The 144179-nt window shown below is 40.3% G+C and overlaps 3 protein-coding genes across 6 annotated transcripts in view; 2 read left to right on the forward strand and 1 right to left on the reverse strand.

Moving 5' to 3' along the window:
* Window positions 1-5871: 5871 nt before the first annotated feature.
* On the reverse strand, window positions 5872-60000 carry CALCOCO2 (calcium binding and coiled-coil domain 2). Of its 3 annotated transcripts, none has more exons than XM_075176978.1 (22): window positions 59870-60000; window positions 52710-52924; window positions 47663-47741; window positions 43680-43825; window positions 40695-40736; window positions 39882-40052; window positions 39554-39639; window positions 36511-36601; window positions 35090-35154; window positions 33790-33880; window positions 32787-32882; window positions 31286-31354; window positions 27527-27634; window positions 23365-23430; window positions 21960-22058; window positions 21372-21470; window positions 19433-19528; window positions 16646-16744; window positions 15421-15516; window positions 14524-14629; window positions 11210-11235; window positions 5872-8031 (listed from the first exon to the last, which is right to left on the reverse strand). In XM_075176978.1, the coding sequence occupies exons 2-22, from the start codon at window positions 52884-52886 to the stop codon at window positions 7915-7917; spliced, it is 2025 nt and encodes a 674-aa protein (XP_075033079.1). In that variant the 5' UTR covers window positions 52887-52924; window positions 59870-60000; the 3' UTR covers window positions 5872-7914. The 3 variants fall into 3 exon arrangements, with proteins under 3 accessions (XP_075033079.1, XP_075033080.1, XP_075033081.1); XM_075176979.1 differs by lacking the exon at window positions 59870-60000 and adding an exon at window positions 53186-53235; XM_075176980.1 differs by lacking the exons at window positions 19433-19528; window positions 21372-21470; window positions 21960-22058.
* A 75286-nt stretch (window positions 60001-135286) lies between these two features.
* Window positions 135287-139134, forward strand: HOXB9 (homeobox B9). The gene is made up of 2 exons (XM_075176984.1): window positions 135287-135944; window positions 138052-139134. The coding sequence occupies exons 1-2, from the start codon at window positions 135446-135448 to the stop codon at window positions 138285-138287; spliced, it is 735 nt and encodes a 244-aa protein (XP_075033085.1). The 5' UTR covers window positions 135287-135445; the 3' UTR covers window positions 138288-139134.
* Window positions 139135-143065: 3931 nt separating this feature from the next.
* The window catches only part of HOXB8 (homeobox B8), a 1964-nt gene continuing 850 nt past the window's right edge, over window positions 143066-144179 (forward strand). The window contains exons 1-2 of one of the 2 annotated variants that reach the window (XM_075215330.1): window positions 143066-143811; window positions 144113-144179. The exon at window positions 144113-144179 is cut by the window's right edge and continues 850 nt beyond it. In XM_075215330.1, the coding sequence (XP_075071431.1) occupies window positions 143391-143811; window positions 144113-144179 (488 nt within the window). In that variant the 5' untranslated portion in view covers window positions 143066-143390. The remainder of the gene's footprint in view (window positions 143812-144112) is intronic. The other variant, XM_075215331.1, reaches the window with a different exon arrangement.

Consider the following 144179-nt stretch of genomic DNA (forward strand, 5'->3'; position numbering starts at 1 on the left):
CTAGTGAGTGGAGGGGAGGAGACGGAGCAGAGAGGCGGCGTTGGTGAGCAATAGCCTCTTCCCCCTTATTCACATTATGACAGGGAGACAGCGCACATTTTTTTAAAAATATAGAAGTTACTTAAACTTTTTGTCAAAACCCATGTATCCTAATCATCATGTTGATGATAATGATGAATGGTGTGTTGAGTAGGCACCACATCATGATATGCTTAAAGCGTATCTTCATACACACACATTTACGTGTGTGCTTTACTTTGCACATATTGTAAGATATGTGCACCTCAAAATTAACGCGTAAATGCGCTTTGTTTGAGCACTCTCTTTTATGCCCACTCTATTGAGGCAAATATGTCCAACCCTAAATGTGCATCAGTCCTTCTACATCAGGGGTCAGGGAACTTTTTTACCTTTTACCCCCAAATATATTTAGATACACCAACGTTACCCCCTTGATTTGAAAGGAAGGAAATCATATATTATTATTTATTGGAATTCAACATTTTATTGAATCTATTCAAATTTTCTTTGGAAGCTGCACTTCAAAACTTCAGGTTTTGGAGAAATGATGTTGCTTCATTTTTGATACGAGAGCATCAATATTGGGGCATTTTGATATCAGAGCAATTTGGATACAGTCTTCAGCGTCCAATCGATTTCTCTGCTTTGTTTTTATGTTCGTTAGAGTGGAAAATCCTTGTTCGCAAAGGTAGGTTGTTGCAAAAGGCAGCAACTTTTTGACTGCCTCCTCATGTGCAATTTTGATCCCTTTGCAGAGTTGACAGACAAAAATATGACAGATCTACTTTGTTTTCAAATGCAATACGTGCTTCATTATTGCATCGAAGCTCAAGAAGTGCCTCTGCCAACCCTTGAGGCTCTTCTGGTACAACAGCAATTTCACATATAAAGGGGTCTACAATCCAACTGACAGCATGTGAATCGGCAGCATTACCCCCAGGAATTTCATTTTTACCCCATTTGGGGTAATTTACCCCTGTTCCCTGATCACTGTTCTACATACTGGAAAACACTTTACAGTGCTACAGAGAAGACTTTTACATGTCTGTCAACCAGAAGGTTGCAAAAAAAGGAAATAGTGTCTGAAAAACCGTTTTTTAGGAAAAGGCGATATGAATAAAGGAGTGGAAATCTTTAACTATGTGAATGCATATATTTATTAAAATATCCCTTCCTCACATAGTATACTAAGCTCTGACCAGTATACATTTCCCTTCAGGTATTCACAAATACAGCCTCTCGCCCCCCAAACATTAAAACAGGAAAGCCATGAAACACTTTGTAAAGGCTTTATTAGAAATAAGTTCAAGGTTTGTTCTATGTCTTCCCCCTCGTGATGCCTTCTTCTGAACCACACCGCAAATGCCAAATGCTCAGTATTTATTTTTTGGCTATGCATAGTGAACACTACTTACTTTTTACCATGTTACCCATGGTATGCTGAGTGAGGGTCTTGACACATTGGCATTTGCAAATCTTATTTTCTAATTGGTGTAAAAGCTGCAACATTTTGATGGTACAAAAAAACGAACTGCTTTCCTATAGAGACATTTGCAGTGATCAAAAATGCCCTTATACAGTATCCCTTAAAGGGCTTGTCACTTTTGGGAAATAACTTCATCATGACTCCTCCGTACAACAAACAGATTGAAATCTCACCCATAGGGATCCACCCTGTTACCTGAAGGTGAGAACCAGCTTGAGCTAAAGCTCTTAGCGCAGGCATTCTAAGTTTGCCCATAGCTCACCATAGAGCTCTACTGTAGCATTATGGATGGTGTATAATGCACTTGTTTACCCTGCAGAAAATTAGACTAACAACATTAATTTGTGCAGTTCAGCACCCAGATACAGATAATAGAGGGATCCCAGCATCTTAATCCCAGTGGTTACCCTATTACCACCCTCTACACAGCTAACACAAGACAACAACCCTCTGACCGACATTGCCTACTCAATACTTTACCTTTGCATTCTAGCTGGTCCAAATGTGCAATATATGATGTAGCACGTGTCCCTGTGTTTCAAACTCCAGTTGTCCCATAGATTGTAAGCTTGTGAGCAGTGTTCTCTTACCTCTCTGTGTGTATTACCCAGTATTGTTTTATTAATGTTTGTTCCCAATTGTAAAGCGCTACAGAATTTGCTGGTGCTATATAAATGATGATGATGATGATCCCTTTGGAGTGATGTGTGATAGTTGTCCAATAGCATCATTAGTAGGTATGACTAGATCTTCAGATCACACTAAGGGCTAGATTTACTAAACTGCGGGTTTGAAAAAGTGGAGATGTTGCCTATAGCAACCAATCACATTCTAGCTGTCATTTATTTAGTGCATTCTACAAAATGACAGTTAGAATCGCATTGGTTGCCATAGGCAACATCTCCACTTTTTCAAACCCGCAGGTTAGTAAATATACCCCTAAGAATCTAAAGTTTGCACCTATAATCACCTTAATTTCACTGTTTTTCCCTATTTGCTCTATTTCATACCAGTCATGTCAAACTGAAACTACACTGAGGGCCAAATCTAGTGAGTGAAACTTAATGAGGGACATATTATTTCTCAGGAGAGCCACATAGCCTGCTGGAAATAAGCTATTGTAAACCATTGTTAAAAAAGCTCTCTTTAATCTACAGAATAGATAAAAGATGAATACATACATAGTTACAAAATAGTTAGTCCTGTGGTAGATACTACAAATTAGTTTGTATTATTTTAGTGATCCCTTTAATGATGTTGAAGGTTGAGAAGAGTCAGGGCGGTCTAATCTTATATACACAATATGAGATGATGTGGCGCTCCACAAGTATGCAGCCCGTCAAATGTGATAGAGTCCACCTCCCTCTAAATAAATCACAGTACTTAAAATATAAAACACACGTACGTTTGGCGCAAACCTTCCAACACACAGACGATATTCAATATATGAATAGGCTCCTCCCACCAGGTGATGAACTTAGTCCTTCTCTGCAAGTGGGTTTAAATGATCTAAAGCAGACTTATAGAAACACAAAATATAGAGGCAATAATAATGCAATATGTTTAAAATTCATATGTCAATAGTCCAAAAAAGGTCCCAAAGATGAACTCTTTATTTTCCTCCACTTAGTGCATGAGAAATGGAAATGACACCAAAGAAATTCTGTGTTATTTACACCACAATCTCCCCCAAAGGTATTGTGCTTACAGAAATATAGATGGTATTAGGCATTTCATATATTATCCATGGACTTCTCCTTTAGATCCCATCACAGAATCAACTCCACAAAATGGACAATAGAAGAAATAATAAACAAAATCTAGTGCATTATCTTAAAACACCATATTTATTCCACAAAAAGATATATAGTGCTAATACAAATCTTCATATAAAAACATGTATACTGAAGTGGTGATGTAAAAACTCATACCAGATTCCGCTGTAACAATTCGCATAGCAAAAATCCCCACGAATATGAAGAAAAGATCCAGCCAGTCAAATCGATTCAGCTTCCATTCATAACCTACGCGTTTCGACTCCAAACGAGAGTCTTTTTCAAGGTAGGTAGTACTGGGACTGGCTGGCTTTTACAATGCACAATACCTTTGGGGGAGATTGTGGTGTAAACAACACTGAATTTCTTTGGTGTCATTTCCATTTCTCAAGCACTAAGTGGAGGAAAATAAAGAGTTCATCTTTGGGACCTTTTTTGGACTATTGACATATGAATTTTAAACATATTGCACTATTATTGTCCCTATATTTTGTGTTTCTATAAGTCTGCTTTAGATCATTTAAACCCACTTGCAGAGAAGGACTAAGTTCATCACCTGATGGGAGGAGCCTATTCATATATTGAATATCGTCTGTGTGTTGGAAGGTTTGCGCCAAACGTACATGTGTTTTATATTTTAAGAGTCAGGGCGGTGTTGAGCGTTCCATCGATGAGGAAAGATATAGATGTGACAGGAGTTGTGGAGCTATTCGTAGGCAAAGCTCAGTGCTATGATTTTTTTTATTCTTAAAGGTGCAGGAAGCCAATGTAGGGATTGACATAGTACCAGAAGAAGAAAGTTAAAAAGTGTAAATTAATCTTGCAGCAGCATTAATGGTTGACTGCAGGAGCAATAGTCTTACTGTTGACAGGATTGACAAGAGGCGGTTGCAATAGTTAAGGTAGAAAATTATAATACAGTGTTGATATGCAGCTTTGCAGAATCTGGTAGGAGTATTCTGGAGATATTGTAGAGGTGGAAGTTGCATGACTGATATTTTCTTCATTTAAGATGTAAGAGCAGAAGATTGCATCGTTGAAGGTGACACAGAGACAGCAAACTGGAAATAGCAGTTAGAGACGTTTCAATCCCCATAGAAAATGCATTTTTCCACTCCTGAACTTAAACTTCTTACTCTCTCTTGGAAGCAATGACTTACATGAATCATTTTACATAATTCTTGTCTAGGATTACATTACCAACATTGTCCACAATTTTCAGCTTTCTACCTCTTTCTCAACAGGAAAAAACATGAAATCAGTCAGTCTGTGTGTGTGTTAGGGAATTTAGACTGTAAGCTCCAATGGGGCAGGGACTGATGTGAGTGAGTTCTCTGTACAGCTCTGCGGAATCAGTGTCGCTATATAAATAAATGGTGATGATGATGGTGATACTGACTGTAATAAATAAACAGGAGAAGGGATAGAGCATTGAATATTAAAATGTTTAATACAAGCTTATTGCATACACCTAAATTATATAAAACAACAAATTATATATATATATATATATATATATATATAGATATATATATATATATATAGATATATATAGATATATATCTATATATATATATATATATATATAGATATATATATATATATATATCTCTATCCCAGTACTATTCAGATGATATAAGCTAATTTTACTCTCAACTCCACATGCGCACATGTTACTAATATACACAGTCCACTCTATAGCAACAATGTATGTTTAGTGCCGATGCAAGTCTATTACCACCTGAAAGTTATCGTGATTATCAGACATATGTGTGCACAGGACATGTAGTCTCCTAAAAGAGATCTGGATAAATATCCCAGCCAGGATCCTTCTGTAATCTGACAGCTCAAGACACTAATAATTCCACCATACAATTGTGCTGGGTTGATTACCCATATCCGGGCCATGTTCTAATATACCTTCTATTCAGCACTTCACCGCAGCAAATGTACAGTTCCTTGCTTGATATCAGTAGCAATATAATCACCAGCTATCAGGAAATCAGATGTGGCAACAGTATTCCATAAACCAATGATGGGCAACCTGATGCACATGCTTTAACCTTCAAAAGGGCTGCACATTGCCCTGAATATCAGTAATAAGTTAAAACAATACATTTAAGCAAATAAAGAGACATTATCTCTTTTTTTGATCAGTAAATGCAGAGTCCTATCCTATAAAAAAAAAATTCTAATGAAGTATATTTCTTTTTTTTTTTTACTGCTTGCACAGTAAAACAAAGCACACTTTTATGACGGTGAGTTGGACTGACATCCAACACTAAATTAGGCCCTATGTAGGCAAAGTCTGATCATACAGACCCTTCATGGTCTATGAATGAACTTCATTGATACAATGAACTTCTTTCGTAGATCACGAGTGGTGTATAAGTACCTAGCCAATCAGAGCGGTTTTCTCACTCTACAGCCAATCAGGGCAGCTTGCCTAATTATGAACAGGTCCCATTCCTTTCATTTGTTTCACGGCTCCACTAAGAGCAGGTTGATATCGTCTAACAGGGATTACTTCATGGCGGAAGAGAAGAAGTAACCTATGGATTTAGGAGTACAATAAAGATGGAAACAAGAGGTTGTGTGATTATTTTTTTTTTAAAAAAAAAATTTGTTAAAAATCTTTATTAAGCACCCAAGCAGTTAATAGCTACCAGGGCTTGCTGAGACTTTTAGTTCCACACAGATCTTCACTGGCCACGGGGTTCAGGAAAATCCACAGGCCTATTCTTTGTCCCCTCCGCATGAGCAATAACCAGCCCAGGCTATAAGCGCTTTGTTCAAGTTCATAATGATAACTGAAAGCATCTCTTGAAGCGGCCACATCTATACCTAGCTTTTATGTTACGATACGTGTAACTCAAATTGCAATAAATAAGTAGGGATTTAAGAAGAAGTGAGTGGAGCTTATCCAGAAAGGGGATGTGGATTGTCACATTTTTTTTTTTTTAAATGTTTATTTTCAGCAACAACATGAGGGTACAGAAAGGAAATAGGGATCATTTAAACAGTCCATATAGGAATCATACATGCCAGCAGAATATCATCAAAACAACAAATAATCACAAAAATAGAAAAAACAACATTAAGGACATCCATAACCATTAAAACACATGAGTTCCTGGAGACAATGAATGAGTTTGCTCTGAGGTACCCAAAGAGCTCATGACGTGAGCCCTCTAACAGCTTCATGTTGGATTATTCTCTTTTTAGGTAGGAAAGAAGTAAGGTATGAAGGGTGAGGGGGAGTAGGGCTCAAGTAAGGGAAGGGGGGAGGGGGCATGGACTCCTCTAGGGAGGGGGAGAGGGAAAAAAGAGGGAGAAGGCGAAAGAGCAGCCGGGAGGGACGGGGCCTGCACAGACCCCCTCCGGCTATGGAAAAGAGAAAGGAATAAAGATTCACTGAGTTCGAGGAGGCGTGGATTGGTGTAAAGTATACCGGATGGTCACATTTTGACTCCATAAATCAACATTTTTACTTCCTAAATAGGAATAAAATAAGTCCCACCCCTAATCTGTCCAAATCACCTACCTTTCAACAAACCTCCGCCCACTTTTATGTAAACTTTTTTGTGAGGTCCCACTGAAATCAGGACACTTTGTAGCTTTGATATTCATTAACATGTATATAAAACAAAGCATAAAGTTGCCTTTGACAAAAATAATGGAAACCTGTTCTTGAAAATCCAGTATTTGTTCTGTGCAGAGGGCTCATGTCCATTCCCACTTGCTGTATCTATTTCATATATCAGGCATGTCAAACTCAAATTACACTAAGGACCAAATGACATGGGTAAAACCTTGTGAGTAAGCTCTCACGAGCAGGACCCTCGTTCCTCTTGTTGTCTCAATCCCCGTCTTTCCCATTTACTTCCTACCCCTACTCTGTCACCTGTTACCCTTACCATCCTTATATTTGCCTGGGATTTGCCCTTTATAATAGGACTTGATTCATGTTGTCCTTTTTGTATTACTGCTTGTATTTGTTACATAAGATTTTCAGCTCTATTTGTGCTATTCTTTACAGACTAAACTCTAGTAATTTGCACTATTTTGGCATGTTTTTTATATTTTTCATCCTACTTCTAAAATAACCCTCTAAATAACATATGATACTCTAACCTTAGAAGTAAGTTACATAGCTATTTACAAAGTGGAGCTCTTTATTTAATTGAAAGCTCTTTAAAATGTGACTTAAATTAAGAGGAGGGCGATAGGCAATCAACACAATTTGAAACCCCACCCACTACACCGGAAAAAAATGCTGCTCTTTCCCCAGAACAAATATATCTGACTATATTAAATAAAAATTGTTGTAGAATAGGAAATACAGCCAGAAGGTAGAGCAGCAACATTGCAACCTCTGTAGAAATAATTCTTCTCTAATACATAATAGAGAAAGATCCAATAAAATAAGGACGTAGTATTGATTTATTCAGATGAGGAAATCTATACATCCTTCCTATATGTTAATCAAGCAGGTTGTAGTTTTTCTGTAAGATTATTGCATATATATATATATATATATATTTATTTTTTATCTAAAAACAGATTATTTCTACCAATAAAAATCACAAGGCCACTATTCTTTATCAGGAGGACATATTAGTGGGAGACACTCTAGCTTTCAGAGTCATGGCACATCACATGATCTTGATACACTTGAGTCTCATTGGCTTGGAATTGTATTTCACATTGTGGACATTTTAAAGGATTTGATAGTTGCGCGGCTGCAATCTGTAAATAACAAACAAAAAGACATCAAATTGATATAGGTGCTCTCTATAGTTAATTAATGTGGTTTCTTTCTAGCTCTGTCCTTTTGTAGCTTAGAAATTAATGTACACCAGTCACCTGCACATAGTGGAAGTGGCCATTGTGATGGCTGAAATAATATACAGGAAATGGAGCTAATCTATTCACTTGAAACCAGTGGCATCACTTAGGCATGAGGTACAGTAGGAGAATGCGGTCTAGCAATTGATCTGTGACATCAATGAGCAGGGGTGCAGAGAGGGTGGGGGGCTGCATACCTGGAAACAGCCAGGTATGTGTATAAATAGTTTTATCCATTTATTTAAAATGACCTTTTCTTTATTAATGGGCGCTGGGAAGTTTTTTTTACCCTTTCTGCATAATTGAGTAGCGTGAGACCCTTTTGGAGTACTTTCCAACAAATTTTTGTGAATCATTGAATTGGGTTTCAGAGTAAACAGGTCCAGGCTCAGAAGAACTGAAACTCCACAGCTTCACCCATACATCCCCCCTTTGGTTATGCATAAGTGGCCATCTCCTGCTCTGACTTCCTTACTTTACAAAATGACTGGATATTCTGGTGTGGTTTGGCAGTCAATAAGAGTTCATTATAATATTGTGGAGAAAGCAGATCAATAGCTCACACTTTATACTATGTCCTAGCGACACTGAGTAGTGAATCACATGTGTGACCTAGTCAGTTGTTAGGTATGGGTGGCAGACAATAAGTCAGAGGTTTTCAGATAATAGAGGGCCTGTGGGACTCCATTTAATGTGTTTCCTAGAGCTAAGCCCAATTTGTTCATTTTCAGAAAAGTCACTAAGGTGAATAGAGAGTAGTACTTGGGGGTAATTTCTGAGTAAGTTTCCAGTAAAAGCGAAACTGAAAAAAATAGGTAGGTACAAAATGAATAATTACTTCCCAGATTGCCGTAAGGGAGTCACTAGAATTTGCAGAGCAGGCTCTCAGGTTAAACACTGAAGCAGTTACTTACTTCAGTACTTCAGTTACTTATGGCATCCGATAATGCTTGCAATAAGGTTGCAAATTTGTCCCATTGTAAATATGCTGCAAAATCATGTAATGTTGATTTTCTTTAATAATACGGAACTGACCTGATTTATTGTGGTAAGAGGTGACCTTTTGAAGTGATAGTCCACAGGAGGGACCAGGGGGTAAATGTAGGAAGGATCGGTTTCTGCAAATCGCTGGAAATCGGCAACTTTACAGGGGAAATTTAAAGCGGCAATGGCTTTTAATGGCAAACTTGCCTTTAAAATTGAAAGCAGCGATGGCTTTTAAAGGCAAACTTGTCTTTAAAAGCCATAGCCGCATTAAATTTCCCCTGCAAAGTTGGCGATCCTTCATATATTTACCCCCAGGTGTAGTCCTCTGTTTAGGAAGGTGAGGCTCCTCTGGGATGTTGTAACAGTGTATAAGTTTCACAGCTCCCACAGAGCTGATTCTCCCACAGTCCCAGGGTATACTGGGTTGTTATGTGATTGGTCTGGACTCTCCAGGAATATACGTATTGTCACCATTGGTAGATGGCCTGGCTTCGTCTACAGTGTAAGGCACAGTTGGACTGAGAAAGGCTCGGCTCTCTACAACTCGTTCACAAAAGCACAGTGCACAAAATTGAAGTGTCCCCAATGCCTACACAGTGAGCTTCATTTATGAAGAGAAAAATAGCTGAGACGCAGAGTAAACCCTGCTGTGAAATTCAATTTGCGCAAGTGCACCTAGATTTCCTCCAAGGGCACAAAGGTTTATAGAGAAAGATTTAGGCAGAGCAGAAGCTTGTACCAGCAGGTGGGTGGAGTTGGGGGGAGCAAGGGTGTGGTTTCCATGGTGAGGATTGATAATCCCAGTGCACCTAGTATTTCAGAGCAGTGCAAAGACAAGATTTCAATTTGCGGCGTAAGATCATTGACGTTTCTGTGCAGAGGACTCATGTCCATTTCTGCCCCGTAAAATGACTTTTGTGCTAAGCTCAGCTGGCAGAGATGGGGTCATTTCCTATGCTTTTTACTGGGGAGCATTTTACGCCTTCCATTTGCACTTAAGCAGAGAAGCTCGTTTCTTGGGTACTTTACACAATGTAAAACAAAGCTTCAAACACAAAAGTGGCACAGGTAATAGAGAAAAGCCCAATGTTCCCTCACTCTCATGATTATTTAAAATCATAAATGAGGCTAAAGCAGTATTTTGGGAGAAAAGACAGAAAATGTTATTTAGTAAAAAGGGAGTTCTAAAAGTAGTTAGAGGTTGGTATATACTTTTGTACAGTGTGTCTCTTCAGATTTCTCTGTCTCTTCGGATATTGAGGTGCATGTCTAAATTTGTGGGAACAGATCTTGAGAGCAACGAGTAGACATGCCCCTTGATGTGCACAGGGTGGACCAACAAGTCACACACCAAAGAATACTGCACTGTACATCCAGTGTGTTTTGTAAATGAGGACCACAGCTTTTTGTGGGCTAAACCAATACTTGGCCTTAATTCACTACTTTACTATGAACTTGTGCCCCATGCCTTAGTAGTGTCACTAGTACCTATTGATTTGATATATACATAAACACTGCTCCAGTGCAAACAAATAGCTGTCTACTCTGTGTGCTAGCGGCAGGTACACTTTAAGCTCCAACAACAGCTGTCCTCTAACTTCCAAAAAAGTATAATTTGGCACAATGGAGGGGAAAAAGGGCAGATTTTGAACTACTATAAAAACACTTTAAAACATACTTCCCAACTCTCCTAAAATGTCTGGGAGACTCTCACATTCCGGATAGGTCTCTTGGACTGTCGGGAGAGTAGGGCAACCTCCCGCATCTGCCTACTCACTAGTGAAGTGGACAAAATTAGAGCCGCAATAAAGAGATTTTCAAGGAAACTCGTCATTTTGGCCCTGTCCCTCACTGTTATATGACACATACACGTCATTAAGCCACGGGGGCGGGGCAAAAAATGACGCTGTTCATCAAGCCCTGCCCCCTCTACCCATACCCCTCCAGGAACTCCCAGGGGCACTTCAAAAAGTTGACACGTATGCTTTAAAATAGTTCCAGTCTTTATAGTTTTCCCCTTGGTATGTAGCGGATACCCTTGTTGGCATAAAAACTGCATTTATGTTTGCAGCAGACTGTTACATCTACTCACCTCTATGGAGGAACCTAGATCAGGGCCTGAAAAATGTACAAAAATGTTGGATTAGTAACATTTTTCTGTATAAATGCATCTCACAACCCCGTCCCTGACTATTATTAAATAAACTGCCCACTTAGGAGTGCCCTACACTACACCAAACAATTTATTGACCCATTATACTGTTGTATTATTATTATTATTATTATCATAGATTGTAAAGCGCCACAGTGATTCGCTGGGCCATACAGTACATACATAAAACAAGGACATACAAGGCAGACAAAATAAATGCAGACATGATAACAAAGGGTACGGAGGACCCTGCTCATTAGAGAGCTTACATTCTAAGGCTAGGTACATACTGGAGGTTTTTCAGCCGATTACCGGGCCAATCACCCGATAAACGACCACTCGCCCATATATATACATTAGTGTGTATAATCACACGATAAACGACAATCATTGCAAAGTGCCGATTGTTGTTTCATTTGGTTGGTCGTACTGTTTAATAATCTCGTTTAAATCACCTTCTGGTCATGTAGTCTGTATGTATTCACGATCTCCATAGAGTTTACAGAGTCATGGGGGTATATTTAGTAAACTGCGGGTTTGAAAAAGTGGAGATGTTGCCTATAGCAACCAATCAGATTCTAGTTGTCATTTTGTAGAATGTACTAAATAAATGATTACTAGAATCTGATTGGTTGCTATAGGCAATTTCTCTACTTTTTCAAACCCGCAGTTTAGTAAATATACCCCATGGTCTTTACAGCTGCTGCTGGCAATGAACATGTCCCTGTGAGTTAATTGTAGAGAGTGCTGTACAAGGAATAGTTTGTTTATTCGTTCTGAGACTGAAAAATTGTTTCAGATTCACAGAAGCTAACGAAATTCGTAAGGACATGTGGACAGCTATAACTAGGCAGTTTTAATTAGTGTGACAGGAATGAATGAATGAACTATTGTGTTGTCATTCTCTAAACGACTAGAGGACCAGATGAAGAGCACAGATCTGTCAGTGTGTACATATGAATTGCATGAGCGATCAGACCTTCAGTCATTAGTAAAATCGTTGTAGATAACACGTGGTCGGTTGGAAAACTCTTTCACTGTGCACCTAGCCTAAGTGGAAGAGGGCAGAGGGCACAGCTGAAACAAGAGGAGGAGAGAGTGTGGCTTAGAGTGGAGATTAGGACAGCTGTGAGAGTGTATTAGTGTGAATAGTATCATCGGGGAAAAGTAAGCTTTAAAAAAAAAAAGAGATGGGTTTTTAGAGAACATTTAAAGATTAGAAGGCTGTGGGACAGCATGATTGGGCGTTGTAGGGAATTCCGTAAGTGGGGAGCAGCACGGTAGAAGTCTTGTAGGCGGAGTGAAAGGTGGTTACCAGAGACGAGACAAGGCGCAGATCAGAGGTAGATCTAAAAGGCACGTGAGGGACAGTATTTTGATATGAGATTTGATAAGTATGAAGGGGTTGAGGACTTTGTAGGTAAGGGTGAGTAATTTGAATTGGATTATGGAGGACACAGGGAGCCAGTGTATGGATTTGCAAAGTAGTGCAGCAGATGTATAGTGGTGAGAGAGGAAGATCAGTCTTGTAGCAGCAAGACTCGCACAGCTCAAACCCTGTCTCCGTGTGGCTTCATGACACACAAATTAAATTTTCTTTGTTTTTAAAGCCCAACTCTTCCATGCGAAGCTCCAACCTCTATGCAAATTACTTGGTAACATCCAAACAAATGTAATGCTAAAGTGTAAGCACTGATCTTACAGTGGATGCTTTAAATTCTCACATTTTGATCTGTGTGAGTCATATTGTTCACTTAAAAGGTATACTACACTTAGATCACTGGACTGAAGCTCATAAAATTGGTGAGTATGTGTGCAGCTTAAAGTTGCATTACCCCTAGTAAACGGTGGTAGTGTGGCCCACCTACCCAGAGCCATGGGGGCTATTACATGCAACCGTTATTCCTGGGGTTCCTCTGTTCATCTTACAGCCCCAGCTAAAAACTGAGGGATGGGAGTGTGAGCAGCAGGGCCAATCACAAGCAGCAAGAAAGAGATTTCAGCTTGTGATTAAGTTCGTTAACAAAATTAATTTGTCAGGTCTATACCCAGCTAGGGGATAAAGGGACCCTGCATTACCACATTTTTTCCTCTTATTTCCTTCTACAGTACATTTATAACACATTTAACAAGCACAATGGCACACAGTATAGCAATGCTACACTTGTGCTAAACTTGCCAAGTATACATTTGCATTTTCATTGTCTAATACATTATACAGATTAAAGCTAATTGGTGTTGGTCTAGCAGCGTTAGTAAATCAGCCCAGACTCCCAGGAGATTAAGCCACCTTTCTGAAACTTGCTTCTCTTTCTTGTGAAGAAGGGGGATGACATCATCATGACCCCGCTGCCCCACTACGTGATGAAGGAAATTGTGTCTTTGCACAGCGGAGGGCAGCCCATGATGACTCAATTCCATCATCACTGCCCTCACACTTGCACCTTTGACCTCCCCTGCGGGTCTGCCAGGGAAAAGGTCCAAAAATGAACAGGAGGAAAGCATGGTTAAGCTGGGTACACACTGAAGAATTGTTCAGACCGACGTGCTATCTCAAACGATTATACCTACGACTGAAGGTCGATTCATGCATACACACTGACACGATTTACCTTCAGATCTGTGCTCTTCATCTGGTCCTTTGTCTGGTCCTCTAGTCCGGAGAATGACAGCACAATATTCATTCATTCACTAATGTCACATTGTCACATTGATTAAAACCGCCTTGTTATAGCTATCCACATGTCCTAACGAATTTTGTTAGCTTCTGTGACTCTGAAACGAAATATTCTGTCTCAGAACAAACAAATGAATTATTCCTTCTACAGCACTCTGTACATTTATTCACTCTGACATTCAGTGCTAACATTGGCTGAAAAGAGCCAGACTCTGTAATCTCTATGGAGATCGTCAGCATGAGTGCATACACACTGCATGATCGTTAGGTGATTGATCGGAAAAAATTGAACGGTACGACCAACCAAATGAGGCGATAATCGTCTATTTGGGAAGACTTTTGACCATCGTGTCACTACACACACTGACCAGACTTTCAATCGAGCAGTCGTATGTCAGCTGGTTGAGCCGATTTTTGGACAAAAACCCTGCAGTGTGTACCCAGCTTTACTTACACATTGGCACACATCATCACACACACAGGCACATCTATGAGGCTGTAAGGGTGTGCTAAGACTTGAAGTTCTACAACAGCCGTTGTAGAGCCAGAGGTTGCTTAAGTCTGGTTACATGCATACCTTCATACGGATTCCTAAATAGAAAGCCTGAGGTCTGAGACGTTGGACCGGACATATCTATCTGTAGCAGCCGACTGTGTAGCTCATCTCTTTCAATCTGATGTTTCTATAAATGAATAAATCATTATATTAAAAGAAGGAAGCATGTTAATATTACAGAAATGATTTGGGACTCTGGATTCTGACACAATATTACACATTGGTTGTTAGCTTATAAGAGAGACATAGACTGTTGATTACATTTTATTGATGTATCTTTCTTGCTAGACTTGCAATAATATTGTACCCATATATTTTACAATCCGATTGCTTAATTTATAAAATATGTGTTTAATTGTACAGTGTGGGAGTCATTCCAATTCAATCAGAATATACTATCTGATTACACAGAATTGAATAATTGTAAATACGTTTCCCTTAGTATGATCACATTGTAGCGTGTTTTTAATATGCAAACCTACAAATTTTCAATTACATTGTGGGGGGAAAAGGTGTGCTTTGTGTGATAAGATGGGAATACTATTGATGTGATTGCTAATTAAGTAAATGGATCAGTAACTTGTGTAGCTACCATTAATCTTATGCCCAAACTAGCTGAGATAGCTGAGATATCAGACAGGCGTTAATATTGTGAAGATCTTGGCAAGTTCTAATAGCAGAAATTATATTGGCAAATTAGCTTGAGTCTTTTGTTTTTACAGATGACCACTGTCAGGTTGTGAGCGCAGTGATTGGCTCTGGTGGTAACAGGGTGCTCATCATGAGCGCAGGACATTCCAGATCTAGCCAATGTGTGTTAGAAATCGATTTTTTAAAAAAAAAAAAAGCATAAATAAGCATAATATAAAGTATATGATGCTTATGTTCTTTATTTGATAGTGTGCAGACTTTTATTACCCTTTCTGTTTCTTTCATTTCCTGATTCTCTGATTCTTGCACTTCTATTGTGCCTCTCAAAACTTCAATTGTCTCTCTCTGGCTCCTGTTTTCATGCTGTAAAAAAATAAAATGAAATAAAAAAAAATTAATAAAAAGCAAAGAGAGTAACAGTCTTAACTAGAAAAATTAATGTTATGGCGGCGCTCAGGAGTCTTTTCTGAAATAGTCAGAATCACCAGCAGAAGTAGATAAAGGACACACATACTGAGTGCACACAAATCAGCTCTCCGTACTCCAGAAGTCAACAAGTCATTTATGAATGTAAATGGAAATTTAAAAAAAATGGATTGTTTTTATCATAATTTTTCCCTTGCCAAAACATTTAATAGGCTGTCCTGTCTACTGTACATTACAGATATTTGTACAGTTGTTCCTTATTGCAGGCACGTTATGGCATGCATATGATACTGACATCACTAGGACTCAGGACTTAGACTAGTCCTATAGCTGGTGCAAGAAATACGGCAGAAAATCAAGTAACTGAGACAGCCAGAGCTTTATTCGGACATGGCTGCGTACGCTGAAGCTTGGCACGCCCTCACTGTAAATTGACTATGGCCAAACACCTCTTCCCCACCCCGTTCACTCCCCGAAATCGTACACTGTAGTAAGTGTCCTTTGCGTCCACACAGGCAACAGACTTGGCTTCGTTGACGGATATATGTCCCAATTCTGCGCATGCGGAGACGGATTTTGTGTACTATACGCTCAAAACAGCCAGATACGTGCCTTAATGATTCTGGCCCAAAGAACCTAACAAGCCTGACTACATGTCTCTACAAGAACAATATAAAACAAGGCAACCTTCAAAGACTCTGAGTGACCTTGGAAACTAAGCTCTTACAGCACAGTTTCAAACAATAGCTGATACAGTTTAATTTTAGGTGGATGTTGCCAAAATCAAAAACTATCCTTTATGTATGGACAGACTGTAAAAAGCACTCAATAAACAATCCCCGCCAATTTATATGATTTTACTTTTACTATTATTGTGCAACAGGGATGTACATACAACATCATTTTCTGGCACAGTATCGAGATACCCAGTAAATTGTACTCATCACCTACATTCAGTGGAGGTGGACTTGTTGTGGGTTAGGCCAATACTCATGAGATCATTAGTTTAGTAGGTAATGATATAATGATGCCAGAGGTACTTTGTGCAGTGCTAAGCTTAAATTACCTGCTGCTGAGCCAGCTGTTGTTCCAGAGCGGACATCTTCTCTTCAGTAGATCTGAGCTGTTCTTGTAATTTCCTCTCTGCATCCAGGGCTGTTTTATTCTGAGTTGTAGAATGAAATAAAAAAACAACAACTTGGCATCGGGAGATACTATTCATTACATAAAGATAGGTCTGCTCCTAAGAATAATGTCATGTCTGCAGCCCAACTGATTTGATCTATATCATCAACATCATCATCATCAACATTTATTTATATAGCGCCAGCAAATTCCGTAGCGCTTTTCTATATGGCAACACTGACACTATTTACCTTCTACTTGTGCTACTGGTTGGCAGTCAACCCTCCCACACTCCACCACATTTATAATGATGAGAGGCAACAATGAGCTATTTCTTTACATTATCTCATGGGAGACACAGTCCTGCTTAGATGGATTGTCTAATTTTGGAAAACACCCTTAATATAACCTGCCCCAGTGTCTCCAATAGGGTCCCCCACCCCTTACTGGGAGTAGTGTGTTCTCAGTGTTGGAGAGTCCAATCCATTCAGTCTCTATAGCAGAGCTCCATAGAGCACTATAGAAGAGGACTGGGTGGATTAATACACACTGAGCTGTGGAGGGAATCAGCAGTCCGGCTCCTCGATTCCGGTTAGGGTTGCTAGAAAGCGATGGTGGGGGGGGGGTTTATGTTAATAGTGGGGCTTCTACGGGATGGACCTCTATCAAACTATTACACAATGGGGCAATAACTGAGAAGCTGGAATTTCCAAAAATGGATTTCCCCTATAATTTCCATCTTGGTAGAACAAACTGCTCACATTAATACCAACAGAAACACAGTTAGATAACCCCTATACATAATCACTGGTTTACTGAACCATTTGTACAATACATTTCATATTAATTGTAATTATGCCTAAATTTTTTATTTTTTTTTAATCATCTTACATGGTGTGCTCCAACATACATATACATGGTGTGCTCCAACGTACATATACATGGTGTGCTCCAACGTACATATACATGGTGTGCTCCAACGTACATATACATGGTGTGCTCCAACATACATATACATGGTGTGCTCCAACATACATATACATGGTGTGCTCCAACATACATATACATGGTGTGCTCCAACATACATATACATGGTGTGCTCCAACATACATATACATGGTGTGCTCCAACATACATATACATGGTGTGCTCCAACATACATATACATGGTGTGCTCCAACGTACATATACATGGTGTGCTCCAACGTACATATACATGGTGTGCTCCAACATACATATACATGGTGTGCTCCAACATACATATACATGGTGTGCTCCAACATACATATACATGGTGTGCTCCAACATACATATACATGGTGTGCTCCAACATACATATACATGGTGTGCTCCAACATACATATACATGGTGTGCTCCAACATACATATACATGGTGTGCTCCAACATACATATACATGGTGTGCTCCAACATACATATACATGGTGTGCTCCAACATACATATACATGGTGTGCTCCAACATACATATACATGGTGTGCTCCAACATACATATACATGGTGTGCTCCAACATACATATACATGGTGTGCTCCAACATACATATACATGGTGTGCTCCAACATACATATACATGGTGTGCTCCAACGTACATATACATGGTGTGCTCCAACATACATATACATGGTGTGCTCCAACATACAAAAAAAACAAAACATTTCAAATACATCAGTGTTTGAGGCAACTTTCAGTCTCTCAACTATCCAGCAGTCAAGACATCCAGGGCTGCCTTCAGAAAAAATCGGGCCCAGTACGGGCCCCCGTGCCACCCGGGGGCCCCCCCATGAGCGCCCCCCCCATGAGCAACACATACTTACCTGGGGCCCGCCGCTGGTCTCCGCTATTCTGTCTTCAGCCTGGCTGTCACCGTGACAGCCAGGTACCGATCGCAGGGGTGGAGGAATCATTCTCCCTGCGATCATGTGATCTGTCACAGGCAGAGCACATGATCGCAGGGGGAATGAATCCTCCACCCCTGCGATCGGATCCTGGTGCCTGGCTGTCACGGTGACAGCCAGGCTGAAGACAGAATAGCGGAGACCAGCGGCGGGCCCCAGGTAAGTCTGTGCTAAGCTGTTGTACCGGGCCCCCTGGTGAGCCCGGGCCCGGTACAACAGTACCCCCCGTACCTCCCTGATGGTGGACCTGAAGACATCCATAAACATATTTTAACAGTTGCAATTTAAAATAAAAAAAGGAAACTCCCTAATGTAGTTTCAAGGTCATAGTACCCTCTAACATGTTTCTTCAGTAATTCCTGTAACTTTCCATCCTACTTATTTTCATTCTCTAGTGTCCTCATCTGCACCTTTTGTGACAAAGTGTAAAGTTGATGCATGTCACAGTCAAAGTGTTTAAACCTTTGTAACGAAACATTGTGTACAAACCACAAAGTCTGCAACATCCTGTTACTAGTAAAACAATAGTCAGCATGATTGAGAAATTATTTATTGGTTCATTTTTGCAAATGACCACTGTCAGGTTGTGAGTACAGTAAGTGCCTCTCATGTTGTCAGAGTGCTCAACATGAGCGAAGAACAGTCCAGATCTAGCCAAGGTGTGATAGAAACTGATTTTAAAATCACATAAATAAGTCTAATATAAAGTGTGTGAATATGCAATATCTCAGCATTTTCACATGGCTTGAAATATGATTACTAATAAATATCAGCATATTTGATCTTTGAAAACCCATGTAGACTTTTATTACCGTTTCCGTTTCTTTCAATTCCCTAATCAATGATTCTTGTCCTGCTATTGTGCTTCTTAACATTGCAATTGCGTTTCCCTGTTTCATATTCTCATCCTTTAAAAAAAAACAAAAAAACATCACTTATATATGGATACAGTGTAAAGGCACATTTTTTTCCCATAATGATCATGTTGCCTGCTGTTCCTCCCTGTCCGTGATAGGCTGGGAGTGTGGTGGTGCTCTGTAATGATCATGCTGGCTGCTGCTCTTCTCTGTCAGTGATAGGCTGGGAGTATGGTGGTGCTCTGTAATGGTACTGCTGGTTGCTGCTCCTACATGTCAGTAATCGACTGGGAGTGTGGCGGTGCTCTGTAATGGTACTGCTGGCTGCTGCTTCTACATATCAGTGATCGGCTGGGAGTGTGTTGGTGCTCTGTAATGGTACCGCTGGCTGCTGTTCCTACATGTCAGTAAGAGGCTGGGAGTGTGGTGGTGCTCTGTAATGGTACTGCTGGCTGCTGTTCCTACATGTCAGTGATAGGCTGGGAGTGTGGTGGTGCTCTGTAATGGTACTGCTGGCTGCTGCTCCTACATGTCAGTGATAGGCTGGGAGTGTGGTGGTGCTCTGTAATGGTACTGCTGGCTGCTGCTCCTTCATGTCAGTGAGAGGCTGGGAGTGTGGTGGTGCTCTGTAATGGTACTGCTGGCTGCTGCTCCTACATGTCAGTGATAGGCTGGGAGTGTGGTGGTGCTCTGTAATGATACTGCTGGCTGCTGTTCCTACATCAGTGATAGGCTGGGAGTGTGGTGGTGCTCTGTAATGGTACTGCTGACTGCTGCTCCTCAATGTCAGTGATAGGCTGGGAGTGTGGTGGTGCTCTGTAATGGTACTGCTGGCTGCTGCTCCTACATGTCAGTCATAGGCTGGGAGTGTGGTGGTGCTCTGTACTGGTACTGCTGGCTGCTGCTCCTACATGTCAGTCATAGGCTGGGAGTGTGGTGGTGCTCTGTACTGGTACTGCTGGCTGCTGCTCCTACATGTCAGTCATAGGCTGGGAGTGTGGTGGTGCCCTGTAATGGTACCGCTGGCTGCTGCTCCTACATGTCAATGAGAGGCTGGGAGTGTGGTGGTGCTCTGTAATGCTACTGCTGGCTGCTGCTCCTACATGTCAGTGATAGGCTGGGAGTGTGGTGGTGTTCTGTAATGGTACTGCTGGCTGCTGCTCCTACATGTCAGTGAGGGGCTGGGTGTGGTGATGCTCTGTAATGGTACTGCTGGCTGCTGCTCCTCTGTCAGTGATAGGCTGGGAGTGTGGTGGTGCTCTCTAATGATACTGCTGGCTGCTGCTCCTCCCTGTCAGTGATAGGCTGGGAGTGTGGTGGTGCTCTGTAATGATACTGCTGGCTGCTGCTCCTCCCTGTCAGTGATAGGCTGGGAGTGTGGTGGTGCTCTGTAATGATACTGCTGGCTGCTGCTCCTCCCTGTCAGTGATAGGCTGGGAGTGTGGTGATGCTCTGTAATGGTACTGCTGGCTGCTGCTCCTACATGTCAGTGATAGGCTGGGAGTGTGGTGGTGCTCTGTAATGGTACTGCTGACTGCTGCCCCTACATGTCAGTGATAGGCTGGGAGTGTGGTGGTGCTCTGTAATGGTACTGCTGACTGCTGCCCCTACATGTCAGTGATAGGCTGGGAGTGTGGTGGTGATCTGTAATGGTACTGCTGACTGCTGCCCCTACCTACATCAACTTCTCTGATGCCACTTTAAATGTGTTTTACAGTGTAAAGTATACAGTTAAGAAAAGTAAACACAATGAAAGATGACAAATATATAATGTAAACAACTTGTTGCTTGCATGGAACTTTTTTTTAATATCTAATAGAAAATATTTAGAAGTATTCTATTTTTAGAAAAAAAGAATAAATATGCCAAAACTATTAAATAAGTTTATATTCACCTGCTGCTGAACCAGCTTTTTTTCCAGGATGGACATCTTCTCTTCAGTAGATTTAAGCTGTTCTCGCAATTTCCTCTCTGCGTTCAGGGCTGTTTCATTCTGAGTGAGTTGTAGGATTAAGTAAAAATAAATCTGGCATCAAGATATACTATTCATTACATAAAGATAGGTCTGCTCCTAAGATTAATGTCATGTCTGCAGCCCAACTGATTGGATCTATATGGCAACACTGAGACTATTTACCTTCTACTTGCGCTACTGGTTGGCGGTCAACCCTCCCACACTCCACCACATTTATGATGAGAGGCAACAATGAGCTATTTCTTTACATTATCTCATGGGAGACACAGTCCTGCTTAGATGGATTGTCTAATTTTGGAAAATACCCTTAATATAACCTGCCCTCAGTGTCTCCAATAGGGTCCCCCACCCCTTACTGGGAGTAGTGTGTTCTCAGTGTTGGAGAGCCCAATCCATCCAGTCTCTATAGCAGAGCGCCATAGAGCACTATAGAAGAGGACTGGGTGGATTAATACACACTGAGCTGCAGAGGAAATTAGCTGTATACTATAATAAGTTTATGCTCACCTGCTGCTGAGCCAGCTTTTTTTCCAGGATGGACATCTTCTCTTCAGTAGATCTGAGCTGTTCTCGCAATTTCCTCTCTGCGTCCAACGCTGTTTTATTCTGAGTGAGTTGTAGAATTACATAAAAATAAATCTGGCATCAGGATATACTATTCATTACATAAAGATAGGTCTGCTCCTAATGTCATCACAGTCGCAGCCTAACTGATTGGATCTGACACTACTTCCTCTTTTCTTGCTACCAGCTGCTAAAATGATGAGAGGCAACAATGTGCTATTTGCTTATTTTTCCTCATGGGAGACAAAGCCAACTTTAACATGTTGTCCACTTTTGGACAAATACCCTTAATATATCCTGCCCCCAGGATAGCAAAGAGCTCCCCTTCCCCTTCCGGAGCACACCAGGGGTATATTTACTAAGTAGCAGTTCCGTAGAACTGCTGATTCCCGGAAGTCATTTTTTAAAATGGAACTAACAAAGCCTATCGGCTAACACACACTGGGCCTGATACAGAGGAACGCAAATGTAATTTTAACTTGCATTTAATAAAAGTGTAAGTGAATGTGTATGTACGCCTTATTCAGAGTTGAAGATGCCTTCAGGTCTGAATGAATAGCAGAAAAAAATATTTTAATATGTTACAATCCTGGTTGCTATGAAGCATAATTTAAACGTGAATTAACTAGCTAATACAGAAAGAACAACTTCCCAACATGCGTACAAAAAACTTTTTTTTTTTAAATCTACTTTTCCTACTACACGTTCGGCAAATCCTAGTATATGGCCAAGTGATTACTAAACTCTCAATAAGCAACTGCAAATCATTTGCAAAACTCTAATTACAAGCAATTCACTAGTTCAGGTAATTGTCATCTGCCCATGACCACCCTCAAATAAAACCTCTTTTTCAGGTGTATCTGTGACTACGTCCCAGTCTGAATCCATACGTAATTTCTGGAACCTGCTCTTACAGCACATTGCCTATGATAGAACACCCTTCCCTCCCCCGCCTTGCCTCTTCAGACGTATGGAGTTGTAAGTGGCAACAAGTAGTAGGTCTCAATAGCCGTAATTTCACTTTCTGAGCATGCGTAGTGTGAAAAAACACAAAGATACACTACCCGAGCGGATGTACGCTTTACTCTGAATCAGGCCCACTGTGAGCTTCACGGACTATTGGCAATCCAGCTCCTTGCTTCAGGTAAGGGTCTATTTACTACATAGTAGGAGGTAGTGGTGGGGAATTATATTATATGAATGGGAGGGTAGTCCAAAAGCAGACATCCGATTAAAAATACATTATATTGTGTTATATTGTGTTATAATTTAAAGAGCTCTTTAGTACAAAAACAAGCAGCATTCTGTAATTAACGATAACTGGAGTACTGTCACCAATTCATTTTACCTGTTTCAGTGATCCCTGTAACTTTTCAGTCTGCTTCTTGTCATTCTCTAGTGTCCTCATCTGCACCTTATATGACAAAGTGTAAAGTCAATGCTTACCACAGTCACAGTGTTCCAGCCTTTGTTAGATGAAACATAACACATAAACAACAAAGTCTGCAACATTCTCTCACTAATCTACATGAGCTGAGGAAAGATCTGGGAGAGTTGAACAGGTTCCAAACTAAGGTAGACGCCGATATTTACTGCTGTCCTTCAACGTCTTAAAGTGCACCCATCATCTGCAATGAGGGCAGCCATTGTAAGAATGAAACTGAGCCAATGACATCACTACGGCATGGAGCGCCATATCACTGGTTCCATGTAAAATGGTTACATACAGGGTTCCTCAGTGATATCATTGCTCACCAGTGGATTGATAGTCTACACACTGTCATGAATATTAATGCAACTCGCAAAATAGGAGCCTTCTGTGTGTGACAGGTCAACTTGAAAGCACAGTTTTAGTATATAAATAGGTTATATACCGCTATATATCATTTTTTCTTCCTCCTCCAACTGATGCAGCATTTTGTACAATGTTTTCCATGGCCAAATTGTGGATAATTCATTATTATTATTTTACACAGGTGGATGGTACATGTGCTCTCCAATGTGTGCCTATATGTTACTCAGGCGTTTCCAAACTAGCTCACTCTCTCTGTGGGTAGAAATGTAAAATGGAACCCTTGTACTTGGAAGTTTAAAAACCAGTGTAGTGGTACAGTACACATCACACATGTTACAGGAATGGGTGCTAGACCATCTGCCAATAAGCTCACTCCTTTATTAACCCCCCCCACACACAGCGCACAGTCACATGTTTCAATAAATGTTTAAGTCATTCACAGGTTCTACACAAGAGCTGACAGTTACTTGTTTAGAGGACTGTCACTCTGCTTTCCAGCCGCAAGATTGTCCTCCTTAACAGCTCCCCTGATCTCTCAACATCAGGTCAATCTGTGTGACAGTCGTCCCCGTCCCTTTCACTAGATATGGGTGACAACACAGCTTACTGCACTCTATCATCAGTCATTGGAAGTTGAATCAATCCCAAAACATCAGGCTTGGAACCCTAATGCTCCCAGCATGTTTGTAATGAACTAGATGTCCCTGAAGCCTTGAATGGCTCTTGTTAGTCTCCCACTCATAAATATAGTCAGCATAAATAGGTCAAGCCTATATCGATGGGCTTGAAATTAAACTCAACTCAAACAAAACATGTTACCCAAACACACTCACAAAAGCCAGAGATGTTTCATTTGCATCACAATGAGCATTTAAATCCTCTGATCCTTCCACTTACATCCGATTCTGCCGTGTAGTATTACTTCCAATGCATCTAAACTATGGGACACAGACCACCAAACAGAGCTTACCCAAACTGACATTCGACTTACACTACTTCCCATTAAAGACAACATCAAATGTATTGTAAATTTTGTTGCTAATAATAATATATATGTGTGAAACAGTGTTTTCTTGTCACGTGTATGCAATAAATGATCTATTATTAATGTGGACCTGTCATCTATACACACTGGACGCAGCCATTTTGTAGACTGAACTATTATACATGACTATCATGCATATTAGTAAGGCGGTGCCTCTGTGATTAGCAACATGTTGAAATATTCAGTAATCACTGAAACATACAATGAGGGTAGAATATAAAAACCAAAAATAAATGTTTTAATTTTGTTTTTTTGATTACCATCCTTGTTCTGTCTGTGGGATTTATTCTCATCGGATACCATTAGCTGGCTTTTCTTGCATGTTGTAGCAGATATAAAAGTCATGGCACACTGCCTAACACAACAATGTGTAAAAGCATATGACTTAACCCCCTATGACCTCTACTTGGTAACACAAACATCTCCCTGTGTCCTGGACAAAAATGACCATGTTCATTGGGTTATTTCTGGATAAATTAGTATATCCATAATGGTTACCTTCTTTGATGTAAAGTATTTTGGGTGTTCTTTTATTGGGAAAATACTAACATAGGAGAAAAAGTACAAATGGGCTAACAATCAGTAAATAATGATCAATATAGTGTAATTATTATTAACCTTTACTTATCTATAGTAAAATTACCACAATGTTTCCTATTCTATGTTGGCCTAATTTTTATATGTACTACTGTAGTTCTCTTAAGTAAAATGGACATTATGTTATCAGGGATGAAATATCATATACATTATATGAGGGATTGGTGTGGCAAATCTGACTGACAAAACGTGCTTTTGGGCTGTTATTTAAGGAGTTTTGTCTATTTATTCTGTTTTGTTTATTTCCCCCAAAGATATTATATTATATTATCCCACAATATAATTTCTCAGTTGATCATCTCTGGCTCCAGATAAGCAATAATCGAACATACTCTTTCTATTCCTTAATCTTTATTTATATGTTCAGGGCTCATCAGACACATGTGCTTGGAGAACAGGTGAAATGCGTGAAAGGATGTGTTTTAAGAATGTGTTTTCAAAGTGTTTTCCCTGTGTTTTTGATTGCACTTTTACCAAATAGTTTATGGCACTGGTAGAGAATGTTAATGCATGAAAAATATATTGTGCAGCATTGTAAAATGTTGGAGTGCAACGGTGGAAAGGGACCCATAAGAAGCCAATCATCATATTTTAATGCTATTTTTAGGCATAAGTTAGTGGCTGTAATACACATTAACATCTGATAAGTGAAAAGAACCCTCAGTTTCTAAAACAACACGTTTGTCTTCAATGCAACTATTTAGCTAGTTCAAGGCTTATTCCTTCAATACATAATTTAGTCTGTCATGACAAACTTCCATCACTTTTGTAGGGCTATACAAATGTAAGTATGATCTTTGGTTCATTGCATCAGAAACTATCAGTTTCCTACTTGGAAGGTGCTCATCAGTTATCACACCACTACTGTGTGTAAGTATTTTGTATTACATCTTTCAGGAAAGCATCTGATGTGCAAGAATAGTGACCAACAACATCAGTTATCATTTTAAAATCATTCTTTACTTTGCCCTCTGTCATAAATAAGGCTTGGTGGTAGATTTATCAAACCTTCTAAAAAGGAACACTGGAGATGTTGCCCATAGCAACCAATCAGATTCTAGCTATCATTTTTTAGAATGTACTAGATCAGTGATTGCCAACCAAATTCACTTCAGGGGCTGCATGGGGGGCGCACAAACGTCAAAAGGGCGACACCATACGCTCAGTCTCAGTAATAAGATAAAGCAATATGTTTACCCCAACAAAAAGACACCTATCTGTAATAACATATCAGCAGGCATTTTAAAGTATTACAAACTATAATAAAAACAAATCTGACAACAAAGCAGGAAGGAGCTGGGGGCCGCAGGTGAAGACTCAGAGGGCCGCCTGTTGCCCATCACTGTACTAGATTAATGATAGCTAGATTAGTTACTATGGGCAACACATTTTCCTTTTTAGAAGGGTTGATAAATCTATCCCTTACTCTTTATATATAGTATAGCATAGTTGCCTACTCTCCTGGAATGTCCGGGAGACTCCCGAATTTTTGTGAGTTCTCCCGGACTCCCGAGAGAGCAGGCAAAAATGCCGGATCCAGCTGTCTCCGATGTTAAAGATGGGTGGGGGCGGGGCTAACGGCACACCACGTGTGGCCACTCCCCTTCGACGGACCCTCTCCCGGACAGCTGCCTTCAAAAGTAGGTAAGTATGTAGTATAGTATACATCATATGCTCCAAGAGTATTCATACCCTTCAATCTCTTCTCTGTCTCTATTCCCTGATATTAGTGACTATGAAAATGAGAAGCAATAGGTAAACAGTTGGCTTTGGAAAGAGAATTAAAGAAGCAATTCCACATCCCTGTGTGTTGCTGTTATTTATATTATCCCTGTTGCTTACAATTTGGGGATACAGCAAGTTTAAGAATGTAGCTCACCAAGTCACTAAGAACCAGTGGTACTTTCAATGACACCACTAGTTCCTAGAGAGTTGCATTCTCATTAATTTTAGTTCAGCCTACAAAATAGACCCCTCCATTGTGGGCACAGGCCTGTTTATATTGCCCCTATCTGTGCCCCTGCAAGACAGTATTGTACATTAATGCTGTCATTGTGTACAATATATATTTACCTGTTGCACAGCCAGCTGATCGTGCAAGTTGGAAATTGTCTCCTGTGCACATGTGAGCTTTGCACTCTTGTCATTCATAATGCATTCCAGGTCTAGGAACCTTTTTTTCTAAAGAAAGCACAACATTTGTATATAAAACATTTCCATCAACAGTTCCACAGGGAAATATAGGTTGCCAAAATGTCCTCTTTTGGGGCCGAAATCCCTGACTCTCTTTCCTTTTTAAAGAAGTCTGTCTGGCTCTTAAAACACAAGACAATAGCATGTCACTGTGTGGTTTTGGACTCATCACCTAAACACAGTGGAGGCAGCTATTTTGTGGAGGAAAGCAATGTTTACAAGAATACACACCCATGTGCATGCTGCCACTTACAATTCCACACGTATGTGCTTTAAATGGTGTCTCCATCAGGAAATATTAAGTGTTGCCATGTCAGAAAAAAAATATTATTGCCCTACTGGCAATCAACTAGTATCAACAACTTAAAAAATATATATATAGGATCGTGCGCTCTTGAATTAAGAAAGCTGTACCTCATCAAAATCAAATCAAAATATACAACAAACGAAGGGCGCTATAATCATTAGACCACGTTAGTAAAAAATAACACAAATAACTCAATGCAATCTATAGTGTATAATACACTTTATACACTATAGATTGCATTGAATTATTTGTGTTATTTTTTTACTCACGTGGTCTAATGATTATAGCGCCCTCTGTTTGTTGTATATAAATCAACTAGTATCCCTTAATAATATATTAAACTAATACATTTCACCCTTACATATTTGGGCCACTAATATAATAATAAAATAATTTTGCCCCCGTATGATAATAAGATCAAGAAATCATGATTACCCTCATAATTAAAACTTGTATTGTAACTCCTGTTATGTTAAGATTGCTTAGATAGCAGGCTGTTGGAACTACCTAGCCACAAAAGCAGGTCTAAGAAAAGCAGCAATTTCTCTGGTGAATTTCCAGTGAATTTAACCAGCGGGATAGGCGTTTTAAAATTGACATCGCCGAAAACTGGATTTTGGACTCACAAAATCACAGTTTAATACATATGGCGACTTTGCACATAAAATCATCGTTGATCTCTAGCTATCTGCTGGCGATTTTAATGCGATGAAAAAAAAATCGCACTTTGATACATTGACCTCAAGTGGCCGATTTCCGGCCACTTGACAAAATCGGACTATAATACATTTACCCCCTGGTCTTAGAATAGCCAAAATGCAAGTTATGGTTATTATTGCTATATTGATTTGATTGGAGAATATTGATTTTCCTGAAAAAAAGATAATGTGTCAGCTGTAAGGTTTTTTTTTTATCCAGGTGATGAAAATTAAACCAGGTAAAGAGAAAAGCTCAGCTGTCAGTCATAAATATACTTTCTCAATGAATTCTAGGTTTTAATGGTCTATACAAATCTTAAATGGATAGACAACAAATGCCTAAATTCCTGAAAAGCCAATTATATGGTTAACAGTTCCATTACTGAATAAATAAGTAATGCAGTGGGAGAGAATGGGCAAATGAGATTATTAGATTCTGGGAAATGTTGAGAGAGGACGGTCCCACATCCTATCTGAGTAGCATCTACTTCAACAGATGTGGAGGCTTTGTATTTCATTTTTTATATACGGTATATGCGACTTTCGCTTTCATTAATAACACATTATTATCTCTTGTGTATAGAACACATTACTCTATTTGTATACAACATAATAATATAGCATAGTAACATAGTTGATGAGGTTGAAAAAAGACACCAGTCCATCAAGTTCAACCTATTTTGGATCTCCTGCGATCCTGCACTTATATTTGAAATTAATCCAGAGTAAGCAACCGCCAATCTGTTTCAATTGTGAAAATCCCCCCAGACCCAATATTGCAGTCTTATTTTTACACTATATCCACTACTATCCTTCATTTTAATTAACAGTCGTATCCCTGCATACACTTTTCCACTAAAAATTTGTCTAACCCTTTCTTAAACATATCTATTGAATCTACCATCACCTTCCCTGGCAATGAATTCCATATTTTGACTGTCCTTACTGTAAAGAACCCCTTCCTTTGCTGGTTGTGAAATTTCCTCTCCTCTAACCTTAGGGGATGACCACGTGTCCTGTGTATAGTCTTTGGGGTAAAAAGTTCCCATGAAAGTTCTCTGTATTGACCCTTAATGTATTTGTATTATAAGAAGTTTTTATTACAATATTAGATTATAAGTTTGTAAGCTTGCGAGCAGGGTTCTCTTACCTCTCTGTCTGTATGTATTACTAAGTATTGTTTAATTATGTTTGTTTCCAATTGTAAAGCACTACGGAGTTTGCTGGCTCTATATAAATAAATGTTGATGATGATTATGTACGAATAGGGTAATGCCATTACGGCATTATGTACTAACACATACACCTAACATTTACGTATCCTATGCTCCGTTGTACACACACAATGGTAGGCCTGGCGTACACCTGGTCAGCTGCTAGCATTGCAAGATGTGTAAAGCTCTACATTCGGTAATAAAGTAAGCTTTTTCTTGTGTGCGTTTTCCTACATTCGAGAGAGGTGCATGTATGTCCACCTTTAAATAAGTCCTTATATGGTTTTTATTGGTGGCTTTATGACCAATGAAAAATATTTTTTCCATTCTGGCAGAGATATACATGCCCTCTCTAAAAAAAATTAATATACTTTTTCATAACTGAGGACCCTGGAAAAGACACCGCATAGATTTTGCCCTCTGGAGTATACATATAAATGGAGATCAATTGGACAATCATAAGGTCAGAGAGGAGGCAGAACCTCAGCACATTTCTTTTTACAAAAAACACCAAAATACTCCTAATAATGACAATGCAGTTCTTCAACATTAGTTTTAGCCAAGTGTACAAGACATCAAATACAGATTGGTTCCATTTAACAATATCTGCGTTTTTCCCAATCTGCCAATAGGCCTAAAGGATATTCAAGAAAACTGAATTTCTGAGTGCAAACAACTTAAAAAAGAAGATAACAGAGTATTTAAATGTCAGTGTCCTAAAAACATTTGTTTTGTGCTGTACGTCATTTTTTTTTTATTTATTTTGAATGTTAATCTCAGTATCTGCTCCTACTGTTTATGAACAAGCAACTACACAGTGTCACTTCTCTTGCCCTGCAATCAGTTATCAGTGTCTGGTCTTGCAGTACCCCAATTCTTTTTCTGTTTGCTGGATGTAATTCTCAGTTCCTATTCTGTGTCTCTGGAGAAGTGTATGGTTTGACTTTTGTTGCTCTGTATGATGTAATGTTCACTATCTAAACCTATTTAACCGTTGGTGATATGTCCAGATGAGAGTCACGTTTTTGGACCAACCGATACTTTGGTGAAATGTAGCCAACCGCTAAAGCATACCGGGGCCTATTTATCACTCTGTGACGATAACAATGATTTTCTATTGCTGCTTATCATGGCAACAAAACAGTCACTTATCACAGAAATTTATCAATAAAATATTGCCGTGGTAAGGGTTAACTTGGCCCGGCCAGTCCCTGTAGATATGCACATGTATGAGGCGGCTAGCTGGCTTATGTATGTGCAGTGGAAATGAAAATCCAGATTTGGAGCCCCGTTTGCGATTGGTCGAAAATGGCAAAGATTGACAGGGGCGGGGCCTAACGAATATATCCGCGCGGCCACGCCCCCTCGGCGGACCCCCTCCCGGACAGCTTATTTGAAAAGTCGGCAAGTATGTACTTACCTCTTCATCCAGTGAATGTTGTAACTTCTTCTTCATCTTCGTCTCATTTTCCAGTGTCCACGCCTGCACCTTGTACGTGAAAGTGCAAAATTAATACTGGTCGAGTTGACCAAGGTATCAGTCTGATGTTTAATACAGTCACAAGATAGACAACACAATACTCACATTTAGGGCATAATTTACAGTTAAGGGGTGTACATTTGCACCCAGACAAACAATGCAAGAGGGGCAGATGCATTTTTTTATATGCAGGGAAAATACTGCCATCTCAGCATGCAGCACACAAATACTGGTGCAATATCTATTTACTGCGACTTAGAGGTAAGCTAGGACGCGCCCCATTTTCAACTCTATATCTGTCTGCATATTTTAAACTTCGCCCCTGCATGTGTAACATGGTTGTGCCAAGTTACTGCACCATCTAGCTGTATTTAATCCTACCTGTCAGTGTGATCAGAGCTTAGAAAAGACGTACTCATCGCTCTGGAAAAAGACGGTGATGCTCTTATTTACTAACAAAAGATGCTGTACTGTAAATCCTATTGTCAGCACTAAAACACTGGGTGTAAACTGGCTCTAATAGTAACTGATGTCAGTTGTAGGTAAATTGAATTAACACTGGATATAATTGGCGCTATATAAATAAATAAATGATGATGATGATGATTGTGTTGACAGGTAAGGAAACCTCATACCAACATTGCCTGGTTTTCAGAGACCTCTGTCCATTTCTAGTATAATTCCTGGGTGTAACCTATGTCCTGGTTTAAACTAAACAGTTTATTCCACTGGAAACAATTCATTGGAGTGCTTATTTCTGGCTGACATTGTTTTAAGGGCCACTAAAGCTAAGTACAAGTTGCCCCACGCTGTATTAAAGAGAAACAAATAACTTCCACAGATATATATGTAAAAAGTCGTCATATTTTGACAGAGCATGCTAGATGTATTTACAGTGCATTAACTAGTGTAGGCCATTGTTCTCTGTAATTAGCTATAGAACAGACTTACAGGCAGGATGTCTGCTGTGCACAGGAAAAAAATGATTCTCCTTTATCTGTAATTGGCCTTTAGGAGACCAGTGTAAGTATATTATTATACTGTCCGCTAAATTTATTATAAAGGAAGGGAAGTTTGGTATTTATGGACAACAAATTGTATGAAAAAGAAATGTCTTGGGTTTGAATTAAAAATAAATAGCAATACTTGTTGAAATGTCATACAAATAGCAAAATATATAGGCCAGAAGAAAATACAATTCCTGAAATACAGAAATGCTGACCCTGTATGTATCATTGCTGTACATATGCTGACCATTACAGCCATCTGATATCCATAAAGGTACTGGCGGATGTTGTGACTGTGTGCATCAGCAATGATTTTATATCATTTTGATTCCTCCTATCCATGAGGTAAATAAATGACACAGCAGTGCTGACATATGACCTCTGTAATGTCTAATTTCTACATACAATCAGGCATTGATGTGGATGACACTTACCTCAAGTTCTGCTCTCAGTTTATTAACTTGTCCTTTGCATATCTGGAAAGTGCCATTCACGATCTCCACTGCCTGCTGCTTGGCTTCAATATCACTCTATCAGAAAAAAAATATAGATAGTGATCACTGTCATTTCTACCAGAGGATCCAAAGTAATCAAAATGTGGCCCCCTGTATATACCTGCAGCGCAGTGGCCTAGTGGTTAGCACTTCTGCCTCACAGTACTGGGGTCATGAGTTCGATTACCGACCATGGCCTTATCTGTGGGGAATTTGCATGTTCTCCCTGTGTTTGCGTGGGTTTCCTCCAGGTGCTCCGGTTTCCTCCCACTCTCCAAAAACATACTGGTAGATTAATTGGTAGCTATCAATATTGACCCTAGTGTCTCCCTCTCTGTCTGTCTGTCTCCCTGTCTGTCTGTGAGTGTGTGTCTATATTAGGGAATTTAGACTGTAAGCCCCAATGGGGCAGGGACTGATGTGAATGAGTTCTCTGTACAGCGCTGCGGAATTAGTGGCGCTATATAAATTGATGATGATAATGATCTGTCTAATGCGTATGTGTATATCTATATATATATATATATATATATTTTTTTTTTTTTTTATATATATATTGAAAAAACACACATATATACAGATATTTGATATGTGAAATTTGAACTTTGAGATTAATGTGGAGAGTTATGATATTTAAACACCAATTCATCATAGGTGAAGATGGAAACACCATCAATATCAAGCAGGAGGCAATTTAGGGGACGATGAGATTATAATCTAATAAACTCCAGCGTTTTTTTGCAAAACACGGATATTCGGCAACTTTACACGGCAAATTTAAAACGCCAATGTCTTGAAAGACATGTTTTGCCTTTCAAGATATTGCCGTTTTAAATTTCACCTGCAAAGTCGTCGAATATCGGCGATCTACAAAAGGCGCTGATTGATAGAAATACCCCCTAGATTGATATCAAAGTTCACTTTCTTTATTTCAGAAGCTCACCTGAAAAAGATTCTTTTCAGCCACAGACTTCTCCAGTAATATTTCCACTTCCGTCTTTTCTGAGAGTAATTTCTGCTCATTATCTTTGTACCTGGGAGAAATGAAAGAATTATGTAGATGTGTTTTCAGCCAGCTGCCCACACAAAGACAGGGGCAGATGGGCCAGCCGTTAAAACAATTTACTGCATCTCACACACACACACATATATGCACACTTATATGTAAAAAAAAGTATACACACTGCAATGTAACTAAACCATTTTAGAGTAAACAATATAATTTTTTCGTTTTTTTGTGTTTTTTACAAAAAGGTTCCATATTAAAAAAGGAAATATTGCAGACAAGTATTAGCTTTATATGTTCAACTTCTAGAACAATGGTTTCCAACTTTTCCAATGTTTTGACACTCCTTCCACATGGTTAACTTTTATGTTATCCACTAGGTTAAAATATCATAAACCATATTCATGTTGAAATATCAGAACACAGAGAAAAACATAAAGTATATGGTTAAAATATAAGCTACATATCAATGAAATATTGTTCAGATATTTCCCATTGTACAATCTGAAGTTGAACTTCAAACCTTGTGACACATTAAGCATGTTAAGGTCACACAAACTGTGGGTTGGAAATCATTACTAGAGGTATCATGGGATTCCCGTGGCTGCCACCATTTCTCGGCGTGACCCTCCTGCAAAATACAGATCATGCTACTGGGATAATTTTGCAGAGCATGAAGCTAATTAGTAGCCTATTTTACTTCTGGATGACATGCAGCATAAAGAATACCTTTATCGTCTTTGTGTATGGCATTTAATGGTATAATTGTCAATGTCTGTGATGTTTGTATTGTCAGCATTTTTATGAAGCCACGTGGACTGGATTAATAAACTGTGTACTAGAGCTCCCAAAATACAAAACATCCTGCCAATTAATTTATTTTTTTATTTTTTTAAATAGACTTTGTATTTGAGAGAAAGAAGCAAGCACAATCAAATGCTTGCAGTAAAGGAAGTTGAAGGTAGAAGCTAATTGATTGGTTGAGCCAACCAGATGGTGTAACATGGGTGGGACACTCATAGACACTAATTATTGTAATTAGAAATAATACTACCTCCCAGATTATGGATTTATTATGCACAACATAATTCAATTCCACATTCACAAAATGATCATATCACTCACACCTCAACCCACACTGTATTTTCACATATAAAATTAAGCAATTTAAACATAGAATACACTGGAACACAATACACATACAATATACATACTACCATAATCTATGTATACACACTTTGTTATCTCTGTCTCCAGCTTCTCTTTCTCTTCTTCAAAGTGCTTTACTTGGTTTTGCAGCTCCTGACAAATGAGAGAAATGTAACTTGCTACAATGTAGGAACCAATAATAAATGTGAATATTGCTGCTGTGTTGGTTATATTTCAAGTCACACCTATCTTAAAATACATAGAACTTTAATCTGGAGTATAGATACGCACAGTGTGGAAAAGTATCTGTCACCGTCATCAACATGCACTAGCCCTTTGTGACTCCTAAAAGGTAAGGCAAACTTGGCACATCTCTAAGGGCCTTTGTTTTGTCCCTAAAACCATCATTGGGCCTGATTAATTAAGGAAAGAAAAACAAAAAAATAAGTAACTTTGCATCTTGGCAAAACCATGTTACATTGGAGGGGGTGGTACATTTAAAGTATTATAACAGATTTATAATTGGTGTAGAGCATGTCCTAGAATCAAGGACCTAGATCAACTTTAAATTTCACTGTACAAATAAAGCTATCAAGTATTTATGTGCTACATGAAAAAATAGCCAGTATTTTCCTTATGTGCAAAATAATAAACTAATTTGCACCCCTAGCATTGTATCATGGTTTGTCCAGGAGAATATTTACTCCTTTGTTTGCCTTACTTTTCTTAATGAATTATGTTTTGGTATGAGTTTTGTTTTTGGTTGTATGTGCATTTGATGAAAACGGATAGGAAATTAGTATGTATATCATACACACTCGTACAGACTATGTTAAAATGATCACCTCACAGTTAGTAATATTATGAGCTGCAACAAGTGTATCAGCCCTGTAAGGCAGATAAATCAATAAATGAATGTTTCTCCTTCCCCAAACAGCACTAGGGGTGGTTAATCTGTTTGGCTGGTGGGAGTGGCACACTTTGTTTTTTTAATTTACTTATTTTATTTCTTATTTTTTAATACAGTAAGGTCTGTGCTGAATGTCGCCATCATAATCAGCACAAATTTGCACCAGGAGTAAGCACCTGCAACAGATACGTTTTCTAGAGACTTATCTGCAACTGCTTCCAACTCAGCGTAGCATGTAAAGAGTGTGAAGACGCCTTTACAGTGCTAGGCTCGCCCACTACCTCTCCCGTTCCGCCTCTCTAAGTATAGATAGGTGCAAGGTGGAGATCCGTCTCAGTCTGAGTGCACAGTAGCCAAAAGAGCTTTTTGCGCTTACGCGTTGGACTTGTGTCCAACTCTAGATGAGGCCCTGAGTGTGCTTCATAATTGGCCTGCTGGGTTTTCAGAGACAAGGCTGTTGACTGAGGTCAATTGAAAGAATTACTAAGTAATCTACACCGTGATCTTATAAATGCACAATAAATACATACCACCCAGAATTTCCACTGTTCCATAAATGGGGAGTCTGTTTTTTCAGTTATTTATTGTGTGGCTCCTACCTGGAAACTTTCTTTTTCTTCCTTATTTGTAGTTTTTGATATCTCCATATCCATAATTTTTGTGAGTAGTTTATCCTGTCTGCTTCTCTCCCTGTAGAGATTAATAGGGTTGTGGACTGAGAAAACAAGCACTTCTCATAGCACAAACTCTTACCAAGAATATTGTCAATAATTACATATTCACTAACACAAGGAACTGCACACTTACCTGCAGTATACACATGCTCACAATGGGCCTGAGTCATTAAGCAATGACAAAGCAAAACAAAAGAGGTACATTTTCTCCTAGACAAACCATGTTACAGTGCAAGAGGAGCAAATTAGTTTATTATGTTGCACATAACTTAAATACTGGCTGTTTTTTTCATGCAGCATGTAGGACATGTCCTATCCCAACTATAAATCTGTCCCCACATTTTAAAGTTTTCTCCCCCTTCAATGCAACATGGTTTTGCCCACGTGCAGAGTTACTAGTTTTTTATGCTTTGCTCTCCTCACATAATGGACTCAGGCCCAATATGTATATGCATATTCACTTTATGTAATGTGTCATCAGCTCAGACACACACACTACTTTATAGTAGTATAGTTTAAAGGCTGTCTTTGTACAAATCTTTAGTCATAATTGCCAACTTGTGATGTGGGAGATCGGGGGAAAGTGAGCGTGTGGGAGCGAGGCTTGGTGTTTCACCTCATCATGGCCCCGCCCCTAATTTGACATCACATTTCTAAGCCTATTACAGCAGACGCGCAAATCATGTTCTAACCCCGATACTTAACTAAAGACGTGTACAATAACCGGGAGGCTGGCCTGCTCTACTGGGACTGAGGGAGGACTCCCAGAAATACGGAGTCTCATGGACATTCAAGGAGAGTAGACAACGATGTCCTTAATATATGTACTACCAGGGCTGGACTGGGACTAAATATCAGCCCTGGGATTTAAAGTACACAGGCCCACCCCAGTTCCAGCAGGAAAGAAACTGTGTGTCGACGCGCAGCGGCGGCACCAAAAAAGGGCGTGACCAGATTGTGTTGTGGGTGTGGCCAACATGGGGCATTGATACATACATTATAATAAAACATTACATTTATCACGCCCTCCCAGCCACATCATGCCATCCCCCCAGGCACATTATGACACCCCCAGCCCACTGTGCTTATCTATGCTTCTGGTGCTGCTGACATCCATCAGGGTAAGAACATCCTGTAGAGTGAGCAGGGAAATTCTTTGTCTCACGAGATTACCAAATCTTGTGAGACCTAGAGCTTTGCGGCTTGCTCTGCCACCTGTGTCCTTTCTGAGAACTGGGAGCAGCTATCAGTTCCCTTCCCCTAACCAAAGGTGGATTAAGGCTCAGGGGGCCCAGGGTATTTAAGACAGCAGGGCCCCTATTATGTAACATGGTTATCATTTTAGACAAATACAAAGTCAATACTGTGTGCACTACTGTTAGAAGCAAACAGCTCTGCCTTCACAAGCAGTACGTTGTGAAGCGTGATATACCTCCCAACTGTCCTTGCAGTCGGTCCAAATCCTGACTACGTGAGACAGTCACCCAAATTCAAGACTGCCCCACCAGATTAAGGACAGTTGGCAGACTGTCCTGCTCTCTTCTACCTGTCTTGGTTACTTTCACCACTTGTAGCAGCTGGTTTCTTTAGCTCAGTTCCTTCTTGTCTTGATCCTGGAGTATTGGATGCCCTATTTTGAAAAAAAAATGGGTACATGAGATTTAGAAAACTCCAACCAGCCCCGGTGTTAAAACAATAGCGCTCACGTTTTATAATTAGGCCTCCCTCCAGTCCCCACAATAATGATATTCACATTTAATAAGTAGACCTATTTCCATCCAACCAGCCCCAACATTAAATTAACAACCAACCCATTTACTCAAAACATATTTCCCTCCCTCCAAACAGTCCCAGCAATAAATTAGACAGCATTAAAGTTTAATAAAAATAGCCATTTTCCACAAGCATCCCCGGCAATAAATAATTCATATTCACATTTAATAAATAGCCCTTCTCCCCAAAATCAGCCCCATATTCAATTGATAGCCCTAAACCACCCCAGCATTAAATTAAAGGTTCCTTCACCTCACCTTAAATATTTAGCCCCCACCTACACTCCACCATTAAATAACCTACCTCCCACACTATATTAAGATCCTCCCTTCCCTCACATATTATATTAAAATACTGCGTGCGCACACACACACACGCACACTATATGAAAATACTGTACGCACACTGTATGTCATACTTGCCTACTGTCAGCAGGTTCTGTCCAGGAGAGGGGCGTGACTGGAGGGCGTGAGGGGAGGGGCGCGGCCAAAGATGACATTGTGGCCCTGCCAAAATGATGCGTTTCACCGCGAATCACGTCATTTTGGGAAGGCAGTTGAGGGATGCGGGAGACTTGCCTGCTCTCCCGGGAGTCCATGAGACGGACCCGAATTTCGGTAGTCTCCCAGACATTCCGGGAGAGTTGGCAAGTATGCTGTATGAACATGGCCCCGCACGCACACTGTATGAACATGGCCCCACACGCACACTGTGTGAACATGGCCCCAAACGCACACAGTATGAACATGGACCCACACGCACACTGTATGAACATGGACCCACACGCACATTGTATGAACACACACACACTCACTCACCCACTATGAACATGGCCGGCCACACTTACCTTGTTACCTCCCTGCGCGCTGCTCGGTGGACAGAGTTTCAGTCATGTGCGGCCGATGCGAGTAATCACATAGGACGCGCACCACGTGACAGGTGCCGTTCCATGTTATTAAAATCACATAGCCGCACATCACTGAAACTCTGTCCGCCGAGTAGTGTGCAGTGAGCTGCGCACTGCTCGGGCAGGCATCCTGCTGGCTGGATCGGCCCAACTAGCCATCGGCCCTTCTGGCATTGTTACATTGGCAGAAATGATCTGTATAAACCACATGTCACCTAGATCAGGCAGGTGTCACAAATGGGATCCGGGGGGAATTTAAATTTTCAGTGACAGCCAATATACACTTACTTCTGCAGGTCCAACTCCAAAGACTGAATGTATTTGTTCCTCTTCTCTTTTTCCTCCTCAAGATCCTTTATATGGCTTGTCAGCTCCTGAAGTATACAAATTAATAATGAATGTGATTTGCAGAATAATGTGCACCTTATAACTGGGAGTGTTATTATATATATATATATATATATATATATATATATATATATATATATATATATATATATTAGTGTAAATACAGCAGTTTTCATGAATCCCTTTTGATATTCTGCATTTGATACCTTGTGTGATAATCATGCATCATTTTACAAATTGTAGCATATATGCATTATGTTAGGTGTACCATTGGTGTGTCCACCTTTTCCTTCTGCAGTGTGTCGATCATGTGTGCAGCTGTCAGCAGCTCAGCCTCAAGAGTCTGGATCTTGTCAGCCTGAGACTGGTTGTCATATTGCAGTGAGAAAACTTTGTCTTGCAGTGCTGTATTCTCCTCAGTCAGCTTCTCCACATTCCCCTGCAAGTGACACCACACCGTCATGTCTGACCATTTTTATAAGAAATCCATTTCAGGTTAAGGAGATCACTACACTTGTACTGTTCACAATTTACTACATTTTTTACAGTGCTCATTGATGGTCTTTTGTAATTGGTGTGATGTCTAGTGGTTTTATGATGACTAGCAGTTAGGAGAGTCCTGACTTGGAATACACAGGCCCGATTCATCTCCTAGAGAATAATATTTGTATCTTCTAGCCTTCACCACACTATTATAAGTATCTGCCACCTGAAGCTATAAATCATAATAGAGGGCATTTAGGAAAACTGATACACAGAAATTTCTATGCATTGTTTTGCTACATTTACAAAAATAGAATCACATTTTGATTGGTTGCTGTTGGTTACAGTACCTTTTTTTCCTCTACAGTTTTTATACATGTACAAGTATATGGAATGAGTCTTTATGTACAAAGAAAGTCACATAATAACATCATGTATGACAGACCAATGAACATGTAGAAAATAGTTTTGAAAAGTCATGTCTTAGAAGTGATTGTAACTTCCCATGGACAGCAATAAAGACATTGTCATGCTATACAAATGTATTGATGAATGATAAACCTCCCAGACTTTCTCTATAAGACAGCCATGTTTCTACCTTAAGTGCGGTATACTCTTCATTTGCCTTCAGCATCTCCATCTGAGGAAAGATTAAATAAAATGTTGCAGGATATAAACACACGTTCTGAATATTAAATACTAGGGGGTAAATGTATCAAGCTGAGAGTTTTCCGGCAGGTTTGAAAAACCAATCAGATTCTAGCTATCATTTATTTAGTACATTCTACAAAATGAAAGCTAGAATCTGCTTGGTTGCTATAGGCAACATCTCCACTTTTCAAACCCGCCGGAAAACTCTCAGCTTGATACATTTACCCCTAGGTCTATTAAAATTAACAACTCACACTCCATGAGTCAACAAATGAACATACTTGTATACCGATTTAATATGAGACAGTGGAGACACAGGCTATTATAAACTGCACATGACTGACTGATATTATGACTGAATTACAGGTAGCCAAAATATAGGTACGATCATCCAAAGGTAGCTGCCATCAACAATCTGCCCTCAGTGATGCTCATATTTAAAAGTCTCCAGGCCACAATCTGGAAATTTAGCCTGTTAAATACAGCATTAGTGCTTAGCTTTTTCCAGCTGGGGCCCTGAGTATTGGTGTTCTTGTATTCCAAGTGTTACTGTATCAGTGTTTTGGAGTCCAATAGTTACTGGTTTAGTCTTCTGGGATTCCAGCTGTCACTGTGTCAGTGTTCTGGGATTCCAAGTGTCAGTGCAATGATGTTCTGGGATTCCACGAGCCAGCATGTTGGTGTGCTGGGATCCCTTGTACTATGCAGTAAAAAACATAGTTCAACTGATCGCTCTACACAGTCAGCTCACTCAACAGCCTCAATACCCATTTCCCTCAATGTGTTCACTGATCCAGAAGACCTAAATCATGGACTCCAATTTAATGACAGCGAATCATGCAAAACAGATCAACTATTGCTCTGTGCACCATTATTTCTGCTGAGCTGCAATGACAGGAGCAGACATGACAAACCCTAGTCTGTCCCAGGGATGAGGCAGTCACTGGATTTACAGCATCCCTCTGTTTTGGAAAAACCTATGAAGATGGCCCTGCAATGGCACAACCATTTTCAGGTCTACCACCTGCTGTCTGCTTCATGCAATGTTACCAGCACAAGCACTGTCTGTCTTGTCATCTGCAACTCACTGCCTCAGATTACTTCTGGCACCAAACTAGCATGATACCCAGCTTCCTTTGCTAGTCCTCCATTATCTTTTTCAGAAAATCTCTGTCACTATACTGCTGACTCTTATGCTGCCACCCAACACTTCTCCTGCCACACTACCAACTTGCCTTATTTTTATAAATATTATTATTATTATCATAGATTTGTAAGGCGGGCACAGTGCTCCACAGCGCCGTACAGTAGGGAAAACAGAACATAAATAAAACAGGGACATACATGGTAGCCAAAATGAATGGAAACATGAAAACAAAGGGCATGGAGGGCCATGCTCATTAGAGAGCTTGCATTCTAAGTGGAAGAGGGCACAGCTGAAACAAGAGGAGCGAGTGAGGCTTAGAGTAGAGATTGGGACAGTTGTGAGGGTGCATTAGTGTGAATAGTGATATGGATAAGGTCACCACTAAAAAGAGATGGGTTTTCAAAGACCTTCTAAAGATTTGAAGGCTGTGGGAAAGTCTGATTGAGTGTGGTAAGAAATTCCATAAGTGGGGAGCAGCACGGGAGAAGTCTTGTAGGCGGGAGTGAGAGGTGGTTACCAGAGACGAGACAAGGTGAAGGTCAGAAGTAGATCTAAGAGGGCGATAAGGAGAGTATGTTGATATGAGGTTTGAGATGTATGCAGGGGTAGTGTTGTTGAGAGCTTTGTAGGTAAGGGTGAGTAATCTAAATTTGATTCTGGAGAACACAGGGAGCCAGTGTAGGGATTTCCAAAGTGGTGCAGCAGAAGTGGAACTTTGAGAGAGGAAGATAAGTCTTGCAGCAGCATTTAGGATGGATTGAAGTATGGATATATGGGTGTCAGGAATGCCAGATAGCAGGAGGTTGCAATAGTCAAGATGGGAAACGATGAGGCCTTCATCCGAAGGTCTCGCTGTGGTCTTTGTTGAGGTCTCCGCTGATTGGACAGCTACTTTAGCACAAGTATCTGCATGCCCACAACACTTATGTTGACCCTGCTGACCATCGTTGATGTGTAAATCTGCAAGACGTGTGTCCATATTACTACTTGCAAAATAAGGCTAAACAACTCTTCCTACTGTCTAACAGCTTTATCTTACAAATACTCTAACGTACAGACTTATTCTACACACAAATCTGTTTTCTTTTCTCTGATCTTTTTAAAATTTATTCTGTAACTGTCCCAAAATGTCCCTTAGCCAAACTTTGCCCTGGCAGCAAACCCACACTCACTGCCTACCTCCCACCAATAACCATTTGGTCCACCCGTGGTCATCACATCCTCCACCTACACTCTGTTTTACCTACAGATTTACTTGTACGGTTTCTGTCTGGTTAAGCAGCGGCTGCTACGCCAAACTGCAGACTGCGTCATCATCATGCATCATCTCTATTTGTGAGGTAAGCGTGTTGACTTTACATTAATCATGGCTGTGTCTTGAAGTCTGGAAATATATCCTACTGGCTCAGGAATGTCAGGGTAAACTTACAAGTTCTTAAACCAAGATAATAAAAAAAAAAAATTGTGCTAGATATAACAATGGGCAGACGAGAGGCATTTTTATTTTGCTGTTAGGTTCAGAGTGTCTATGATAACATGTGTTCAGCCACCATGCACAGAAGTGAAAGGAAGTGACATGTAATCATGGGTGTGCAGTGCAATTCTGGAACAAATAAGGAACATAAAACAGTGCCATTATATACTTGCTCTGATCAGAATAAGAAAAGCAAACATCTGATACATTGGTTTGAGTTCTAAATATGGAATACTTTTTCATTACTTATTTGCTCCAGTTTTGCATTTTGTTTACGCTCCAGGACTTGGAAATGAACGGAAATCTCAGACCTCTGTTGTCACCATCACGATTGAATCTTCGTCTTCGTCTGTGGTATCGCTACAGAACCGGAAGGGGACGCTGGCTCCTCGCACCTCTCCATCATGGTCCACATAGCAGAACTGGTAATCATTGTCATCCTTGGGCAGATAGTACGCTGCAAGGAAAATGTGTCAGTTGTTCTCCAGGTTCTGGCAGATGTTTTAACAAGCTAGAATTTTAGTTTTTCCATTTTTAAAAGGGAAACCCTGATATAGTAACTACATTAAGACAACTGTGTTATGAGCCAGTGAATTGTAATATCAATTATAGTTATTTAGCACATTTATCATATTTGGGTTTAACATAGGCTTTTGATACAGCACAAAAAAGCAATGCACGGCTCTTCTGCTAATGACTGGGGATGGGGTTTATACATTGTACAAAGGCATGTATATGAGCAATGGTGCAGCCCCTATAAGAGGGATCCGGCCTTTCTGCTAAGGGTATGAGGGATATGTAAAGTTTACATTGTAAACCTTGATACACAACAAAAGCGGGCAACACCTTTATGGACAAACATGCAATTTACTAGTATTCATTTTGTAAAGGCAAGGAATTCACAGTGGGTTTTTTGATAAATGGAAAATGTCCAAAAGGAGATTGAAAAAGTGCAGTAATAACTAATAAGGAGTTTCTGGCGGGTATGAAAAGTGGAGATGTTACCTATAGCAACCAATCAGACTCTAGTTATCATTTATGTAGTACATTCTATAAAATGATAGCTAGAGTCTGATTGGTTGCAATAAGCAACATCTTCACTTTTTAAGCCTGCCAGAAACTCTCAGCTTGATACATTTACCCCATGATCCCTTGCACCTCAAGCCACCGCTGTGACATAATTGAACATGTTGATGCTGTGTTAGTTCACAAGAATAAGGGTAATGTAATCCAAAATCTATTTTGCAAATCTGATCCACCTGCTATATGTCCTTGATTTGCATAACATTTTAGTAATCCCATTGAAGTTCACTATGTCAATATTTCCACAAAATTTAAAATGTTGTTGTAATGCTGTTTTATTTACATTTGTTTTGCAGGAAGACTGTAAGACAATACATCGTTATTTTATAAAGGAACCTTTGTGTTATTTTGCTAACATTGAGTATACTGGCAAAATACAGGATTCACTTAAGCTTATGGTATGATAAAACATTGAAGGTTGATAAGCCTAATACCCTTTCAAATGAACAACAAACACCTTATGCAAATAAGATTTTTGGCAATTCTGATTTAATTTTATATTTTGTTATTGTGACAGATAGGGGGGAATTCGCACTATTACCGATATTACGGTAATGGTGCGCGTAATTACCGTTAATACGGTAATTTTAACGTCAGCTAAGCAGGGTAAAAAAACCCGTAATAACGGTAGTACCTTTATCGCTGCGCTATTCTGGGAGAAACTGATTTCCCCCCATATTGTGATATTGTTAAGACATTGAGACAGAAACTTTGCAAAGCCATTGATGAACTTTATATAAGTCCCAGGTTTCTGCCTTATGTATTTTAAAAGCCAGGTATTATTGTTAGTATTGGAAAGACAGTTTTCCAAAATCTTTGGGCTTAAGTAAAAGCCAGATCAAGGGTTTCATGGAGTGAATGGAGAGAGAGGTAGGGCTTATATTCATTAGGTCCATTTCAGGCCAGTCAGACAGCAGGCTAGTAACAGTTGCACCTGCAAGGTGTAGTTTAAAAGGCTGTCAGTTTGCTCAGTCACTCTCTCTCATTATCTGGGGAGAGAGGCTGGAATCCTCCATAGGGAGAAAAAACTGCTACTTGTTTGTAAGTGAACTAAATTGAACATCTGGGGGTAAATGTATCATACCCCGGTTTTTACAACTCGCGGGAGTTCGGCGTCTTCGCAGCTTAAATTTAAAGCGGCGCTGCCTTGTAAAGGGAAACTTTTACCCCCTGTTGTTTGTTGGTGAGCTGGGCATTAGGTCCTTCCCCACTTAGGGGCAGTTTCAATTATCCACAAGGTGCCGCCGCTGCACACATTGCCAGCTAATACAGTATAGAAATCTCCACTCATATTCCCTTACATCTTTATGGGATGCGAGGGAAAATGAGCGGAGATTTTAGTAAAAACTGTGACGCGACGTGTCTCCGCGGGCTTTCTGGAGACACATCATGTCACATTGAATTTGCCCCCTAGAGTGGGATTATCTAATGTATTAGTTAGAGTCGGACAGGTTAGGATTTATTTTCTTATTTTATTTTGATTTTCATCTTTAATAAAACTAGCTGAGGCTATTTGTAGCTGAACATCGGACTGCTGTGTCCTTTTATGGCAGCTGTGTCAAAAGTGCCCCATCTACCCAGGACAATATGTTATTGTTATGCCAGTTACAAGGTCTCATTGCATTTACCATATTTTATTTGCAATTAGAGGCCAAGTGTGCATCCAAATGTGTGTACAGGGCATATAGCAGTTGTTTAAGAGTGAGGGGGGGGGGGGTGAAGGTCCCAGGTCAGAGGTCAGGAGAATAGTCAATTGAAATAAGAGGTTAGCAATACAAGTTAAAGTGTCAGAATCAGGAATAAAGTAACAGGCAGGCCAAGTTGAATGCCAGAAAACAATGACAGGAACAGATTAATCATTAGGGAAGAATGTCAGAACATTCCAGGGCCAATACTGGGAAGTAGAACTGGAACAGCATTAGATGCTAGTATATTTGCAGGTTACACAATAATCTGGCAAACTGTCTGTATCAGGGTTTTCCAACCTGTCATTTTATGCTGGCGGCCCGATGATATGCTAATCACATATCAAACTGGATATAATTGTGGAAACTTGAGATGGAAAAGGATTTAGGAATTCTAATTGACACTAAGCTAATTAGAGGTACCTAGTGCCAAGCAGCTCCTGCACAGGCTAATAAGATCCAAGAATGCATAAAAAGGGGCATACATTCATGTGATGCCAACATAGTTTTACAGCTGTATAAGTTACTAATCAAACCATGGGGTAAATGTATCAAGCTGCGAGTTTTCCGGCGGGTTTGAAAAACCAATCAGATTCTAGCTTTCATTTATTTAGTACATTCTACAAAATGATAACTAGAATCTGATTGGTTGCTATAGGCAACATCTCCACTTTTCAAACCCGCCGGAAAACTCTCAGCTTGATACATTTACCCCCATATCTTGAATAGCCGTAAATGCAGCCATAAATGAGAGAAGTTGATTGTTACTAACACTGCCCTTTGGGGAGTAATGGGGCACTTCTCTTGTGGGCGGGTCCCAGTTACTGAACCAAGAGAGGGAGTGTGGGGCTCTGCTGCCTAGAAATGTCAGAGTACATTTTGTTTGGATGCCACAATTTGGTGGGAGAATGGCTGGTAGCTTGTGCGTGCTTTTAATCGCTAACACTTTAATTAATGTCTTTTCAATAAATTTTGTGGCCTTTTTCTCCGCCAAACAAGTCTCACATGTCTTCATTTATTAGGTATGATAACACTTGCTAAAGGTATTTATGTAGAAGTTAATACAGGATGAATGGATAGGTGACTTGGGACAGCTTTAGCACTCAGAGAAAACCACAGCATGTGAGCTCACAACTCATTGTTACAATGACCATTTTGTTACATAACTTATATACCACTATATGCGCCTTCTTATGTTTTTATTTTTTATGCTATGTTACTGACTTATATGTTGAGAAAGTAAAACACGCATAAAGCAAACTTTGTGACAATTTGTTATTTTAGGAAGATTAAACATTTTTCAAAAAAAAAAAAACAATAGACAGAAAATCTATAGTGACAGAAGTGTCATCCTGCAATAACAGCATTAAGGAATATTAGTGGCGACCTGTTCAGTATCCTTTCTGGAATTGATTAAGAATTCAGCCCTAACATAACAATTACATGATGCTCCAGTATATGCTCCTGTATAAGGCAGTATAGGACAAGAACTGGTACAAATCGTAAGTATACAGACAGACTCTTACCTTTGAATAGAACTGTATCCTCCTCACTGCTCGATGCAAACACCCATGTGTAATATTCTCTCGTAGTTTGCCAACCAACCTTGAGAGTGGGAGAAAAAACAGACGTAAAATGTGGCCAAAAAAAGCACCTATTGCATATTTTAAGATATGTGCGTTAGTGGTTAGCACTTCTGTCTCTCAGCACTGGGGTCATGAGTTCGATTTCCGACCATGGCCTTATTTGTGTGGAGTTTGTATGTTCTCCCTGTGTTTGTGTGGGTTTCCTCCGGGTGCTCCGGTTTCCTCCCACACTCCAAAAACATAGTAGTAGGTAAATTGGCTGCTATTAAATTGACCCTAGTGTGTCTGTGTTTGTGTTTTTGCAGGCCCAATTACCCTAGCGAATCCAGTCCTGCAGTGAAAAGGCTTGGGCTGTGTGACATTAAGACAGAGGGGCCTCACATTATGGCTTTCCTTGTTATAGTGTCATGAGGCCAACTTATCATAGCTTAGTGCTAGAAGTGGCTTTTGTGGGGGACTCCATGCCACCACACAAATACTGCCACTAGCAGACCAGGCTATGACATACTTGCCTACTCTCCCGGAATTTTCGGAGAGTCCTCCCGGACTCCCGGAAGAATAGGCAAACCTCCCGGATCCTAAAAAATGCAGATATTTACGGCATTGAATATCGGGGGCGGGGTTTAATCGTGTCATTAAGCCCGCCCCCGCTATTCAATGCCGTGAATTTCGGCATTTCATAGTGGGGGGGAGCTATGGTGGCGCAAATACATCACCATGCCCCCTCCTACTCCCGGAGGACAGAGTCGGAAAGTAGGCAAGTATGGGCTATGAGCGCTGGTGGGGATTTTTTATATTTAATCATCACCATTTATTTATATAGCACCACTAATTCCGCAGCGCTGTACAGAGAACTCATTCACATCAGTCCCTGCCCCATTGGGGCTTATAGTCTAAATTCCCCAACACACACACACACATATATACACACAGACTAGTGTCAATTTGATAGCAGCCAATTAACCTACCAGTATGTTTTTGGAGTGTGGGAGGAAACCGGAGCACCTGGAGGAAAAACACGGGGAGAACATACAAACTCCTCACAGATAAAGCCATGGTTGGGAATTGAACTCATGACCCAGTGCTGTAAGGCAGAAGTGCTAACAACTACGCCAATATTTAATACCTTTTTCTTTTTAAACACTGGCAAGGTCCATGTTGATATTGATAACTGCAACAGTTATGCCTTCTGACAGGCAAAATGTATTTTTTTGAAGGGATACATAAACACCCATGGGCCTAACTACCAGGTAAGCAGCTGGGGACCTGGTAGCTTCCACCCTGATGCCCTCTGCCATATCAGAGAAGAGCAGTACAGTGCGACCCCGGACCACTTTGTCTGGTACAGAGCTCCGCAGCTGCTTCACTAAAGCAGCTGAGGACAGCCATCACCGGCTGCTTTAGTTAAGCAGCTCCCAAGGAGAATGGAAGAAGTGTTTTGCGGCAAAGGTAAGTATGATGTACGCTGTTTAAGTAGAAAGAAAGTTGATACAAGTATGAATTCCAATCGGCACAGCTTTGCAGGACCAGTTTTTAATCACAGACAATAATACTTGAATTTATTCTACTCTCCCACTTTTCATTTTGAGGCTGGATTTTGTACTATGCATTGGGGCACAGCCTATGTGGCATACTGTGAATTGGGGACATAACTATGTTGCATATTGTGTATTGGAGGCCCTACTATGTTGCATATTGTGTATTGGAGGCACTACTATGTAGCATATTGTGTATTGGAGACACTACTATGTAGCATATTGTGTATTGGAGGCACTACTATGTAGCATATTGTGTATTGGAGGCACTACTATGTAGCATATTGTGTATTGGAGGCACTACTATATAGCATATTGTGTATTGGAGGCACTACTATGTAGCATATTGTGTATTGGAGGCACAAATATGTGGCATACTGTGTATTGGAGGCACAACTATGTGGCATACTGTGTATTGGGTGCACAACTATGTGGCATACTCTGTATTGGGTGCACAACTATGTGGCATACTGTGTATTGGAGGCACAGCTATGTGGCATACTGTGTATTGGAGGCACAGCTATATGGCATACTGTGTATTGGTTGCACAACTTCCTGTCAATCACTGTTAGCTGAGGCGGCACAGCAATGTCTCGGCACAGCAATGTTCTGGGCGGGTAATCTGTAGCTTACACAGCAAGTAGTGAAAAGATTACAGAGGAGAATCAACTTCTTTAGGGGCCTATTTTTCAAACATAAATCCTCAGTTAAATCCCCAAAAATGTTTTTAACCGCAAAATTTATGATCATTGCATTGCAGCATATATAATAGATATCTGCTGTTTTGCATCTGTCTTCGTTTAAATGAGCAGTCCCCATAATAGTGTATTGGGGGGGTGCTCAGTAACGCTATTTACCAATGCCTGAAAATATTTTTTTTCTCTTTTTTTTCATGTGTGTATGTACGCCCGCATTAACGTAATTGAAACTTTCCATTACTGTCAGCTCTGTTCCGAAGCGCATGTGTGGCGGGTTCATGTGATCCCTCCCTGTCACATGAGTCACGGTCACACATCTTTCATATTAAGCAGTGCGTCTTAAATATTCCCATTAACCGTTTCAAAGCAGGGATCAATACATGTGCTAAAATTAAATAAAAGCAGAGTTAAATAGAAAAACAGGGGAACTTGTGTGTTAAATGGTGAAGGGGTTTAAAGTTCTCAGAAAATTGCTATCACTGGAGCATGTCCTCTGCCTCCCACACTGAAGAAATGCCCTGTCTGCTGGATCATTACAGCACAGACTTATGAATCTATGCTAAGAAATACTTTGCTGGGCCATGCAGTTTTCACTGCCATTGTCTCTTCCAGAGATTCTTGAATAATGGAGAAAACTTAATTTTCATTGGTGCAATGAACAGCAATAGAAATAAAAGTTTTCTCCAGAGATTGTCAATACAATGATAAATAGACCACCTATTTACCAAAGGGAGAAAAGCCCTACATCTTTAAAAAAACAGAAAGTTCTCTTGCCGCTGTGGACCAGTAACACCAAAACAACCGAGTACTGCTCAAATGCCCAGGCTGGATTTTAAAGATGAATTGCAGCAATAACAAGTTTTTTATCGCAGTAAGTTAGATGAGTTTTTGTAAGGAAGAGGTAGGTTCAGAGTTACGTTTTTTTGGAAGGAAGCACTATTGTTTTAGCAAGAAATTAAATGTTTGTAAACAAAATTAATTTCTAAAGCTTTTAGTTAGGGCCACTTACTGTGACCTAACAAGAAATTCATGCAGTCCAGATGATAAATATTTTTGAAAATGACAACTGTTTGCCTTCTGTAGAAAAAAGTTTAAAAAACAAGAGAAACTTTTGTTTGTTTATGGGCAGTTCTGACTGATTTATTGGATCTACATTATGCACTGTACTCTGGTGTAACTGCCATGTTTGCTATATATTCTTTTACTAAAAACTTAATAAAAACCTTTTAAGTTAAAAAAAAAAAACAACAAAAAAAACAAGAGAAACTTGTACATTTAAGCCTTGGAGGCACTGAGGCTTTGAGAATACACTGAAGTCTGTTTAGATTACAGAAAGGCGGGGTTTCCTGCCGTGAACTTTCAGTTGTTTTGTCAGCAGAGCAGTCTTCAGTGTCACAATAACAATATTAAAAGTATATTATATGTCTTTTCTATTATCATATGGGGGATCACTGTTAGTAATAGAAATGATTTAATGTGTTAGAGATCCCAAAGTCACAAATACTGAAATATATATTATTTAAACTGCAATACATACCGCACTCTAGTTCAACATATCACACTAGGCTGTAATTATGTGGGCGATTTTTTTTTACCTTTATGTTCAGGTCGCAAAATTGTACTCTAAACAAGGCCCCCTCACTCATGATTATTGAGACTAAAGCAATCAGTATTTTAGGAGATAAATTAAACCCCACCGTTGTTCCGCCCAAACTCCACCCACAAATGCTGAAATGTAGGCAAAGTTGGGAGGTATGTGCATACACTAATACACACACATTCACAGAACACTCTTAAATACCCATGTGAAAAGGGATGTAGCTAACAGATTACATGCATAGGGCAGCATTGTGGCACAGTGATTATTAGTGCTGCCTCACAGTGCTGGGGTCATGGATTTGATTCCAGTAAATGTTTCATCTGCAGTGGTGCACGCAGGGGGGGGGGGTTTCTGAGTCTCCAGAAACCCCCCCTGCGCTAACTCAGTGCTCACCATATCGGCACTGTCCTATATAGCAGCCGCGGCGCTGTCAAAGAAACACCGCCGCGGACGCTTCTTTGGCAGCGCCACGGCTGCTGTATAGGACAGCGCTGCCGAAACGGAGCAGCTCCCTCTCGTTTTTTGCGTGCGCCCCTGATCTGGGTGTACTGGTTTCCTCCCACAGTCCAAAAACAGAGTGTCCATGTGTATGTGTGTATGTGTGTGTGTGTGTGTGTGTGTGTGTGTGTCAGAGGATCAAGAATTTAAGTTCCAATGGGGCAGGGACTGATATAAATTGTGTAATACAATTGCCACTCTATAAAAAAGCAATAGTAATAATGACCAATGATGAAAGGACAGTGGATGGGTAGATAGGAGCATATCTTGGGTTCATTGGAGGGTAGCCTAATTTTTCCTGATTTCTATTTTTGCCATTTTAAGAGTTATAAAATACTATAGCATTTACAATAGTATAATATTAGTAGAAAACACAAACAACAATAAATGAGGGTCGCGCTGCTATAAATCAAATTGGTATTTGCTAAATAAAAACCTCAATTAGCGGGAGATCTCCTATCGTGCAGAATAAGACATTCGACAATATGCCAGATAAGTATCACATTACGTTTAATATATATGTATCAATGATCCACAGTCAATTGGACTGAAGATAAAGATCCTGGAAAATCCAGGTAAACCCTATATTAGAGTGAACCTAATTTAAAACACTAAATTAAAAAACACACATCAGTATAATATTAGTACTGACTTACCTTAAAGATTCCAATCCAGGCTTTCTGGCCAGGGTTGAAGTTTTCTTCTTTGCAATATTTGCACTTTACATCAGTGTTTGGGGTGTAGACTTTTGACACATCTGTAAAGATCACCTGTGAAAACTGTTTGTGCACAGGTGGAATAATTGATGTGGGCGGGTCATCTGTTTCATCCATGTTTAAAGGTTAAGTCTCCTGACCAATGTCACCGTTTTCTACAGACAGGCAGAGAGTAACAATTATACATAAGCAAATGGTTAATAGCTGTTATATAATGTATTTAAAAAGTGCACAAATACATAACTGGTGTGCGTACACTGTGTACATGTACAGACAGAGACTTATCACCAGTTAGTGTACATACACAACAAACTTCAAGGTCAATATTTAGTTAACTTCCGATTCAATTGACATTCATAGATACATATCCGAAATCAATTTAAATATACATAGAATAGTAGCTGAATAGTACTCACTGACTAGTTGAGTGGTCATCCAAAGAAATACATGCAGATAAAAACAGATCTCAGAAGAACAAAATGAAAGTGCAACTTGATATAAAGCCAAATTCCTGGCTATTTTTGTCTAACCCACTCCCTTTTCTGAGGCCTGGAAAACCAAATAGTTGTCTTGTAAGTTAAAGAGACGGAAAACAAGCTCAAATTACATCATCCAGATAGAAAACACACATTAATTTAGGCTATATAGATGGCTTTTCATATTATGGTTTGTAAGACATTTTCCATTCCTCTCCTCAGATCACCAATGGAAGCCATCTCAATGTATAAACACCTATAATGCTTCCTTTCACCTTCCTCTTATTTGCATAGAGTGCTATTGTCATTAGGGAGTCTCTAAGGCACATTTGCCAAAGTTCAAGTGACAAGTCCATGGCAAAGTGCTGCAACTACGTCATTGGATGAGTGCAGTGCAATGTTGTCATTGTCTCTCCCCTGTTGGGGCATTCATGGCAGTCGGCACTATTAGATGAACTAAGGCGGATGCCTATGGCACAAACATTAAGGTGCCGCAAGCACAGAACAAGCAGCGGCAGCCGACAGTAGCACTGAGAGTGACGTCCCCTTACTCTGCCTGGCAACCACCCTGCTTTTTCCACACAAACTAAGAAGTGGTGGGGGGCTCAATGCCAGGGGGGGAGAGACTACTGAGCGTGCACGCATAAGGGGTAGGGTCGCCTAGAGCAATTAGTACCCTTCACCCGGCCTAGAGGGGGGGGGGATCTTTGCTCAAGAGCAGAATGGCACTGGAATGGTAAACTAATGAGGTCATAAGAATAAAAGCTAATGTCTCCTTGGTTGCCATGAGTTAAATCTAGAGATGGTCACTGACCCCCGTGTTTTGGTTTTGGTTTTGGATATGGATTACCTTCGGGTTTTGGTTTTGGTTTTGTTTTGCAATTTCGTATAAAAATCATTTTTTTGGGGCCTAAAATAACCTAATTTAGTGCTCCCCCTGTTTCTTGGATAAGTAAGGTAATTGTACAGCTAATAAATTATGAAAAAAACTGTTTAATTCCTCGTAGGCCATCATTAATTCTACACACAAACCAGATTGACTTCCTCTCCATCTATGCCTATTGGCAATGCAGCCATCGTCTTTGGGTGTATATTACACCCTACAGAAAGGCAGTTTGGTTTCTGTCTGTATAGGTCCCCCTCCACTTGTAGAAAATAGTAAAAAATTCAGCCGGAATAGACTGTACAATATAAATTGAAATGGACAAAGGCAGTTTGGGGTCAGTCTGTGTATGACACCCTACCCTTATTGAGAAATTGCCAAAACAGCAGCCTTTCAATACTGTACGTTATATAGAAATGCCCCAAGTCCCTTTCCTATTTGGGGGTAGATTGCACCCTATTACCAACTCTTCTGTTGTCTGTGGGAGACTCCAGCATTTTAATCCTATCTCCTGCCTCCACAGTGAAATCTCTTAGTCTGGGACTAAGAACAGGGGTTAGAGATAAGGTCATTCAAAGTTCCCCAACACCACTGCTATCACTAAATATAATAATCACTATATAGCAATACATGCACTCCTTAGCTATAGGCTGATTGTAGCTCATTTTCTCCCCCTGAATTAAGCTCTGACAGCAGAGTTTAGTGCAGAACAGGCAGCTAAACGCAGGAGCGGATTGGGAACTTAAAGTGTCCCTGAAAAGAATTCTGAAAGTGGCCTCATGTAGGTGGGATCAAATCAACGCTAGGCAGGGCTAACACTAATGTAGGCAGACTTTCTACACCAGTAGGCCTAGCCACGTCGGTTTTAGCATTACTTTAATAGTAGTTGTGTCTTCCACTGGTTCAAAAATCTCCCTAGAAGTATAAATGAAAAAAACACATTGCCTCTGCCTACCTATATGCAAAATTTTAGGGTGTCCCAACTATAGTGATGTGTGTGCCCTTATCCATACCTACCAGCATTTATAATCCCGAAGGTGGAACAAAATAAACCCTGCCCTTGTTCAGATCAAACTCTGCCCAGAAATGGGCAAACTTTTGAGTGAAACTCCACCCACTTTCCTATTAAAGCCCGTCACACTTGTGGTCCACTAATCAGAATGTCCCTCCAAAATCGGGACCATTGGGAGGTATGCCTTATCTCCAAGAAGTCGGTTCACTATCTATACCTTCAAAGGTAAAAAAAATACATACTTTTATATATAACTGTGATTACTTGCACTAGCACCAGCAATTAAAAAACTGCTTTTATCGAATTAAACAGAAATAGTCCCATGGAAACTTCATGCAAAATGTATTTGTGACAGGATGGACCGCCTATGCCACCCTGTCTGTTGCTGGAAACCTGCTGGGCTTACTTTGCCACCGTTCCCTTTCGTTATCCCAAATGCGCCCTCTTGCAGCAGTAGGAGGGACTTACAAATGCTGCCACCACTGTACTCCTTACCGACATCCAGTACCGAGTTTCTTCTGGGTAACTAATGCTGCGAGTGTACCCCGTTACTGGTGTACCTGGGCTGGTATTCCTGACCTCTTACTATGGATCAGGGTTGCTGTGGATGGATCCCCCCTGTCCTATCACACTGACCAGAGCTGCAGGGTAGCAGGCAGGGCGGTGGTACCAGAAAAGCTGGGTCCAAACCTCAGAAACAGCTGCATTCACACTGATTGGAGGTACCAGTGCTAAAGTCAGATGAAATCAGAAGAACAACTTGTAATAAAAAACAGTGCTGTTTTTATACACATTTGAACACAGCCTCACTGGGTAAGCCAGCCCCCTCGAGGTCTGAGCTATTTTTAGAATCAGGATGTAACCTGTTTACCAAAACATGGATTAACCTGTAATGCAAAACTAACTATATTCACACTTATCTGGGATATCCTAAAACTTTGCTGTGATTTCCTGCATCTTATTTCAGGGGCAGGAAATCTACTAGCAAGTCAAAGGGTCTAATTAACATGAATCCTTTCTTCAGACAGTCGCAGAATACACATTCCCAAAGAAAGGCACAAACCCCCCAAAAAAGTAATTTCCCCACATTACAATACACAAAATACTTCTATCCACAAAGGCTTATTGTATCAGATATATACCTCCAGAAATAATGCATTTCCTCTAGTAAGGTTAAACAAGAAACAAATTTATTCCCCTGGTCTGAGAAATAAAACACCCACAATATTAAAAATAAGTGCATTTGCAATTATATAAGAGCCATGCCCTATTTCCTCTAAATAAATTTATACCATAAGCTACTTGTAAGTGATCCAGTCACAGTATTGCAATGTTTATACTGTTCTGTATGATAATTTGGCCAGTATTAGTGATACATAGACAATAGTGAATGTCATACAATAAAAAGAACATTCTTAATAGAGATGCTCACTGACCTTGGTTTTAGATCTGGATTACCGTCGTGTTTTGGTTTTGCCAAACCGTCATTGCGTGTTTTGGTTTTGATTTTGGTTTTGTTTGGTTTTGTTTTGCCATTTTTGTAAAAAATACAATTTTTTTGGTCTAAAATAACCTATTTTAGTGCTCCACTAGTTTCTTGGACAAGTGAGGTAATTCTAAAGCTAATAAATTCTGAAAAAAACAGTTTAATCCCTCGTAGGCCGTACTTAATGCGAACACTTGCCTGTAAATTATACAGACAAACCTGGATGTCTACCTTCTCCATCCTTGATTATTGGCAATGTAGACATCGTCTTTGGGTGTATATTACAACCTCCACTTGTAGTTGAATAGAAAAAAAGCAGCCTGCATAGACTGTGGAATTAGAAAGTAAAAATAATTGGACCAAGGTAGTTTGGTATCTGTCTGCATCAGACCCCCTCTCCACTAGGAGTAAAATAGAAAACTATTCAAATCTCCCCCTCATCCTCTTCTAATTCAAAAGTGGCATCCTCAATTGGTGTATCACCGACTACACTCGGGCTGTTAAGGCACACATCAGCAGAACTGCTGAAAGGAACCTTCTTTATGGGTACACTGTCACTAACTGAATGCTCACGATTACACATACCACTGGTGGATGGACTCTCCACAGGGATTGGTGTCATTTCTGATTCAGAGCATACATTATCATTTAATGCCTTACTGTTTTCTTGCAGTTCGGCTTTCATGCGTAACAGTACTTGTGCACCACTTTTAGACTCCAAATTACTTGGTTTTGCTTTGTCACGAGTGTCCGTACAAGAAGAAGGCTCAGTAACATTTTTTGATCTGCTACTAATAGAGAAAGGCGAAGGCCTCATTCTTTCTTTGCCACTGCGTATGTAGAATGGCATGTTGGCAATTTTTTTTTTATCGGCACTTAACTTTTTCTCAGTTACACTTCTTTTTCCCTTCAACATGGTAAATTTTTTGGAGGTGTGTGTCTTTTTGACTGATTTCAAAAGACTGTGTAGTTTGACATCGCCTTTCCCAGATGACGTACTGGGAACACTACCATCAGGACTGGTGACAGAACCTGGTTGCTCTTTCTGCTTATATGTGGACTGCTTTGAATCCATTATGAGCCCAAAGCACTTGTAGTGCTACAAATTGTTTTAGATACTGCTGACAAATAGGACTTTTGACAGCCAGATATATTAATGAAAATGAATGGGGACCCCCTAAAAGCACTTGGGAGTGCTAAATATTATTTTTTTAGACTGCTGACAAACAGGACTTTTGACAGCCAGAAATATTAATGCAAAAGAATGGGGGACACCCCAAAAGCACTTTGGAGTGCTAAAAATAATTTTTTCAGACTGCTGACAAACAGGACTTTTGACAGCAAGAAATATTAATGCAAAAGAATGGGGGACACCCCAAAGCACTTGTAGTGCCAAATATTAAAAAAAAAAAAAAGACTCCTCTATCACCCTCTCATCTCTATCAATTGTTATGAGAACTGTAATCAGAATTGTTATCAGAATTGGATGAAGAATAAGGTATATTCTCTGTCCCTGCTCTAATCAGCCTGTGACTACACCCTGCTCTGTCCCTCTGTCAAATGGCGATGGATTGCTGTGGAGGCGGGTATTTATGTATTTCAATTATCGCGAGAACCGAGCCCCGATATCCGACGACATCACGATGACGTTCGGCCTCGATTTGGAATCCAAGCGGGCGGGAGAGTACCCGGATAGGCAAAGTTCGGGTGGGTTTGGTTCTCGGGGAACCGAGCCCGCCCATCTCTAATTCTTACAACCGCCATACAATTAAGAGAGCTTCCTAGTATCTGCTGTACAATACATAGAGAATTATTGTGCCTGCCATAAAATAGAGAACATTCATATGACTGCCATATACACACATACAGAGAGCATCCTAGTGTCCGCACGATGTCACATTCCAGCTATCACCTGAGTCTGCGTGACGTGTGTGACAAAGGGTTGTTCAAAAACAACCGCCTGGTCTGTCTAAAATGATTAAAACTTTCCCTGTCTATGCCACAGACTAAGATTGTCTTATCAATTATGCCACCATAAAGGTTTTTTTTGCAAAGAGCTGACACTTTTACTTATTAAGCCTTCGGTTCCACCTTTAGACTAATCTACTTTCATCAGAGTTATCATAAACCAAATGACCTCCTCTGTCCCATAGTTTTCATAAACCAAGTGATCTGCCCTGTTTCAATTATGTAGTGGGTTTGACAGAGACTGTGCACTGTAGTGCGAAGTAAGAGGGCGGGGTATTCAGAGAGGAAGTAGGGGACAGTATGCTGTAGCCATAAACTGCACGGCGCCTATCTTGAAATTGAGACATAATAGGCAGCCACGGACCAGCCCCTATGAGCCAGCCTCTATGGTGAAAAATAAATAAATCTTTTTTTTGTTTTCTATATTGGAAGGGAAAAAAATTAAGAAAAGACAGCAGGCAGTGAGGTCCCAGTGAAATGTGTGACAAATCCGCCCCAGATGAACGCTAGGAATCTATTCTATTATGGCTGATAATGCCCACTTTCTTATCATCCACAGGACTCCGATTGGTTACCACAGTTCAGTGAAGGAAATTGAGCCCTGTCAGCCATTATAATAGGCATTCAGCACCACAGAGACTAGATCAAACTTGATAACGGATGGAGTTAAATAATATGCCACAAGTCACCAGGGGGTGGGCTATATATTGTACAAGGGTCATCAGTGAATGGGCTTTGTATTGCACCGTAGCCATCAGGGACTCAGTATAGGTTACACTGGCCACCAGGGTCTGCACTTTGTATGATAGATCTGCCACCAGTCAATATATCTGTATTGTAGACTTGTCACAGGGAATTTCTTTAAACACTAATCACATCCCTTCTGAATAAGCCACCCTCCAATTAAACCACATCCATTTTTGCTGCATCACTGTCCATTCACTGAATTACTTCACCCACAAAATAATGTCTGCTTCATATCCAACTTGGAATGTAGGCATGTTTAGATTGTCTAATACTTTCTGGTATCACTGAGTACAAACACAGACACAATTCAACGATAACAGCAGGTATACAGCAAGCATTATTTATGATAAAATATATACATACATCTGATTCACACTCATTTTCCACTTTCTGCCTGCAGTCAGGAACATATACAGTGACATGTTACAAACAGTGGGACATCCACTTCTAAAGATACATTGTGGCTCTGGACAAACAGTTTCTAATTAAGATATATATATATATAACTATAAATAAATATGTACATACCAGACGTGTCGCAGATGTTTAACTGTGGTAGTTCGTAACTTTCAGTTTCACTTTACTGACAGGGGAAGGTCAATCGACACAAGGAAGTGCAGGGTGTGTTACTGATTTGCATGTGTTAAACGAAGTCCTAGGGGCTCTGTTACAATGTGTGTGGGTTTCCTCACAGTCAGGGGGGTGGAAATCACACACCAGTGTAGGTTTTGTACTAACAGTAATTAAAATGACAGTTTCTTATGTTTCTATTCTCTATATGACACACAAAGCAAACACTTTGTTGGGTTTATTATGAAACTACATTTGTTGATTTTTTTTTTTCTACAGTGTGATTAATGCAACTTGTCTGTTCTGCAGACTTGGGCAGCTACTCAATAGTGAAAAAATCATGCAGCAGCACAAACAGTCGCTCCTGGAACCCATGTCATTTGCTATATTTATCAAATGGCTAAAATAGATTAGAATACAGATTAACCCTGTCAGGGCCGTAACTAGGGCTGTGCGACAGGGGCGATTGCCCAGGGCGCAACACTGAAGGGGGGGAGCAATTTAGGAATATTTTAGGTTCATTTGGTTAAAATTGAGGGCTAGGGGGGCGACACATGTCTTTCTCGCCCCAGGCGCTAGAATTCTAAGTTACGGCTCCGAACCCTGTGACTAGTTTCAAGGGTCACCTAGGAACCGCAATAGTGTGCATACCCCATTTCATATTGCCACACTCACTGTCGTGGGCTATCTAGGTCTCCCCCTTCCTCCTGAGACATTCCTGAAAATAGGCGTCAGTCTCCTCATCCTGCTTTTCAGATTTTCTGTGGTTGGCTCCAACCTAATAATATTATTATTACAATTTATTTATACAGCGCCACTAATTCCGCAACGCTGTACAGAGAACTCACTCACATCAGTCCCTGCCGCATTGGGGCTTGCAGTCTAAATTCCCTAACTAACACACAGAGACAGACACAGACAGACAGACTAGGGTCAATTTGTTAGCAACCAATTAACCTACTAGTATGTTTTTGGAGTGTGGGAGGAAACTGGACCACCCGGTGGAAACACCGGGAGAACATACAAACTCCTCACAGATAAGGCCTAGTGGCTCACGTTGTGCCTTTACTCTGTTAGCAGCCCAAGCACGCTGCCTGTGACATTTTACTCAGTTGCCTTTACTGCTTGTAACATCGGTAGCTTCACTGCAACTGTGCACTGAACTATTCACTGACACTCCACGGCCATCTAGTGATTGGTTCTAAGGGTACACCAATTGCTATTCTATATTGCACCCAACAAGCTCTGTTGTTCACTAATTCATCTGGCTATTGGGGCCCTCATCACTGGCACTGATTCTCAATTACTTGCCGTTAACCCGACACTGAGTATGTGATCTCTCTCCCACTCATACTGGACTGAAGAAAACCCCTCTCATACTAGCCAGTGTAAGTGTGCGGCCTACCACTTCCTCCCTCTCCCCAATCTTCTCTTGCCCTCCTCATCCCTCTCAACTGGCTGACGGTTTTCAGTAACTTCATTATGTCCAATAAACCAAAGAAAGTGACCTCAGGGTCCTCTGCCAACTTTTTCGGATTAAAGAATAAAGCTTCTCCTCCTCACTCGACACGCACAGAAACGCCCGTCTCCCTGTCGCTCTCTGAAGTTGATTTGGACCCTCAGATCCAAGCACTGATGACTAACCTCTTGGAAGGGGTTAAAGAAGTATTCCATCAAGAACTTTCTAAAGCCGTTAACGATTTCAAAACTGAACTAAATTCATTGGACAATAGAATGGACACATTGGAGACAAAAACAGATGATCTTTGCCGCTCTCAAACTGCAATGGTCAAAGAACTCGCCCACCTTCATAATGAAGTTGAGGCTTTGAAGGAGAAGCAGGAGGACTCTGAGATCCGGTCCCGCTGCAACAATATCCGCATTCGTAATATTGCTGAAGAAATCTCCTCGACGGACCTTCAAGCCTTTTTTAAAGGCTTTTTTCTACACATTCTCCCGGACCTTTCTGACCTTTACTGTCTTATGGATCGTGCCCATAAGGCCCTGCGGGCTCGTCCTGCCAGCGGTCTACCTCCTCAAGATATTATTATTCGCTTGCACAATTTCTGCAATAAGGACCACATCCTGACTGCCACTAGAGATCAATTTGTTCTCTCCTTCCGGAAAATGGATATCCAAGTGTTCCAGGACCTTGCTCCCTCCACAATCCAAAAATGTCGGGATCTACACTCTGTTACTAGGTCCTTACGGCAGTATAGTTTTCAATATCGTTGGGGCTTCCCGTTCTAGCTTCAGGTTTTTGCAGCCAGCGCCTCCCATTTCATCAAAATGTTGGACCAAGGAAAGGACTTACTGGCTAAACTGGACATCCTCCCCGTGACGTCTGTCTCACAGTCTGGCTCTCTGAAGGCCCAACGATCTGCAAAGCCAGAGATGCTACGCAACCTTGATGTGTCTTTTATAGTCGCTTGGTATTTGCATGTGTTTTTTCAAGGATCCTTGAAAAAGACCTACAAGGTTGAAACTCGTCGGATAGAAAGGCCTGTGAATTGAAGGGGTCATACAAGAATCAACTACTAGGATATCACATTCAGAGGAAGCAATGATGCAAATAACCCGGGATTTGCAATGATTTGTACCCTGCGTAAAACCTAATATTGTCTGGTAGGAAATAAAATCTGATTTTTGTACCCAAGAAGTCCACTTTTGTATATTTATTATTTTTTATGTACTACATTTTTATATACTACATTTTACTATCTTTGCCATTTTCATGTACAATTAAAGATACTTTGTTTTTTTGGAATACCTTTTGGACAATTTTGATGTCATGATTGAAGATCATCATCTATTATAAAAGAAAATTATAAAGATATAAATACAACGCTCATCATATCACAAGAGGGATGGGAAAATCCTGAAAAAGTATTTCATGTTGTGAAAAGACACATTTGGAAGGAAGTTTACCACATATGCTTAAATCACATACTTAGTTTTGTCCCTGTAACTGCACTACCTGAAGGGGTCTAAGGGAGAAGAGACTTAAGAAGATTCATTATATTTGGTTATATTTGTTTATTTTTATTTTTTGTTTTACATTTTTTTTACAAATTATGTATACAGTATCATGCTGTGTTTTTGTTATTTGTTTCATTTCACATGATTATTCACATGAGGAGTGACTTTGCACAAGGAAGAATTTGAATATCATTGAATTTAAGTATTATTTATATATTTTTTTCACATATATACTATGTAAGGACACCTAAGCGCTTGAGGTTTCACCATTTACATTGTTATTTGTTGATTCTATTGGGGAAGTGTATACCCTTGGTTTAATAGTAAAGCTGCATTTAGTAGTAGCGCAGATATACGATCAATATTTTCCCTATATGAAAGGGAACAGTGTAAAAGAGTATACGAATGAAAGCACCATCCTGTCCGCAGTTTCTTTAGCAAGATTTTGAAGAATCTGGATAAATCGCCGAAAGTCTCGTTGGGACAAGTACCACCTGTAGAGCAGTTTATAAGTGTTTTCTTTAATTGGAATGCAGATAGAACTGTAAGCTCCAATGGGTCAGGGACTGATGTGAGTGATTTCTCTGTACAGCGCTGCAGAATTAGTGGCGCTATATAAATAGCTGCTGATGATGATGATGATACTGTGGACTTTGTTATACCCTGCTAATAAGTGCACTGCTCTGATATTGGTACTTTCTATATCCTGCACTTTTGCCTGTTGGTAGCAGAGCCATCTGCATATGATTCTGAGTCTGCATCTGATATGCTGGCTATACTGTTTCTTGCTGATCAATTGTGTTATAAAATAAGGATTATCGTTTTAAATCACACACCTCATCATTTCTGCTGCTAAACGAATAGTCATCTTGGTGGAAGACACATGACCATCGACAGTGACCCAGCTTTGACAGTGAGTTCAACATTGTGCTCCAAAAGGCCTGGTAATGGCCAGATTCCACGCACATGTTTAAGACCAGTGACAGATGCAGCACAGCAACCTCAAAACATCGCCAAACCTCCTCCATGTTTTATTGTAGGGAAAATTATCTTTTCATTTTGCCTCACATAAACATAGGGATGATGTTCTTTACCAAAAAGCTCTTATTTGGACTCCCAGAAGGAATTTGGATGGTTCAGGTTTTTGCAAATGCCAGTCAGGCTTCTATCTCTCTCTTAGCAGTGGGGCACTCATGGGTCCCCTAACATACAACCCCCTTCCATTGAGCTGGCAATGGATGGTGCAAGTCGAAACTGTTGTACCTTGTGTCTGGAGGTCAGCTTGAATCTGTTTGGCAGCAGATCGAGTTGTTTTCTCCACCATTCAAACAATCTTGTGTTGCAATCTTCGATCAAGGCTACAGTACCATGGGCCTTACACTTCCTAATAACATATGGGGGGAATTCAATGCCCCCCGAAGTAACGCAGCGTTAAACCTATTACCATTAATACGGTAATTTTAACCCCGATTTCTGCTCGCAGCTCCCTGAGCAAAAACCAGCATTAACGATTACCGTATTAACAGTAATAAATAATGCACACTATTACCGTAATATCGGTAATAGTGTGCAGGCCGCATTACTTTCGGCAGTAACGAGGCCAATTGAATTACCCCCATGGCGTAAACAGGAACATCATGGTCTCTGCAGATTGTTTTGTAGCCTTGAGATTGAGCATGCTTAGCTACAATCTTCTGTCTGACCTCGTCAGATAACTTTCTGGCTTTCTTTCTTTTATCCATGCTCATTGCCGTACACACAGTGATGCAAAACAGATTAATGAGTCATTTTCTCTATTGTAGCTTCTATAATGAGTAAGTTTTATACTGCAGTCACCTACTACTCACCACAGGTGAATTCAATTCCAAAGTAATGGAGAATCACCTGCTTGAAATCCGATTATTTCTAATTATTGACAATAATTTTGTCTAGCCCATTTAAGGATTTTTGTGTGGAATAAGCTATAACTTAGTAAAATTGTGTGTTTTTTTTCCACGACACACCAAAGAAATACATATATGGATACCAAGATATTATTTTACACAATTTTCTGTAAGAAATGGTACATTAGTAAAAAGAAACGCAAGAGTGCCAATAATTTTGGCTGCAATTGTGCAGGCAATTGCCGCAATTCCTCGTAATTGCTGTTATAAATGAGAAGGCCAACTTCTTCTTTGCGGAGTACTCACCTTTAGCAGCTCCCTTTACTATAGAATGCTATGTGTTCACCAATCCTCGGTTGCCCCACGGGGGTATATTTACTAAACTGCGGGTTTGAAAAAGGGGAGATTTCAGTTATCATTTGTTTAGTACATTCTACAAAATGACAGCTAGAATCGGATTGCTATAGGCAACATCTCCACTTTTTCAAACCCGCAGTTTAGTAAATATACCCCCAGGACTTCAGTAGTATTAGTAGTTTTAGGGGCTTATCAGCTTAGGGTATCTGTAGGTGTAGATGGAACACAGAAAGGAGACAAGCAGAGAGCAGGATGATGACAGGGAAAATACAAGGACACTGAGAATCATGCTGCAGATTACAGGAGCAAGGTCCAAATGCAGGAATAATCAGCTGAGAACAGGGGTTGGCAGTAATCTGAGACAGAGTTGTGAAACAGTCTAATGTCAGGGCTGGCAGAGATCCAAAACAAAGTCTTAGAACAGGCTGAAGTCAGGGCTGGCAGCAGACTAAGGAAATTCCAGAAAGCAGGCTAAGGTCAAAAGCAGAGTTAGTGAACTTCCAGTTCAAACACAGAGAATTAGAGTAGAATTCACAGCAGGATTTGCAGGAACAACCATACACTGGGTCAGACAAAGCTATAACCAGCACAGGTGGCAGGGACAGAGGTATATGAAGGTTAAACAACCAATAGGAATCAGGCACATTTAAGTAGCCTGCACCTGCACTGAATATAAAAGCTAAGGAAATGCTGCTGCTGTTTAGCAACTAGCTAGACACAGGGAAGTGACTAAGCAGAGCTCACATTACCCAACAAGCAGCTGCTATGCTAAGCAACATAAAAAAAATAATAAATGGCCAATGGCTGATATTCTCCCTCTGCACATTTACTTTCTAACCCTTAAATTAAATATATAACTACTTAATAGGTGAAATAAGACACATACACAGAATTGAATTTTTGCGCACTATGTGGAGCGAAGACCTGAATGGCTATGAGGGAAATTAAACGTCGAGATGTAGTAGCTACACTGGGGTTAGCCTAATGGGTTAATTAATATATTTATTTTTTTTCAATAGCCAATAGGGTGGTGAGGGTGGAGTTCTTGAGTCCTGATATGCAAGAGTACAGGAAATTGTCATCATTTGCTTCGTTTGAACACCCTCCCATCCTCCCTTGTGTGTTATATAGTATGTAAATTTTAAGTGTGTTTTTATTAGAGATGCTCACTGACCCCCATGAAGTTGTTTTGGTTTTGGATCTGGATTAGCTTCGTGTTTTGGTTTTGGTTTTGGCAAAACCACATTCGTGTGTTTTGGTTTTGGTTTTGGATCTGTATTTTTTTTAGAAAAATTGCTAAAATATGCTAAAATCACATATTTTTGCTCTTTTTTTTGATCCTACATTATTATAAACCTCAATAACACTAATTTAAAGTCATTTGCAGTCAATTTTGACCACCTCACAGGTCACAATATTATTTTCATACACTTTTGGACAAATACTGCAGCGATCTGGCTGGATGGTAAGCGACAGAGCAATGACTCAAACACAGGACAGTTCCTACACATTATTAATTCATCACTACTGGAATCCACTGTTACAGAAGTCTCAGTATATTGATGTAATTGGCGGGAAAGGCCTTCCTTGTGGAACCTGAAGTTCATTTTTATGAACATCATCTTTTCCACATTTTGAGGAAGTAGCCTCCTACGCTGATCGCTGACAAGGTTCCCGTCTGTGCTAAAAACTCTTTCCGAGTACACACTGGAGGGTGGGCAGCTTAGGCAGTGCAAAGAGAGTTAGGAAATCGGTCTCCAAATTCCCTTATTTTCCTCCCAGTATGTAAAGGGACTGTCTGATGTGTCTATTTCTATGGTGGCATGAAAATAATCCTCCACCATGCTTTGGATGTTGATAGTAGGATCAGGTGGAGTTACGGCAGAGGTGTCACATTTTTTTGGTCAATTCTTTTAGACCAGACCAGGGGGTAAATGTATCAAGGTGCGATTTTGCCAGCGTGTTTAAATCGTGGCAAACCCCTGATTTTAGTCCCAAACTCATCAAATGTATCAAGCTGTGATTTTTACCCTGATCTTCAAATCGCTAGTCATCTCTGGTGCTTTGCTGCGATGTAAAACACTCCTGTGTTAGCTAACTCTCCTGTGTTGTAGCAGCGAGTTGTATAAACCCATCACTGTTGCATGAAGTTTTCTTCTGTTGTCAGCAGCTTTCAATCCAAAAATGACTGTCACCAAAGTCCAAAATAAATTTGTATCCAAAGTCCGGCTTGACCATGTCCAAAAAACATTTGTAATTCCCAAAGTCCATGCTTGTAATGTCAACAAACTATTTTTATCCAAAAGTCCATGCTTGAAATCTCTTCAGTTCTTCTTGGGCCCAAAGCCCCCCTTGTTGATTGAAGTCTTCAGCCAGGAGGGCCCCTTGTTGATAGAAGTCGTCTTGTCTTCAGCCAGGAGGGCTCCATATTGTAATATCCCCGATTCTTTGGTTTTGATTGAAGAAAAACAAAAAAGTGCAGGACCACCGCAAACAGCTTCTACTAGCTAGAAGCTCCGATACGCAATGAGCTTAGCTCATTGCGCTAGGTCTATTTATAGTATTAGGGGATTTTCCCACGACCATGAGAAAATCCCCTAATCCCCTACCACAATCCGACAGTACTTTTTCCAATAGGAGAAGTGAGATTTTGAAATGTCCTACCTTCACCTGACGACTGCTTGGAAAAACTGCTGGAAACCATTCCGACCAATGAACACACTGCCCTTTCAAAATAACGTGATGTTAAAGTGCGACCCGCATATACTTCATATTAAGGTGCTCATTTAAAGAAGCGCTGCATCTACAATGTACACTAAACTTTGTACATGTGCCGCTGCTTAACTGTCCACCTTAATAGGAAGAATATGCGGGTTGCACTTTAACATCACGTTATTTTTAAAGGGCAGTGTGTTCGGAATTGTTTCCAGCACATTTTCACACCAGTCGTTGTCAGGTTAAGGTAGGACACTTCCAAATCGCACTTCTCCTATCGGAGAAAGTGCTGTCGGATTTGTGGTACTCAATCATTAGTACCCAACCCGTTACAGTGACTATGAAAACTCCAACACTTACCCTGACATGCTCAGCACAATGCTGTCATTCCCAACAGACTGCTAATACCGACTGTTTGAAAAAGAGATCCCCAACAACTGCGAACTATCAACATCCCGGCAGCACAAAATGACTTTCAAGGGCAACACTATTATTCCTGCTCTTAGGGGGATAATGCAAGGCATTATTCCCCTAAGAGTCTAAAAGTCTAATGTTGAAGAGTTGTTGAAGAGTCTAATGTTGAAGAATGTTAGAGAACATTTTTTTAACTTCCTTGGAAATAGCCTCTCACTGGGCTTCAGGTATTCTATATGGTTTTAGGTTGACCTTGACCCCTGGTTTTGTGACAATGTCATGATTCGGCCGGGTAGCTCTGAAAATATATCCTTATTTCTTATATGAAACACTTTAGCCTTGTTCTTTTGAGCAGCTGACAGTCTCTGACACATTTACTTCTGGAACTAAAAGGAGTTGGGTTACTGGTGGACCAGGTTCAGCTGACAGGACTAATCTTTCCTTCCAGGGTTTTATTAGTTTAACATGGTAAATTTGTTCTGTATTTCTTTTCCCCAGTTGGTACACTTTATAGTTAACCTCATTCTCTTTCTCCCTGATTTCAAATGGACCCTGCCATTTAGCCAATAACTTGCATCCTACTGTAGGTACCAAAATAAGAACTCTGTTTACTGGGGCAAACATACGTACCCGGGTGTTTCGATTATATACCCTCTGTTGGGCTTGTTGGGCCTCTTCCATGTGCTCCTTGACAATGTGCACCACAGCAGCAATCCTGTCGTGCATCTGAGACACGTGCTCTATAACACTGTTATAAGGAGTGGGTTGCCCTACCCACATCTATTTTGCTACATCTAGGAACACTGTGTGGTATCTCCCATACAACAAATCAAATGGAGAGAACCCTGTAGAGGACCAAGGAACTTCTCTAATGGCCAGTAACAAATATGGCAAGAAATAATCACAGTTTTTTCCCAGCTTTATGTACAACATTTTTTAGCAAATTTTTTGAAGGTTTTATTCAACCCTTCTACCAACTCACCAGTCTGGGATTGGTAAATGGATGTCCTGAGGTGAGTGACCTTGCACATTTCCTTCATTATTCTAGACATAAAGGGGGGACCTTGGTCAATCAGGATTTCTTTCAGTATCCCCATTTCGCTAAAGACATGCACCAGCTCTCTAGCTATTGTCTTGGTTGAAATATTGCGCAAAGGGTTTGCCTCAGGATACCAGGTAGCATAATCTATTATCACTAGGATATACTGATACCGCCAGGCAGACTTTAACAAGGGCCCAAAAAGATCCATGACTACCCTATCACATGGGACCTCTATAATAGGCATGGGCACTAGTGGACTCCTGAAATGGGGTCTGGGAGCATGGTATTGGCACTCAGGACAGGAAGAACAATATTCTGACACCTCTTTATGCACCCCCTGGCCAACAGAACTACTGTCCCTAAGTGTCCTGCTGTGATGTGGCATTTGCTAGGTCTAACACATTTCTCCTATATGATTGAGAAACTTCCAGCTGTTCTACCACATCCTCACCTCTTTTTGTCATTTGGTATAAAAGCTCATTATAAATTGCCATGTGGGGTTAAGCAAGCCTGTCACCAGTTCTACGGGATCTCCATTAAAAACTCTTACATTTTCTCTGGTTATTATTAGGGTGGGGTCTTTTAACTGTTCTTATGCAATCAGTTCCTTCCTCACCTCAAGATTAGGTATCCTTTCAGCTCTCTCTACAGCTTCTCCTTCCCTTGTAGGAGGTGCCTTACTTTGACCCTCATCATCACTTTGTCATGTTCCTCAAACCATTCCTGAACAATTTTTACAGTGTGACAGGGTCACTGCCATCAGGGAATACTGTACCCACGAAGGAGTGTACTTGGTCTGCAATAATGTTTAGGTAGCTGGTATGTGACAAAGTAACATCCACATGAATTCTAGGACCAAAGGTTATCCAGCAGAACATTGCCCAGAGCATCACACTGCCTCTGCTGGCTTGCCTTCATCTCATAGTGCAACTTCCCATAGTGTGTTTCTTCACCAGGTAAACGAGGTACACGATTCTGGCCATCCACATGACGTAACAGAAAACATGATTCATCAGACCAGGCCCCTTTTTCCATTGCTTCATGATCCAGTTCTGGCACTCATGTGCCCATTCTAGGTGCTCTCAGTGTTGGACAGGGGTCAGCATGCACACTCTGACCAGTCTGCAGCTACAGAGCCCCATACGCAACAAGCTGCAATGAACTTTGTGTTCTGACACATAGGCAACATTACATCTCTTCAGTGAGATTGGACCAGATAGGCTAGATTTTGCTTCCCACGCGCATCAATGAGCCAATGGTTGTCCTTCTTTAGACCACTTTTGGTAGGTATTAACCCCTGCATACCGGGGAACACCCCACAAGCCCTGTTGTTTTGAAGATGCTCTGCCCCAGTCATCTAGTCATAACAATTTTGCCCTTTTCACTCAGATCCTTACACGTGCCCATTTTTCCTGCTTCCAACACATCAACTACAAGAACTGACTGTTCATTTGCTGCTTAATATATCCCAGTTGACAGGTGTCATTGTAACAAGATAATCAATGATATTCACTTCACTTGTCAGTGGTTTTAATGTTGTGACTGATCGATGCATATATATATATAGTACAAAAATATATTTGTTAAACATGGACATTTACCAACAGGTTAACAAGTTCTCCGGTTAACTAGTGGATAGCGACTGCTGGCTATACTAGTGTATTTGTGATACAGAGTGGTCAAAACATATCTAACCGATTAATTACAGACCAACCAACATAAAGGCTTTCGCAGGAAAAATATATATTTAAATTATTGCTGTTCAAGATCCTCGTAAAATCATTAAGCAGGGTCACAACCTTTCCAAAATAACAACATGTTGTCTATAAGGCTGACCCAGCATATCATATAGTCAGCATACAGCAACACATGCTCAGGAAATAGAAACTTCAATATGTTTAGGGGAAAAATATCGCCTTGAATAATAAAAAACTCAAATACAGGTTGTAGACCACCCGTGCAAGGAAAAGCAGCCAGCAGGGTGCATAGTAGTTCAAATTGCTGCCTCATAGTGCTAGGGTGGTGAGTAAGCTTGTGACCAGGACCCTATCTATTTTGAGTTTGTATGTTCTCTCCATGGGTTTCTTTCAGGTGTTCTGGTTTCCTGACAAACTCCAAAGATATACATGGTAGTTTAACTGGCTTTTGAAAAAAATTAACACTTGTGTGTTTCTATGCGGTAGAGAATAAAGATTGTAAGCTCCACTGATGCGGCAACTGATGTGAATGGATAAATATTATCTATAAAGTGTTGAGTAATATATAGACACTAAATAAAACTTGATATATAAACAACTTACAAAACCTGGCAATAGTTTGGAACTTCATTTGAAACCTTCATGTTTGAATTTAGACTGTAAGCCCCAATGTGGCAGGGACTGATGTGAATGAGTTCTCTGTACAGCGCTGCGGAATTAGTGTCGCTATATAAATAAATAGATGATGATGATGATGACGAAGGCAAGTCCAACACAATGTCCTGGAGGGCTTCAGGAAGATACTTTCAGGCTGTCCGCAGCATTCATAGAGTGTATCCAGTAAATATGGTATCTCAATTTCCCAAATATGTTTCCAATCACTTGTAGGTTGACATATACTAGAAATAAGTAAATACTGCCTCCATAGCCTTCACTATAATTCCAGTAGCATGCCATTGCAAGTTCCTTACCATGCTCCATTTAATTAACATAACTAACATACTTTGTTAAAACATGATAATTTCCCATGGGATATTTTGAACAAAAGTCCCAGCTCTGTCCTAAGTAACTAATCTGTAAACTGCCTAGTGCCTGCTGTGAGAAATATTGCTAATATCAACCATAACCAGTCTGCGTTGCAGTATTCATAAACAGATATATCAAAAACACCCAAATGATAAATAATAAAGTTATTAAAGTTGAGAAAAGGTTCTTTTTCTACATTACTCCACTATATTATCACTAAGAATGCAAGTAAAATAATTTACCTCTAACATCTTACAATGAAAAAATATTTGCCAATGCTGACCCCCACAGTGCATCCAAGAATATGTCAGGAAGGCATAGGACAAAGATAGACTGCACCTAGTTTATTAACTATAGACTGCACCTAGTTTATTAACTATTACATTTTATTGGGGTCAGTGAAAGCAAAACAAACAGACATGAGCTCTACTTTATATAATATTGACCTGGTCATTGTCTTGTATAAATGATTTGGGGTTGCTCCCATTGTTTATATAAAGTGAACAAGCCCCCACTTGCACTGCAGTCTGTACAAGGTTAGTGCAGAGAACGAATGTCTGTCCTGCTGATACTGGAGCTGCAGAGGGTCCCTGCCCTGCTGTTACTGGAGCAGCAGAGGACCAATGTCTTTCCTGTTGATTCTAGAGCTGCAGATGGTCTCTGTCCTACTGATACTGGAGCTGCACACAGTCCCTGTCCTGCTGATACTGGAGCTGCAGACGGTCTCTGTCCTACTGATACTGGAGCTGCAGACAGTCCCTGTCCTGCTGATACTGGAGCTGCAGACAGTCCCTATTCTGCTGATACTGGAGCTGCAGACGGTCTCTGTCCTACTGATACTGGAGCTGCAGAAAGTCCCTGTCCTGCTGATACTGGAGCTGCAGACGGTCCCTATCCTGCTGTTACTGGAGCTGCAGAGGGTCCCTATCCTGCTGATACTGGAGCTGCAGAGGGTCCCTATCCTGCTGATACTGGAGCTGCAGAGGGTCCCTATCCTGCTGATAATGGAGCTGCAGAGGGTCCCTATCCTGCTGATAATGGAGCTGCAGAGGGTCCCTATTCTGCTGATAATGGAGCTGCAGAGGGTCCCTGTCCTGCTCACAGGGCCACCAAGAGAAATTTTGGGCACCGGTACAGCAACTTCATGGGGCCCCCCTGTAGTCGTCCAGAAGGGAAACCCATGTGCCGCCAAAGGGGTGTAGCCATACCATTGGAGGTGTGGCTGTGTGTGTCATTGGGGGCGTGACTAGGAGGTGAAAAGCACAAGGCAATAAATAATTTAATATATCCTCATTAGAGGAAACAATCATTTAGTGATACAGGGCTCCCGTAGTCTAGAGACCTGTAGCACTATCATTACAGAAATGCCCAGCAGCTTTACTCACATATGTGTAAAGGGTCGGTCTGTAGGCCATATTGCAATACTTAGTATGTTTTGCCCCGGCTAGCTGGTGGGTACAGGCAACCAATACCAGAGGATACCCCCGAATACGCGGGTGTTTAACACAGTCACATGTGGACAGACTCTCGTGCAGTGGTGTGGTGCATACAATGAAATATTGGGCACCAGGCCATTTCAGTTCAAAACAGGAAAATACTTTATTGAACTCCTCTTCTCCTCCAGCACAAAAGAGCATAACGATTGCAGATAAAGGTTATGTGACCACTTTAACTCCTCCAGCACACACTTTGCAGCAGTAAAATATTTCGGACAGTTCACACAGCTCCTACTGGTGCTGTACAGAGTAATTCCCCATTTCCAGACACCTCCCCTCATCTTTCTGCTGAAACTGAATTTAACTATTTGGGGGAACACTTTCAGAATATTTTATAGCTGTTGCACATCCCAATTGCCAGGGATCTTAGCATCACTTCATTTTAGTCACATACTGTGTTGCTGACACACTGTACTCCCTTGGCTGCAGGGTCCAACCGTACTGTTACACATGGCACTTTCCCTCTGGCTTAGACACTTGAATCCATCTAACATGGCATCTGGCCATGAACTCTTTCCCTGGGTATAAAAAGAAGCTGAGATATAACTGCGCTCCCTCTAAATGCAGATTTACAATTCCAAAACAGGATAAACACTTCCTATAGAAAATATTAGAACATACAATTGCTAGAACTTTAAGCGCTCTTAGTGTTCTAACAGAAAAAAATGAATATAAAATATACTTATATTCATTGGAGATCAGATTCTTCTTGGATAACATTCATTCTCCATGTAAAAATCATATAAAAGACAAAATAGAAAAACAACATAGAATAATACTGTTTGGTATGAGGAATATCAAAGTAGACACAGGAGCAAAAGACAAAGAGGTAGTGTTCCTTGGAATCTTCCAGGACAAATTCTTATCAAACTCCTTTTGGGGATACACTTACTATAAAACAAATAAGTGTACACTTTATAACATCAACACTCAGATCATTTTCCAAAAGGAACTTCTTCTGCGTATAGATTATTGTTTCTTGTCTCTCTCTCCCCTCTCAGGTATGTACTTACAAGATAATATAGTATAAAGGCATGATGTATAAAAATCAATTATAATGGTGGTATCCAAATAAAACATAAAGTTTCCCAAGTACTTGATGAAAAATGTATCTTTTTATACAATAAAAAAATCATAAAAGATTGTGAACAAATATAAAATGCACTTACTGAGTACAGCAAATGGATGGATTCCTACCAGATTGCAAAGGTGTTAGGCATGGTATAAATCATAGCAAGTCCCAGGAATTGTTGCGATGATTTTCCTTCTTAGCAGGATATCCTAATAGTCCAGTTCTTGTATCTCAAAACAAGTCCACAGGCCTAAAATATCCAAGGACATTTTAGGCCTGTGGCCTAAAATCTTTGCAATCTGGTAGGAATCCATCCATTTGCTGTACTCAGTAAGTCTATTTTATATTTGTTCACAAGCTTTTATGATTTTTTAATTGTATTAAAAGATCCATTTTTCATCAAGTACTTTGGAAACTTTATGTTTTATCTGGATACCATCATTAGAAGGGATTTTTATACATCATGCCTTTATACTATATTATCTCTTTCCCTGGGTGCTAACACTTATCGGGACTCTATCCAGGGACTCTCTTTTCCCCCCCTGTTGTCATACAGATGTGCTTCCGTGGCAGCTGCCACTCACTCACCGCTATCCAGGGTCTCTGGCTACCATCCATCCATGCCTTTCTCTCTCAGGCACACTTTTTCAGCAGCTTTTCCTCCAAAGGCTCTATCTTTCTGCTGGCCTTTGTAGTGGGGGACTCTCCCCCACTTGTCCACTGTCATGCAAGTGCTTTATCACCCCATACACCCTCTCTGCAATGGTGCCTCTTCTGGGGTAGCCCTAATTCTGGGGATCCCCCTCTGCAGTCCTATTTATCACAGGCTCACTTTCTGCCCTTAACAACTGTAGGGCTTTTACTCCCCTGACTGGGGTCTGTCAACGTCACCTCACGGCACTTTCCGCACCCCCCTACTTTACTGCCCTTGAATGGTTCTTTCTGCTGGGCACTGTCCCTTACAGGGGTCCTGTATTTATTTGTGGCTCGCGGCACCTGCCGCGTCCCCTCCTCATTTGCCGGGGACCCGGGACCACTTTCTCCCTCCCGGGTCCCGGCTGCAAAATGACTTCCTGAATGGCAGGAAGCCATAGTCTTTATAGACCCTGGCTCCCACCTGACCAGTACGCCTCCCGGCGCACTGCGTCGTTGGCCACGCCCCCAACCTATGACACTGCACTTGCGGCACCAGGTGCGGAGCATAACGAACCGCACTCCTACACATGTACCCGCTGCCGACATGCTTTACTTACACATGCCCCCCCACCTAAATTGGCTCTCTACGTACTCTCAAATTCACCAAGGAATGGATTTGAAGATATGTGCACTGATGAATTTGGGTGTAGGTCTGCTCTACTCTACTACACGAGACACTGCAGGATATGTCCAATACCTATGTGGATTATAAATTTGCAAAAGAATGCACAGTTAGAGTGTTGGCTGTGGATTTTACTTTACATATTCCATATGAAATGAACTATACAGCTTGTATAGGAAAATCCCATTCTAGAGTGCAGTTCCATCTAATACTACACATCTGCCCTTTTGGGATGTTTTAAATCCATGACTTGAAATGTCCTCTTTTGTAGTGTAAATATGTACTTAAATTGACCAGTTTATTGTAATTGGTTGATACTATTTCATTAATATCCTCATTCACTGAGAGTGTGATGTCCAGGAAATTCACAGAAGAAAAATTGAATTGGTGAGTGAATGTCAAATTGTAAGTGTTAGTGTTCAGATCGAATGTGCTGCATTTTTATCAAACTCTTCCATAGTGACACAATCCATGCCAGGCATACCCAGCACTACACTTTGCACTGATTAAACCTATCTCTAGATTGATTTATATTCAGGGGCTCGTGTAGAGTAGGAAGAACTTGCAGCCTGAACTTAAGCAGGAAAAGGCGCACATAAGAAAAAATGCATCTACTTGCATATATTCAGTGGGTTCATACCAAGATGGGTCTAGCTCTATAACACACATTTGCACCAGGTGTACATTAGAAGTAATTATAGCATAAAGAAAACATGGAAATGTTGCTTGACAGTGTTAGTAGTAAATGCAAAAGCTGCGTTAGTCTATCTTTATACAATATAACAATGTAAATTAAATGCCATAAACACAAAAGAGAACAGTCTATCCACTGTTCTTAATGAATTTGAAAGTACACATAAAATATAATTACCTACAAATGCAAATTAAAAATATCTATTGTTTTTCCCTTTAATAATCCAATGGGAATCTTTTCTCCTGCAGTAGTCCAAATGCAAATGTCAATTAACCAATTAACTAATGCGAATAGACGAATGGGACATCATATAAATTATGTTGGAGGGATCAATAGTGCTGCTGAAAGTCATTGTCATCATTGCGTATTGTTGCTCCAGCCCTCCACACCAGTATCGCTGAGTCGTAATTAAGTGAACCTTTCTGTACTCAGACTACTCTACCCAGACCTTTCATCTCATTCCTCCTTTTCAGGAGTAAAGGGTTATAAGTGAAAGATGCACCAAAGTCTACATACTGACAAATGCTTAAATCTTTTTGGTTTTCATGTGCAATACGGATATGCTTATCTTATGCAAAAAAAACAACAAAAAAAACAGACGTACATCGAACTCTACATCAATGTGTCTATATCTGCAACACAGGAAATTGTACATGCTCAATCATAGCACAGAGGTGTCCATGAACTTTAAATCACTCTTACTTAAGTGCAACTAATTTCCATACAGATTGCAGATTCCAGTCCTCACTTGTGTATTTATGTATGTTTATTTAATCTCACGAATCTCTGCTAAAAACGCAACAGTATTTTTGTGTCAGGCATACAAATGTGTACACTTATGGACATGGGGCGGGCTGGCCCGGGGGGCAGGGGGGCATCGCCCCCCCGGGCCGCTCGGTCAGGCCACTATTAGGGCCGGGGGGTACAAAATACTATGCTTTCCCCCGCGGCTGCATCTGATGACATCAGATGCGTCCGTGTCAGCGCACAGACGGCCGCATCACATGACAGGAGATGCGGCCGCGTCATCAATGACGCGGCCGCATCCCTTTTCATGTGATGCGGCCGCCTGTGTGCCCCCCGGCCACGCCTCTCCCAGCCCGCGCCTGCTTATGGACCACTATTGTGTAGAGGTGAGAGTGTTAGCAGTGAAGGTGAAAATCGCATTACCCTATTTGTACACAATATAATGTAAGGAAGTGTTATATACACACTAGTATCAGGACCAGGGTTGTGGACTCAATATCAGCTAGGATTAACACAGCCAGAGTGCGGTGGTACAGAGTCTAAGTTACTAGTGGTATTTACCAGAATCTGCCACAAGTTGAGATGGATTTGGCTGCGTGTGGTAACCAGGTCGCGGTTCACTGAACTGGCCCTTAGCATGGTGGGTGGAAGTAACACAGTAGGCAGAGTGGTCAAACTAGCCAAGGTCAGCAGGATGCAGGAAACATAAAACCAAATCAACAGACAAGGGAGTAGTTACAGAAAGCCAAGGCCAAAACCAATCTGTCAGTACAGTAGAAAATCAGGATCCATGTCTCAGGAATACAGGAATAAGCAAGGTGAAATAATCAGGAGTCAAGTATTAATCAAGGTAACACGCTCAAGAGTTTAGAACATTAAAGCTGATACTCTGGCAGGTAATGACAGGCAGAGCAGGTTTAAATATTGTTTGGGAGTTTAGTATCACTTTCCATATAAATTTAATGAAATATAAATACCTCAACATCTGTCATTTACTGCTTTATAAATCAAATGGGAGTTTTATTTCCTACAGTAGTCTAAATGGAAATAATGAATAAGAAATCTTAAATAAACGGCAGCAACATGACATAATCCACAAATAGTGTGACTGGAGTCATCATCATGATGTATATTTACACCAGGCCTCTGGTACCTGCAAAAGATATGCCACCTAATAAGCATATCTGGGGAAGTGTCCAAGTCTCGTTAGGTTGCATGCAGGGCCGGACTGGGACTAAAAATCAGCCCTGGCATTTAAAGCACACAGGCCCACGTGTTGTGGGCTCCATGCACTATATTGTTGCACACTGATGCTGGCGCAGTACAACATGATGTAGTATGAGTGTGTGTGGGGGGGTAGTATTTATTTCTCCTAATGACCCTCAACATGACATTATTAGCACCCCAATTACATCAATAAATACCATGACAATACATTATTAGTACCCAAATTACAGCAATAAATAACCCCCCACACACACTCATACTACATCAATCACCCCCACATTACAGCATCCGGCATCACCCCCCACATTACAGCGTCCAGCATCACCCCCCACATTACAGCATCCAGCATCACGCCCCACATTACAGCGTCCAGCATCACCCCACACATTACAGCGTCCAGCATCACGCCCCACATTACAGAGTCCAGCATCACCCCCCACATTACAGCGTCCAGCATCACCCCCCACATTACAGCATCCAGCGTCACCCCCCACATTATAGCAATACCCTCTCCTACTTATTAGCAATACTAAGCACCAAATACACTACAACATTGCCACCAGCACGCCACCCCATACTACAGCAATACCACCAATTATACAGACGCCACTGTAAGAAACAATGTTTTGCTTTTTTCAAATCTCCCACAAAATAGCAACAACGAACAGAGTACTTACACACACATATAGGTAACAGGTACGCTTTTCCCTCAATTAAATAGTATTGGCAGAATTTTCATGACTCATTCCACATGAAATAAAACTAATATATATCTAAAAAAAACATAACTATTGAATGATCAGTTGAACCCACACGGCCGCATTAAAAGTATTTCCATCTACAGCAAAATGTCAGAGAAAAATATTTTTGTTTTACTACAGTAATTGGATATGCGTCTTTTCTATTCATTTTAAATAACACAGTATATAAATTAAGGGGGATAGAGGAGGTGGGTGAGAAATAATTGGATGTGATCCATCAGTTTGATTAGAAACATTTAGATTATTTACCTGGAGACGTCTACCCCCTTGACTCACAGGCAGGGCTGACAAGAGGAATTTTGGTACCCGATACAGCAACTTCTTTGGGCTCCCATCATATTCAACAATGAAAGACTTGCCTTTGGCAGAAGTTCATATGATGCCACACCGTAGCGTGCCCAGTTCATATTATGCCACATCGTAGTGCCCCAAGGTCATATTATGCCACATAGTATTACCCTCAATTCATATTTGGTCATGCAGAAGTGCCCACAAATCATATTATGGCATAGTAGTGCCCCCAAAACATATACCATACAGTAGTGCCCACAAATCATATTATGTCACAACAGTGCTTCCAAATCATATTATGCCATAATAGTGACCCCAAATAACATTATGCCATAGTAGTGCCCCCAAATCACTAGTAAAGCTCAGACAAAAACTCATTCACAAATAAAAATTGGTACAGCATATCAGATACTGAGTGTGAGTCCCAAGAGCAGCTTAATACATCATTTACAATGCAAACAAAAATAGATATATTGACACAATTACAGATAAAATTTATGACAAGCAATGTTTTTTCCTCTTAATTAAAAATCTCTGTACAGATAAATATGCAAAAAACATTACAGCGCAATAATGAGCAATACATAGTGTTAAACACTATTGGATACGCTGTAGTGTCCCCAGTTCAAGAAAGGATGGTTAAAAACATATTGCACACGAGAAAATATATGAACTTACCTGATTATGGCATCCTGTGTTCTGTTCTCCTACTGGGCGCGCTGGGCGAGGAGGGATCCGCAGCTGTCACCTCACACAGGCAGTCGGGAGCAGGAATAGAGGGCAGTGGTCGAAGCAGAAATTTAGGAGTGGGGGTATAGAAAATATAAGTGAATGGAGTATGAAGGCTTGATTTTTTATTTTTTTTAACACTTGTCCCCTCTGTGCATTTCCATTCTTCATTATTACTTGTGTTTTATGATAGCTGCATCCCTGACATTCAAATTCTTAAGATGTCTCTCCCTTTACACTTTCTTTTACCTATGCCCCTGCACCATCTTCTCCTTTGTCCCTCTCTCCTTTCGCCGCTGGCTCTCACACATCTTCCTGTACCACCTACTCCCCTGGCTCTCTCACACGTCTTCCTGCACCCTCTACCCCCTGGCTTTCTAACTCCTCTTCCTGCACCCCCTACCACCCTGGTGTCACAGATTTAGGGTATTTGCTTACTGATTTTTGCACTACTCACCAAAGAGGTGCGGAGTCTAACGTGTTCCTGGTCTTCACCAGGGACCCCCGCAAGGAAGTGTGGTCTTAGCTGCGGGAACACGCAGGTCGCGGTCCTCCAAGGGAGTAATCAGTGAAGCAGTAGATGAAAGCGGTGTCATACAGACCAGGTCCAAACCGTGAATTCAGGAGATGTCCAAGGGAAAGTTCAAAGCCGTAGTTAGGGTAGCCGGGTCGGGGTCAGAAGCACAGGAGGAAGAATCAAATATCAAGCCGAAGTCAAGTTCACAGGGAGCACAGAAAAAGGAGTAGTAAGTAACAAGCCGGGTAATACACAGGAAGCGCTGGAAACGGTACACAGGAACGCTGGAGCTAGGATGAGACCTAATACTCTGGTACTCTCCATGTGCCAGAGTGAGGCTTTTATACAGCTGCAGCCCAATCATTGGCGGTGGTGACGCTAAACACCACCGCCGGAGTTACTGGGAAGCGTTCCGTTGCTAGGCGCTGACCCGGAAGTACGCCCGGTTGCCTGGCAACCGAGCGCCCTGTCACAGAAGCAGACGTCCGTCTCTGTGCGGCAGACATAGCACGGAGATGGCGTCTGACACCTGGCTCTCTCACCCCCTCTCCCACCGCCACTTCCCCCTGGCTCTCTCACCCCCTCTCCCAGTGCCCTCTTCCCCTCTGGCTCTCTCTCACCCCCTCTCCCAGTGCCCCCTTCCCCTTTGGCTCTCTCACCCCCTCTCCCAGCACCCGCTTCCCCTTTGGCTCTCTCACCCCCTCTCCCAGCACCCCCTTCCCCTTTGGCTCTCTCACCCCCTCTCCCAGAACCCCCTTCCCCTTTGGCTCTCTCACCACCTCTCCCAGCACTCCCTGGCTCTCTCACCCCCTCTCCCAGCACCCCCTGGCTCTCACCCCCTCTCCCATCACCCCCTGGCTCTCACCCCCTCTCCCAGCACCCCCTGGCTCTCACCCCCTCTACCAGCAACCCCTGGCTCTCGCACCCCTTCTCCTAGCACCCCCTGGCTCTCTCACCTCTCTCACAGCACCTCTTCCCCTTCGGCTCTCTCATCCCCTTTCCCAGCACCCCCTTCTCCTTTGGCTCTCTCACCCCCTCTCCCAGCACCCCCTTCCCCTTTGGCTCTCTCACCCCTCTCCCAGCACCCTCTTCCCCTTTGGCTCTCACCCCCTCTCCCAGAACCCCCTTCCCCTTTGGCTCTCTCACCCCCTCTCCCAGCACCCCCTGGCTCTCTCACCCCCTCTCCCAGCACCCCCTTCCCCTTTGGCTCTCTCACCCCCTTTCCCAGCACCCCCTTTGGCTCTCTCACCCCCTCTCCCAGCACCCCCTGGCTCTCACCCCCTCTCCTAGCACCCCCTGGCTCTCACCCCCTCTCCCAGCACCCCCTGGCTCTCTCACCCCCTCTCCCAGCACCCCCTGGCTCTCTCACCCCATATCCTAGCACCCCCTGGCTCTCTCACCTCTCTCACAGCACCTCTTCCCCTTCGGCTCTCTCACCCCCTTTCCCAGCAGCCCCTTCGGCTCTCTCACCCCCTCTCCCAGCACCCCCTGGCTCTCACCCCCTCTCCCAGCACCCCCTGGCTCTCACCCCCTCTCCCAGCACACTCTGGCTCTCACCCCCTCTACCAGCACCCCCTGGCTCTCTCACCCCTTCTCCTAGCACCCCCTGGCTCTCTCACCTCTCTCACAGCACCTCTTCCCCTTCGGCTCTCTCATCCCCTTTCCTAGCACCCGCTTCCCCTTTGGCTCTCTCACCCCCTCTCCCAGCACCCCCTTCCCCTTTGGCTCTCTCACCCCCTCTCCCAGCACCCCCTTCCCCTTTGGCTCTCTCACCCCCTTTGCCAGCACCCCCTTTGGCTCTCTCACCCCCTCTCCCAGCACCCCCTGGCTCTCACCCCCTCTCCTAGCACCCCCTGGCTCTCACCCCCTCTCCCAGCACCCCCTGGCTCTCTCACCCCCTCTCCCAGCACCCCCTGGCTCTCTCACCCCTTCTCCTAGCACCCCCTGGCTCTCTCACCTCTCTCACAGCACCTCTTCCCCTTCGGCTCTCTCACCCCCTTTCCCAGCACCCCCTTCGGCTCTCTCACCCCCTCTCCCAGCACCCCCTGGCTCTCACCCCCTCTCCCAGCACCCCTTGGCTCTCACCCCCTCTCCAAGCACCCCCTGGCTCTCTCACCCCCTCTCCCAGCACCTTCTGGCTCTCTCACCCCTTCTCCTATCACCCCCTGGCTCTCTCACCTCTCTCACAGCACCTCTTCCCCTTCGGCTCTCTCACCCCCTCTCCCAGCACCCCCTTCCCCTTTGGCTCTCTCACCCCCTTTCCCAGCACCCCCTTCGGCTCTCTCACCCCCTCTCCCAGCACCCCCTGGCTCTCTCACCCCCTCTCCCAGCACCCCCTGGCTCTCTCACCCCTTCTCCTAGCACCCCCTGGCTCTCTCACCTCTCTCACAGCACCTCTTCCCCTTCGGCTCTCTCACCCCCTTTCCCAGCACCCCCTTCGGCTCTCTCACCCCCTCTCCCAGCACCCCCTGGCTCTCACCACCTCTCCCAGCACCCCCTGGCTATCTCACCCCCTTTCCCAGAACTCCATGGCTCTCACCCCCTCTTCCAGCACCCCCTGGCTCTCACCCCCTCTCCCAGCACCCCCTGGCTATCTCACCCCCTTTCCCAGCACCCCATGGCTCTTCCACACTCTTGACCCCCCCAAAAATTGCGGGCACCCCCCCCCCCCACTCTTCAGTAAAAAAAAAAACAGGTAACTCACCAGTGTAACAGTGCACCAGTGCACAGCATAACGGGGGAGGGACCTGAGGAGCGCGCAGCAGAGGTGGCTGGTTCCTGGGGAGGAACCAGCCACAAAGAAGACGGGAGGAGTTGGGCCGGCCCATCCAGTCATCAGCCCTTCTGGCATTTGCCAGAAGTGCCAGATGGCCAGTCCGGCCCTTGCATGTCCAGGTGGTTTGCTACACTAATGTTCCCACATCCTTATTATACTCAACTTATGTTTGCCCTCCCCTGTTTTGCCTCACCAGTCATAATGATTCATAAGACTAAGATAAGCACAAATCTAGATACAGAAGCATTTTGGTACATATGCACAATATGGAAATGTGTAAGTTTACTCCACAAAAATTGATGTGCATCAAATTCTAAATGAGGCTCAATATGAACAAAAGCAAATTTGCTTTGATTTAAAACCCCAAGGGGAAGGAGGAATATTAATATTTAATGCTTAGCTTTCAATATACTATGCAACACTTTATTTAATCAATAAAAGTCAGTGCATAAATGACCAAAACAAATGTGATATATTATAGATTAAACTTTTCAGCAATAAAGACCCTGTCTCTCTGTCCTCTGTCCTCCTCTCTCGATACCCTCCTTTCTCCCCTTTCCTCCCAGGCCTGCCCCAACCAGGCGGTCACCCTCTACAATCAAACCCTCACCTTCACTCTGGATGCAGTCGCCCCTGCCCACTCCGTCCACCCCCACTGTTCCAAACCCCAACCCTGGCACTCCAAATTTACCCGCTTCCTCCAAAAATGCTCCCGTACCGCCGAACGTCACTGGAGAAAATCTCTCTCCCTGGCTGACTTCCTCCACTTTAAATTCATCCTTTCATCCTACAGCTCTGCCCTCTTTCTCGCCAAACAATCTTTCTTTAAATCCCTCATCTCTTCCCAGTCCTCTAACCCCCGCCGCCTCTTCGCCACCTTCAGCACTCTCCTGGCCCCCTCCCCTCCCCCCACCCCCTCCTCCCTGACTGCCTCCGACTTCGCCTCCTTTTTCTCCTCTAAATTCGAGGCCATCCGACTTGAAATCTCCTCCTCCACTCTCTCTTCTACCCCTCCCACTCTTCCGTCCTCCCCCCTAAACACCTTCCCCTCCACTCCTTCCGCCCCACCACGGACGAGGAAGTCCACTCTCTCATTTCTTCCTGCCCCCCCTACTACCTGTCCCCTGGATCCCATCCACTCCCACCTTCTTCACTCCCTTTCCCCCACCACCTGCTCCCACCTCGCTCACCTCTTTAATCTCTCCCTCTCCTCCAGCATCGTCCCCTCCTTCTTCAAACATGCTCTTGTATCCCCCATTCTTAAGAAACCTAATCTCGACCCCACTTCTCTCTCGAACTATCGCCCCATATCTCTTCTCCCCTTTGCCTCCAAAATTCTCGAGAGGCTCGTCTGCAGCCGTCTCACCTCCTACCTTTCTGAACACTCCCTCCTTGATCCTCTCCAGTCTGGTTTCCGCCCCCTTCACTCCACTGAAACTGCCCTGGCTAAAGTCACCAATGACCTCCTCTCTGCTAAAGCCAGGGGCCACTTCTCCCTTCTCATCCTCCTTGATCTCTCTGCAGCCTTCGACACCGTTGACCATCCCCTCCTCCTCCACACCCTCCAGTCTCTCGGCCTCTCTGGCCCTGTCCTGTCCTGGTTCACGTCTTACCTCGCTGACCGATCCTTCTCTGTCACCACCACTGAGTCTCTCTCCCCCCGTCCACCCTTTCAGTCGGGGTCCCCCAGGGCTCTGTTCTGGGCCCCTTACTCTTCTCTCTATACACCTCCTCCCTGGGTGAACTCATCAGCTCCTTCGGCTTCAACTACCACCTTTATGCTGATGACACTCAACTATACCTCTCCTCTCCTGATCTCTCTCCCTCCCTCCTCTCTAGGGTGTCTGCCTGCTTTTCTGCCATCTCCTCCTGGATGTCCTCTCGATTCCTCAAACTCAACCTCGCCAAAACCGAGCTGATAGTTTTTCCTCCCCCCCATACCTCATCCCCTGTCGACCTCTCCATCACTGTCGACAACTCCTCTATCTCCTCTGTCCCCCAACTTCGCTGCCTTGGTGTCACCCTCGACTCCTCTCTCTCCTTTGGCCCCCATATCCTCTCTCTTGCTAAATCCTGCCGCTTCCAGCTGCGTAACATTGCTCGCATCCGGCCCTTCCTCTCCCAAGATGCCACTAAATGCCTTATTCACTCTCTGATCATCTCCCGCTTGGACTACTGCAACCTCCTCCTTACTGGCCTCCCCCTCTCTCATCTCGCTCCCCTTCGATCTGTACTTAACGCAGACGCTAGGCTTATCTTCCTTTCTCGCCGCTCCTCTTCTGTCTCCCCCCTCTACCAATCCCTCCACTGGCTCCCCTTCCCCTACAGAACTCTGTTCAAGCTCCTCACTCTTACATACAAGGCCCTCGCCAACGCCACTGCACCCTACATCTCCACACTCCTATCTATTCATGCTCCATCCCTTCCTCTCCGATCTGCCAATGACCGTCGCCTATCTTCCCCCCTCATCACCTCCTCCCACGCGCGTATCCAAGACTTTGCCCGCGCTGCCCCCCTCCACTGGAACAAGCTCCCTCCCTCCATCAGGACTTCCCCTAACCTGTCCAGTTTCAAACGGGCTTTAAAAACCCACCTTTTTCTTAAAGCCTTCCAGTCTTCCACTTAACTACCTACCTTATCCTCTGCCTCTCCCCCTTCTTTCCCCTTCCCTGCCACCGTCCCTCTACTCTCCCTCTCTCCCCTGTGTTTCTCTGTCTGTCCACCCCTCCCCTTAGATTGTACGCTCCTCTGAGCAGGGCCATCTCTCCTCCTGTTTCCACCACTTATAACTCTGCTCTCCAGCTACTTTGCCCTCCTCCTCGAGGGCCCTCCTCCCCCCTCTGGGGGTCTCCCTGTCTTCCGCGCCCTCCTTTTGGGCCCCGTCATTTGCGGATACTCCCCCCGCCCTCACTAGCTGTGCTTTGAGCTTACTGAGTTACTGTGCTTTATGTTTACTGTACTGTGCTGTCTCACCTTGTATTGTAATTCGTTTTTGTCCCTGTACGGCGCCACGGACACCTTGTGGCGCCCTATAAATAAAAATTAATAATAATAATAATAATAATAAAGGGAATTATCTATAATTGTATCTATTTAACACAACAATTTCATGAAAAAAATTGAGGTTTTTTTTACATAAATCATTGTGGCAGGCTATAAGAAGAATGTTGATATTTACCATCTTTCATTGGTTTGTTTCTTCAGACTGCTATTAATGATTTATAATTCTGTACAGTGTCACACTATGAAGGCAACTACAATCACATAGCACATCATGTAGCGAGCAGAGAGGCTTTGGAACGGCCCTCTGAGCTCTGTGTGATCTGTGTATTGTAAAATCCTCCCCTTCATCCTCCTCCATCTGCCTTCACATGACATGCTCAAAGCTATCAGTCTGTGTCTATGTGACTGGCAGCCAAATTTTGTAACCCACAGAGAGATTTTGATAAGGAGATAATGATTTGTAAAGTGCAGCTAAGAAAAAATACTATCAGATTCATGCTTGAAAGGTATTTAACTCTGTAAAGAAAACAATACTTCTGTAGAATTACTGCTTTAAATACTTTTTATTAAAGCAAAAAAATATGTTATAAGCTACATGGTAAGAAGGCTAATTGATTGCTGTACATTAACTTACGTCTTATATAGCCTATATTTCCTAGTTAAATTGTTGTTGCTATTGTTACATTTAATTTAAGCCATATCTCCATTGCATAGCGGTGCTTTCGCTCCCTTCTTCTTATATATTCCTACATGGTTGCATTTGCAATATTGGCAGATTCGAGATTATGTGGAGAGGATATCCAACTTCTCCAAAGACAATCATAGAGGATAACAACAGTCCTACAGTGAGTAATAGCCAGGGCTCCCGTTCATCAATAAAGTTACTGAGAGTCAGTACAATGGAAGCAAAATTTTTATTTCCCTTTCCCATTTCATTACTGCACATAATTATTGGTTTTTAAACACCTGATAATTTATTGCTCTATGACAATCACAATCATTTTTAAATTGTAATTGGGGATAATTATATTTAGATTGGCCTTATATATCAAGATGTATGTTTCTTTTCTTAAATAGCTCACTGTGTATGTCCCTCTTCCCCTTCACAACATCTTTATTTAACTTAACTAACTTATCTAAAATAAAGACACGAAGACATATATAAGGCTAAAAATGGAGGTCACAGTTTATTAACTTAATTGCCGAGAAAGAGCACTGCGGGACAGCTACCAAGCTGATGACAACAAGCAAACGTGGAAAGATTGGCCATGCATCCACTTAACAGGGGATCTCATCTCTAAATATCTGGCATGCACTAACATGGCGTCAGAGTGACTGTACCCCCTCTAAACTCACGCTTACCCCCCCCCTCACCGAGCCGAACAAGGGACCCTCCTCACCGAAGGACAAAAGAGTTACTGCTGCCTCGAAGGAGACAGTGACCTGCGGCCAAACAACACTATCATCATCATCATTTATTTATATAGCGCCACTAATTCCGCAGCGCTGTACAGAGAACTCATTCACATCAGTCCCTGCCCCATTGGAGCTTACAGTCTAAATTCCCTAATATAGACACACACACACACACACAGAGAGGGAGAGACTAGGGTCAATTTTGATAGCAGCCAATTAACCTACCAGTATGTTTTTGGAGTGTGGGAGGAAACCGGAGGACCCGGAGGAAACCCACGCAAACATGGGGAGAACATACAAACTCCCCACAGATAAGGCCATAATGGGGAATTGAACTCATGACCCCAGTGCTGTGAGGCAGAAGTGCTAACCACTAGGTCACTGTGCTGGCCACCTTTATTATCAGCTGCTGACCGTAGTGCCTTCCTACCACGCTGCGCCTCACAGACACCGCAGCCCGCCACCATCTAACTAAAAGCACAAACCACCCCATTGAGAATCCTGTCAACAAAGAGACCCATACCTTCTTCCGTCAGATGGACTTCGTCCCGTCTAAATAGGTGAGTTAACCCTGTCCCTTTTCCCCAGGTGCTCTATCACGAAAACCCCCTAAGGACCTGTTAATCTTCCTAATGGTGCTATTAAGCTTCCTCGCTATTGTGGACATGGTCTTAAGAGGGATAGCTGTTCTCCACACTAATCAGGGAATTAAGGCAGACCAGCCGATAGTAATGGTTGGCCAACTGGAATTAATCTGGCGTAAATCCTTCCTAATCTGAACTATTAGGTAGAGGGATTTTTCTTTTCTAAATCATTCCTCCATGCGCGGGCTCGCCATGCCGCTCAATTAGGTGTGATAACCAAGGCAGGAGGTCGGGCCAGCACAAGTACTGTCTATCAAGCCATAAAATGTCTACGGGGAATGGAAAAACTATTTTGGCCCTGGATGCCGGCTGCCCAAAAAACATAGGAATGCCCCAATATCCACATGTTTAGATGTTGTACAATCACCTGCAGGTAGAAATATAGTGTTAGAAGAGCGGGACCGATCATCAAAAAAAACAGAGCAGAGGGACTGTTGAAAGATGTGTCACAAAGGATAGTAAGGAGTAGGTGTGGAAAAAAAAACAAGGGAGTGGGGTAGAATTGAAGGGGCAGGCCACCCAGGCGAAGGTAAAAACCAGAGGACAACCCTGGAAGCTCACCACTAATCAGGACTTACACCAGGGAAACAACGGCAGAAAATCCCTTCGCACCCTCACGTAAAAGCAACGAGCAGAGGAGCCCTGGGCAGCCCGGGCAGAGAGGAAATGAGAGGGATGGGGTGGGGAGAGGGGGAGAAGGAAGGAAGCAACAAGAAACTGAAAACAAGGAGAAAAAACATGTCAGAGAAAACAACATCAATAAATTCACAAAAGCAATTATCACGCTGGACAATTGGGCCTAATGTATGACTTGTAGGCGGTTGACTTCCAGCGGCCCAATGCCTTGATGGAATCAATGGATGCTCCACCCATGGCTGCGGACATAGCCGTCCCAATCCTAAATGAATGTTTGTCGTACAGTGAGCTGTTTAGACCGAGAAAATGTAGGGAGCGCTTTAATATGGCCGCAAACTGATACCTCGTCAGCGGTAGACTATTCTGGTGAACAAGAAAGTGAGGGACATCCGATCTTATTAAGCTAAATTGTGCAGTTAGGGTCACCGGGCAAATCCCCTTCTTGTGATGTGGAGGTATGTGAACCCAGACCCCCTTACCATACTGGTCAGTTTTAAATCTACTTAGTTTTATGAGTCGCGGCTCCCCGACGGGCGACTCACTTCTGGCTGTCTCGGACGTCCCGGCCGTCTCCATGACGACCGGGACTTCACTTCCGCCCCTCACGTCCCAGTTGCTTGGGCAACAACCGGGACGCTCTGTCTCGCTTGCCGCAACGCCCGGCCAGCTGTCCTACAGCCGTGCGCATGCGCGCAAAAGAAATTTAACAAAATCATAACTGGTGCAACTGCCAGAGACTATTGTGGGAGGCAGGATGTGAAGTATGTAAAATACATGGAAACACACTACTCAGCATTCCTGAGTGCTGGACACTTATGTCTAGAGCTACCACTGTTCATTCAGGCTAGATAGTCTGTTTAACATGCGATTGGCTGATATGTATTGGGAGGAGTCTCGCTGCACACTGCTCTGATTGGTTCCTCTCACTACTTAAGGCAGTGAGGACAGAGCCTCACTGCCAGTTATAGCTCTCAGTGTAGCTAGGCTCCCTGTTCCCTCATTCCTGCACCTGTGCTGTGTTCTAGATCTGATTTCCCGTGTATGACCCCTGGCTTGTTTCTGGACCCTGTTGTATTGCCTGTGACCTCTGACCTCGGCTTGTTCTCTGGATACGTTGTCTGCTGCCGGCCCTCGACCCTTGCCTGGATTTCACTCTGCTGTCTGCTATTACACTCTATTCCTGGGTTCTCCCCAGTCAGTGCACATCTCACGACCCTCTGTTTGTCTGCAGCCAAGTCTGTCCCCACCACTAGAGGCTCCAGTGAACACCAGACTTTCGGAGCAGACTCCGGGTTTTGTTGTACTGGTGGGAGGGGTTCCTAACACTTAGTCTACAAGATAGGATGCCGTCCTGCGAGATAATATGTCGTGCCCACAAACCTAAATCAGTATGCACCCTGGACCTAGTTACTAACTTCGACAAGCGTAAAACACCAACAAACGCCAGAGCAAAGGGTGTGCGGAACAAGAACTTCTCATATCCATCTGTAGTGACTTGACTAAGGTTCTGTAGCAGCTTAGTGAGTATTGGTACCGTGATCGGGAGACAGGAGGCTGGTGGCGTGTGTCGCACTTTGGCCCATCCTTTGAGGGCCTTGGAAATCATAAAGCCTTTCGTGACAACGAGTGAACTGTGCAAGTGGGACATGAATGAAATACCAGCCCACCGTTGGGGCCATACTGGTTTTGGAAGCCCCTCGTGAGTATTTATCCAACATAAATGCCATAAAGGCCTCCTTCTGACCTGACTCCGACTGGTCCCTGTGGCTAAGGAAGTGGGACCACTGGCTCCAAGCTGCTTGTTAAAATAAGCCCCTAAACCATGTGCGCCGAAAGCATCTGTGAACAAGTTAATCTTGAAATTGTCTATTGGCGGGGTGGGCCAAAATTCTCCTGCCATTAAAATCCTGTAGGAAGACGAGCCACACTTGTAAATCCTCCCTGATCTCTCTGGAGAGACAAATTGCCGAATGCGGTCTATTTTTCCCTGCTGTGGCTTTCTGAAGTTCTCTACAAAAAACTCTCCCCATAGGAATCACCCGGCAGGAGAAGTTGAACAAACCCAGTAGGGATTGTACCCGACGCAGTAAACAGGGAGTGGACCCTAACTCTATTGTTATCGCGTCTGATAGTTTTAGCACTTTGACGCGGGGAGTCTACAATAGCCGGCTCCAGAATCTATTTCTATGCCCAAGCATGGTAACCATACTGAAGGACCTTCCGTTTTATCCGCAGCTATAGTGGCCACTATAAGTGGGTAAACAAAAGCTTGAATAGAGCATAAGGTATTCTGGCACATGGGTGAGTTGGGCGGGCCGAATGACGAGGAAGTTGTCGAGATAGTGAGCAATATCCCTGCAGCCGATTCCAACCTGAATGCACCACTGTAAGAAGAGAGCGTAGGATATTGAGCAGCCCATGGGTAAGCAGTGGTCTATGTAGTAACTGCCACGGTGTCTAAACCCCATATATTGGTATGACTCAGGGTGAAGAGGCAACAGACGAAAAGCTGACTCTATATCTATTTTTGCCAGCAGGGACCCTTTCCCACATTCTTGTACGAGGACTAGGGCGGACTCAAAAAACTGGTAGGTGACCGAACTAAGGGAGGTGTCGATAGCGTCATTAACAGATCAACCAGCGGGGTAAGTCAGGTGCTGAAACAATCTGAACTTGCCCTCTGTTTTCTTGGGAACTACTCCTACCGGGGACAGAACGAGGTTAGAAATCGGGTACTGTTCAAACGGCCCTATCATGCGTCCTAAACTAATTTCCTTACCAATCTTTTCATCTATAATTTTGGGAAAAGCAAACGCAGACTTGAGATTAATGGGGTTAACATTGGTAAAGGGCCCTGTATCGGTCATTTGAAACCAAAATGGAAGCTGTCATGTAGTAGGGATGTCGTGTCCCTGTCATAATAAATTCTCAGCCATTTGTCAAGCTCTACTAAATTAATTGGAGATGGGACCTTGACAAGGAGCTGATGCTGACGCCCCTCGTCCCCTACCCGCATTTCCCAAGGATCGGTTGCAATTTGAAGCGAGATGTTGGCTGCTGCACGACGTGCAGATGTGTTTGTACCTACACACTGTCCCTCGTGACAGGAACCGGAATTAAAATCGTAGCACTTTCCTTTGGAAGGGAGGACTGCTTGTGCCCTCCCCGGCCTGGGAAACCTCTTACCCGTACCTTACTCTGCAACATGACTACTAGGCCTCATCATGTCCTTTGACCCTAAAGGGAGTTTTATCCGACCGCTCATTAGTTTCCTAAAGAGCTCGTCATACGCCCACAAAATCAATGGCCCTTCATTATCGTACATGTCACTTATCAGACACATATACCTCAATACCTCTGTGTGTTTGCTAGGCCGAAATTCAATGTAAATGGCTGCGAAAGTGCAAAAACTGTTAACCCATCTGGGAAAGGAACAATATATTTTTTTGCCCATGCCAGTTCTTTAACACGCCGCTGCTAGAGCCTTTCTGTCATTTTCAGTGAGCGCGAACATATCCACGTACTTGCCACTCTTAATCTTGTCATGCACGCTTGGTCTAATACCGTATGTCAACGCTATGTTCTCAACCTGACCCAAGTCCCCTAATCTCACGTTCATTTCGGGGCCTGGTATCTGTGAAGCTTTTTTTGTGTGCTTACCTAGCAACTCTGACTCTAGAATTTTGATCAGCTTCCATGGCCTATGCCCAGAGTCTGATGACTCCTCACTGGTGGTCAACACAGGTGGACTAGGATGTTGTGACTTGTGTATAATAATCTCAGTGCACTCACCGCCAGGTGCAGGATTTGCTGACTCGGAAACTGTGCCCTCGGCTGCATCAGTAGTTGGTGTTGTAACATCCATTGCCGGCGGAAGCCGTGTCCGTGGGGTTGCGTGCATTGGATCCCCGGATTCCTGTGCTGTGGTCAGCTCGTCCAAGCGCAGCTGCTTCTGCATTTCCGGACGCCGACTCTGAAATAAATTAAGGGAACAATGGGCCACTAAGTTGTGTACCTGGACCGTAGCTGGACCCTCACAGCGCATTCGCGTGTTCTTGGGCTGGGTATAGTGAGTGGATGGGGCTGTGGACCTGCTCCTGCGGGTGCGGTGATAAGGTTCATACAGACGCTGCAAAGGAGGGGTGGCGCACCGCATTCGGGAGTGGATCACATTCTATCCAGATGGGGAAATGAAGCCTAAAGGGAGGAAGGGCCATTGCGACGGGTTGTCACCACTAGAGGGGTTGCAATCTATGATGATATCAAAATCCCTAAAACTTCTGGGTGCTTAGGCAGCCGCCAGCCATTCATTTCAAATCTCCATACCACCACTTCTAAATTACTGTTTCGACCACTAATAATCACCATGTGAGCAGTGCCACATCTGGGCAGGGGTGAGTTGCTATTAAATAGTGCACAAAGAATTATACAGTGTTAAGATTTATGTGGGGAGGTAATTATTATTACTTTGAAGCAATTATTATTTATTATTATTATTTGTTGTGTGCCTAGGAGTCATACAATAATGATAAAGCAAGACACGGCTCACGTGTTTGTAGTCACATAGTTACAATTAAATTGTGGATATTGTCACAAGTTATTTATTGATAGAGCAATATTTAATTCCCCTAACCACATGCTGAATATGTAAAATAACATTTCAGTGGTATTGTTTTTCTTTATTGGTTTGCAATAGCCCCCAAAAACCCTTAATATAATTTATAAACATCATCAGTGAAATATGTTAAAAATTAAACTGTGCATAATAGCACTGCTAAATAAGGCTTTATTATTTTAATAATATTATCTTAAAAAACTGACTACCCAAGAAAAAAAAATATTTTTCATAAAATGTGCCTTTAGAACAGTTTGCTGTGAAATTGGGGATTCCAAAGTTAAAGTTGTATTACCCTTGAACAGTTGTTATCTTAGCAGGATAGATAATGTGAACCAAGTCTGCCCTTGCTGTAAAAGATAAACAGGCAGTTTCAGTTTCATGTATCTTAAAGCCCTGTTCATCTTTACTATTTTCAAGGGAATGGGATATAAACATTATTTAAATGTAATGGACCAATAGAGCAAGTGAATATCTACATAAATATTGCTTTTGAAATAAAATGAGAAATGTAATATACAGTAATTGGCATCAACATTAAAAATCTAGATGTGAAAACGTTGATTGTCCTTATAAAACTACCTTTTTGTAATCTTCTGGGAAACAGTGTTTTTTACAGAATAACATCATAACTAGATTATTATTAATTTATTTTATTTGCTGTATTAGATTGATTCAAAGTTCTTTTGTAACTACTACAAACTTGTACGAATTTAAGATTGAAATCTTGTACTCTGATACTATAATATTATTATGTTACCTTTTATGCAACAAGGAAGCACTTTTTACAGGACCAAAGTTCATCAAACTTTGAAATCCAGGGGGCAAATTTATCAAGCTGTTGGTTTGAAAAAGTGGAGATGTTGCCTATAGCAACCAATCAGATTCTAGCTGTCATAATAGTATAATTTATTGTGAATAGCAATACAGTACTGTATTTGTTTACAATTATTTTGTTCAGCTACAAAATGTAGCACAGGCAATTTTTATTGTCCTCACAAATCATTTATAGCATGCTGTGCATGGAATAGTCTTGTACTATCTACCATATTTAAAATAGTTTAAGTATTCATTCATCAACTGAAGATCAAATTTACTTGGTAATGATCAGAAAAGTTTTTATATATTTTAAGAATTTGAAAAACATTGAAAAAAAAAGCATGGGCATTGGCTATGTACAACCAAATGACAGCTAAAGTAAAATAATCTGAAGAGCAGTTACAAAGGTTTTTTGTTTTGTTTTTTTGAGAAAGACAAGACTGCAACTCGTGCTGCAATGCCTTAAGTTCTACACATGAATTTGTGCTTCTGCAATACTGTACATGCAAATGATTGACACGTTTACTACCTTTGCAATCCCACGATATATACACTATATGGACAAAAGTATTGGGACACTTGACCATTATACCAACAGGGACTGTAATGACATTGTATTCAAATACATATACTTTAATATGGAGTTGGTCCTCCTTTTGCAGCGATAACTGCTTCCACTCTTCTTGGAAGGCTTTCCACAAGATGTTGGAGTGTTTCTGTGGGAATTTGTGCCCATTCATTCTGTAGACCATTTATGAGGTCAGGCACTGATGTTGTACGAGAAAGCCTGACTCGCAGTGTCCGTTCCAGTTCATCCCAAAGGTGTTCGATGGGGTTGACGTCAGAGCTCTCTGTGGGCTAGGCAAGTTCTTCCACACTGAACTCATCAAACCATGTCTTTGTAGTCCTTGCTTTGTGCACTGGGGCACAGTCATGTTGAAACATAAAAGGGCCTTCCCCAATCTGTTGCCACAAAGTTGGAAGCATAGCATTGTCCAAAATGACTTAGTATGCTGAAGAATTAAGATTGCCCTTCAATAGAGATAAGGGGCCTAGCCCAAACGCTGGAAAAACAGCCCCCATACCATTATCCCTTCTTCACTAAACTTCCCAGTTGGTATAATGTGGTCAGGCAGATAACATTCTTCCGGCATCTGCCAAACCCAGACTTGCCCATCTGACTGCCAAACAGAGAAGTGTGATTTATAACTCCAGAGAACACATTTTCACTGCTCCACAGTCCAGTGTAGGTGTGCTTCACACCACTCCATCCAACGTTTGCCATTGGTCTTGGTGATGTGAGGCTTGCATGCAGCTGCTCGGCCATGGAAACCCATTCCATTAAGGTCCCACCGCATAGTTTTTATGCCTACATTAATGCCGGTGGAAGTTAGGAACTTTTCAGCTATGGAATCAGCAGAGAGTTGGAGACTATTACACACAATACACTTTAGTAGTCGTTGAGCCTGCTCTGTGATTTAAGTGGTTTTCCACTTCATGGCTGAGTTGCTGTTGTTCCTAAACACTTCCACTTTCTAATAATATCACTTACAGTTGACGGTGGAATATTCACCAGGGATAAAATTTCAGGAACCGTCTTATTGCAAAGGTGACATCCTATCACAGTACCACGCTTTAAGCCACTGAGCTCTTCAGAACGACCCATTTTGCATCACAAATGTTTGCAAATAGAGACTGCATAGCTAGGTGTTTGATTTTATACACCTCTGACAACGGGTCTAATTGAAAAACCTCAATTCAGTCATTAACAGGTGTGGCCAAATACTTTTGTCCATTTAGTGTCAATCTCAGTTGACCTTTATGTTAAATGACATAAACATGCATTTTCGATCACCATATATCTAAAATTACAAACTACCTTAACCAAAGTAAAATTTAGCAAATGTTCTTAACATCTGGTAAAATGTACCTCTAATGTTGCATTTAGAAAATATGTATCCACTCTTTTTGCTTTGTCTTTCAGAATAATAACAAGATAGGGTCAAGGTATTGAAATTTTAAATAGATCTGTAATATAAATGATTTACTATGTATGATGATATTATTTGGTTCTTTACTTCATGAACATAAAATGTTCTAGAAAGCAAACTGTTATTTATTTTTAACTGTATATATATTATGTGAATTGACCAATAAAACTAGATTTGTTTGAAATATTGTTTGAAATATTGATTGTATCTGTAAACAATATAACAATTTACACATATGTAATGCATATCTATAACAATTTAACATGCAGGTTAAAGTATAATGCCTCAATTTCCTTTGTATATTACAAAAAATATTGGGGGAAAAAGGGAGTATTGCTGTTTTTACAAGTTATCATTAATGAGAGTGGTAATGTAAGTGTCCCTTTAGATTTCATGGAAAATCTAAAAATGGATTCTGCCATAACCTATATTATGTAACGGTGTGACTCAAATCAATAATCATGTTGTAATCCACATTTTTGCAAATGTTATTTTAAGTTACTTTTTGGTGCCCTTTACAAATGAAGTTTGAGTAATTCTTTTTAAGGCAATATGCTGATCAAAAACCTATATGTTCAGAGATTTTACATGTTAACTAACGATACTGTAGCTATGCAGCCTTTATATAGAACAGTATTGGATCAGAGAAAGTTTACTTGACATTCTTTTTAATGGTTTATATACATTAACACCAAAAAACAATATACATTTATACGGGCTTGATAATCACCATTCCTTTTAGCGAAGATCCGTGGAATAGTTCAACTATCACAACAAGCTCTATAACTATACAGTACCGTTGAACATATAAATGGCTTTACAAAATAATATCACTTGACATGTTCTTGGTAAATATTTCACATCCTGTAGTTAATTATTTGCATGGTTACAGTATCATATAAATTTAACACTAATAGCTTATCTAAAATATATATATCAAAAGCATTCTTTTAGCAAAGATCCGTGGAATAGTTCAACTATCACAACAAGCTCTATAACTATACAGTACCGTTAAACATATAAATGGCTTTACAAAATAATATCACTTGACATGTTCTTGGTAAATATTTCACATCCTGTAGTTAATTATTTGCACGGTTACAGTATCATATAAATTTAACACTAATAGCTTATCTAAAATATATATATCAAAAGCATTCAAAAACTTACATTATGTATGTGTATTGAAAATATATTATCAATCAATGACATTACATTGCTGCCCTTTTTCAATTTGTTTTAATATTATTATAACAGTAAACTTTTAAATTTAAAAAAATACAATAAATAATAATGTAAAAAATACGCACTGCAAAATAACATATAACTTAATTTTTATTCCAAATAAATTTAACATTTTGTGAAAGATGTAACATTGCAGGGCATCAAAAAATATGTCATTTATAGGGATAGGAAAAATTACTAACACGCTACTTTAATATCCTGGAGGTATTAGTTGCATTTGGAGGTCACCATCTTTATGTTTACCCAGTACATAATATGGAAAGATTAAATGTTAGGGATGTAATGCTGTTATCATCATCTTTGTTAGACAATAGAGCTAACAAGATATCCTTACCTAATTTCTGAAGGTCTTCCATTCATTGAAAAGATGGTAATTCTGTTGGATATTTGCTATCCTGTCTATGTTTTCTGACATCTCCCATAAAAATTGACATCATGCTACAGTGGTTTTGTTCTATAAGAACTTGAGCCATAGCTATCTCAGCCAATATTTGCAGCATGTGGTTTTCTATAATATCATATATATTTTTATAATGATCACTTACCACTATCCTTGTACTATCCTTGCCCTTACTACTCAAGGAGGAACACTTCTCAAGTGTTAACAGACCAAGTTACATTTGGAATTTCCAGATTTGTATAAACAACTTCCTTAACGAACAAACTTTTTTCAGTTTCAACTTTGCTGTTTAAAAGTATTTTGGGAGAGTTTTGTTCTGAAAAAATATTACTTGGAAAAAACAATGTTTTAGTCGGCAATTGAATTTCTGTTTAGTCTCTGATGTCAACGATTGAAGAGTGAGTCTCAAAATTCGGTGAAATACAAACATATAAGTCAGTAACTTTATTACTTACCTTGTTTATTCAGTGAAGCTGTCCAACAAAAAAAAAATTGGATTATCCCTCTGGAAGAAATCTACTGAAGAACACAATAATGTACCACACTGAATGTGATAAAAAATAATAATTTTTCTTTAAAGAGTAACAATTTTAAAAAAATCTATCCCCTAGCTTCGTATCCTATATTTAAATTTTTTAGAAATTTTCTGGGTGGTTTAATCAATCTTTTAATGCTAGATCTCCTTTCTAGGCTATCAGATTGGCTAGATATTCTACATTCAGATTATTATTCTACATTGCTCTCTGTCGTATCAATAAATGATTTGGTTCTTGAAATCATATTACTTGTAGAATATCCTAATGTGTCTACAGTACAGTCTGGTTGAAATCCCTAAATGTTGCTGCCAATAGTTCAAAGGAAGAGGCAATGTATTTGTTATACTGTTATCAATTTCTTTTAATTTAATGTTCTGTGTAATGTTTTACATATTATTTCATACACCTGCCACCTCGACCTTGTTCCTGTGGAGTAGATGAGTAGATTTAATTAGTATTAATATAGATAGATATATATATATATATATATATATATATATATATATATATATATATATATATAATCAACATTAAATATACTTATATATTTATGTTTTACAATTATACCATAGATGTATAATATTTTTTTTTATTTTTAAACATATTTTATTAGGGTGTAATTTTCAGTCTTTAAACAGTAAATAGCATAAATCACATTGAACAAATAAAGAGCTATTACAAAAAAATAGATCAATATGAATGGTGACAATAAAAGTGAACATAGGGAAAAGAAAAGCTGGGGATAGGAAAGAAAGTTGGAAGGAAAGTTGGAAGGAAAGTCTCCGAAGAAGGAGAGAGGAAGGGAAGGAGGGAGAGGAAAGGCATGTTAGAATGGTGAGGGGGGGAGGAAGTTAGGCGTCTGGCCTGGCATCTAGATGTATGTATCATAGATACTCCACATATGGTGCTAACCTGATATTGGAGACATCGGTTTTTGCACTAATCAGGTCCTGGTTGGTCTGCTCCATAAGAGACGAGCCAATTGTTCCAGATTGCTCGAAATTTGTTGGGACGGTCATTAATGATGCTTGTAATATGTTTACAGCGGTAAGTCTGCCATACTCTGTTAATAACTTCAGATAACGCTGGGGGAGATGTATAATAATTTTAAAGACTGACTTAATTATTGCAGCAAGACACTTTAATTCTTATTATGCTGAACAATTAGGGAAATAAGCATACAGTTTAAAGTTTTCTTTGGTTTTGCTTATTTTGTAAATTAAATATTAGTCCCCAATTTGTGACAATGCAACAGAACTTTAAAACTCAGATCTTATTTAATAAAGTCATTACATGCCATATTTCTGAAATTGCGAATGGGAAACATATACAAATGATTTGCTAATATGCAGTAGGTTATGCTAAAAACGGGAAAATGTATTTTTGTATGTGGACAGCCTGTTTCCTGCCATTTTATACAGTATATGCTATAATAAATGGACCAACCTATGAGTTGTGGAGTCACCACTCTCTCCTTGTGGGAATAACGATGTGACCTTAATGTACTGGACAAATTCTGAGTTGTTTAGGATTCTATGTTGGGAGTAATCTCTGGAACAAGCTTCTCCATTATCCCTGGAAAAAACAAAATGTAAATAAATGACAGGGATAAACAAAAATAAATATATCCTGGATTAATAGAGCCTGCAACATGTTGATAATGGAGTTATTAAAACAGAAGCAAAATGGTTAAATTTCTCTTTTTTTTTCTTTAAACTTTCAACCGATCCTTATTAAAAAAAATAAACCAATATAAAGAACCTTAAATAAATAAAATACTAAATAAAAATATTTAAAATACAGTCTTAATACACAGCAGATATATGATCTATCTATGAATGAAAAAAAATGTTTCCCTAAAATTGATATCATCACAAACTCCCACCTACAACCAACAATTCAGTTGCAATATTTTCATGTTAGACAATAGTAATTATATTTTGAGGTCAAACTTTTTCATGGTGCATGTTGCCAAACAGGTAACATAACCAATATACAGATATTTATTATTCAAGTAAGCTTTTCCTACCTTTCAATACTGCTTTGTGTGCCATTTGAGATAGGTCCTTCGGTTCAGTAATATCTGTACATACACAAAATAAAAATTGATCTTCAATTACAGCATTTAATAATTGCTATACATAGGCTCTATAAGCCTCACACAATTTTTTAAAAAAATACATATTATTTGAGCTTTTAATCCAACTAATAATGCTTAACAGTTGCAATAAGTCATAGTTATGTGTGTACCAGATATGAATGTAGTGGCAATATACTTAAAAATGTATTATTGCAATTGTATTTTGTAGAATTAAGTGTGCCAGATAAGACTGAAAAATTTGATTTCTCCATAGTGTTAAAAGCAAGATATTAACTTGTTTCTAAGGGTACTTAGACAAACTTGAAAAAGGGGCATTATAGAGGGAAGGATCTGTTCTTTTTTTTAAAGTCAATCCCTAAGTGACCTGTTTATAGTATTGCTTCTATATCCACATGATGAAGCAGCACCAGAATAACTTTAAGACTAACTAAATATTATATGTTTATTGCATATGTTTTTGTTTGGATTGTTTCTTTTTTTTCCCATTTCAATGAAGGATGGATGTTACTCTAAGTCTATAGGAGAAAAAAATATATAATTTATATAGAAAAGACACAAGACAATAAAATTTATATTCCAAGTTTGTCATGCAATATGTGAATATTTTTATTACATCACTTCATATATTACTGGAGATAGTATGTAGAAGATACATTACATTTTATTTTTGGTAGTAGACTTCATTTATTGTTTGACAAATTGCAAATGAATGTCTAAACATTCCGCTTTTCTTTATTAAACATTCTATTTGCACGGAAAAAAATACATTTAAGTAAGGATGAGCGGGCTCGGATTCCGCTAATCCGAGCCCACCCGAACAGTGCGGATCCGACGGGATCCGAGCACTGTTCGGGGAACTTCCGGGCGCCAAACGAAGCCAAACCGAGGCTATGACATCCAAGTCTCGCGTCGGATCTCGCGAGACTCGGATGTCATAAATACTCACCTTGCGGGCACCATCTTCATTCTGGCTGTGATCACTCGTGAGGGAGGTTGTAGTTAGGGAGCTCCTGATCAGTTTAGTGGTTCTTTGTGCTTTATCCAGTGGTCTATCCTGCTGAGTCAAGTTGTGCTTTGTCCAGTGCTCTGTCCTGCTGAGTCCAGTGGTGCTTTTTGCCTGTGCTCTGTCCTGCTGAATCCAGTGGTGCTGTGTCCTGTGCTCTGTCCTGCTGAGTCCAGTGGTGCTTTTGTCCTGTGCTCTGTCCTGCTGAATCCAGTGGTGCTGTGTCCTGTGCTCTGTCCTGCTGAGTCCAGTGGTGCTGCATGTGTCCTATGCTCTGTTCTGCTAAGGGCATAGTAATTTCAAATTTATTCCAAAGTTATAAAAAATTAAAAAAATAATTATAAAAAACTTATACAAATTTTGTTTTAAAAAAAAATATTAAAAAATTGTAAAAAAAATTATACAAAAATAATTGAAAAAAACCATAAAAAAATTAGTTTAAAAATACTAGGTACTGATATTTCAAAGTCAAACTACGTTCACTGTTGCTGCTGTACCAAAAAATAATAGGTACTGCTATTTAAAAGTCAAACTACGTTCACTGTTGCTGCTGTACCCAAAAAATACTGGGGAATGCTATTTAAAAGTCAAACTACGTTCACTGTTGCTGCTGTACCCAAAAATAAGTGCGGCCTTAACAGCTATGTTGGTGTTAGACGTGCATCCGATGTCCGCCATCTGTGCAGTGAAATTCAGACCAGTTGGAGGAGGTAGGAGCAGACATCTGTGCAGTGGAATTGAGACCAGTTGGAGGAGGTATTGTGGCCCCGGTATCAAATTGGGTACCGGGGCCACTCCACTACGCAGTCCAGATACCTGCGTATCAGATATTAAACTACATTCAGTGTTGGGGCCAAATCCAAAAATAATTAAAATGCACTGTCATGATCGAAAACAAGAGGTATTGACGCGCTCGAACTCCACCCTCTATATGCTGCAGAGGATGGAGGAGCAGCCATATGTGCAGTGGAATTCAGACCAGTTGGAGGAGGTACCAAATTGGGTACCGGGGCCACTCCACTACGCAGTCCAGAAAGCTACCTCGGTGCAACGTTTTGGACTAAAAACAATATTGTGAGGTGTGAGGTGTTCAGAATAGACTGGAAATTAGTGGAAATGATTGTTATTGAATGTTATTGAGGTTAATAATAGAGTAGGAGTGTAAAAAAACCAAAACACTGGATTTTAGCGCTTTTTATGCTTTTTTAAAAATAAATCAGAACCCAAAACCCTAAATCAGAACCAAAACCTTTCGTCAGGTGTTTTGGCAAAACAAATCAGAACCCAAAACCTCAAGCTAATCAGAACCCAAAACACAAAACACTGCACACCCCTACATTTAAGTTCTGTTGTGACATTATCAGTTTTAACTGCATTTATACTTACCAGTCAATGTTTTTAGATACAGAAATGGTAGCTGCTCAGTAGGTGCTTGAAAGAGTGGGGTTATCCAGAACTGAAACAAACACAGACAGTTCCCCAGTACATTGCTGTGAACTAGTAAAAGATTTACTATTCTACTTGTACATAAAGCGCAGAAGTCTCAGTTACAAACATTTGCAAAGATATGATATTTGGGTGATGAGCCCTTGGGAGCCAGTGGAGAGTAGACGGCAAAATGCAAACCCAGACCTTCAGCCTCAGTTCAGGCTCTGGGGGATTTGGGTGGGCGGAGACGTAATAGCGTTGGAAATCAGGGATACCCAGTCCACCTTCCCAAGAGGACCTCTGGGGTCGTTTACCAGATCAGAAGAATTTAGAAATGTGAAACTGGAGAAACTTAAAGATGTTGTAAGGGCTATGGGTAGGCAGGTTCTGGAAGAGGTAAAGTCTGGGAAGGATATTCATCTTGAAGACATTAATATGGCAGATCCAAGAAATATAAAGGTGCGACCATGTGGAAAGATCTCGTTTTATTTGGACAAGAATACCAGACAAATTTTCTTAGAAAAAGTGATGATAGTGTTTAGTAATAAATGCCCCCAGGTATTTGATTTTTGGAGGCACCAATGGAATGGGGAAGAATACTAAGGCAGTGACTTTTTTGGTGCAGAAACATAGAAGTCCAGGACCTCAGTGTTGACTGAGTTGACTTTGTAGCCCTAAAGTGACCATAAAGATCAAACTCAGCCATGAGGGGGGGGGCAGAGACACAGTTGAGTGAGCAATAGACATCAGGACATTGCCTGCTTAGTGCATGATTTTGTGAGTGGAGGGGCCCACAAGAATACCAGTTATCTCCTGATTGGCCCAGATCCTGGCAGCCAAAGGCTCAATGATAAGAGCAAATATGAGTGGAGAGAGGGGGCATCGCTGACGCGTGCCATTCGATATAGAAAATGGTGCCGAGGTCAGACCATTTGCTGAGATCATAGCCGATGGGGAGCGGTATAGAGCCAAGATGCAATTCAGGAACTTGCAAGAGAACCCTAATGCTCCAAACAGCCCATCCATGAAAGACCAGGAAGTACAGTTGAACACCTTTGCAGCGTCGAGCACCAGAAGTATGGAGGGAAGTTTATTACTATAAATTGTATATATAAGGTCAATGACCCTCCTAGTATTATCAAGGGATTGTCGCCCTGAGATAAAGCCCACCTGGTCAGGATGGATGAGGGAAGGGAGCACTGAGTTCAATCTGGAGGCCAGGATTTTAGCATAAAAAAACATTGAGAAACGATATATACCTATATCTAGCGCAAAGAGGATGGTCCTCCCCAGCTTCAGGATGACAATAATGTAAAAACCGTATTGATAACAGGAATGGGCGCTAATGTACTCCTCAAAGCTGCCTGAGATGTACAGGAAAGACCACCAACTTTCAAATAATCACATCAAAATGAAATCAAATGTTTACCTCTCGGCGCTAAGTGGATCAAATGCATATGACTTCGCCAGCACCACGATCACATGGGGTACTGTAACAAACAATAAGAATACATAGAGTAGTATAGTCCTAACAAAGTGAATATAAAATCTCTATAGTGTCCCACGGGAAATTCCCTCTTCCAAGTGTGTCTTTGTCGATATGGCCAAACTGTAGAAATAAACCACGTGAAGGGGTCCCCACAGGGAATCTGCTTACAAGATTAATTCTTGAGCACAGCACATCTAGTAACATCTGATAGTAGAGGTAATATTCCTCCTCCAAGCATACTCCAACCATGAAAACATGGTACCAAAAAGAAAGCATTCATAGCGTAATTCCATTTTAATATACAAAGTTAAAACATTAAAAACAAACAATGGTGTGCTTCTAAGAGCGTGCCAAAATCAATAGGGTCAAACGAAACCCCAGAAGTTGGACGAAACCCCAGAAGCCACTTTCTTTGTTTTGTTAGACATGGTAAGAGCAGTGGAATCAAGTAGTCAGCGTGATGAAGCTGAGAGGGCAGGTAAAGTTAAGAGTGCTAGGGGAAGGGAGGTGGAAGTCCGTACACTGGTCATGGTTCGTATGAAAATGGTCTGCCCATTTCAGGGCAAGATGAAGAGTTCAAATAATCATTGCAAGTATTGCAACCTGCGGGCAGAGACCGGTGCTTGTCGTATAAGTCCCTAAGGTCAGTTGACTGAGTGAGGGCAGTCTGTATATCTTAATAGAATTAATACAGCAATTCAGTCTGTGCAATCTCAATAGCAGCCACAAGATGGTGGTGGTGCTAGAAAAATTGAGTCCATGCACTGTGAATATAGAGCCTCAGATATGATGGATTATAAATGTTATGAGCTGATGTACTGTTCATGAGAACAGAGCTAAGGGGAAAACTCAAAGTCTTGGGTGAAAGCAGTTCGACCCCTGGTGGTGAGGACAGTCACAGGTTAGTATTGTATGTGAGGAGTGGAACTGTTGGGGCGACATGGTCCAGTGCACTGACCTGGCAACACATGGTTTGGGTGCAGAGACAGGGAATTCTGTATCACCACGGGCAAGTGGCACAGATAGATTCTCCAGTGGGTGTATCTCTGGGCAGAGTGCTCTTATTAGAGGTCCGAAGATGAGTCGGCAGTAGCCAGAAATGCTGGAGCAATGGCGGGCCTGGAACTTCTGATTTGCCGATGGAGAAAGATCCGCATTGTGGGATCCCTACTGTGTTGGATGGAGATGCCAGCCAAGGTGACAGAGGCCTGCCGTCGGGAGGCAGGGAAAGGTCCAGGATGGCACTGGTGAGAACTGAACTAGCCAAGAGGGACGGTCCTGAGTGTGTTGCTGTGCCCACTTGTAGCTGCGGGTTAATAGTCTGAGGGGTCCAAAGTATAGGAAAAGTTTGGGTACAATTTGAGGGTAACCGATAGGAAGAAAACAGCTGGAGCTGGAGGGACTTCGAACCTAGGTAGTCTATGGGGTCCATGGCGAGTGTCCAAGTTGCAATACACTCCAGCCCGTGGTTCCACAGGCCTAAACTCAGATCCAACGATGAAGGGCAGCCACAGAAAAAGTTTTAACCTCCCAGAGACGTGAGGAGGTAAAACCCCGTTGACACCTGTAAACAGGAGCTGATTAGAGGGCTAGATTAGAGGGTTAAGTGCTAGGAAAAACTCTGTCCAGCCAGTATGGCTGTCAAGTCATGCCCCGAGGGATGATTTTTTTTTTAAATAGGGAAAATACTACCTGAAGTGGTAGGAGCAGATTCAGCTTCAGTTTCAATCCCACCAGATATGACTAGAGCAGCAACAGGAGATAGATTTTCCCCCAATTTTTTTACCAGTTCACCATTTCATTGTGCAATGGGGTCCACCTCCAGTTCCTTTAGCATGCAGATGCATGAGGAACAGCTTCCTATTTACGGTAATTTTGTAATCCGAAAACTGTTTTTTGCATTCATAGGCCTTTCTACAACACCTGCCAACTGATGTCACTTTCTCTGCAATTTTCCTCCAGATTGACTCCTTTGCTTCTGTGCCGTAAATATAGCTGGTGGATCGTCCAAGTAATTTTAGAATGCTATCAACAAGGACCTGATTTTTTGCATTTGTGAAGCGAAGAGATTTTTTTTTCTGCTATTTGGGAAATACTATCTTGGACAGCACTAGTTTCCTGGGCAGAGTCTAAAATCTCCTCCTCCTCATCATCATCATCTATTTATATAGCGCCACTAATTCCGCAGCGCTGCACAGAGAACTCATTCATATCAGTCCATGCCCCATTGGAGCTTACAGTCTAAATTCCCTAACATACACACACACCACTGCTGTAGTATGAAGATCTATCTGAAAAAAAAGAATTAATTTAACTGCATTAAATACAGACTTAAATAAAACTGTGAAGTATGTTACTGGGGTACCAAAAACATACAAAAAAAAATTTGTTTTAAAAACTTTACAATAATATGATAATTAAAACATAAAGATGTATACGGTTATACATTATTTCTTTGTTAAATTTTAAAAATAAATGCCTCTTTGGATTTTAATTTAACTCATGGATAATTCTATCACTGATACTGTTTGAATTTTTAGAACAATACAGGTGATGCTGAAAGTACATTAAAAACAAATATACAAATTGTTTGTTAAGGTATTTGTTTCAAATCACAATAATTGGGATATTTATAAGATGTCTGAAGTAATAACAATTAAGTTTTATTTCAATTCACCATCAAAATAAATAAAGCAATGTATAGTTCATTTACAATATATTCACAATATGGATTTAATCAAGCAATATTGAGATTATCTTTCGATTACTTTGGAAGTCGGCCCCTTTTACAATATAAGGTTGACCATATGCAGACTAATACCCTTTTTTTAACCAAAGAAAATTTATTTCAAATGTGTATATGTTGGGTTACATATCATGCATCAAAAGGCATCTTGATTAACTACTATATGTGCTACTATTATAAAAAAATATTCTGTTATCTGTTAACATCTTCATAGCTATATTTCTAAAAAAAAATATATATATTAATTAATATACTATTAACTCAGTATAAAAACAGTGCACAAATATTTCTGGGGGTGCTCACAATTTTATAATAATAATAATCTGTGTGGCGTTATATAATAAAGTGAAAATAAGTAATTATTATATAAGTTAATTGTACAAATAACATAAATATATACCAGCTGACTTATAAGCATACTATAAGGTTTAGGACATTTCTAAAACTGCACTATAATAAATATATGATTAAATTAAATTATACTTATTTGTATGTTGACCTTAAAACATGGTGGCTCATAAACTTTAAAACATTATTTTGCCACACAGCTTTTATCAGTATTTTAGAATTGGACATAAATATATTAATATATATGTCCTTAAAGGATGATATTGTACGTTTTAACACCCTAGGGAGATTGTTGTGTTTGGGGAATCTTTCTCAAAGTTTGTTTTCAACGTTAGAAAAAGCTGGTAAGGGTCCCTGGGGTATAAATGGAGAGAAAAGGGCGGGCTTCATTTCTAAGGCCCGTTTCGGATTTTCCAACCGGCAATGAAATTGATGGTATCAGCATTTGCACCTGCAAAGTGCTGATAAAAAGCTGCCAGGCAATTCAATCAGTCTCTCACAATCTGGGAGTAGATGGAGGCTACTGAGAGACACTGTAATTAAGGACCAGTAAGTGCTGGACACAATGTCCTTCACTTCAGACAGGGTGAATTACAGATTAATAGTTTATTAGCCTTGTTAGACATCTTTAAAATGTTGCTCTGTTTCACTACCACTTTATAGATATATAAAGTTATGTTTTGCAGAGAGCCCATACTTTAAAATCAGAATCAATGCCAACATTGTTTTTCATTTTGCAGCATTTATCCTGAATAGCTATAGTTCTGAGTGGCGTTCCACCTTCACATAACTTTTAATAGTTTGTACATGCTCTCACACTATTTTTTTAGCAAAATGCATTGCTTTAACTTTTCAATTTCCCTCTGTGACTTTCAACCATGTATAGATATAATTAGACAGAGTTGTTTATTTTCACTTCTTGTGATGCAGTGCAGCTATGCTTTGCTCTTTCCACATTTCCAAGGAAGTAGTTTGTGAACCTCAGTACAGCTGTTCTGTATCACAAAAACAGATTTTGACCCACTATATGGCTTGATTTACACTAATGTACCTCAATTTCCTTCAACCTATCTTGATAGTAAATCCAGCCCGCACAACCCAGTGGAGTTAGGGTAAGCATCTGCCCTTTTCAGCATTGGGCTGGTAGTCTCTGGGAGGGGAGAGTGCTGGTTTATTGTGCCCCCATTCCCGATAGAGACACCAGCCCTGCGATGACTAGCCTGGGGCTGGTTTTCACCATACTAGGGAGGACATTGTCTCCCTGATATAATGAAACCAGCACAGGCTGTCTAGCGCTGGCGCCTATTTGAAGGTTTCACATTTATTTTAAGCACTATACGCAGCACTACTCATTTTGTTGTATTAAAGATGATGATGTGTTGAGCAGACCATCAAGATTTACTGGTGTAAATCCAAGGTGATCTGCATTGCGCTCGGTAAATTGCCTGCTCTGGGGAGGAAATTATTGTATTAATAGTTATTAGAGAACACTAATGTAGCACTAGACAGCTCCCTCCCCCTTTCTGGCAGGCTTTGAAATCTTTGGTCAGACTGCATGGGAAAGGTTAGGTCCCAAGTTAGTAAAATGTCTCTCATAATGAATGGAGACATGGACATCAGCCTGTTTCAACCTACAGCTGGTATCTATTGCAGGCTACACCACCTGTTTAAGGTAAAGAGAAAGGGGAGTGGTAAACAGTGGAAAGAAATTAAGTATAGGCTTGGCCCAGGTGATTTATTTTATGACGTGCTCCTACTCAGCAAGAACACCAATTTCATGCTGCGCAATATGTGAAGTGTTGTGCCCAGTAAGATGCCCAGAATTGTGCCCATCAGACAGCCCATCATTGTTCACAACATTATCCCATTACTGGGAATTTTACTTGGCACATGTATGGGCATCTTGCTAAGAACATTACTAATATAGCAAACAAGATTACCAGAAATTTGACCAGTACCAGAGCCAGCATCTCTGGATCAGCTGCCCCTCACCTCTGATGTAGGATGTCTTTCCAAATCCCATCAATAGACTGAAGTCTTTCCAGCTCTGGAATACTTGGCAAAGATATCTTAGTTCTTCCAAGCTTGTCTCAGCAGTAGCGGCTCGTATAGTCCTTTCCGGTATAATTTCAGTATTTGCTTTGAATGTTTTACTATGGCATGTTAGCCAGGGTTGTGCTCTACTATTCTGCTAACTTGGGTAGCAATACAAATGATGCCCCTTTCCTCCCTTTTACAAATGATCATAGTTAATTTTATAAATGTGATATACCATATAAAACAATAATATAATTTTACAACTATTACAACAAAGTGTTGAAAAGCATTATTATTAATCAGTCATACAGTTGTCTAAAATGATGGGTGAATCCAAAAAGCAATTACCAAGCAACTATTTTGATCAAACTATTAAAATAACTGCACTTATCAAACTGAAAAAATACATAATGGCTCAATTAGAGTTGGATGTACATCTGTTTTTTTGCATAATATACACATTTCTGTACTGTATATGCACACCAGAAAAACAAACGCATATGTCTGCATCCAAATTTTGGTGCATCTTACGCCTGGAAAGGGGGAAGGAAAGCATAGGTGGGACAAATTAGGGCGTGTTCAAATAATTGCAACTCAATTAGAGCTGAACGCAGAGACAGATGCACCTGTTAGGAGGCATATTCTTGTGGCTGCTGGAGGACTGGTGCAATGATAATGATGACTCTCAGCAGCACTCTCTAACCGCTTCTCATTGGCTGATTGCGGATTGACCTCTCCAGCTGATAGTACTTAATACATTAGTGTTGCGGATGAATTATATGAATATCATAATGAATATTATATTATATTAACATTTCTTAATTGACATTTACATTTGGATTACAGCAGGAAAGAAGATTTTCACCAGATTTTTAAAGGGGAAGACAACCGATTTCATTTAATTTGTATTTGTGCAGAGTGGGTGTTTTCTCATTTCATTTATTTTGTATTTTTAATCATTTTACATGTGATGTTTGATTTGCCATATATGTCGTTTTTGGTTTTTTAAATCTTGTTTAATAAATTGTGAAGTAGATCCGCAGTCCACAGTTCACTTTTTCTAGCCATTTACACAACTATACATATATTTATTTTGTTACATTTTGTTTATTTTTGAGGATTGCAGACCTCTTGCTTTAGGTGTCCTCTGACTGTCACCATATCTAGCGACACAAGGTTTTTTCTTATTTGTATACTTTGTATTTGTGTCTGTATGTACATTATATATTAAAAATGTGACTTTGGCTTTTTTTAGTAACTGTCCAGAGACTATTTTCTCTTGCATAGGACATGTCATTAAACTATTACATTGCCTTCAAATAAATCTTGATATTTAGTATTTATTACTAACAATGTTGATAATATATTTTATATGAAATGTAGTGTACCTTTAAGAATGCTTCACATTTTAATATGCTCAGGGATATATTCTAGAATTTGTAAGAAGTTTGCAGAGAATTTTGGAAGCAGAAGTAAAAATGAGATCTGCAGAATTAGCTGATTACAAATAACCTACTAGCTCAAGACTTTTTGGAAAATTACACCATAAGGCTAAAGTGCAAATACAACCGCAGGCTTGTCAGGAAACTGATTTTGTGATTCATCAACTGTTTTTGTACATGAACAAGTTCCTCAAACTTACTATAAATGTATATACCTTAAATGCAATAAAGCAGAACAGAGTTGATACAGAAGAGATGTTCTGTATATTCTGGTCTCTGATCGATCATAATGCATGCAGGAAGATTTCCTTTGATTGTGTATAAGCTCGGCATCAATCCACGGATAGCATACGTTGGATTTGACAATTCTTTGGCGGTTCCACCAAGATTGGTAAGTGCCCAGTGACACACTGAACGATTGTCAGATCAAAGAGGGACACAGATGAATAAATCCACGTGGTCAGCAATTTTTTGCTTTGCGTCTGTGTCTTTGTGCAGTCCGGCCTGGTATGTGTGTCACTGTGCCTTGACCATAAAAGCCAATCAGAGGAAAACTTTAATATTTGTTTTGTTTAAGGTATGTTTTGCATATTATCTGTTGTTCTTTGAAAATTTGACAGACAAAGTTTAATGTCATTGCATTGGAATCCATAAGATACACAATTTGATAAGGAATTTGATTCTATGGGACCTAGGTACAGGTGCAGGTTGTATTAATTGTTGTTTTAAGTCATAAGGTATTTTGATCATGGGTAATAACAATAGTACAGAGTCTGATGTTCCAGGAACGCCTATGGACATAATGGAATATATCCATGGCAAGGAATTTTGTGTAGGAATGGGTGAATTGTTTAAGAAGTATGGTTTGACCAAAGATGGTAGTTTTGATCTAATTAAGATACAACACATGATAAAGAGTATGTCAAAATATATTGATAAACATAACTTAAGAGAAAAATGTGAAACGCAGCTGTAAACCATGGAGGAATTGATTTATGAACATGAATGTGCAGAAATGGCAGATGTAAGAGAAGGAATTGACATGTGTGGATGAAGAAAGTAGAGTGTTGCAAGTGGTTATATGACAATACTAAAAGAGGTATTGAGATCAAACTCCAAGAGATTGTTTGAGGTGGCACAGGAAAGTTAAGAGATCTGGAAAATTTAAATATATGTGAAAATGTAAATGTAAGACAGGACTGAATTATTGGACAGTAAAGAAATGTGGAAATGTGGAATGCTGCAAAATTAAGGACCCAGACAGAAGGTGTAACTATATTGACTAGCATTATTTGTGTTGTGAATCTGTCATTAAAATGAGTTAAAAACAAGTTTTACTGAAGAAGTTAGTTGCTATTCACATGTATAGGGAAAATAGTTTAATGGTTGTTAAGTATTTTGATCATTTGCATAAGACAGACTTCTAACAAAATTACCTTCCCTGTAACAGGTACTTTTCTTGTTGAAATTCAAAGTCATATACTTTGTGCACTGTAAATGTATGTATATAGGAGAAACATTGTACAGTGTATGTGTGATGCTGCGCAGCTGAGAGAATGGAATCTCCCCCCTTATTCTGTGTAAAAGACTTCAGTGTGTGAAGAAAGGAAGGGGGGTTGTGGTTTTGGTTATCTGACAATGTATGTAAAACTGATAAAAAGGTTCTTCAGTATGTGTCAATACTTCAAGAGTAATTTAAATGTTTCCGGAGTTGTAACAAGACAATGAAGCATAATATGTGTTTAATGCTGGGACTTGTAGTTCCACAAATGTAGGCTAGAAGATAGCATTTAATTTTTCTTCCTCTATAAGTGAGGGAGTGAGTATTGTTTTGTTTTTCTTTCGTTTTAAGGTCGAAAAAGTTGTACATTTGTAAATGCAATGACTGTATTAGTTAATTGTAAGCTTTTGAAGAGATGCAATAAGTTTTAAACTCCGTGGTCCGTCACTGCACAAATCAACGGACAAGACTGTAAATAATGTTTAAATAAGTCAGGAGAATAGAGTTCCTGTTTTTGAAGTAGAGAAAAATAATTATCTCTGTGAAATATAGTAAGGTGGAAGTGAATTTTTACATGCAGATATTACAAGCAGTTTTAATCTATGTAAAAATGACGCTGATGAATGTTTCTCAGAAATTAGAGGGGTTTATTATGCCCATAAAGAAATGTTACAAGATAAAATCCCGTTTGTGAGCGAGACTTGTTAGGGAAATAACAGATACTGAAAATATGTGTGAATGTTTGGTGATTGGGATATTCTGTTGAGAAAATGCTGAGTGATTTGCAGACACAATGCGAGGTGTCTATTGAGAGTACTCTGATTTGTGAGAGAGACAGTTTTGCTTTTAAAATGGCTAAATATCTGGAACGTTTTGTGAGGGCTGTGTATTATGGAATGATTGAGATTCAGGAAGTGATATCGGAGTCATTCAAGGGGGCTGTGCTAAGTGATGATGAGATAGGAGTGGCTTTGAACACATGCCCAGGTCACGTCACTCTGACATCCCCTGTGTGTAAGATTAGCAACTGCCCCTTTGAGGAAAGCATTTTTTTATGACATGGAACGCATAGCGTCATAGTTAAGATACACAGAGAAGCACGTAAATAAGTGTTTAATAAGCAGCCAGTTACTGTACAAAATGTTCACTGGTTACCTGATGGTTTACAGGAGAGTGAGGGAAACACAGGGATAGCAGGTGGACATGCACTGATTGACAAATTGTTAAATACCAGAAGCTGACAAAAGTAATAAAAGTCAGCAGCAGAGAAAGGATTGAAGAACAAAAATGTATAATAATGACAGTTATTGTAATCCCTAATGAACAAATGTTAATCTCTGCAAAAAGTTTGTTCTTTACAGAAATTCTCCAGCTGGCAAGTAGGGAGGGTGTGAACCTGCCCACACAGGTTTGTGGCGCAGTAATGATGGTAAGCTTGTTGTATCAGGAAAGAGTTTGTAACCTGTTTTGGCACAGCTTAGTCGTTGTTTAACACACAAGGACTGCTATGGCTCAATAAATGATGGCCTATTGGTATGCTCCGAGATTCTTTACACTAGCTGCAAATTCCCGCTAGTTGTTTAACCTGCTTGCAGGCACATCTTGGATGCACTTTTTTTTCCAGAACCAACACACCTCCCAGCTACAGAGAGAGACCCTTTAGGGAAAACAGATTGAATTTATCCAACTCTCAATGAGTAGAGGAATGCAATATGTTTTGGGTTGTGTGAGTCCACAGCCACAACAAACATAAGTAAACACTAGAAAGATTTACGTGATACAGATTTCGCTGAGTATGACTATTATGTTTTATAAAAAAGACTTAAGACTTTATGAGCTATTATCCGTGCTCCTGCATTAGCATTTCTGGATGATAACAAGTCATTTGCACTCTCCCCTAAGCAGGAACAAATGTTTAACCAATTGAAAGCTGATGTAACCTCAGCGCCAACACTGGCTTTGCCATATTTTACCAAGTTGGTTAATATGTTTTGTCATGAAACACAGGGACATGCCCAAGGAGTGCTCACACAAGCACCTGGATGGAAAGAAAGTCCCTTAGCATATTACTCTATGCAGTTAGACCCTGTAATCAGTGCATTAAATCAGTAGCCGCGGCTGCACCACTGATGGGAAAAAAAACAGCCCCCATAGTGTTGGGACATGAACTTATTATACAAGTACCACATTCAGTAAAATAAACTCTCAACCATGCACAGAAAAAACACTTGTCCTCAGCCAGGTTCACTAAGTATGACAGTGTCAAGCAGCATCTCTTCGCTCTCTCTATGCTATGGGGTGTAAGTGCAGACACTTTTACGACTGGCAAACACATTATGGACAAAACCATTTGGCCACACCTGTTAATTATTGAATTGAGGTGTTTCTATCAGACCCGTTGCCAGAGGTGTATAAAATCAAGCACCTAACCATGCCGTCTCCATTTGAAAAAATTTGTGATGTAAAATGGGTTGTTGTGAACAGTTCAGTGACTTAAAGCGTGGTACTGTGATAGGATGCTAGACGGTTTGTGAAATTCCAGACATGGTTTGATGAGTACAGTGTGGAAGAACTTGACTGGCCCACACAGAGCCCTACCGTAACCCCATTAAACACCTTTGGGATGAACTGGAATGGAGATTGCGAGCCAGGCCTTCTTGTCCAACTTGTCCAACTTCAGCGCCTGACCTCATAAATGCTCTGCAGAATGAATGGGCACAAATTCTCACAGAAACACTCAAACATCTTGTGGAAAGCCTTCCAAGAAAAGTGGAAGCTGTTATCGCTGCAAAGGGGGGACCAACTCTATTTTGAAGTATATGTATTTGAATACAATGTCATTACAGTTTCTGGTGAAATGATCAAGCGTCCGAATGCTTTTGTCCATATAGTGTACATCTGGGAGGGTTTCAATATTCATGATTATTGATTAACGTTTGAACATAACAGAAACTGGCAAAAACATGCGCAGTGTGCTTCTGGGAAACATCCGGTGATATCATCAAACTCTAAGGGGCATATTCAATTGTCGGCGGAAACGCGAAAATCTCGCGCTCCATAACAACGGTAATAGTGCGCGGAAAAACGGTTATTACGGTAGTTTTCTCGCTGGATTTCAGTTTGCAGCTCCCTGAGCCGCAAGCTGAAATCCAGCTAACTATTACCTTAATAACGGTAATAGTTTTAACGCCGCTGGATATTCAAAGAATTGAATATGCCCTTAGAATTCTGCCAGTTTACAGCACTTTAGCTCTGAATAATCACATGATACTACTGTTTTCCATTTTAGCAGTAGTTTGCATAGCCTTTGGGTTGGGTACAGCACTTTGAAGACAGTAATGATTGTACCTCAGGCGTTCCTTTAAAAAATCAGAATTAGGACACAAATAAGCCCCTCCTACAATCTACCCAAACCACAACAATATTGTTATGACTCTGCCTATACTTTGTATGTGGCAGCAGTACCTCAAATCCAGCAGAGGTGCTGCTGTTCTGCCCCTGAACTTTACACCATGCCTGTAGTAGTTAATCTTCTTACCTGATTAGAACTGCACCTGTCTCACAGCTTCAAATATCTGCCTCAATCTGTGCTCTGTGCAGTTCATCGTTTATCTCTGGTTGCTGCTTGTTTCTCCCTGTTCCAGTTTTGTTATTCTGCTGTTTGTTCTCCCTTTGTGACCTCTGCCTGATTTCTGGATTATGCTTGTTTGCTTGTGACCCTGAACTCTAACACTGCCTGGATACTGGATACTGCTTGAACTCTTGTTGCCCTGACCACGGCCTGATTACCGGACTATGCTTGTTTGTTTGTGAACCTGAACTCTGCCTGGATACAGGCTTCTGCTTGAACTCCTGTAGCCCTGACCTCTGCCTGGTCACTGGACTCAGCTACTCTGTTTGCTTTCCTGGACTGCCTCGTGCCTCCTGGCAATTGGGTAATGCAATATACTTGTTCCTGCATTCAAACTGTATTTGTAACTGCTTGTAACCTGTTATTTCTGTGGACTATTCCTCCCATTCATCACACTTGTTCATAATTGTGTATTGGAGTATGCCTGTTTATCCTGCTACCTGAAATCTGCATATTCCACAAACTGAATCTTTGTTCATATATTTTGCCTGAATAAAGACATTTTGTTTTTATACTTCTGCTGCTGCTTCCTGAATTCACTAGGAATCATAACATGATGAACTGCCATGCAATCTAAGCCTGCTGATTGCACACCCTCTGCTTCAGTCCAGGGATTCCTAGTGTTTTTATATTGAACTCTGTGTTTGGCTGTTGAGACCATGTCAGTTAAACCACTACTACAAATGCTGCAGATGAACATTATTCAGCTTCGTTACCAAATCATACAGGTATCTACCTTACGCCAAGAACTGCTTAAAACCATTTCTGCTTCTGGGTTGAGCAGTTTCACAACAAATACTGATTCTAGAGCAACAAACTCCTCTAAAGAAAGCATGCAGGCCACAGAAAATCCTCCTGGAACTTTTTCTGACATTGGTGCTGCATCTATGGTAGTGACAGTGATCTCTACCATCAGGGGTTCTAAACGGGCAAGTTACCTGCGTCCCCGTCTGACCAAGGAGGAGCGATGGCGCCAAAGGATTGGCAAACTATGCCTCTACTGCGCCAGTGGTGAATATTGCTTACAAGACTGTCCACTCCGCAGACCACGATATCCTATGGAGCAGCCTTCAGTGTGCACCTCTCCAGACCCTGAATTTGTCTGCACTTCACCTCCTCTTGCAATATTACAACCTGATCTGTTCCCTGGGATGGAGCCTAATCTGCCAGTTCCGGCCGTCAGTCCTGAGGTGCCAGTTTCAGCCCCCTGTCCTGTGGTGCCAGCTCCAGTTGCCGCCTGTCCTGTGGTGCCAGCGCCAGTTGCCGCTTGTCCTGTAGTGCCAGCTCCAGTTGCTGCCAGCTCTGAGACGCCAGCTCCTGTCTCCAGTTCTGATGTGCCAGCTCCTGCCTCCAGTTCTGAGGTGCCAGCTCCTGCCTCCAGTTCCGAGGTTCCGCCTCTGTGTCTAGGTCTGAGTTACCAGCCACTACCCCAGTGACTTCGCTTGCTCCAGAGGAGGCACTGCCCTCACAGCCTGCTGCAGAGGGGACGCTGCCCTTACAGTCCATTCCAGAGGAGGCGCTGCCCCTCCAGTCTACTCCAGAGACATTGACATTCAATGCACTTCAGCCCGAGTTGCTACTTAATGCGCTTCAGCCCGAATTGCCACTTAATATGCTTCAGCCCGACTTACCACTTAATGCGCTTCAGCCCGAGTTGCCACTTAATGCGCTTCAGCCCGAGTTGCCACTTAATGCGCTTCAGCCCGAGTTGCCACTTAATATGCTTCAGCCCGAGTTGCCACTTAATGCTCTTCAGCCCGAGTTGACACTTAATGCGCTTCAGCCCGAGTTGCCACACGGTGCGGTTCAGCCTGAGATGCCTTCTGGCCTTGTCCGCTCAGAGGTTCCTCACAGTGCTGTCCGCTCAGAGGCTCCTCACAGTGTTGTCTGCTCAGAGACTCCTCACAGTGTTGTTCGCTCAGAGGCTCCTCACAGTGCTCTCCACTCATAGGATCCTCACAGTGTTGTCTGCTCAGAGACTACTCACAGTGTTGTACGCTCAGAGGCTCCTCAAAGTGCTGTCCGCTCAGAGGATCCTCACAGTGCTGTCCACTCTGCCATCCCAGTCAGGGACTACTGCTCTGCTGACCCAGTCAGGGACTCTCCGGAGTCTGCTCTCCAACCAGAGCGCCCAGAATCTGCTGTCCAGCCAGATCATCCAGAGGCCTCTTCTGAATCTTCAGACCCTCCTCCAGCCTACTTTGATGGAGACCTGAAACAATTTTCTTTAGTCCTTCAACTCTGTATGAAACAATTTGAAGAATCTCCAGTATATTTCTCTGACCAATTTAACAAAGTTGGTACTATTATCATGAGTTTCAGAGGGGACTTGGGCCTTCTCCCTTCTTGATTCTGATGATCCCATTATACACAACACCATGGACTTTGTTAATGCAGTCTGCCAGAAATATGTTCTTCTGATCAGGGTTTCTCTATGCCCATATCAACATTTGTCAGTTCCTGCACTTGTCCATAAATGAATGTCTCTTCAATCAGGCAGCCTGTGTCACCTAGAGAGGCAGATAACAAGAAGGAAAAAACCCTCTCTATTCCACCTCAGTCACAACAAACATCAACCTTGGTGACTGGCTTTATGGGCATATCACAATCTTGGGACAAAATAAAAGGTCCTATCCCGACCTTAGGCTGGGACTCAGACTCTTAGAGTGAATTTATTGAAGATACTAGAGACTTAGTGGACGAACTTGCCAATTCTTCTTTTGCTCTTCAAGATTTGGGTCTTCTCTGTACTCCATTGGAGAAGAGCCCAATTGTGTCTCCAAGGAGATCCTATAAAAAGAAAAAGAAGAGGAGATAAGCCGGAAGGGATCTTGTATGGAGTGTCTGAAATACGCTCCTTAAAGAGGGGGGCTATGTTACCACTCTGCCTATACTTTGTATTTGGCAGCAGTACCTCAAATCCAGCAGAGGTGCTGCTGTTCTGCCCCTGAACTTTACACCATGCATGTAGGAGTCAATCTCTTTACCTAATTAGAACTGCACCTGTCTCACAGCTTCAAATACCTGCCTCAATCTGTGCTCTGTGCAGTTCATCGTTTATCCCTGGTTGCTGCTTGTTCTCCCTGTTCCAGTTTTGTTATTCTGCTGTTTGATCTCCCGTTGTGACCTCTGCCTGATTTCTGGATTATGCTTGTTTGCTTGTGACCCTGAACTCTAACACTGCCTGGATACTGGATACTGCTTGAACTCTTGTTGCCCTGACCATGGCCTCATTACCGGACTATGCTTGTTTGTTTGTGAACCTGAACTCTGCCTGGATACAGGCTTCTGCTTGAACTCCTGTAGCCCTGACCTCTGCCTGGTCACTGGACTCAGCTACTCTGTTTGCTTTCCTGGACTGCCTCATGCCTCCTGGCAATTGGGTAATGCAATATACTTGTTCCTGCATTCAAACTGTATTTGTAACTGCTTGGAACCTGTTATTTCTGTGGACTATTTCTACCATTCACCACACTTGTTCATAATTGTGTACTGGAGTATGCCTGTTTATCATGCTACCTGAAATCTGCATATTCCACGGACTGAATCCTTGTTCATATATTTTATCTGAATAATGACATTTTGTTTTTATACTTCTGTTGCTGCTTCCTGAATTCACTAGGAATCATAACAAGTATCTGGCCAAGCTATTTACACTTTATTGCAAAGCCTTTTTTCTAGATCTACACATCAGATCAATCAATCAAATCAATCTCACCTAAACAGTGACTTTAGGGAGGTATGCTTTACCTAATCTAAAATACAAACCAAGGTGCAGGAGCACTCTTTACGCATTAAGAATATACTAAACACAATATGAAATATATGCATAAGAAACCCTCAAGCATTGCCGTGCAATAAAAAATCAACAAAAAGGTTCATAGTGCACATTTTTATCAAATTGCAGATGATTCCTTAGGTCCTTCACCAAGGTTTCTTCTACAGAACGAACCGTTTGGAACAATTTGTGGGCCAAATAGTTTTAATCTACTTATAGATCTGAACCAGTTTGTAAGCAGTATGATGTTAAAAAGGCATTTGCTCAAACAAGGAAATAAATTGTTGGTACTGATAGAGAATTGCACCAGAAATTCCATGAATGTTAGCATCAGGTTTAGTTGATTGACATGTTATCCTCCAGTATCAGAGGGCAGTTACATTGATTTGTTTTCTTAGTTTTAGGATTCTTTATTGAAAAATGGTATTTTAAGTAGCTAGGGACAATTTATTTAGTTTATATTGTATTATGTTTGTATTAGAATCTAATTATTTTATTTATAAGCCCTAAATGAAACTTTACAAAGGTTTCATTGATGATATACTTATTGTGTTGAATGGTAGTACTGAGTATTTTTGAGACTTTTAATCCTTAATTTATGATAAGAAATGGAATCTGATGTTTACATATAAATTTGAAGAAAAAAAGATAGAGTTACTGGCTTTAGTTTTAAATACTACCAGAAAAGAGATACATATAAAAAAGTGGATAATAATAGTTATTTACATTACTCTAGCTAATGGAAAAATAACATACTTTATTCTCAGTTTGCTAGATTTAAATGGAATAGTAAAGTAGTTACATTAAAATAGTCGCAGAACAATTAGGGTATCTAAAGATTGGTTTCAAGGAAGAAACAATCCTCAAGAGATCATGGAAATAGAGCACTTCTATGGTTTAAATCAGTTTGACAAATTATTAGACAGAATAAAAATTGCACATGTACCAAAGATCAGAAGTATGAAGATATGCAGGCAAGTATGCAGCCTTTTAAAACTGTTTAATCAGGAGATTCACAAACAGCATTCACACATGGACATATCATCGGTTTCTTCATCAACTGTACAAAACATATCAACAGACAAGATCACATAAAATGAAATGCATTCTCTTCCTCCCCACTTCAAGGGGATACTAATATTAGATCCTTCTAGTGTTATAAAAACATGTAGCAAGTATAAATCCCCAGATACACCTCACTTTGATGGAAAGCTGACAAGTTAGCTCAGGAATTGTTCAAATTAATGTCTAAAAGTGCTCCTGAGTAATCCTGCAATGATTACATAATGATCAACAAACAAACGGTTCTAGTCATTTATTATTAGAGATACTCACTGACCCCCGTGTTTTGGTTTTGGTTTTGGATCTGGATTACCATCGTGTTTTGGTTTTGCCAAACCGCCATTGCGTGTTTTGGTTTTGGTTTTGGTTTTGTTTGGTTTTGTTTTGCCATTTTTGTAAAAAATACCATTTTTTTGGTCTAAAATAACCTAATTTAGTGCTCCACCAGTTTCTTGGATAAGTGAGGTAATTCCAAAGCTAATAAATTATGAAAAAAACTGTTTAATCCCTGGTAGGCCGTCCTTAATTCGAACACTTGCCTGCAAACATACATAACATCAATAAAGGTTTTGAAAAACATTCTATCCCCTCTGCACACAAAAAAAATCATCAGTGTTCTGAATCACATATAAAAACATTTTGGTCATTTAGCACATTAAAGAAAACTGGAGAATAAAAGATCTTCATACTGAAGGGGCTCAATTTGGATTTAGAGTTGAAATGGTTTTCAAATTTACCTCTTATGTAGCATTTATATTAGTTTTTAAGATCTTCAATTGGACTAAAGCCTGTTATTTGTTCATTTGAATACATTTGTATTTCTAGATTATGTTTATCTTTGGTAAGGAATCTTTTTCAGGAGGAAAGATAATAGCAAATGTAGTGCCCCTTTTGCATATATTGTATGTTTACTCGTGATTTTACCATTTAGCCGCCTATATTATCATATTATCACTAAAATATCTAGAACTAAAGTATATTCCCCTGAAAAAATATGTGTAGGCATTTTCACTGTTCTTTTCAATAACTGTAACACATTTTTATGTTTTGTGTTGTTTTATATACCGGTAGATAAGCTGCAATTAATGGTTCTAGGCCTATTTATTTTATGCTTATACACTTTCTATTTTTAAATAGGTTATAACGTGTTCATTCATTCCCATTATATATTGTTAGATTGTCACCATAGCAGCCTCACTCCCAGAACTCATTTTGAAAGCTTGTTGTTTCTGGATTAGAAACTCATGTCCTCTACTTTTGGTTTCTATGTCTCATGTAACACACAATTACGTTTATGTGATTCAAACCTCATTTTGATTACAAGGTCAGATATTTATTTTGGCCAGGAAGACACTTTAAATAGAAGAAGCATTCATCCTCAGTTATATGCCTTGAAAAATACTTAATATATAGTCAAAACATGTCGATGGTGGAGTGGCCTTGAGAGGTACCCTACAGATTGTTACCATCTAAAAGGCGGAAAAGGCTTGAAGACCCGGGTCCTTGTTCATTAGAATTAGGCTTACATTACTAGCAGTGTGACTAATGCTTTATATAGGGGATAATCTTATGTGAATTATTATAATTTTGTGAATGTCACACTGGGGTGTTATGTTATCTGCTGGTATTAGCACTGCTGAAACTGGAGGTGCGGAGTCTAATGTGCCCCTGGTCTTCAGCAGGGACCCCCGCAATGAGGCTGGATTTGGTTGCAAGGGACACAAAGGTTGTGGTTCTCCAGTACAGTTGCCAGCTAGGCAGAAGCAGAATTGTCAGGCAATATGGGTCAGAACCAGGCAGACAGAGACGGTACCAATATGTGATTCAACAGAAGTGTCAGAATCCACGAAGAAACAGCAGGCAGGAAACAATCAGAGAAAAGCCAGAAACAGGCCGAAAACAAATGCCAGAAAACAATGGAGTAGAGGTGGGACCTGATACTTTGGCACCCATAGGGTGTCTGGGACTTCCTTAAATAGTGCTAGTCCAGATCCTAATTACTGGCGGCAGTGATGTCACCAGCCGCTGCCAGGTTTGAGATCGCGTCCCATTGCCTAGCAATGGGGCGTTCATGCGTGGGTCTGCCGGCCAGGTAAAATATACTAAATCTTGTCACTGAGGTACTGAACTGTCTCACTGATCAGAGACCATTTTACGACCCCTGCTGGGGATTATGTTCCACCCTAATTCTCAAAATGGCTCTGTTCCCTGATATAGAGTGTTGGATGAGTTTGCCTCTTACACCTACAATGAATGGGTAGAGTATTGCCATTGAGATGTCGTGATTAGCAGCTGTTCTGATGGAATAATGGGCAGAGCTTGCCCCTATTGTTTTGGTCTCCTGAGTTGGTTTCTGCTATAAAAGTAAATGTTAATAACAATAATAACAGGTTTCAGTACGACTTACTCTGTCCATCTGGGATACAATAAATAGGTCTCTCTACCTGTCAGAGCATCTGTCCTATCTCCCCCCTATATGGGCCCACCCTCTTCTTCCACCTGGTCAGGAGCCCACTATCACCACATAGTGGGCAACTTTGGCCCCCAACTGTTCTCATATATGAAAGACAGCACATTCCAAATTCAAAGTTCTTTCAATACCTCCAAATAAGACACTTTATACAGTCATTCTCTCTGACCTCTTCCCTACCACGTCTTTCTCCATTGGAGCGCAACTGCATCTATAATGCCAATTACAAAGGAGCTATCTCTCTCCTCTGTCATACTGTCCTCATCCCATCCAATCCCCAATCAGCCCCATATGTCATAGACTGGAATGCTTACCTGGGCGACATCATGAGCGATGACTAGTGGGATGCAATTCACACTCGGATTTTGAAGTGCTCCATCAATGTGGCCATTAAAGAAAACTCATATAAGGTTCTTACCAGGTGGCACTTGGTTCGCACACGCCTACACACTATGTTCCCTACCGCCTCAGAAGCACAAGAAGCACACTGAAGGCAGTGTGGACACTGAGGGGATTTTATACACATATGGTGGACATGCCCGAAGCTGTCCTCCTTCTGGGCCACTGTTAGAGCTCCCATGGCGGAAATTACCGGGCTAGCCCTCCATCTGACTCCTGCCAACCTCTTCCTTTGTGCCTCCATCCCCCATCTCGATAAAACCCTGGATAAGATGATTCTCCACATCTCCTGCGCTGCCAGGTTCCAAATAACCCGCACCTGGAAGAAAAGTAGTCCCCCTACACGCCAGGAGGTGGTTAACCGTATATGGTTCATATCCCAGATATATTACCAGCCTCCAGTACAACAAAGTGGCCTCTTTCCACAAAATCTGGGATACCTGGTACTCACACCACTCAACACCCCTGCCTGGCACATTGTAAAGTCCCTCTACATTTCCTCATTGTCACTTTCCTCTACCAACCCCCCCTCCTTTCCCTGGTACGTTCCTCCACCCCAACCTTTTTCTACCATGATTCTGTGTACATGGGAATATGTATTAATGGTCATGCATTGTAGAACTATAGTTGCTACTGTCAGCTGTGTTCAATGCTGTAAGGTGTTTTTTGTTGTTCCCTGTTCAATATTTGGTTGGTAAGACTGTTGCAGTCACCCTGAATATCTGCTAAGGTTTAGTAGTATTACCCAGAGCCTAATTAGGGGGTTTTCTTGTTGTTTGTTTTTGTGTTCATTCTTCTGTATTTGCAGAGTCTCTCTCTGCTACTGACCAATCAGATGTGCCCATTTTTCTTCATGTGCAGGTTCTCTCAGCTACTAGCCAATTAGCTGTGCTTATTCCTCTCCATGTACAGAGTCTCTTTGTAGGTTGGATGTGTCTGCAGGTAATCAAAGTTCAAAACTTCACAGAATTGTATGTACAACAATATGAAATAAGTAAACCTATGGTATATTGCAAGTGAGTGACAAATTGCAATATCAGAAGTTGACAAGGGCGTGTTACCTACACACTACAGATATATTAAAACACAATATATGAATAAACATGCTTCCCATTTACTGTCTGTTATAAAATGTAAACTATTGTTCATAGACAACTCTTTATAAGAAATGAGGAGGTGCTGTGTCAGGACCCACCATTATAGGTGGATATCAAGTATTTCTGAGAGTTTTTCCCTCTTAATAATGGGCAACTTCCAGAAACATTATATCAGTCACTAAACTGTCAAAATCTCTTTCATTATTTGTGCATGCTTTCCGCATACATACATACATACATACATACATACATACATACATGCATTGATTTGGGTAACAAGATTGGGTCCCTTGCAGACCCTTTTTTTTCATGGTTCATGCGTATTGGAAACTGGATCTTTATTCAAACTTGAAAAACATATTTTGTGAAGCTTTATTTCTTTCCAAACAACAACACAGCAAAGTATAAAAGAAACTTCAATCAGCGTGAAGTCATCATAGTTGGTTGATAGAATAAACAATAATCATAACAAATTCTGCTAATTTCTAATACTAAAATATCTCGGATACAGAGTTAAAATACTTTAGTTTGATCTGTAGATTTGCCACTTTTAAGTAATTCTCTTTGCTCTTTTTAAATATCTAAAGTAATTATCCATTTACAAACAGTTCCTGTTCTAGCTGTGCCTTTATCCAATGTTAGTTTTCAATTCTCATATACTCCTTTACAAACCATTTGGAGCAGCCTCCCCAATTTAGAGCACAAAATGTTATCATACAAAGAAAATACCAGTCTCTGTTTCATAATTCCAGGTATGTACATTAGGTTGCCTATGAGAGTTGTTTCTTGATCATTTGGTTTTTTTTAGACCATTTAAAAAATATGCAGATCTTCCACGTCAGAAGAGCCAGAAACGTTTATGAGCTCTTGTTTAGCCCAGACTATAAAGGTGCTGTTCAACTGCCCCCTAGCTTTTAGCCTGCCCGCATTTTTCCTAACATCCTGTAATGTCAGCGCCCTCTCCGGGATGAAAACCAAGCTGTTGGAAGCTGGAACTATATTGCATACAATCTTTCATGGAGCTTTATTTTACCAGACACAAAACATCAGAGTATAACAGGCAGGTAAATCAGATTGAAGTCATCATACTTGACTGATGGAATGAACTGTACACATAACAGATTTTACTACTTTCTAATATTAAAATAAGAGTCAATGCATTTTCCCAAGATATATGATTGGTTAAGTTATTACTTCTAAAATAAAATATTTCCTAGCCTTCTGCATTTATCTGAAGGAGTTATGCATTTGTGCTAACCTTCTAAGATGTTATGGTGTACTAGCTTTGTTTATCCTTCAATTCAATGAAATATGTGTTTCCTTTATTAAACTATCACAACAGTTCCTAAGGTGTCTTATTCTCTAAAGCTCAAATAAAACACACAAATTGATGACTTTCTTCTTACAACATTCTGCTGACCTAATCAAAAGTAAAATTAGTACAAAAATGAAATATTCCAAAAACAAAATGAGGGTTCTATCAATGGGTGCAACGGGGCGAGTGGAACTGACTTTACAGATGCCAAAATAATCACCATTAGGCACCTGAGTTACTAAAACTATATTTGCTTTGCATACGGTATATTAAAATTATCTACAAGGGGCGGGCAAAGTGCGTACATAAGGTGTTTCTGATGCAGGGTGCCACATTATTCTGTAATAATGAACCGCCACTTTTCACAAATTGAATTTGCTTTATTTTCTCTGTCTGACTTCCTACCACAAAGCATGTGCATAATGCTCTGTATGTAACCCACTCTATTCCAAATCTTTAAAATGAGAAAGGCAACCATGATACCCCTCGCCTGAGTCATATGTTAGTGAAATAAGGGTCATAAAAGCTGCATATTAGGACAACAAAATAAGATTTTATCAATTTTAACAAAATTTGAGAGTTTTTAGCATCAAAATACTGATTACATTATTATAAACATTGTGCATTGGAGCTAAAAATACTATGCATTGATCGCACAATGCCAGTTTGCAGTTGGATCAACAGATCGCCATCAGTAAAACCCAATCCCAAAATATTACTTTAGCCCAGTGCTCACAAATTTGTTGTGTGCCCAAATTCTAGGGCTTTTCAGCTAAGGCCACCAACAATACACAGCCAGCTAGCATCAGGGGACCCATCACATCATGGGAACATTGAACCCCAGGTAAATCTGTACTTTACCCAGTTACGTGGGTATTCTCAGCAATGTATGACAATATCACTTTATAAGGTGCCAGGTACAGATACATGTAATGTGCCAATAGACTAATTGTCTATCATTTCTGTTTTTTTATATAAAAAATAAAATTTGGATTGGGATGTAGTGGGTTCTGCACAAGTGTAAAACTGCATGTAAGAGAACAAAACACTTTTTCACAAAAAGAAAAACAGACTACTGCCCGCTGATTAACAATAATGCTCAAATAAAATATTTTCTGTAAGTGAAACAACTGTCTCAAGATATAGAATAAACATATATTGATCGAAATAATTAAAAATACAACATTTTCTTATGTAGTTTTGCTATATACACCAATATTTTTCATGGAAAATCTGCTATTTTCATTTGGGGTTTTTTTTATAAGCTTTGTGGGTCTGATATTTCCTTTTTTTTCCCGGAAAATGTTAATTATCTGATTTTGTTACAGGCACACAAACATTATATTCCAAGGAGACTTGCTATTCTTTTTGCAAAAAAAAGTAAATTATGGCTCAATGTTTAACAAGACATAAAAGCTTGTTTAATAACATTTTTTTATTGTAAATCACCTCTAGAAATATTACTGAGAACATTGGTTTATTTATAAAAGGGTGAAAATGTTAATTAAATATATATATTTTAAAGTCACACTAACCCATTTTCTTTTTTTCCTCCCTTTGTATGTGGCAAACCTGGCATTTTCCTGGGTGCTGCCACATCAGAAGGAAGGGTTTAAAAACAACAGAGCATGCAAAGTGAGAGCAAACACAAACTCCTTAATTCGCTCACACAGAGTAATAGCAAAGAAATAATAGGCATATGTATTGTCCAATAGGCAAAATATATTTTTAAGGTTTAAGTGTTTTTAAGTAGCACTTCCCATTGTTCATTAATTATTCCCATTAAATAAGATTGTTTGTTGTCTATTAAATATAACTACAAGCTGATTTACTATGCACATCTCCCGCTTCTTGGGTTTAAGGTTGCATACACACATCTGTCAGAGGTAGGTGGTCTCATAACTGAAGTACCTACCTGTGTGTTTACAAAGTAAATACCTTAGGTTCTTTAACATTACAACTTCTCCTTCATAAATTAATTACAGAAAACAGGCAATCAAATACTTTCAAATCCTTAGTAGAATTGAATTGAATAAAAAGTAAAATATGCACGTATGTATACTTGTTCTTACTAAAGCAGGTAATCATATTCATACTTGCTAAAAAGAAATAAAAATAAAAATATGGAAGCAGATTGTTCCCAAGCGGATTATGTCTACATCACTGGCACTTGTAGGTAATGTACTGTAGGTGCTGGTACCTGAAAAAAGCACTGAATAATCCTTATATATTACTAAAAGCAAAGATGGAATTGCATAACATACCATTTATATATAGTCAATTTTTAAATATACTTACTATGTAAGCTATATAAATTCATATACTTTGTGTCTATTTTTTTCATATATATATATACATATATAATATATATATATTTAAATATATATATATATATATATATATATATATATATATATATATATATATATATATGACAGGAGGACACATTGGACACAGCTAAACACATCCTAATCACAATAACAAACATTTGTGCATTATATCCTGTGCTAATCATCATCATCATCATCAACATTTATTTATATAGCGCCAGCAAATTCCGTAGCGCTTTACAATTGGGAACAAACACTGATAAGACAATACTGGGTAATACATACAGACAGAGAGGTAAGAGAACCCTGCTCGCAAGCTTACAATCTATAGTATCAGTATGCAATATATACAATCAGTATAATACATAATTTTGATTGAGTTGTGAATACTCATCTACCACAACAATGTGCCCTCCTGATGGGTACCTACACTAATAACTCATTTACAGGGTACATACTTCTCTCTGTTGCATCTGTATACAGGTAACTGATGATGATGGTATAACCTAGCTGAAAGCTACCCTAAATAAAAGCACCTAAGAGTAAATGGTAGTCACAGCCTTCAATGTGCTAAACTGAAAAAAAATAGTTGGGGTTTAGTCCTCGTTGTAATCATTAAAAATATGTATAAAAAGCTTAATGCTGTTATCAAGTTTTAAATATTATGTAAGCTAATTAATTGTATATATTTTGTGTCTATGTTATGGTTCTACCTTTGTATAAATAATGTTATATAAAATCAGACCTCGGGTGTATTTTACATTTACAGATTCCTCAATGTATACATTATTATTTTTTTTTAAATAAATGTATGTATTGTTACTAAATATAACTATGATTAAGAAAAATGCATTGTGTGAGGCATCATTTTAATGTACCAATATGGAATCTGAAATGTACAAGAGGATGCAATTTAGATTTTAAAAAAAAAAAATACTTAGTAATCGAAACAAATAGCCTTGTTGGTTGCTTTTGTTATTTACAAAGCAGTTGTGGAATTTAGCAACTTCTCTGTCTGTAATGTTTGTGGCGAAGCGTAATGAAAGGATATTCCGGCTTTATGTACAATATAGTGAAAAATCATCTCCAAAATAGAATGTGTGAAAGTCACTTCCCTAGATCATATAGCAGAGAAGATATCCGTGGCTTCAGCCATGTCCGTATTTCAATGGAATGTATGTTTTGTACTACAACCAAAAACCTTACTTTACTAGCCCGACTTTCGTGTAATACCTTCATTTCGCTTATTCTGCAGCTCTACAATTGTCTTCTTGGTAACTATAAGACCTTGTCAATGCCAAAACCACATCATAGTCGCTACGCAAGAAATGATAGACTAATATGTAGACCTCAATGCTCAATACCCCCGGCAATGGTGTGTCCAACCGGCTACAAGATCACCCACAATAAGTGTGGTCAGTGTGTTTGGTTTCTTTCCCTGTCTATATTTCTCTCCCGGGCACAGTACGCGGTGTCCTGTACCATTACTTTTAACTGAAGACTTGACAAGTTTATCTGAATTAAGTGCTCCCTCTGGCGGTGAGAAACAATCTGACATCTTTAATGTAATGTCACTATCTTAAAAAAAAATGAAACAATGTTTTATTATGAGTTTAAGTAACCTAAATTGAATTCCTTTCATTGATACCGGTGTAGGTTAAAGTCACCTCCAGGGTCTTTTTTTTAATTAGGTCCAAAGCTGAATATAGAGTTGTTGACTCCAGCTCACATCACAGTTATTTTAGGCAACCCGAAATACTGTGATTTACAGTCCAGTGGTAACCACTGCAAGGGTGCATGCTGCATCCACATAAGTAAGAAGCAGTTTTATAGAGGTGAAGGATGTTGGGTCGGTGTTTCTGTTCTGTATGATCAGGCATATCCGCACAGTTATGTTGTTATAATTCTACCAATTTCATTGCTGACACACATTTCCCAACAGTATCCCTTTCACATAAATTAATAATATGCAATTGAACTCTCTTAAAATATTATTTCAGCGCTTTAAAGATAATTCATGAATTTCCTGAGGGAAAGTATTCGACATAAAACAAGATCAGGCTAAATATTTTTCTAGTATAACTCAGCATCTCTTAAATGCAGTGTGTCATTTTAAATACTGTATTCATTAGAGTTGCTGTGATGTTTCCGGTTTAATGTAGATTAAGAATAAAGAACTGGAGCTAGTATTGAATAACTCCAAATCCAGATTTAAATTAAATTCAGCCATGAAGCCACTATATAGTTCTTTAACCTTATTCACAGCATTTTTAAATCCCCCCCCCCCTCTGTCACCTGTAGATATTACAATGCATAATTATTATTAAATGTGCCTCTCTGTATGCTTGTGCCAACGTTTACATTGTATTGTATATTGTATTTGTATTATTGTATTGTATTATTTCTAAATTAAAATATGCATTTTTTTTTTAATAAACTGTTTCCTTGTATCCCTGTTTAATTGACAAGCACAATTGTATTGTGAAGTGTGTTTGACACCGCAAAACAAAATTTAATCATCATTGTTTGCTAAACAAAAGTTGCTTCGGAGTCATGTTTTAGTTTCTAAGAAGATTGCTGCTGGTAAATCATTTTTATTTCATTTAAGAATAATTTATCAATATATTTTGAATCCGTGTTAAGGAATTTGAGAGTTATTTGATCGTTTTAAAAAACGTAAATTGTAAATTTAATTAGAGTATAAATTGATTAGGAATAGTGTTACTTCTGTAAAGTTCGTTTTATTCACAGAGGGGTAAGTGTTACTTGGTCAATAACATAGGTAGGAATGGAACTGAGTTTAGTCTTACATGCTTTGGAAATGAGCAGAGTTTCACAGAGGTGTTTAGTGGGTAGATGGGTGTATAGATTTGTAAATACCAAGAGATCTGGCCGGGGATTGTAAATAATACATAGTTGTATTTCTCCTCCTCCTACTTCCTTCACACTTGGGTTATAAAGTCTAACAAAAGATCGCATGCAGTGGGGAGAGGATGTGTGGAAGTGCTCGGACTGGTAACAGATATAAAGGGCTGGACAGTCACTGACCGAAACATTTTAATGCAATTTTTATGAACAGAACTGGGCAGCTCTGCTGTGGTTTGTCCACTGCTGCTGGTAAGCAAGAGGGGGCGTTAAGAGATCATATTTTATTATGTATTTTTTTTCTACGTGAATCGATACATTTTGAAGTGAAAAGAAGGTCAGCTGGGAAACTGATTTATTACAGACCCCATGAGCATTAAAAGAATGTGGAAAGAGTGGTTCAGTCAAAGTTTGGGCGTTAGTTGCAATGTCTACAGGTCTTTGCTGCTATGAGAATGATGGGATATTGTTAGAGATTGTTGCTTTATGGAAGTTTCAGTATTAAAGTTTGGTAGTGTGTGATGGGTGAGGTATAAAGGTAGCTGAACACCCGGCGGTCACTATATTAGAGAGTACTGCTCGTTTCTTTTGTAAAGTGTGTCAGTTTGTCCATGAACCCTGGATGTCCCTCAGCCTTCACCTCTCACTGCTCAACCCAAGTGTTATTTCATGTAGTCTAGATACAAGAATACTATCCCCTCAACACTGAGGACCACTTGTGTCTACCATATAGGTGCTGAAAATATTCACTATTGGGAAATAAATAGAAGTTGCTATAGAAAAGTAGAGAACGGATCTGTTTGTCTTTTAAACAGCGCCAAAATATATATCACACGCATATATAAAGATTATATTCATTCTATATATATATATATATATATATATATATATATATATATATACATACATATATATATATATATATATATATATATATATATATATATATATACAGATCGTACTTCTGTAAGCAACATTATGAATTATAGGTCATGTTTGGACCGAAGGAACAGGCTGTAAAAATCCAGATCATATACATCTTCCCCGTTTCGGCTTTTTATTGTTAGAAAATCGGATCTCTCCTAATTCACAGTTCGCATTAAACGTGTGTTTGTTGAAGTGTTAATGAAATTGACATTATTAGATTTGAGCCACTAATATCTGACCTAAATACAGATATAAAAAACTCGATACTACTCCTTTAATTTACTGTTAAAAAAAACATTTATTGGAACCGCTTCTACAAGTGATTCGATGGGAAGCATCTTAAACTTATCCCCTATAAGCAGGAAACACAATTTTAGAGGAAATATCGAATTCAAATATTAGTGCACATTCCAGTATAAAAAAAATTACAGTGTGTGGATAGAATCATTATTTATGATTATAAAATCAGAAAATGTTGTGTTTTACCGACCTGTTCCACAACTTCATTTACACAACTTCCCTCCAAAAGATATTGTTTTTTTTAATTATACCATTTAAAGAGAAGAGCAAAGTGTAAAGGAAATGCTTAGGGCAATATAACCTAGTAATATATACATTTTATACTGTGAGAGTATTTATATATATTTCTTGATAGTGTTTGATCAGTTTGAGAACGCAATTAACGATATTCAAATTGCATGTTCATCCTCGTGGAAATAGAAATAGTTTATGGAATTCAGACAACTTTTAGATGATTATTTTATTATTATCTATAGCAAAAGAATAGTGGCCACTGGCCCCATAATATTGGATTGAGGGATAAATTACAGCATACAGTATTAGGTATCTGCTATCTTATATACAGTGATTTGTAAAACATCTGTAAATGATGATTGGATGTTTATTTGCTTCTTTTTACCAGTAAAGTATAGTATATTAATAGCACAGGGTGTATAACTTATAATAGTAGAGGGTATACACATACCGTAATGGTGACTGTGTAAGCAGTGCCTGCAGTTTAAATGTTAAAACTTTGTGTGCCATCACACTGGTGTGTGTGTGTGTGTGTGTGTGTGTGTGTGTGTGTGTGTGTGTGTGTGTGTGTGTGTGTGTGTGTGTGTGTGAATAGATACATTGTATCTTATTTCTTTCATAGTTATACAAGTCCTTAGCTCTATATAAATAATGTAGATGTGTTATTTTTAATGTCTAATCAATAAAGTGTAATATTATTTTATGCTGCTCTCTACTTGGTATGTGAAATGTAATAATGTAGCAAATATTGTTATGCTCTCATTTCAATTTTTAGGGCAAGTAATGCAGTGCAGCTTTTTTTAACAAATAATGCTCTTTTTAAGGGCTGCCTAACAAATGTATATCAATGTTAAAGACAGTTATAAGCACTTTGGAAAATGTGCTGTTATACTATGCCAAATATTGTCAATTGTGTGTTTACAATAATTAAGGTAAGAGGGGCACGTTACGATGTATTGAAATATCTATCTATCTATCTATCTATTTAACCATTACATTATAGCAGAGAAAGTGTTCTATTTGCTACTGTGGATAGTGGAACAAGACACTAAATGGCTGTTTTAACTAGATTGTTATTAAGTTACCTGTAACACGTAGCCCTCTTTCCATTATCACCCTCTAATGATGTGTTCGGACTAATATAAGATTCTCATATTCTATTTTGGTATAATACAGTTGCGGGGAGTAATACATCTGACAGCTGTATGTTAGTGTGGATTAAGTTATGAATATTAAGGGATTGTGAATATACAATGTCCTGTACTACCGCGGCAAGGCTCGTGTAGTGTATTTTGCAATGTTAAGTAAATGAGTGGATTTTCTTGTACACAAATTGTTTTCCGTTCTGATTCAAGTGTCTTCCTCAGGCACCTAAATATTATCATTAAATATTCATTTAGTAATATAGAGTAGACAGGTAGCCCTATTGTGCTATTAACCCTACTTCGTCTACCCACATAGTTCTGTGTATGTTCCGAAGCTAATAAGTAGTCGGGGTCAATGTGAGCTGCGGTCAGCATTTAATTTACAGCAATCAATTAATGTATACAGTTGCACACAGCCAACACACACACTGTAACAAAAGCGCAACTGGTGTGTGGGACTGACGCAGGGCCATCTGCAGACTATAGACCATATGCTACGGAGTACCTGGTACACTAGAAGGTATCACAACCTGCAGGATACAACGTGCAGACTGTGTAGTTGGCTGTTGTTCGGGTCTCAGGCGTGTAGCAGCCTCATCCACATAAAACAATGCCTCCTTGATATGAATGCTGACAACTCCGTGCGGCCCCTCCGATTGATTGATGTTTCTGTGACGCTTTATCAGGCACACGGATAAAGTTTGACCAATCATTTGCCAGGAGCTCAGAAGGCAGCAGCCCAAGTGTACTTTGTTGGCTAGGAAGTTGGGAAGGGTAGAGCTCTGCATCTGTCCTATATCTTATTCCCTTCAATGAACCTGCTTTGTATGATGTCCAAGAATGTCCATTTCTGGAGCTATCAGTAACTATTTTGTGGAGTCCATAATTAGCCCTGAGACTGAGGAGCCTCCGGCACCCAAATTCTCTGGACAGTACCCCAGCCCCCGGCCGGCAGCACACCCAGAGACCCTGGACTTCCCCTCGTGTAGTTTCCAGCCCAAACCTCCCGTGTTCAGTGCCTCCTGGACACCCCTGAACCCTCACAACGCTACACCTCTACCTCCTGTCTATCACCCCTACCTCCAGCAGGGCGCTCCCACTTCAGAGACCAGGTACTTACGGAGCTGGCTGGAGCCGCTGCCCAGGGCAGAGACTGGACCGGGACAGGGAGCTGTGAAAGCCGAGCCGCTGCTGGGTCACCCTGGGGACCTGCAGAAATTGGGAGCCCAAGAGTACACTCTAGAATCGCCTGCTGTAAGAGAGGAGGCTAATGAGAGGCCCACTTTCCAGGACAATAAACTGTGCGAAGGAAGCGAGGACAAAGACAGGCCACATCAAAGTAAGTTATACAACCGAGGAAGTGACACACAGCCAGGCAGATAGAGAGCAATAAATGTACACTGTACACAGCAAGGAAGCATCAGATCCTCTCCAACACTCATCCACAGGCTCCTTGGCTGCATCCAGTCGCCGGAAGCCTTATGACATACACCACACCAGTCTGTTCTGAAAAACAATAACTAATGTAAATAAATAAAGCTACATCAGTGTAAGCCACAATAGTGTTCCCACTGCGGCTCAACACACACACACACACACACACAACACAACACATTCATAACGCACAGCAAAATTGCGCACAGCATATGAAAATAACACGAAACCACATATAACTATGTATTACACACACTCCTTCATATAGCACCTTCTCACTCCCAGATTGTGCTCTTTAAAGTAACAAAGGTAGGATTCTAAAGCCCCCTCTTATACCACTGTCAGTGTAGTCCCGTTCTCTGATCACAACTGACAATACACAAACATATATCTGGGACAACAAGGTAAAATGATTGATAATCTCAGCGAATGCCATTTGCGACATCTTAAAATGAGGGTATACATTTTTATTACACGTGCCGCCTTTTACTGTACACTCATATTAAGTAATAGGCGACGCAATGATCGGTAAAAGCATTTTAGCCTGATAAATGGGGGTATTATGCATGCACCTTAAACTACACTTAAAAGAAACGATATTCTGCTAAACTGGGCATAGATCCAGGGAAAAGTCGTCGACAAAACTCGGATACAGCGTGAACAGTGAGGTCTGAGTACCCAACACTTATTTACACCAAAAGGCGAAATGTATTATTATTATTATTATTATCATCATAATTGTTGTTGATGAAATAAGCTAACACTCATTTGTGGCATATAATTCAGTTGCACAATTATTTTAATTATTTTAATGTATTGATTTGAATCATAAAACATATTTTTTCCTCTCTCTAAACGGACAGTATAAATAATTGCAAATGTTTATATTTAAGATCTATAAAATAAGAAATTGTGGAATGCTGACAAATAAACGCAAAGTGGAGAAAACATTTGCACAAAATAAAATCACACCCGCATTCTTGAAATGCAGCCATATTAACACGTATTAATTATTAACTAATTTAATTCTCTTTAATATTTAATCTTCCTGCAAATGATATGGAGTCGGTTACAATGAAGGCGCAGTCTCTAGGCACAAAAGTTACACAGGGAGGAAGCCGCCTTTATATTCTGCCAGACAGAGCAGGGAACATAGAATTTCATCTATATTTCATTAGCATTCTTACGTGTTCCCTGAACCTTCAATCTCGCTAAAATTTATTTTTATTGTGCCTGCTGGCGATTTTTTGTTAAAGGCACACATATTAAAGTCTAAATACAATAGTTGCAATAGTAGTAGTAGTAGTAGTAATAATAATAATAATAATAATAATAATAATAATAATAATAATAAGATATCTCATAAATTGTTAAAAGACTGGAAAATATATTTTGTTTTATATGATATATTTTCTGTAAAATTAAATGCTTTCTTAATTTGTTGCTTAAGTAGGATAACATAGAAAATTCTACTTCTATATAAATAAGATCTATCTATCTATCTCTGATTAAAATAATTTACTTTCTATATGTTGGGCATACTTAAACTAGTAAGTTAAATAATAGTCTGCGAGTGTATATAAACGTTTATAGTAGGTATAGGTGCATATGTATATATATATATATATATATATATATATATATATATATATGTATATATATATTGGTATACACATTTATAGTGGTTATTCACGTATATTGTATGGCATTATTATGTGTACTCGCAGATTTATAATGGTAATATAGGCATATATTAAATTGTATGTGGACATATTTATAGTAGGTATATTATAGGGGTGTGTATGCGTGTAAATACAGTTCTATTGGACATTGGTGTATATTATACTGCGTGTAGACACACTTACAGTGGGCACAGTTGAACATGAAATGTGTGTGTGTGTTTGAGTGAATACACATTTCTATTTATTTACACATTTTAGTTTTGTGAGTGGGGTGATCGTGTAATCTCTGACATTAAAATACATATAACATATTAAACCTTTTATTTGCAGCTAACCCATCTGCTAACTGGTTGCATGCCAGGTCCTCCAGAAAGAAAAGATGTCCCTACACCAAGTACCAGACCCTGGAGCTGGAGAAGGAATTTCTGTTTAACATGTACCTGACCAGGGACAGGAGGCACGAGGTAGCCCGACTGCTTAACCTGAGTGAGAGACAGGTGAAAATATGGTTTCAAAACCGGCGGATGAAAATGAAGAAGTTGAACAAGGAACAGGGGAAAGATTAGTCCCTTTCCTCCCCCCAGAATGCACCTGCTCCCTATTTATGATACAACGACACAATGAAACTTGCATAGGACTGATTCATCTTTCTTTGCATGACATATGAAGACTGTTTTAGTATTACCAGGTAGTCTGCAACCAGACACCTTTAATGTTATTTTCTGTGTTAAATATCCACAAGGGGTCTGTAGCAGTCCCTCTGGAGGTTAGACAGGGGATATGTGACCTAGTTGAAGGTAGATAGGTCTACATGGATGATAGTATGTATATGATTTCACCTCCAACAAGGAAGCAGACAGCAAAGTGTATAGTGCAACCTCACACCATCCATCAGCATTATCATCAAGAGGTATAATATATATATATATATTTAATATTCACTTCCTCTATTACTAAACGCTCAACCAGCAAACTCAATTTTTATACTGAGCCAAAACATTATGACTGACAGCACACTGGATGTCCACAATTTGTTAAAAATAGTTTTTTAGAAAACCAAACTATTAAAAAAAAAAAAGTTTTAAAAAGTGTTTTTGTTTTGTTTTGGTTTTTTTTAGGAAGAAAATAGGTAAATAAAGACGGTGATTTTGTCTCTAGAGCTAGCTATTTCTAATTTATTGTGAAATGACGTTTTTACCAGATGTAGATTTTGTTGTTCTTGTGCCAAGTAAAGTATTTGTATATTTTCTATGTTGGAAACCTCCTATACTTGAACGTTTTGTGTTTGTGTGTAAATATATATTAATGTAGTGTTTTATTGGGGAATATCCTGTAATTTTGAAACTGTTTACAACGGGGATGGAAAAGTACCAGTTCACAATGTGTAATTTACAAACATTTATTAAACTAGTGACATGATTATTAGTCACCCTTTCTGACGTTTTGAAGCATACTTATATACTTACATTATATCGATAAACTCTCTGCCATACTGACTATTTTATATTTCATTTTTACACCAACACGTATGTTAGATGTGTGTGTTGGGTTTTTTTTTGTGGTTTTTTTGTTTCTTGTTTATTTTTTTACTATGACGATTCATTATTTTCTAAACTACAAATCTAGCACTACTGGTAGTGGGATGAAAACTTTGTAACATCTCCTCATAACCTTCTAAATCGTGTAATATTTGGAGATAAATATCACTACAATAGAAAGTATAGACGGGGTGTGAGGTGGGGATTGCATTGTGTGTAAACACAGTAGTAAACTGATTTATAGGAACTGTCTCAGGCCACACTATAACTCTCTCCTGTCAGAGGTAGAACCAGTCAGCGGTGTCCTTTTAATATTTTATTTTCCAACGACATAAATTGAAAAATAATAGAACCTTTATCACCCAAGGAGAACACAGATTTGGGCGCCGGGAAGAGGGTGGCTGATATTCTTTCAGAGTTTGGCTATGCTGATCTCCCTCTTTTTTGAAAGTCCATTTGCATAATTCTTTGGGAAAACAAAGAGGAATGATGGGCTTAAAAAGCAACTGCTGGTGATAAAAAGAAAATTCCGTTTAGTGCTGTGTCATAAAAGAATATAACGGCTGTAAAAGTTTATAGGCAGAGAAGTGAGGAGACTGAGGAAGTTTCCTGGCTAGGGAGGTTTGGGACTGAGTAGTACATGTAAATACCTTTCAACAGCTCAGACAAAATATATGATGAGGCAGAAGGAAGCTGGGAATTTCTGGAGCTTTTTTTTTTTTTCCTTCTCCTTTTCAGAAGCCTTGGAAACTCCTCTCTGGGGTTTAATGTCTTTTGTTCTTCTTTTCTCAGCAATTCCTGGCTGCAAGAATTCAAGCCATAAACTTTCAAACAAGAGAATTCTGGCGAGACGTCTGAAATTGTGTTTTGTTTATCAGTATCGAACCAAAGCTGTCCAGACTCCCCCAAGCACAGCCCGGCTGCTCTGGCCTCATACTAAGCAATAGATTCGCTACTAAACTAAATATGTTTCTGCGTGTCATATCTGAGCTTAGAGTATGGACACTTCCAAACAACACATATAGACATAAACACTACTTTTATACACGCAGATTTATTTTAATAAAAGTAAAAGTTTTGACAATACAGTAGCTCTCAATTTGATTCACACAAGTTATTCCTAGAGGTACCCACTAGGTGGCGCTCTTGGTCTATGATTTTCAGTCAAATCCTTATCTAACAAAGTTAAATGCTTAAAAAAAATGCACTAAACAAACCCTTTTTTACATAAAAAGTATTTTTTCTTCTCTCAAGAAGCTCTATATCTGTTCCTCGTCATAAGAAATAAAACATGAAAACAAAATATCTTCTAAATGTGACTTTAGCTGATAATTCAGCTTTATTGCACTGTAAAACGTTTTTAACAATCAGTAAATTAGTGAACAATAGCACAGGGGGGAGATTAGTGTGCTAAGGATTGCTATAGTACCGTTTTAGAGAAATTCCTCCCTGTAGATTGCACAGTATTCAAAAACACTTTAATTATATTCAGTATTGATACACGGCTTGGTCCACTTGAGTCAGTGGTCGTTTCTGGTCATTCATGTCACTGAAGATGAGTGCTGGTTCAAGTATTTCATCACGTTGTAATCGCATACAGTATATATGTATTATATTCCAGAAGTATAATCTGCACACGAGATCCTAATTAACATGATTATGCGGAAGAATTTTGAACATTAAACAGAAGACGAGAGATTTTGTGTTGCTTAATTTCCCATTGTAAGATAATGTTACAATAACCTTTAAATATGCGGGCCATATTTTCCCATAATCCTTAAAGTAATTGAAGGATCCATTTCATTTGCTGTACAGAGGACTCTAGAGAGTCTCCGCACCGTTACCCCAGCCTACAGCCAGACACCTATACAGATGCTGAGCAGCTATTGTGTTTATATATATATATCTGCTGCTTTACATCTCTGCTCTTTACATCACATACGGATTGATCCCCCTCTTACATTTCATCTGTTATTATATAAAACATGAATACAGTCCCACAACCATCTCAATAATATTATATTTAGATTTAAACCAGTTAATTCTTCGTGATTATGTGTAACAAAAACTGCATACAAACTCTTCCTTATAGTGTACAAAGCAAGAGACGGCTGTGAAAATAAAAATGATTGTACTCAATGTTTTAACTTGTGTAAGAAAATATTGTTTGTTGGGGTCTGTGTTTTGCACTACATGAATCACACATGATTGGTGGCGGAGTTAATACAGTCAACAATGTAAATATATTTCTCTATTGAGCAACTGTCTTACCCAAATAGTACTTGTTACATATTTCAATTTAAATGGAACATATGTTTATTGATATCAAAATCGCATCACAATGAAAAGCGTTCTCATAGACAGAGATATGTTTTATGGGGTCCTAGTGCTCCCCAGTATACTCATATATGGTGAACAGGTGAATATAGTTTAGGCCTCTGCGGGAAGGTAAGTCCCAGGAATAATGTATTTTATTGTGAACTGCCCTGAATACAGAATATGTCTTTGAGACAGATAAGCGATAAGACTAGACCTGCACTAAGAGATTAATAGATAGATAGATAGATAGATAGATAGATAGATATTTGAGAGAAAAGGATGAGCTGTAATATAAAAATATTTATTGATCATCTTGAATATTTCCCCGGCAGATTTATTTATATAATATTAGATAAATGATTGCCACAACAACATAGGAGCTTATTAAAACATAGGATCCTATTCTACTAAGTGCCCCCTAGAATATCCTATTAGCCAATAATGTTCTCAGTATTTCGGTCCACTATAGTGTGCAGTATCTGATGAACATGGATGAGACACCAACAGATGTGCAGCGTAGTACACTCTGGTCTAAACAAACCATAAACTACTTTGGCTTTGAAGCCGTTTATTAGAGGTGGATGGACCTGTGAGTGTGTTTTTATCTTTGATAGGAGATAAGGAAGGAATGGGGGGGGGGAGGAAGGGGGGGGTTCATAGAGCCATAGCCAGGGACAGAGGCCAGTACGTGGGGACAGCTTACTGCCATGTTCTCTTCAGCTGCTCCTGCAGTGGATTTGCAATAAGCCGCATGCTTGAGGGGAGAAGGGAAAAAAACACCCACAAAAAAATAAAGTGTTATTCTGAAAACAATAATGATTTTAATTCAGTATTGACACTTGCAACATCTTGCAATAATGTGTAAAGTTCCAATCGAAGCTGCTATTTTATCGCAGTAATGGAAGAGACTCGTAAACTCCTAACGCTTTTTATATTCTGCGGCATAAACAACATCAACATCTTTGGCTTTATAGCCTTTTATAGTTTGCTAAACAGTTTACAGGCTTTTGGGGGGGCGATTACAAACGCAATTCCTTACGTGAGAACAGTTAAACCTTATCAATAATAGGGGAATTGATCATTAAAATGTTAAATATGACTGGCTCGTTTGTTTTAAAATATGTTTAGGCTAAGAAACTGTATGATTTGATAACTTGTATTAAAATACCAATTACATTTATTGGACCTCTAAAAACTAGTAGCGATTAAATCGTGTACTTTTACAGTTTTCTAAACCGACCCTGACATTTAAAAAGGCTAAAACTGCCTCGTTAAAAATTCCAAATTAACGACTAAATGTCCCTCTCTTTAATTTTCAGCACTCCCCAAAAATCAATCTTTGGGGTGGGCTAGGTATGTGATTTGTTGTGAAGAGAGATATCTCATTAGTGGAGGTAGTTAAACATATTTAATCCGTATATTTCCTCCACCTCTCCCCCTCTGCTGCCTCTTCCCCTCTCCCAATCCTGCGCGCAGTCCGTGTGGAGCGTAAGAAGCCAATAGGAGGAGGCTTTGGTAATAGATGCAAATGTTCGTGAAAAGACGCTGCAAAATATGAAACAAGTCATTTGCTGCGAAGTAAATCACAGAAACTGTTTATGAACTGGCAATCCCTTCTTGGAAATGTAAAGCGAGAAGTCTTTAAGTGGTATTTTTTTTTTATAAAAAAAAAAAAAACAACAAAAAAAAAACAAGGGATGCAATATCATCCAGGCATAGACTTTTGATTGTATCTTTCTTTTATATTCCTGGAAATCACAGACACACCAGCCAGGATCTTTTCGCTTCTCTCCTGTCTGTAAAATAATTAAAATGAGCTCCTATTTTGTCAATTCACTCTTCTCCAAATACAAAACAGGGGAGTCTCTGCGCCCCAATTACTATGATTGTGGGTTTGCCCAGGATCTAGGCGGCAGACCCACAGTTGTGTATGGACCCAGTGCTGGGGGCACCTTTCAGCATGCTACCCAAATTCAGGAGTTTTACCACGGAACGTCCTCCTTGTCCTCTCCCCCTTACCAGCAGAATCCCTGCGCTGTAACCTGCCATGGGGACCCTACCAGCTTCTATGGATACGACCCATTGCAGAGACAGAGCCTGTTCAGCAGCCAGGATTCGGACCTAGTGCAATACACCGACTGCAAATTGGCCTCGGCCGGCCTGGGGGAAGAAGCAGAAAGCTCTGAGCAGAGTCCTTCACCCACACAGCTCTTCCCCTGGATGAGACCACAAGGTGAGCAAAAGTAGAACAGCAAAACATAACGTGACCCAAGCACTTTTTTTTTTTTTTTTTTTACTGTTTTATGGGGGCTAACTTGTGCACTTGTGAATTGCTTTATAGTTTAATTGCCCGGATGGAGGTTTGCTTTTACTGCTGGACACTTCCCAGACTATTTACACCCTCATTTCCCAGCCCTCTGTACTGTACAAGCATTGCCTTTTTATTTATTTTCTTTTTGATGGTTTTTAGCTGTATGCAGTCTGTCCCTTTTTGTTCTTCCAAGCCCTCATTCCTGACCTTTTCTCATCCTCAGCAGCCGCGGGACGCAGGAGAGGCAGACAGACCTACAGCCGCTATCAGACCTTAGAGCTGGAGAAAGA

Source organism: Mixophyes fleayi, chromosome 6 (genome assembly GCF_038048845.1).
Source record: "Mixophyes fleayi isolate aMixFle1 chromosome 6, aMixFle1.hap1, whole genome shotgun sequence".
NCBI classification, from domain to species: domain Eukaryota; kingdom Metazoa; phylum Chordata; class Amphibia; order Anura; family Limnodynastidae; genus Mixophyes; species Mixophyes fleayi.

Excerpts from the sequence above, each read along its gene's own strand:
- CALCOCO2 (XM_075176978.1), bottom strand. The coding sequence starts at position 52,886 with ATGGATGAAACAGATGACCCGCCCACATCAATTATTCCACCTGTGCAC. Across the intron at positions 40,053-40,694 it reads AAGAGTATACCGCACTTAAG|GGGAATGTGGAGAAGCTGAC; the intron begins GTAGAAACATGG and ends TGTCACTTGCAG. Across the intron at positions 14,630-15,420 it reads AAATGAAAGAAACAGAAAGG|AAACATCAGATTGAAAGAGA; the intron begins GTAATAAAAGTC and ends ATTCATTTATAG.
- HOXB9 (XM_075176984.1), top strand. The coding sequence starts at position 135,446 with ATGTCCATTTCTGGAGCTATCAGTAACTATTTTGTGGAGTCCATAATT. Across the intron at positions 135,945-138,051 it reads CAAAGACAGGCCACATCAAA|CTAACCCATCTGCTAACTGG; the intron begins GTAAGTTATACA and ends TTTTATTTGCAG.